The sequence below is a fragment of the Arvicanthis niloticus genome, chromosome 9 (assembly GCF_011762505.2).
Source record: "Arvicanthis niloticus isolate mArvNil1 chromosome 9, mArvNil1.pat.X, whole genome shotgun sequence".
In the NCBI taxonomy this organism is placed as follows: Eukaryota; Metazoa; Chordata; class Mammalia; order Rodentia; family Muridae; genus Arvicanthis; species Arvicanthis niloticus.
The window spans coordinates 40,878,098-41,022,276 of NC_047666.1; positions in this window are offsets into that span (position 1 = coordinate 40,878,098).

The following is a 144,179-nucleotide window of genomic DNA, read 5'->3' on the forward strand; positions in this document are numbered from 1 at the left end:
CCACTGAGAGACACCTGAGCATGAATAGTGCTGTCACAAATTCTTGAGAGATGTGTGTTCAAAGGAGATCTAGCAGGAATCGCGCACATGAGTTTGAAGTATCCTGAAGATTTTATCCTGCTGATATTCACTTGGATGAATTTTCATGAAGGCAGTGTTGCAGCTTTTATGGTAGGTATCCTTAACAGTGATGAACTGAAGCTGCTTGTCCCTGTGAGTCCATTGTTTTCCTTCTCTCATATAATCTGTGGGGTTTGAACATTACTGGGATTTTTGCTGACCTCATCACCTGGAAGGACTTTTTCAAAGTATAATCGCTGTATTTGTTAGAAAACCCTCATCTGCTTTTTATCCACTAGTCTGTGTCTTTCATAATAGGGATACACTTATGCCAACATTTGAGCATGGCATTCATAATGACCATGGCTATCAATGTTGTGCACACTCCATGGGCAGCCCTTAATCCCCTGGACAATAGTAGGGTTCAAGGGTACAGACAGGTGCAAGGGATCTGGTTACCAGCGACAGGAAGAAGAAAAGTAGTGTGGTGATCTGGTCTTGATGGGGCTCATTGTGGATGGATCTGAACTGTTTCAGAGTCTGCCAAATCCAACAAATAAGATCGCCTCTTATGAAAGATGTACACTCTTGTGCCAACTGCCTGGAACTGCTAAAAAGGACATTGGGGGATGGAGGGGCTAAAATCAGAAATAATGTCAACATCTCAGCTGAAATTATGCACGGGAAAAGCTTGGGACCATGTTGTTTATAAGCCACAAATGTCAGATCAAACTGGTATAAGCAAGAAGGGGCATTTCCTGTTCATCCCCTGGAGCATGAAGTGAAAAGATTCACTTTCTGTGAGGCTGATCCAAGACCTAAACGAGATTGTAGAAATAGTTCCTTAGGTTTTTTTTTTTTTTTTTTTTTTTTTTTAATTATTATTTGTTTGTTTAATTATGTTGTTCTTATTTGAGAATTTCATACATGTATATATTTTGGTCAAGTTCCTCCCCTTTCCCTTCAACCTTGTTCACTTCCAGTGTCATGTATTCTTTTCTTACAAACTCACAGGGTCTTCTTTGGTGTTTTGGGAATAGATTAAATTGCAGTTCAGAGTTATTCCACAAATGTTACCTGTTTGGGGGTACAGAGTGAGGAGGAGGTAGAAGGAATGGATATTTCTCAGAGGAAGACAAAAAGGGAAGGAAAGGGGACCATTTCCACCTCAGTATTTAACACCAAACAACAAGGATTACAACGCCTGGGGACAATGAGGTTTAAGGAAAAAGAGCAAACATAAGTAACGCGTGGATGAGAAAGTTCTACTTCTACTTGTCAAGGAGTGGAAATGTCTGATCAGCAAGTTAACGGCTTGTCCAATCAGGACTCCACAGTTCCTAGTACCACATACACAATGCACCACATACTTGGATTACAGGAGGATTTGGGGACTTGGGGATATACAGATTCATGCTAGGCATCTCACCCTGTCATATTTATAACTGGTATCCACCAGGATTGTGTCTCACAGGCATCCTGATGTGCTTTCTAACACCAGTTCTGTCTCTTGCTAGGGTATGTGATTTCCCTGGATCCTCACACCTTCAGTGCTAGTTTGGATACTTGTTCGTTATTATCTATGAAACTCGAAAAAAGGGCAGAGGGGAGTAAAACCACCACGTCTCTTTCCCCCAGCTTTACATCCACATTTCACACATATGTGTGTATGTATGTATGTATGTATGTATGTATGTGTATGTGTGTGTATGTGTGTGTATGTATGTATGTGTGTATGTATGTATGTGTGTGTGTGTATGTATGTATGTGCGTGTATGTATGTGTGTGTATGTATGTATGTATACACACACATATATGTGGGGGGGTATGCATATATGTAGGCCAGAAGTAAACCCAGGGTAGGGTCCTTTAGGAGTGGCCCACCTTGGTCCATATGTTTTGTTTTGTTTTTTGAGACAGATTCTCTCACTGCTCAGGAACTCACCAAGGAAGCTAGGTTGGTTGCTTAGTGAACCCAGGTCCTATCTCTACTTCCCTGCCAGCCATCAGCCTCTGGCCCCAGGGAGAGAAAGAGTAAAATTGCCAGAAACCATTAGCTTTTGACCCCAGATTAGAAAGAAAAAGATAAATTGCCAAAACCACATCAGTTTTTGGCCCCAATCGCTGATGACATATCCTGTTACTTTCCTCGGGTACCTGGATGCCAGGAAGTACCTCTGAAGCATTGGGAATACAAGTGTGAAAGTACATTCCATCATACCCAGGTTTTGTGTGTGTGTTTGTGTGTGTATGCACACATGTGCACACATGAGTGGGCTCACATGCATGTGTGTATGAGACCCTTTCTGCCTTACTTTTTAAGACATTGTGTGTTGGCATTCTTTCTAGGCTCCACCCAACAGTTACCTGGCAACAGCCAGGTATACCTGACTCACTATAAAAGGGGCTGCTTGCCTTCTCCTCTCTCTCTTGCTTTCTTACCCTCTTCCCTCTCTGTTCCTTCTCTCCCCAGTCTCCTCTCCCCTCTCTCCCCGTGTTCATGGCTGGCCTCTAGTTCGTTCTCTCTCTCTCTCTCTCTCTCTCTCTCTCTCTCTCTCTCTCCCTTGTCTCTACTACCCCCTCAATCTACTCCCCCCTCAACTCCCCTCCCCATGCTCTAAATAAACTATTCTATACTATACCTTTGTGTGACTGGTACCTTAGGGGGGAAGAGATACCTCAGCGTGGGCCTGCAGAGGCACCCCCCTTACCCTGCACCATACTGTGCCTCCTCCCTCCTCCAAACTTATCCCTGGCTTCTTTTTCTTTCTTTCTTTCTTTCTTTTTTTTTTTTTTTTTTTTTTTTTTTTTTATAAAACACAACACTGTGTCTGCTGAGCCTGGACTAGATTGGCTTGTTAATAAGCCCCAAATATCTTCCTGTCTCTGCCCCCTAAACAGTGAAGTTACAGATGGGTGCCTCTATACCCCGACTTCCTTAAGTACTAGGGATCTGAACTCAGGTTCTCACACTTATGCAGCAAGCAACCCACTGGGCTGTCTTCCCAGCCTCTGAAAAACACATCTTAAGGAAAGGACAGAAAAGTAAGTTTGAAAAGAGAGGAAAAGAATCCATATGATATGAAATTGGAAAGAGGATTGCTAGGCAGGAGGGAGGGGACAAAAAGATGAGGGAAGGGGGAAGGGAGGAACAAGGGAGCTGGAGGAATCAACTGAAACAGGCGCTTTATGAAAATATCATAATGCAATATTTTATATGCTAGTTAAAAAATAAATGGCAACAAAACTTAGGGGCTATAGGAGTCTAGCCTGGGCAGCATGATAAAGATCAATCAAAACCCTTCTCATACTGCCTACCCCAGTGCGTGGCACGCAGGATTCACTCAATGTAGCTGGGGGTTCTTCCATCTACTCCTTGTTATGATGTCAGTGGTCTTGCCTTGGCTAACATGAACTTCTAGGGAGTGATAAAATGCACAGAATCTGACCCAAGGTATCTTATCACGTGCTTAGGAGTTACAGGGTCACAACTTGTCTAGGAATAACAGATTGTAGGCTTGGCTTTGGGAGCCGATAGACTTAGCTCTTTTCCTGGCACAGAGGTAATTTCAGGGTTCAACTCCAAGCCTCAGTTTCTTTATTTACCAACACTTACAGGGCTATCAGAGAAGCATGAATAATTGAGGCACTGAGCTTAACATCATGGCCAGGCCTTGTACAATTTCCGTGAGAAATAACGACAGGAGGAACCACACTCGTTTTTGTTAGTGACCTACAAGGCTGCTTCATGTCCCGCACACCGAGATCTCTGATGGAATCTCAGTTATATCTTGGGGGTGATGTATGTTACATGATAAACTTGCTTTACCATATGGGCCTCCTTACTCATCCTTGTTAGCTGGTTGGAATGTGACACAAGGGTCCATTTGCCTTCTGGGTGCCTTTTAAAGAAGGGGGCCTGGACTTCATTCTACTGGTGATTTATTTCAAAATGCCTGCAAGCGAGGAGACGTAAAATGTTCCGCAGAGTCTGTGTGTGTGTCTTGTCCCAGAGTGATGCTGTGGCTGTTCGTGTCCCTGTTTACAGGGCATGGCTGGCTAATTTATAGACTCCGAAGAAACAAGCAGGCTTTTGGATTGCCTAATATAGTTTCTAATGCAGCCATAAATTCAGACCCATTTATAGAACATTATGCCTTGCCAGCCTCTCCCTAGCATTATGACTTAGGAGGAGAAAGTGTGGTTTTTGCTCTATCACTTTAAAAGCCAGAAAAATGTAAAAAGAAAAAAAAATGCTAAATGGAACTGAGGTCATAGAGCTGTACATGAGCTTCCGTCTGGAGCAACACACAGAAAGTCTAATTTGCTCTTAAAATGACAGTTGATTGCCCAGCACAGGAGATGACTTGGAGACTGTTGAGAATATTTTCCCGAAAGAACTTACTTCTACTCTCATGTCCCCAAAATATTCCTCTATTTTTAAAGAATTTTTGCAATCACACGGCTGCTATAAAATAGCAGGTGCCATCTGACCTATGTATATATATATATTTTTTCATACCATCAAAGCCGTTTAATTAGGACAAAACCCTTCTTCTCCGGAGTCTAACTTTCTCAAGTTTTTTTTCTTTCTGTCTTTTTTCTTTCTTTTTGTTTTATCTTAACTTAGAGCTATTCTCTCACAATTAAGTCTGAACTTAGAGATGAAACAGTAACAACCAGGCATCCTCAGGGACCCCACTTTCTTGGGTGTTGCTCTTCTGTTGCTAAGGTGAGTGCTTTTATTGTCTTAGGAATTTTCAGAGAAGGTTCCCTTTCTTCTACCTCTTCCTGTCCTCTCCACTCCACGCCCCCCCCCCCCTGCCTTATTTCTATTTTTCCTTGAACCTGGTGACTAGTTCCAGGCCCCGCTTGTGTCAAGACAAGATACTGTTATTAGAAAAATGAACTGAAGGTCATGCATTTATCTCTGTCTCTTTGCCTCCTCTGCAGAGTCCAGAGCAAGACAAATTATGGATGACCCGCTTTTATCCAAGCAGAGCTGGAATGGAGATAAATGGCTTGGGGGCAGGGCGAAGAGAAACAGAACTGTGTTAGAGAAACATTTTAACAGAGGTAGTGGCAGGGGAGGGGGAGTAAGGGGGAGGGATGGAGTGGGAGAGGGTGTTGCATTGAGTTTTATAATTGGTACCACAGAAGGGGTTCTAGAAGCAGTTTATTGGCACTCCGATAAGGCATGGAAGCAGTGAGGTGGGAGATTCTTAGGAAAGTGTAAATTCTTGTCATTTTCTTGTTACCTTAGGAGGTTTAGGGCCATGGAGCACAGGTGAGGCATGTGGGGTCTGAGGTCAGGCAGTTTGGTTTGGGTCTTGCTTGTGTTGTTTGTTAGTTGGGTATGAGCAAGACATAGAATTTCTCTTAGCCACAGTGGTTCAGTAAAGTGCTTGCTTTGCAAGTGTGGGAAACTAAGTTCAATCCCCCACCCACCAAATAAACAGAACTGAATGTGGTGGCTGCTGTTTGGAAGCCTAAAGCTGGGGAGGTGGAGACAGACTGGTCCCTGGAGCTCACTGGTTAGACAGCTTAGCCTAGTTGTTAAGGCCCAGGTAACTGTGAGAAACTATATCAAACATAATAAAATAAAACAAACCCCAAGGTGTATGGCACCTGAAAAATGATACCTAAGGATGCCTTCTGGCATCTACATACATAGACCTCACCCCCTGACAGTAGTCCATTCATCATGTGTTGGATTATAATATCAAGAATCGTGCAGTGTAGTACCCAGACCAATGACTAAGAAGCACAGAGCACACTGACGGACAGGCTGAAAGCCTTTCTGCCCTCCTTCCATCATTCATCCATCCAATACATAGTTACGAGGATTTAGGAAGCTCTTGGTATTGGGAACACAGAGATACACATAGGGAATTCAAGAGCTCATGAAGTTTACAAAATGTTAACTAGCACTTTTGTAGTGGATAAAGAAAACAGACTTTCAAGAAGTTGAGTTATTATTGATTTTGTGAAAGAGTGCCAAACAGAGCAGGATTGTAGGCTTAGAGTTTTCAAAACTTACTTTAGTAAGGATTCATGAACTCCCACTGTCCAAAGGTAGGGGGAAAGGATGGTAGATAAGTCAAGGGGATGTAGACCTTTTTAAGAAATAGTCCTTTGGGGGCAATTCCAATCTCCTTTTGTCAGGATACCAACAGTCCAGTTTAAAACTGTCACCAAACACAAATCAGCAATGGCACCATGATTTAGCAGAAACCTCCAGGCCTCCTTTGAAGTGGAATGAATCAGCGGGGACCACCAGGATCAGCCAGAGTGCCAGGAGTTCTCCACCGTGCCTTTCTCAACGAAGTAAAGACCTGTGAAGATGTAAGACCAATGAAGCTTTGCACAGCTAACTACGCAAGTGTCTAGTCTCTGTTCATTGAGTCCACTTATACTCTCTCCAAACATCACATCTTGTGGATCTTGCCTCAGGAAGATGTCATTTGAGTCTGCTTCAGCAAAGCATCATCTGAATCTGCATCATATGACAAACAGAAATTTCTACTTCACAGAGTATTGAAAAAAATCTCAAGATACAACTCACAGACCACATGAAGCTCATGAACAAGGAAGAGCAAAAGTGTGGGTGTTTCCATCCTTCTTAGAAGGAGTAACAAAATACTCATGGGGGCAAATATGGAAACAAAATGTGGGACAGAAACTGAAGGAGGGGCCATCCACAGACTGCTCCACCTGAGTATCCATCCCAGGTGTAGTCACCAAAGGCAGATGATGATGTGGATGCCAGAAAGTGCAGGCTGACAGAAGCCTGATACAGCTGTCTCCTTAGAGGTCTGCCAGTGCCTGACATATACAGAGGCAGATGCTCACAGCTAACCATTGAACTGATCATGGGGTTCCCAATGGAGAAGTTAGATAAAAGACTGAAGGAGCTGAAGGGGTTTGCGGCCCCATAGGGAGAGCAACAATACCAACCAGTGCTCCCAGGGTCTAAACCACCAACCTGGGAGCACATAGGGAGGGACCCATGGCTCCAGCTGTATATGTAGGGGAGGATGGCCTTGTTGGGCATTGGTGGGAGAGGAGGTCCTTGGTCCTGTGAAGGCTGGATGCCCCAGTGTGGAGAAATTCTAGGGTGGGAAGATTGGAGTGGGAGGGTGGGTGGATGCACATCCTCATAGAAGCAGGAGGAGAGGTAATGGGATGGGGGGTAGTTGGTGGGGGGGAAATGGGGAAAGGGGATAACGTCTGAAATGTAAATAAAATATCCAATAAAAAAATTTAAAAAGAAAAGAAAAACCTGTGGCTGACCATCTAGGTCAGTGTTTCTCAACATTCCTGAGGATATGACCCTGTAATACAGTTCCTCATGTTATGTTGACCCCCAACCAAAAAATTATTTTTATAGCTACTTCATAAGTGTAATTTTGCTACTGTTATGAATCGTAATGTAAATATCTGTAGTTCCTGATGGTCTTGCGGGGCAGGCCATGACCCACAAGTTGAGAACCACTGATCAAGCTGATTCTATTTTTTTTTTTTGTCATTATGGCTAGAGTAGTACAAAACACCAATGTGCAAACATCTTTGTTGAAGAATATAAAAGACCTTTGGGTATATTTTCAACCATGGAATAACTGAGTCACATGGTAGTACTAGTTTTAGCTTCCTGAGGATCTTCTACATTTACTTCCACTTCTATAAACACTGAATAAAGATTTCTCTTTCCCCTCATCTTAATGAGAGCTGTTTTGACTGAGGTGAGATGGAATCTCAACATTTGTGTCTATCTGATGGCAGAAAGAAAGAAAGACAGAAAGAAAGAAAGAAAGAAAGAAAGAAAGGAAGGAAGAAAGTTGGCCATTTCTGTTCCTTCTAGAACTGTCTGTTTAGTTCATTGACCAATTTATTGGTTGAAAGTTTTATTATTTGCTTTACTTTACTTATTTGCATGCATAGTGTATGTATAGCTAGATGGATTCATGAACACATAACCCATTCTCTTGGGCTATAATATAGTGTTTGTAATTTTATTTTGTGATTCAAGGCTCATGTGGGCCTCTAACATACTTCTATACATTGAAAGGTTCTCTCAGTGTGTCTGTGTGTGTCTGTGTGTGTGTGTGCACATGTGTGTGTGTGCACGTGTGTGTGTGCACATGTGTGTGTGTGCACGTGTGTGTGTGCACATGTGTGTGTGTGCACATGTGTGTGTGTGTGTACATAGTAATACATTTTGAACATGTTCTTGCTTTCTAGCACTACATTTTTCTTTTAGCTCATATTGTCCATTTCTTTGACAGTATTGTGAGTCAGTCACTTCTCCAAGGAATTCTGGGAGCTATTATTAGAGAGACCAGTATTCTGCATGGGGTTGCTCACTGCTTCTGTGGTTTAGCTGTTTCTATGCCCTCCTGCAGGCAGAACTAGGAAATCTATGTATATTCATGACTTCTTGCATGTACAAGTATCTATAAATATTTTTATGTGACATGTTCTGTGTTTCTACCAGGTAACAAGTGCTCTCATTAAGTCTCCAGCTCGAATCCATCATCACAGAGGCCATGTGAGCTTCTTCGTCTTGCTTATTTATAAACTGCTACTTGATTCTGAGAAATCTGGCTCCCTTCATCTGCCATCCCTTACTTAGTTCTAATACACACATATAACCATATCAGAATATTAACCTATAGTCCTGACGGACTGCAACAAGGAAACCACTCATGCCTGTTTGATTTTCCTTTTTGAAAGGTCATTAATTATTAATTAAATTACTGAGATGAACAAAGGCCTACTCAGATGCTATCATACATTATATGAACTTAGAAATTTTATGTCTTGTAAGTAATCAGTACATTCATATCAACCCTCGAATATGTTGGTCATAGATAACAGAAGCAAATACTCCAAGTGGAATTCCCTGCTCACATATTTCTTGTTCCTGAGATCTGTGACAAGGGTTCCTTTTTCATGTCTGTTATTAATCATTTGTATATTTTTGTTTCTCCTGATTAGCCTGTCTACAAAGTTGTCAATTTATCTGTGTATTCATATGTGTGTGGCATGCAGATGTGAGTATGTGATTGTGGAAGTTGACATTGGATTACACAATAGAGACATAATTGCTCTCTACCTGGATATTGAGGCAAACTCCCTTGTTTGAACTCAGACTCAACAATTCCATTATTTTATCTCTTCAGCTTTCCCTATCTCCATTTCTAAGAGCTGTCTGTGATTATGGGTAGGCTATGAAGCCTTCCCAGCAGTTTTAAGGGTGCTGGAGACATGAGTACAGACCCTTACATATCTGTGGTGATTACCTTATTCATCAACCATTCTCCTCAGCCTCAAGTCATTTTGGTGATAATTTGTCTCAAAATATTTTTTAATTTATTATAAAAATTCTTTGACTATATATTATTTAGAAGCATATTGTTTAATTTCCAAATATTTGACTTTTTTTTGTCCAAGATCAGTATAGCTGGATCTTGTTGATTGATTCCCATCTTCCTGAGGAACACCACATTGCTTTCCATAATGGCTGTACAAGTTTGCAGTCCCAATAACAATGGATGAGTGTTTCTCTTACTCCACACCTCACCAATATGAGTTGTCATGTGCTTTCTTTATCTTAGCCATTCTGATGAACGTAAGATGAAATATTGAAGTGGGTTTGATTTGTTTTCCTGATGATTAAAGATGCTGAACCTTTCTTTGTGTTTTCCAGCAAACTGAGTTTCTTCTTTTGAGATGTCTCTGTTTAGATATGTACCCCATTCTTTAATTGGGTTATTTATCTTCTTGATATCCATTTTTGAGTTCTTTATATATTTTGAGTATTATCCCTATATCAAATATTTAGTTGGTAAAAACCTTTTTTCATTCTATAGATTGCTGCTTTGTCCAAATGATGGTGTCCTTTGCTGTGCAGAATATTTTCAGTTTCATGAGGTCCCATTTGTTCATTGTTAATCTTAGTGCCTGTGCTAATGACATTCTATGCAGAAATGAGTTCAAGAGTGTTCTCCACTTTATCTTATGTCAGGTTCACTGTACCTGGTTTTATGTTGAAGTCTTTGATTCTTTTGGAGTTGAGTTTTGTGCAGGATGATAAGTATGGAACATCTATAGTTTTCTACAAGAATTCATTCAGTTTGACTAGCACCATTTGTTGAAGATGCTGTCATTTTTTTTTTCAGGGTATATTCCTGGCTTCATTATCAAAAATCAGGTGCTCATATGTGTAAAAATTTAAGCCTGGGTCTTCAAGTCTATTCCATTGATCAACATATCTGTTTGGGGGCCAATATCATGAGGATTTTATTACTAACGCTTTGGTACTACAGTTTGAGGTCAGGTATGGTGACACCTTCAGAAGTTCTTTTGCTATTCAGAAATTTAAAAAGCTATTCTCAGGTGTGTGTGTGTGTGTGTGTGTGTGTGTGTCCATATGAAGCTGAAAACTGTCCTGTGAAGAATTGCATTGAAATTTTGATGGGAAATGCATTGAATCTGTAGATTGTTTTTGGTAGGATGGCCACTTTTACTATATTAATCCTACTGATCCATTTGCAAGGAAGAGCTTGCCATTGTCTGATACCTTCTTCAATTTCTCTCTTCAAAGGCTTGAAGTTTTTAATCGTACAATTTTTTCACTTGCTTGGTTAGTGTTAACCCACGATGTTGTATATTATTTGATGCTATGGTAAAAGTATTGTCTCTCTGATTTCTTTCTTCACCCATTTGTTGTTGGTATATAGGAGGGTTATTGATTTGTGTGTGTTAATTCTGTATCCAGCTACTCTGCTAAATATGTTTATCAAATGTAGGAGTTTCCCAGTGTAATATTTAAGGTCACTTATGTATACTATTATATCATCTGCAAATAAAAATACTTTGACTTCTTTCATTTCAATTTGTATTCTCTTAATTGCCTCTAATTATCTTATTGATCTAGCTAAGACTTAAAGTATTATATTAAATAAACATGGAAAGGGTAGACAACCTTGTCTTGCTCCTGATTGTAGTTGACTTGCTTTGAGTTTCTCTCTACTAAAGCTGATGTTGGCTATGGGCTTGCTGTAAGTTACCTTTATTATGTTTATGTATGTCCCTTGTATCTCTAATTTCTCCAGAACTTTTATCATAAAGGGGAATTAGATTTTGTCAAAGGCCCATTCTATATCCAATGAGATTGTTATTTGGCTTTTGTCTTTCAGTTTGTTTAAATGGTGGATTACATTTACTGACTTTTACACATTGAACCATTCCTGAATCTCATTCTGAAGCCTACTTGATCATGATAGATGATCTTTTTGATGTGTTCTTGGATTTGGTTTGCAAATATTTTATTTGAAATTTTCTGTATTTATGTTCATAAGAGAAATTGGTCTTTGATTCTTTTTCTTTAAAGGATCTTCATGTGGTTTGGATATTATGGTAATTGTGGCTTTATAAAATGACTTAGGCAATGTTTCTTCTTCTTCTTATTCTCCTCCTCCTCCTCCTCCTCCTCCTCCTCCTCCTCCTCCTCCTCTTCCTCCTCCTCCTCCTCCTCCTTCTTCTTCTCTTCTTCTCTTCTTCTTCTTCTTCTTCTTCTTCTTCTTCTTCTTCTTCTTCTTCTTCTTCTTCTTCTTCTTCTTCTTCTTCTTCTCCTCCTCCTCCTCCTCCTCCTCCTCCTCCTCCTCCTCCTCCTCCTCCTCCTCCTCCTCCTCCTCCTCCTCCTCCTCCTCCTCTTCTTCTTCTTCTTCTTCTTCTTCTTCTTCTTCTTCTTCTTCTTCTTCTTCTTTTTTCTTCTTCTTTTTTTTTTTTTTGGAATGATTTTAACAACATTGGCATTAACTCTTTGACAGTCTGGTAGGGTTCTGTGCTAAAGCCATTCATCCACGGTTTTTTTGGCTGGAGAGCTTTCAATTATTGCCTCTATTTGACTAGGGGTTACAGGTGTGTTTTAATTGCTTATTTGATCTTGATTTAACTTTGGTAAGTGGTATGAACTGAGAAAATTATCTCTCTTTCTCTTGTTGTACTTTAAGTATGCCATTAATGATACTCTGCAGATCCTCAGTGTCTGTTGTTACTTCCTCCTCATTTTCATCTTGTAAAATAATTGATTTTATTTTATGTGCATTTGTGCTTTGCCTGCAGGTGTTTGTGTGAAGGTGTCACATACCATAGAACTAGAGTTACAGATAGTTGTGAGCTGCCATGTGGATACTGGGAATTGAACCTGGGTCCTCTGGAAGAGTGTTTTAAGCCACTGAACCATCTCTCCAGCCCCCTAATTTTATTGCTACTTTTGTTAATTTGAATAATCTTTATTATCTTTTTAAAAATTTGAATAAATATTTGTCAATTTTATTGATTTTTCTCAGATAACAATTACTCTGTTTTATTGATTTGTATTTTTTGTTGTTATTTCTATTTTATTGATCTCAGGCCTGAGTTTGATTATTTCTTGCCATATAATTCTTTTGGGTATAAGTTATTTCTCTTGGTTCTAGAGCTTTCAGGTGTGTTGTTAAATGACTAGTATAAAATCTCGTCTGTTTTTAAGTGGCATTTAGTGCTATAAACTTGCCTCTTAGAACCACTTTCATTGTTCCCACAAGTTTGGGTGTGTTGTGCATTCATTTGCATTCAATTCCAAAAAGTCTTCAATTTCTTTCTTGACCCAGCTTTCATTAGTAGACAGTTTCCAGGAGTTTATAAGCTTTCTGTTGTTGCTAATAGCCAGCATTAATATATGCTAGACTGATCGATGCAGGGGATTATTTCAATTTTCTTGTATCTGTAGGCACTTGTTTTGTGTCTGAGTATGTGGTCAATTTTGGAGAAAGTTTCATGAGGTCCTGAGAAGAATGTATATTCTTTTGTGTTTAAGTAAAATGTTCTCTAAATATTTTTGGTCTATTTGGTTTATAATGTCAGTTGTCTCCAGCATTTCTGCTTAGTTTTTGACTTGATGATCTATCCACTGGCTGGAGTGGAGTATTGAAGCCTCCCACTGTCAGTGTGTGCAGGCCAATATGTGATGTAAGCTATAGAAATGTTTCTTTTGCAAACTTGGGTGCTCTTGTGTTTGAGGCATTGATGTTAAGAATTTAAATGTCCTCTTGGTGAATTTTTCTTTTTGGTGAATATGAGTTATTCTTCACTATCTCTTCTGATTAATTTATGCTTGAAGTATATTTTGTAAGATATTAAAAGGCCACACAAATTTTCTTGTTAGGTCTATTTCATAGATATACATATATTTTCCATCTTTTTACCCTGAGGTAAGATCTTTGATGCTGATGTGTGTTTCTTTCCCTTCTAGTGCTTTTTGTAGTGCTGGGTATATAGATAGACGTTGCTCTAATTTTCTTTTTATCATGAATTTTTTTTGTTTTCTCTGTCTATTGTGATAGAAAGTTTTGTACTCTGGGCTGGCATCTGTATCTCTTAAAGTCTGTAGAACGTCTTCCAGACCCTTCTGGATTTCAAAGTCTCCAGTGAGGAGACACCTATTATTTATTTTAATATGTGTGCCTTTATATGTTACTTGGTTTTATTCTTGAGGTTTTTAATATTCTTTCTTTGTTCTGTAGGTTTAGTGTTTTGATTATTATGCACAAAAGGGAATTTCTTTTCTGGTCTAGTCTATTTGGTATTCTGTATGTTTCTTGTATCTTGACAGGTATCTTCTTCCTTGGGTTAGGAAAGTTTTCTTCTATAATTTTATTGAAAATGTTCCATTTGCCTTTGGCTTAGTTTTATCTCCTTCCTCCTCTCCTAGTATTCTTAAATTTGGTCTTATCATACTGTCCAAGATTTCCCAAATGCTTTATGCAAGGATGTTTTAAAGACTTAGCATAGTCTTTTACTGATATATCCATTCTTTTACCATGTTTTTAATGTCTGAGAGACACTTTTCCATATCTTATATTCTGTTGATAAATCTTGCCTCTGAGGTTCCTGTTCAAGTTGTTTAATTTTTCATTTCTGTATTTCCCTCAGTTTAGTTCTTTATTGATTTTATTTATATCTTTAGATTTTGAACTGTTTTTTTTTCAATTTCCTTCCACTGTTTGTTTCTGTTTTCATAGATTTCTTTAAGGGATTCTTCATTTCCTCTTAAAGGACAGCTATTGTATTCATAGTGTCTACTTTAAGGTCTTTTTCTTGTGCTTCAGCTGTGTTGTAATTCTCAAGGCCTGCTTTGGTAGAGTTGCCTAGAAAAGATCATCCTGATTGAGGTAATCTAGATTCAGAATGACAAGCATGGTATGTACACACTTATAAGTGGATATTGCCCATAAAGTAAAGGATAACTATTGTATAATCCACAGACCCAAAGAAGCTAAGTAACAAGGGCCCAAGGGTCAGGAGTGGGATGCTTGAATCTCACTGAGAAGGTGAAATAGCATAGAAATGAAGGGTGATGGACAGAGGAAGAGGGTTGGCTTGGGGAAAGTTGGGGATGGGAACAGAACAGAGGGATCAGGTGGGGAGAGGAGAGACTGACAGAATACTGGGAGAGACAACTTGAATTGATGGGGAGTGGGCATTTCTGGAACAAGCTAGAAACCTAGGATAATGGAAACTCCCAGGAATCTATGAGGATGGCCCCAGCTAAGACTACTAGCAATAGGGAATATGGAACCTGAGCCAGTCATCAACTGGAACCAGGCAAGACTTCCAATAGAGAGATTGGTAGACCAACCAGCCACAAAACATTCTACCCACAACTTTTCCTACCTACAGGGTATGCTGGGGTAAAGATAAAGCAAAAATTTGGAGAATGGCCAACCAAAAACTGAGACCCATGCCATGAGAGGGTACCCACCCCTGGCCCTGTTAATGATATTCTGCTATAGACAGGAGCATAGCATAACTGTCATTAGATAGGTTTCATCCAGCAACTAATGCAGACACCCACAGCCAAACATTAGGTGGAGCTTGGGGAATCCTGCAGAAAAGAGGGAGGAGAGATTGAGAGAGCTAGAGAGGTCTAGGACATCACAAAAAAACCTACAGAATCAACTAACCTGGGTTCACAGGGGACCACAGAGACTGAACCAACAACCAGGAAGCATGCATGGGACTGTCCTAGACCCTTTGCAAATATGTAACAATTGTGCAGTTTGGTCTTCAAGTGGGATTCCTAACAGAGGGAGCAGGGGCTATCTCTGACTCTGCCTGCCCTTGGATCCATTTTCTCTAACTGGAAGTCCTTGTCTAGCCTCAATAGAAGATGCACCTAGTCTTGCTGCAACTTGATATGCCAAGGCTGGTTGATATGCATGGAAACCCTCCCCACTGCTTATATGAGGAGAAAGGGGCATAGATGGGGGAAGCACAGGGAAGGGGAGGCTGGGAGTAGAGGAGAGAGCATAAGATTTGAGCAGGATGTAAAATAAATAAAACAACTTAATAAGAGAGAAAGAAAGAATGAAAGAAAAAAAGCAGACCAAGCAACTATGATTAGAGAGCTAGTAAGCAGTATCTCTCAGTGACCTCTGCACCAGCTGCTGCCTCCAGGTTTCTGCTCTGAGTTCCTGTCCTGACTTCCTTCAGTGATGTGAAAGTGGAAGCAAATAAACCCTTTCCTCCCTGAGTTGCTCTTGGCCATGGTGTTTTATCACAGCAATAGTAACCCTTACTAAGACATCAGAAAATCTGTAATTTTTATTTTCTGAAGTCTTCTTTGGCTTATTTTGTACCGGCAGTAAGCCCCAAAACTGATGAAGTGAAGAATGTGGAAGTGGAGAGAAACAAACCCAATGTTAATGTTTGAGGCTGTCACTCTGGGAAATGGGGGTTTGATTCCTCCAGGCCATTTGAGACATGTGTGTCGTGCTTCTAAATCGTATATTCCAAAGGTAGGGACTGGATCCAGTTCAGTTTCTTTTTAGGAGTGAGCTGCTCTGGGGATGTTACATCCTTCATACATCTGGGCTTGCTGTGCATTCTGTAGACTACAGAAGTGCCACAGACATGAGTGCAGTGTGGGATACATACATGAGGTCAGTGTCACCCATCTGCATTGGGTAGATAGAGCTGTCCTCTACAGCTGTGCCTAGAATTGGAAACAGATCTGGCAGATGGAACAGTGTACCAAATGTCATTTGTTATGACAGGGATCCTCTTGTAAGCCTCACTGAGGGAAGGTGTTCTGAAACACACCAATCTATTTTCCTGCTAAAAGAGTATGCCTAGATCCTGCTAAGAGATGCTTCACCACACTCAAAGCCTCTCTAAAAAAACATGAAGTAAAACCATTGTGGTTCCTGTGATACGAAGCTTGAAAGCAATTCCTTCTGCTATTCAATTACACTCAGATGGGTGTTTCTAGACAAAATGCTTTGAATCTCACAGGTTGTGTGGCTTATGGTATGAAGCTGGCTCTGTCTCTTAAATTATACCCTTTACTGCAGACTAAGCGAGATGAAATGGTTGTTATTTGACAGGATTTAGGAATATGTGGGTTGCTTGCAACTTTTCATAACAGTGAGCAGAGAAAATGATTACCATAGCAATGCATGCAACTGACAACTCTGTAAGGAACTAAGGGAGCTGCTGTGATGGTGAGAACATTGAGAATGACGTCATCAAGCCAGCATAGTCATTGGCTGCCATTTCCTCCTTCAAGATCTGTCAATAATGGCATTATACAACAATTACAAGGAGACCAAGGGATCAGACACTCTGAGGCTAAGTATTTGTTTGGTTTTTTTTCCAGCCAAGTGAGTATTTCAGCTAATCTATGAGCCAAGGGTCAAGTATATTAGCTGAGGAAAGATAGTAGGTGGGGGAGAGAGAAAGGGGAGTAAATACTGGTCAGTGTGACCAATTCAAGAATCTGTAGAGGCCGAGAAGTTGTGTGATAAGTTGCTCGAAAGCTGAAGAACCTAGGAGGTCAGATGAGTTGAAATCCAAAGGAACCTCTGAAGCAGGAAAACTGATGACATGATCTGTCTGAGGCTAAAGATCTGAGAGCCCGGGATGGGATGATCTGGCACAAAATGCCAGACAACCTGGGTTTTGGTGACAAGAGATGAGAAATGTCCTGCCTCTGGGAGACAGTGAATTACTTTTCACCTGTTTTTATCTTCTGTGCCACCTGCAAGAGTTATTATCACCATCCTGACAGGATCTACAATCATCCAGAGATAAGCCTTGTTTTTGCATGCTTGTGAGGGAGTTCCTGCATTCTAATTGAAGCAGAAAGACTCACCTTGACTGTGAATGGTACCATCCCATGGGCTGGGACCACGGATTGAATATAAAGGAGAAAGTGAGCAGAGCAAGAGCAAAGCATTCATTCATCTCTCTGCTCCCATGCCTTCCCCACCTCAAGACACTGCACCCTAAAACTGCAAGCCAAAACAAACCTTTTTTCTTAAAGATGCATTTCTTAAGTATTGTGTCACAGCAACCAGAAAGGTGTCCCTCCATTGATTGGAATGTCACAGCAACCAGAAAACTGTTCCTCCATTGATTGGAATGTGCTCTCAAACAGAGTGAGAGTGGACCCTCTCAGTATACTGATTTAAGCACTAACCTCTCTTAGAAACACCCTGTGATGGTTTGTATATACTTGGCCCAGGGAGGGGCACTATTTGGAGGTGTGGCCTTGTTGGAATAGGTGTGTCACTGTGGGTGTGGGCTTTAAGACCCTCATCCTAGTTGCTTGGAAGTCAGTCTTCCACTAGCAGCCTTCAGATGAAGGTGTAGAACTCTCAGCGATGCCTGCACCATGCCTGCCTGGATACTGACAGGTTCCTGCCTTGATGATTATGGTCTGAACCTCTGAACCTGTAAGCCAGCCCCAATTAAATATTGTTCTTATTAGAGTTGCCTTGGTCATGGTGTCTGTTCACAGCAGTAAAACCCTAACTAAGACAGTGTCTTAGACATAACCAGAGACAATGCCTTATTAGCTATCTTGGTATCAAAGTGACACCTAAATGCAACTATTAATAGGTATCTGGTTGGCAAAGAGAGAGATGGAGAACATAATGTCTTATGATTTATGGCCACTTCTTGTTTTCTGCTCTAATGTTTTTCACAACGTGCTATGCCATGCTCTTGGAAACATTTGGCTCTCCTGCAGGTAGATGCTACAGGGCAATGACTGACTCAAGAAGAACAGGAGTCCCAGACAAAGGCTTTCTCCTTCCTGGGCTGGATTGGGCTTTTCCAACAGTCCCAATGAGCTCTTCGTGTGCTCACCAACTCAGACACACATCCTTATTCCTGGCCTTCCCCAGTTTCTGTGCTTATCTCACTACACAACTCACCCAAATAAGATAGTTTAAACTAAGTCTTTTTTGTTTCAAAGTTCTACTTCCAGAGAAGTACTACTTTAATTGATAGTAAAGACAATTTAGAAAATCATTTATGTGTTGTTAGGATTTGAATCTGAAATGCCTATCAAGGCACTAACTTCAGAATACTTGTTTCCTGGCTTGTGATATCATTCTGGGAAGCTGAAAGACTTTGGGAGGCAAGGTCTGGGTTGCCAGAAGTAGGTTAAGGTCAGACATTTAAAGGCAGCAGCCTGGGCTATGGGTTTAGCTCTATACTTTGCTTTCTGGTCCAATGCAATGTGAGTAACCCATGTCACATATCCCTTCTGCCATGAACTTCTCTATGTCTTCTCCAAACATAAGGGACTGTCTAAAACCTTCTGAAAGTATGAGCACGAGTCACTTCTTTCTATGTTGAGTTGATTTTGCCAGGCACTGAAGTCACAGTAACGTGATAGAATCTACAGCATACAGGCAATTAACATGTTCTCAGTTTGAAGTAGTACACCCTAAGCACCGTTCTAACCAGATTATAATTTCAGTGGAGAATTGGAGAACTGCTACCCAAAAAAATTCTGATATTTGGTAGGGCAAGAACAAAAAGTTATCTATGTTTTAGTTATTAAGAGTAAGGTTGGGAGAAAGACTCAGAGGGAGACCATGCACAGATGGATACTGAGAAAGTTGCTGATGTAAACATAACGTCATAAAGTTTTTTATAGTTTCTACGTGTGTCATTCTTGAGCCATTGGCAACTCAGTCTGCACTGAGGAGAACTCTACTTCCTTCATCATCTTTTCATCATGGTTTGAGTTTTGTTCAAGACACCTTAAAAATATTTCACTAAAGCCACATAATGAAAAATGTGTCATTTTCAAATGATGTGTTCTACTACTGACTATTTATTGATGCATAATGAGTCTTCTCAAACACAGAGACTTTAGACAACAGGAGCAGCTTCATGGTTCCACAAGGAAGGCAGGATATAGTGGGAACACCCTTGTATCTTCCACTGACCTTCAGCAGGGCAAGTTCAAGGCTGGGATAGAGAAACCATCCCACATGTATAGGTTTCTTTTTTTTTTTCTTTTTTTTTTTTTTTTTTTCTTTTTCCTGCTGACTGTCAGCGGGGCCTTGAGGAAACACTGCTGGAGGAAACACCTGTAAATGGCTTCTTCAAGTGGTTGGAGCTTACTCATGGTAGGTCCACAAAGGTCAAATTATCAGAGAAAGTGGGGAGTGAGAAGAGGGCAGGGGTAGGAGCCAAGCTGAAGTTAACTTGCTTTCTCTAAAACCAGACAAACAAACCTCATAACTTCTGTTTCATTTGGTTTATTAGCCAACAAGACTAGGTTGTATTCAAGAATGGGGAATTAGATTGTCAATTTTCATGGGATATACATTAAGAAATGCATGGCATTTTAATCCTACCACACTATGCTGTGACTATGCTTCTCATCTGGCTATGATAACATTTGCTATGTGACTGATCTGAGATCTGGTCTATTTTCTAGAGCATCTCTGGCCAACGGAATTTGTTGTGATGATGCAAATGTTCTCTATTCTGTCCACTACACAGACACTTACTAAGCACTTGCAGTATGGCTGATGCTAAATGTGAATATAATTTTCAGTCAGTCCAAGTTTAAGTAGGTACATATGCACAGGCGTTACTCTGTTAAGCAATTCAGTCCCCAAACAAGTGCAAGGACAGAGTTTATATTAATCATATTTGCTGCTGTTGCAAGAAACTAAAGCAAGTAGCTTAAGGGAGATGAACCGATCTGGGCCAATGGTTTCTGAGGCTTGAATCAGTAACCTGTTGGTTCCATTGTTATGGACAGAGGTGAGCTTGAAGCATTATGGAAGAATATTGTCAAAGAAAGTTGCTCAACTCATGGCAGCCAGAAAGTAGGGCAGGGGGTCAGGGAAGAGGCCAGAGATGACATATATCTTTCAAAATCATCTTAGTAACTCACTTCCTCCAACCAGGCTTCTCTATCCAAAGTTGCTATTACCACTCAACAACAAATAGTCCATTCAGTTATGAATCCATTATTCAGTCAAACCATTGATTAGGTCAGCATGCTTATTATGATCCAGTCCTTTCACAAAAGCAAGTCTCCCTGTGAACATCCGCTGTGGGGAGCAAGTCTTTAACAGAAGATCTATTCAGGAGGATGCCCTATCACTTTGTATCACAACGGAGCACAAATACCAGCAGTGATGTAAGCAGGTACTAAGCCTTGGGCCACCCTTCTGGCACAGCATTCCAACCACAAACAATATGTTTCCTGTTTGTATGCGACCTGGCTATGTTCAGAGGACTCAAATCGGATGGCTTGGATTAGGATGTCCCATAGAGGAGATGTTTCCTAACATGTGAATGAGAAAAAGCAGGATAATCACCAGGGAGAAGTATCAGGATGGCTCCTCAGGTGGGCAAGATGCTGTAACTGTTTAAACCTGCAGGACCTTGCTCAATACCCTATCTCTTCACACATAGACCCTAGCCAACTTCTTTTGGCCTGAAGCACCAGGCATCTTCAAGGCTGACTCCCAGAAGATGAGAACTCCTGGAATTCCTGTGTGTGCCTGTCTCCATGCCTGCTCTCTCTGGCTTCATCCGTAGTCTGATCCTCTTTCGTTCTAGGAGTGAAAGTTTTGAGATGTAGGGTCACAAGGTTGAAAACTGTTTGGCTATCCCACCAAAATGATGAACAATAACCTTCCAAAAGATTTCTAGATCTTACCTACTATGTATAAGTCTCTTTCCTAGACATGACAGCAGGGATTAATCTCTTTCCTTGGAATGTTATCATGGAGCCAGCCTGATTTAATAGGGCAACTAACAGTTATGGAGCCTTTACTATGTGCCAGATGCCAAGCTATTATTTTGATGAATAGAATCTCATTTGATCCTTTTATAACATTATGATACAGATATTTTAAAGCATATTTTTATAGAGGTGTGAGGGATATTATTTTTATCTTCACCTTGTGAGGAAACTAAGGCTCCGGGTAAACCTGCTTGCTCAAAGTATAGCATGAAATGGCTGACTGGAGTTCTGAAGCTAGTCTGGACGAGCTGCACAGGCCACACTCAGCATGAATTACCATAAGTAAATATTACTTATGTACCATTTAATACTCTAAGTAATTTCCCTCTTTGTGCTAGGTATGTACCCATAGCCTTGTGTACAGGAAGCAAGTGTTTCACTACTGAGCTGTATTGTCAGGTATCATGTGACATCATTCTAAATTATTTGGCACACTTTGTTTCAGGAAACAGACTGGTTCCTTGCTGGCAAGATTTAGCAGAGTTCAAAAGGCATATTAAGAGATCAGTTTTGGGTCACACCAGAGTGATAATGCTTGTCAGATCCACAGATAGGCTAGTACGCCAAGTAACGAGTCACCATGTGGTGCTGGTACAATTAGAACAAGTGCCAGGTAGCTGGGAAAGATTCAGAGGTAAATGAGAGGCTCCTTTGAAAGTAGCAGTGTTGAGCCCTGCCAACAAACACTACCTGGAAAGGAATGTTCCAGGAGGTGTACATGTTTCAACTGTCTGAGCTCATCGGAAAGCCTTGAGGAGTTGCATCCAGATGCCAACACAAGCCTTCCTGGGTGGGTAAGCAAATTCAAGTAATCAAGAAATACAAGAGAATGGCTTTGATTATCTATAAGGAAGGAAGGCATCTCTAGGAGAAAGATAAAGGACTTAATGAGATGTTTGTTTGACTGAAATATAATGTAGGAAGGAGACTGATTGCTTAAACTTTGAGTTCAGAAACTGGATTTGGATTCTAACTCTCTTATTTATGAGTAAGTGCCCTTGGACAGTGAGCTCAATTTCTTTCTGTTCTAATCTTCATTAGAAGAGTAGAAACCATAAACCTGTCTTATAGACTCCTCCTGAGTATTGTGTGAAATTCTTCATACAGAATGCTTACTGCAGTGCTTGGAGCATAGTACATTCAATAAATGGCATCTGCTTTTGTCATTGAAAGAAATCAGTAAGGGGTATAAAAATCTATTGGCAGTTGGTGGCAGTGTGAGCCTAGAGAGCTTATTTTAACTTTCTGTGTCCCAGTTTCTTCATCTACTGAATTGGGTTAAAGTAATTCCTCATTTCTCATACCTATTAGGAAGACTACCACCACCAAACAAACAAGCAAGCAAGCAACAACAACAACAACAACAACAACAACAACAACAACAACAACAACAGACAGTGATCAGTGCCAGCAAGGATGTAGAAAAAACAAACTCCATTGTACTGTTATTTGACAGGTAAAATGGTGCAACCTTTATCAGGAACACTGTGTCGATGTCTCAAAAACTGACCCATAGCTGGGAAGCTGGCTCAGTGGATATGGACATTTATGAAATCATGAAGATGTAAGTTAAAATCTCTTGTATCCACCTGAAAAGTCAGTCATGGCTCTCTCTGTATGTATATGCAACTCCTGCATGGGGGTAGGGGAGGGGTGGGCCAGGGCAGAGACAATTTTGATCATCTGAGCAGCCATCCTAGCCAAAATGATGAGCTTTGGTCAATGAGAGACCCTATCTCAAGGATATAATGTGGAGAGTGAAAGAAGAAGGCCCTGTCCTGGTCTTTGCATGCGGGTCAATGGGAGAGTACATACATGCACTCATCCTGCTCCCATCCACCGCAATTACTCATATGTATAATCCAATAACTCCACCTCTGGCTATACACATGATAAAACTGAAGCTAAGAACTAGAGATATTTTAAGTATGTTCGTTGTAGCATTATTCACAGGAGCCAACAGGTGAAAGCAACCCAAGTGCCCAATGACAGATGGATAGCTAAGCAGCATCTGTAGGCATACGGTGGACTATTACCCAGTTTTTAAATTTAAAAGCAAGGGATTTTGACACATGGCCCAACAAAGGCAAGGAAGGTGAATCTGAGTGCTAATTTTATATTTAACTCTTGATTGGCATGGTGCAAGCGAAGCAAAGCCATCACCAAAGGGCAAATGTTGTCTCCTTACTCTCATATAATGTATCTGGAGAAATTGTATTTTTAAACAAAGAGAGCAGAGTAATGGTTGCCAAGGACCAAGGGAAGGAGGTCCAGAGAGTGGTGCACTTGGTGCATAGCTTTAGTTTTGCAAGACGAAATCTCTTAGAGGTAGAAGGTGGAATTGTGTCATGACAACATGAGTGTACTAAATGCCACTGAAGTGGACAACTGAAATCGGTTAAGAGAGATGCTGAAGAAATGACTCAGTGGTTAAGAGGGTGTACTGCTTTTGCAGAGGATCTGAGTTCCGTTCCTAGCATCCACACCTGGCAGCTTATGGCTCACTGCCACTCCATCTGCAGGGAATCTGACTAGCTCTTTTGGTCTCCAGAGGCACCTGTACTCATGTGGACAGTGCCAGACATATACATGTAGACAATATAAACACAATCAAAACTAAAATAAATCTTGAAAAAAATGGCTAACATGGCAAATCCAATGCCATTTTTTTTTTTGTTTTCTCCTTTTACAGAGTTGATCTGCAGGGAATGTTTAGAGTTCCCAGGCAATTAATAAAGAGGTTTGCTGTGACAGCAATGAGGAGGATGTTGGTTACTTGGTTACCACTGTCATTATTTATTAACACCTTTGCTGATGCACTAGCCCTGTGCACGGTCTTACAAATTCATATTTATTCACAATTTCCTGTGGCAGAATAATAATCAACCAAGTGCTAAATAGAAGATTAGCACCCAGCCTGGACTATTTAGCCATGCTGATTTTCAATGCATGAGATAAATGAATATTTATCACTTTCCGTTTCTTCCTATCTTCATCACCAGCCTTATGGCATTCAAATCAAGAGGCAGAGATAAAGAACAAATTGGGCATTTATTTATCTATTCATTTATTTATAAATAACAAATTAAAATAACAAGTATCTTACTATAGATGGGATTTAGGAAAGACTTAAAAAGGTAAAATATTCTATCCCATCATTGGCAAAAACTTAAGAAGAAATTCTGCAACTACCAGGCTGTAGCAAATTGTTCGCATTAAAAGTAACAATGATGATTTTCAAGAAAGATGTGGAGACATCTGAGACATTGCATATTTCCACTTGATAATAATTACTGTCACTGGACAGAAAGAGGAAACTAACGGACAAGCTAATTCATCTTTGCACGTTTCAAAAACTGAGTCTTTGGGATTCCTAGAGAGTCGATGACACTGTGACCAAAGCTACCTCTTGAAATAAAAGACTTTAGAATTTAAGGTAAGCACTTCTAATTCGTGTTGACTACCAGATAATGGAGCTGAAGAAAAAGGGTATAGAGTCAAAGTCAAGATTTCAGAACACCGGGGGCCTTGTCCTGCTCTGACATTTACTATCCATGTGATCTTGGGGACCTCCTTCTTAGACACCATTTCCTTGCCACAAACTAAATACTAGCACAGAACTTAGCTCCTAGTTTTGCTCTTAGAGAACAGGGAGACTGATAGATGGTAGCTAGATGATAATTGGAACATAACCTAGACCAGTGCTTTCATAATGTTCTTCCTAGTGCTGTGACCTCTTAATATAGTTCCTCTTGTGACCACCCGAACCATAAAACTATTCCATTGTTGCTTCATGACTCTAATTTTGCTGCTTTTTTGAATCATAATGTAAATATCTGATATGTGGGATATCTGACATGCACTCTCCAAAGGGGTTGTGACAGGTTGAGAACTTCTGATCTACATTATTGGATAATATTACACGATGAACTAGGTAATAATCAAGGAACTCAGAGAAGCCCTGATCATGCTTGTCTGTCGTCATAAGGCTCCCAGTCTTCCCTGCCAACCCTGGACATGTCAAGGGGCATTGTATGTGTGATCCTGTCAGTTATAATAGCTCTGCTTGTTTTTTTTTTTTTTTTTTTTTTGTCTGCTCCAGTACACTGGGGGCTACCTGGGGTGGGTTCCTGTTTAACTTATTCACTAATTTGGAGCATGTGGAGCTCAAACAATATTTGCTCAATAAACCAATTGCTGAATTGGAGTCTTCCCACATTAATATTGGAGATGTGTTTTAACATGGCAGTCCTATTCTTTGTAGTCACTGTACTTTGAATTGACTTAACTTCTCATTACCTGCCTGATTCCTTCCCACCCCCCACAATGAGTCAATTGACCTTTATATTGCCTGTGCTTTGTAAATTCATCAGTTTTAATGCACAATTATCACAGGCTATTAGAAATATAACTCAATGACTGACTGAAAAGAATGCATGTAAGTACTAGAGTTGTTTCACTGTGAATTTGGAGACATACAACTCTTTATATTGCATTAGATTCTTTTGTATGAATTCCAGCAATTTAATTCATCAATACGTCCATCATTATGTTCTCTTTGGGCTTATAAAAGTAAGGAACCCAAGATCTACCAGCATAGAAAGCAGAGGAGGCTTCTCACTTAGAATGGTGCATAATCTTGATAGTGAAAAGTAAATGTTCAAGTGACCTGACACACACCAGCCATGGAGTGGCATTTGATGCTGTGTAGTTTGCTTGTATATCTGTTTTGAATAGTACATTGCATAAGGAGGTGGTGTTACTCACAGGAAGCCATCTCTGCACTGAGATGATGATGGAGACAAGAAAGTCTGTTCAAGCCAATTATTATGTTTAAAAAGAGTCAACTATAGCATACACCAGGGTTACTTTAGTTGGCTTTGTTTTTCTTATTCAGATTTCTCCTACAAGCATACTATTTAGAATAATATGTGTTTGGATAGTAGAAGATCAATGAACACCTGTAGTGGTTTGAACAGGTTTGAGTTCCATAAATTCATGTATTTGAATGTTTGGCCATAGGAGTGGCATTATTAGAAAGTGTGGCCTTATTGGAGGAGGTGTGGCCTTGTTGGAGGAAGTGCATCCCTGGGAGGGTGGGCCTTGAGGTCTCCTATGCTCAGACTCCACCCAGTGTGGAATCTAAACTCCTCATGGCTGCCTTTGGATCAAGAAATAGAACTGTTGGCTTCTCTAGCACCATGTCTACCTGTAGGCTGTCTTGCTTCCCAGTATGATGATAATGGACTAAACCCCTGAAACTGCAAGCCAGCTCCAATGAAATGTTTTCCTTTATAAGAGTTGCCTTGGTCATGTTGTCTCTTCACAGCAATGAAACCCTATGACAGAAGCATTCACCTACTCTGTTGATACAAAGCAGAGTGCTACAAAGATGCTTATGACAGATCTCTGTGATAAAGAAACAATGTTTACTCTGGTTTACAGTTCAGGAAGTTTATTTAAGTCCAGAGCGGGTTGGTCCCATTGCTCTCACATTTGTGGTAAAGCATGCTATCATGATAGCAGTATGTGACAGAGGAAGCTACTCACCACATAGTGGCCAGGAAATAAAAAAGAGAGTAGGAAGTGGGACCTTCAAGTCTCCTTCAATTCCACCTCTCCAGTATAATAGGAGAGCTCCAACATGGCCTGTAGGTTCTGTCACCATGAACAGAACCACAGGCTGCAGGCCCAGCTCATGGGACTTTGGGAGACACTTCCCCAAATCACAGCTGTCCTTGTATGCAGCCAATTCAGATATTAGGTTAGAATAACTTCAGATTTACTGAAGACCTCTGATTCAGTTTTTACCAAAGTTAACATCTTGCAGCTACTGTGCCACATTGGTCAAGTCTAAGATAACCAAAAGTTATCATTAAACTTTAGATTCCATTTGGATTTTTCCCACTGGTACTAGAAATGACTCTTTTCACTCGTGAGATAAATTGCATTGAGTGTTATTTATTTTCAAGATGAATACTTATAAACTAGAAATAAATTCTGTAAAGCAAAGAAGATAAGGAAGAGGAAGAGAAGAAGGAAAGAAAGAAAGACAAAAGAAAGAAGAGAATGGAAGGGAAGGGAAGAGAGAAGAGAAAAGATAGCAGCACACAAGATGATTACCTTTTTGGAATGGCTTTGCTCCAGTATGAATACATATTTTTTAAAATCTATTAAAATATAATATCTAAGTTAAAACCAGATGAATGCTCATGACTGTTGATTCATTTCAAAATGGGCCACAACATTTCTCACAGAGTCACAGATGCAGGAGAATTATTTAGAAGTAAAGCGCCAGCTTTTAGATATTAAAGAACATACAAAATACAAACAGAACATCCCAGCATAGAGCATCTAGATTGCTTACTCAAGTACACATTCAAAATACAAGAAATGCCATACTATTTTTCAGTAATAAATATGCAGTTGACAAACAAAGTTCTCCAAACTGCTGAGAGAAACTTTTCTGCTCCACACTTTCAAACATTGGGTAGAGCTAAGGCTGCTTGTAAAAGCATTTCACACCTAGCGGTCCAAGATTTCCTCTGCTAAAATTAGCCAGCCATTTATTTTTACAGGCAAATTATAGCTCTCTAAAAGAGAAATGTTGATTAACCCCAGATTTCTATATCCTGCGTCTCTACTGGACCGTTTTCTTTGTAGGCACATCATATCTCTGTTCCTCAGGTCCATTCTCTCCTTCCCTCTGTCCATTTCTCCCTTCCTTATTTCCCTCTTCCCTTCCTTCCTTCCTTCCTTCCTTCCTTCCTTCCTTCCTTCCTTCCTTCCTTCCTTCCTTCCTTCTTCATTACAACTTTTATTTCCTTCTTCCTTCCCTCATCCCTCCATGCTTCCTATAATGCTGGGGTTCACATCCAGGGTGTCACACAGGCTAGACAAGTTCTCTACCACTGATGTATATCTCCAGCTCACCTCACATACTTTATCTTCATGCTGTAGTCGGATCTTGTATCTTAAAAGTACCCCGAAGGCCAATATAATGGTATACAACCCCTGAAATTAATGGGAGGGGTGCAACAATTAGGAGATGGGGTCTAGTGAAAGGAAGCTAAGTCATAAGGGCATGCTATCAAAATTTTTCCTCTCTCTCTCTCTCTCTCTCTCTCTCTCTCTCTCTCTCTCCCTCTCTCTCTCAACTCTCTCACTCTTTCCTTCTTTCTCTCCCTTCTTTCTTCTCTCCCTTCCTCCCTTCTTCTATTTCTCCCTTTGTTTCCCATGAGGTAAACAGTTGAAATATCATATGTTTCCTGCTGTATTGTACTCTCTTGCCAAAGATCCAATGACAGTGGGACTAAGAGAGTATAGATAGAGACTATGAGTCAAAATAAACCCTTTCTCCCTGTAAGTTAATGTCTTGGGTATTTTTTTTCACCATGAAAAAAGATGACTAACAAGATCCATAAGTTGATCTTGCAGGGAAATGCAGCCTAGTTTCTTAGATGATTGACAGTGGGAACCAGGGTTTTCCTTTTGCATTTGACCTGGTTAGCCTTGGCATTAACTCGGGATGTTTTTAGAGGTGCATCTGTGAAGGTATTGGGTGTGAAGTTTTCACATTGGCTGCAGAGTAACTTGGCTCTACTTTGTTTTTCAATAATCGAAAGTGCCCCTTTGGGAATTTAGAAGGTTTTAAGTATGAGCTTTCTTACATGTTTGTGTGATCATGAAGCAAATAACGTAATGTTTCTGAAGCTCAGCTTACCACTGTAGAAAGTGAATAGAGTAATAACTATCTTTTGAAACAACTGGGGAATTAGTAATATTTAAGCATATAATAGGGTCTGGGGTCCAGTAAGGGCTTTGTGATTTCAATCTTAATTTATTATTAGCCTGTTACCCTAAGGAAAAAATGCTTAGGAGGTAGTAGGTTTCAGGAAGATAGACAAGATCCTGAATGGGGTGTTTGTCATGGCACTTTAAATCTAAAGTCTGTAGAAGGATATTGAACAATGTGAGCATCCAATGCATATTTCATCAAAAGATTGATTTCCTATAATCCACCTGCATTCCTTTATTGTTGTTACCAAAACAAATTATAGTGATCCTTAGTATTCATGGGGTATGCTTTGAGACTCAATGTACACCTAAAACCTTGGAGAGCCCAAGACCCTTCATATTCCATTTCCCTCCTCATACCCAGCACCTACAAGAAGATTTAACTTGTGAATTAAGCTCCATAGTGTTAGTAACAAGAGATAATAATAAAAATTAGAGCAGCATGCTGCAATAAAAATTATCTGCAACTTTAATGATGATTTTTTAAAATTATTATTTTAAGTTACGTTCACATGTATAGGTCTGTGTGTATGCATATATATGTGTATGCTAGTGCCCATAGAGGCCAGAGGCATCAGAAGTTCCAGAACTGGAGTTAAAGGAGGTCATGAGGTGCCTGATGTGGGTGCTGGGAACACAACTTGGGTCCTCTGCAAGAACAGTATCTGCTCTTGTAACTGGTTAGTGCTTTTGTAAATGTGACAGAAGCTATATTTATTTGGAAGAAGGAATCACAATTAAGAAAATGCCTCCACTAAGACTGGGCTGTTGGTAAATCTATGTAGCATTTTCTTGATTAATAATTAATATGTGAGGACTCAGCCCATTGAAGGTAGTGCCAAACCTGGGTAGATGGTTCTGGGTTATACATAAAGCAGGCTGAACAGGCCTGGGGGAGTCCACCAGTAAGCAGCATTCCTTTATGACTTCTGCTTCAGTTCCTATCTCTAGGTTCCAGCCTTGAGTTCCTGCCATGACCTAGTTTGATGATGGACTGTAACATGGAACTGTCAGCTGAAACAAAACCCTTCCCTCCAGAAAAGTCATGGTACTTTGTCACAGCAACAGAAACTCTACAATAACTCACAAAAGAGTGAATGGAAATTCAAAAGACCTTGAACTTTACTTATTTACTAGTTGTGAATTGCCTATTATTAATAATGAAGAAACAGTTGGAGGAGCTCGAGCTAATTAGGGATTTCCTCTGGTGATTGTGGTGCAGGGCTATATGGAGGCTCTGGCTGATCACAGTAGATGAAGCTTCAATACATTATACATTACCACACCCAAAGCAAAACTTCCACCCTTAGGTCTTGAGTGGGATGCTGGTGCTACAGCTCTCACCTTGATGAAGGAGAAGAGTAAGAGAAGGGGTAAGGGCCCTCCCACTAGCCCCTGGCCCCAATTTCTGCATATGTCTCACCACTGGTCCTCCCTGGGAAAGAAGGAAGGAAATGATAGGTTTATCAGCTGAGCACAGAGTTCATGGCTCAGGCACAAAGGAACAAAGGATGTACAAATAGAAACTCTGCCAAACCTATGCCAGGGGAAATAAGAAAAGTAATTATCCTTTACAGACCATTTACAGTGTATTGGTGCTATGCTATAGATGACTTCATTAAGCAACCCCAGGAGCATCTGAAATACGAAGTGGTTACAGATAAAGCAACTGGGGTTCTGAGATCTTCCATAGCATGGTGAGGGTGACGTAATTAGTAGCCAAGTCAGTGTTTCCAGGAGCTGCTGACTTGTCTTGGGACAGGAGACAAGGCTGGCTTTCTTGCAATAACCTCTTTGAGTTTCTATTGTGTTACTATTCTGAGACAGAATTTTTGCAGGCCAACATGGAGTCCTAACATGAACTCCTGTTGTCATTACTAAACCTTAAGAGACACAATAAAACAACACTTCAAAGTGCTGAAGAAGTGGAAGAGGGTGATAATAGCTTTAGTTTTGCTCCATTCTTACATATTTAGCTGGGCATTCATTGAGCACCTATGATGGGTGAGATGTTTGCATCGAAGCTGTGCTTTGAACACCAGTCAAGGTTGCCTCAAGGAATTTCTGTGCTCCTTTCCCGTGGTCACCCATTTCACCATCTCAGAACAAGAAATTATACTTATTCTTTTAAACTTGATGTTTTCTTTCATACAAACTCAATGTTTGTTGATTTCCTACTATCTTCCTAACCCATTTCTTTCTTATCAGTACAATTAAGCTCAGCAATGAATGAATGAGGTGTTCAAACAGAGTATATTACTTGCTGACGGGAAATGTGCAAGTCCAGTCAGACTAAGCATAATGCAATGGACTCTGAAGGATATGGGGGCAAAAAGGGATGTCTCCTTAAACCCATGAATAAAGCAAGGCACACCTCGGAGGCTTAACTCTGCATCAAATACTCAAAGCCTGGATCATACACTGAAAGTCACTGTCATTCTGACCACATCCCCAGTGCTGAGGTAACAAGATGTTTTCCTGCCAACTCATTTAGCTCTTTCTCATTCTTTTCCAGAAAGATCTGAATTTTGTTCTGTTAACATGCCTCTGAGCTTCTAAATGGCAGTGTGCAGAACATCCCAGCCAATGACCATAGCTGTTCAACCCGGTATACAGTAGACACCCAAAGATTTATGCAAGCAAACATATTAGCTGAGCTTTTTGTTGCTGTGAGATGCCTGAATCATGCTACTTAAGAAGAAAAAGAGGTGTATGTGTCTCACTGTTTTGTCAGATCAAGAGGGTGACACCAGTGCCAGCTCAGTTCTAGTGACAGAATTTTGAGCTGAGTCATGTCTAATCTCATGGCCATGGAGGAAGAACAGTAGTATTCTTAAGGAACAAACAATCACGTCTTAATACAGAAAGCTAGAAAGAGCTGGGTGGGACCAGGCTAAGGCTTTAATAGTAATCCTTTGACCCGAACTACCAAATAGTTGTATGAAAACACCTTAACCCTATGGGAGTGGTGACCCGATGAACCTCACCACTTACTCCTAGCTCTTCATTCCCAACACTGCTTGTCACTTCAGAGACAATCTGTAACAGTGATCTGGGTGCAGGTGAACCAGCCAACATTCACACCACAGTAGTGAGTGAAAAGACAGTAGGTTCCCTAGTTATGTCTGAGGTCTGAGGATCTAACGAGGACCATGACTGTGGCTCTCACCTTACTGATGTTCCTAATCTTTCATACCTGCTTTCCATATCTATTGGCTTCACAAAATGATGATCAGTTCTTCTGATCTTCACCGTCCTCTTCTGGCAGGTTTGATAACAGCATTGGTTAAGGATGGCTTGACCTCGTGGCCATTATTTTCTCCTAGTTCTAGCTATGCTAGTGTTTGCTTTTCTCTTCTCTTCTTTGAGTTTACTTCTACTATTCTTCGGCTTTTCTTCCATCTCTGTACAATTTTGTCTATTGAACATGCCCATGTAATTATTTTCCTTTAAGCTTATACTAAGTGCTGGGATTGCACTAAACACCTGAGTGCTCACTGGGTCACTTCATTGCCAAAATAACTGAATTAGGTACACTTATTCCCATTTTACAAATTAGCAAAGAGAGGTAATATATTGTCTATATCTAGTAGAATGCTGACAGAATCTTACCCAAGCATATATCATTCTGAAATCTATGAAATACTGAGTCACACTTTATCAAATACCTATTTTATCTGAAATGCTCCAAGAGAGTTGCTTGCCTGCAGATCTGTTCCTGTACATTCAAGGTCTAACTAGTTCCCTCAAATTCTAAAATTTATAATGCTATTTTCCCCCAAATATTTAGGCAATTCTCCTTAAGGACAGGATGAGGTCTAACACTCTTAACTCTGAAATCATACAACACCTGATCCCAAACTCACATTCAGTCTTGTGCCTTTATCACCCCCTCCCCCCCGCCCGCCATACACACACACCAATCATGTTTTCTCCTTACAATGGCCTGTCTGCTCATTGCTCTTTCTATCTCTGCCTGCCTTTCTGTTTCGTGTAGTTTGGGAATGTTCTTTCTGATCACTTTCTCAAGCTCCTATCCTCTGTGAAGTGGAAATCTCATTAGTTCTATCTTGAGTACACCTTCAGAATCTGGCTCAATCCACACTTCTGTCACTAAACTCCACATCCAAGCTACCACCTTCTTGTTCCTGGATTGCTTCCCGCTGGTTTTTGCACAACCCTACTCTTCCTGCCTACAGCATCCTCTACACAGTGGCCACAGTGCTATTCCTCTGAAGAGATCAACCTTCTGTTGGGTGCTAAAATGGCTCCCTTTTCATCCTAGTCTACACCGAGACACATATAAAGGTCAGAAATGTCTGAATGCATCGTCTCACATCCCACTTCACCATCATCTATGGATGTCTTTCTGATTGCATTCCTTACTCTACTCTAGCTTCACTGACCTAAGTGTTGATGGTAGAATGTTGTAGGCACAGTGTGCTGGCTGGTCTTCCTTTAACAGGCATATAGCCCTTCCCTCTCCTTCTCCTTCAGTGTATACTCTGTAAGCTTCGCAGTGAGCCTCCTTTGAAAATGTTGTAGCTTTTCTAGTCTATGTTGTCTTTCTATATATTATTTTTTTACAGCATCCTCCATCTTTTTTTTTGTTTTTTTTTTTTTTGTTGTTTTTTTGTTTTTCGAGACAGGGTTTCTCTGTATAGCCTTGGCTGTCCTGGAACTCACTCTGTAGACCTGGCGGGCCTTAAACTCAGAAATCCGCCTGCCTCTGCATCCCAAAGTGCTGGGATTAAAGGCATGCACCACCACTGCCTGACTTTCCTTCATCTTTCAATTAACTCTACACATATTTTTTTGTACTAATAGTTTATGGCTTATCAGAAATATCAATGCTTTGAATACAGATTAAATATATATATCCTCAAATATTCAAGTATTGGGGGCTTGGTTCTTTGTTCAAAAGTAGGACCCAATTGGAGGTAAAAAAAAAAAATTGAACCCTGCCTTCTCTGTAACTTCCTAACCTGGTATTTAATGATTCTCCATCTCACACATCCCACTACAGGGCCATCCATCAAGGAACTGTCTCCCAGAGCTGAGCTGATGGGCTATCAGGATCTAGCTTCCAGAACTGAGTTAAATAAAATTTATTAACCAAAATTTCACTTCTCATTTTCTTATCACAATGGAAACTCACAAACACAGCAGGAGAACAGGGGGTCCTGCCTATTTGGGTCACTGATGAATCTGGAGCTTCTAGGGAAGATTCTGGTACATAGAAAGACCTCAGGAAGTTACTGCTAAGTGATTTGAACATCTCATTCAAAATGATCTCTGCTCCCTGTTTCACCCTATGAAATAAACTGTCTTAGGGTTTATTGCTGTGAAGAGACACCATGACAAAGGCAACTCTTACAAAGGCAAACATTTAACTGGGGCTTGCTTGCAGTTTCAGAGGTTTAGTCCATTATCTTCAATGGTGGAAGCATGGCAGCATGCAGGCAGACATGATTCTGGAGAAGGAGCTAAGAGTTCTACATCTTGATCTGTAGGAAGCAGACGGGAACTGGATTCTACACCAGGCAAAGTTTGAGCTTAGGAGACTTCAAAGTCCAACCCCACAGTGACACACTTCCTCCAACAAGGCTACATCTCCTAATAGTTTCACTCCCTATGGGCCAAGCATTCACACATATGAGTCTATGGGGCCATGTCTATTCAAACCACCACATAGACAATGACTGAACCATTCTTTAATCATGTTTATAAGTTTCTTTTGTTATTGTTCTGATCAAGTACCATAAGAAGCAACTTAGGGGAGGATAAGTTTATTTGGGCCACACTATAGATATTGTCAAAGAGCAGAGAACAGATAGAACGTAGATCAGGGTTGTCAAATCTCAAGTACCAGTCCAGGTGACCCACTTCTTCCAATGAGGCTACACCTCTTAAAGGATCAACAGACTTCCAAAACAGCAGCACCTGTTGAGGTCCACATGTTCAAACACATGAGTCAATGGAAAGCTGGCGTGCACACAGTGCTTGCTGAATTCCAGACAGGATCTGGAGTTTTCACAGAAGCAAGCACATTGCAGCCATGGAGAGCAGTGAGTTTGTGGAAACACTACCTAAGCACCAGCACAGCACACCTGGAGTTCAGCGCCAGCTTTTCCAGCTCCTCCAGCCAAAAGGCTGTCATTGCTCATTTCTGTTTTGATTCTTATTAATGCAAGTTTTAAAATGTCAATAGTGTAGTGTCTTATACTAATTATCTCTTCTCAGCCTTCTTCCACATGAGATTAAAGAGGTTCATAACATGGTATACACAACCCCACAACTCTAAGATTCAAATAGTTAAAGGATAGTTGAAGAAAATTACATGAAGGAATAAAAAAAAAAAAAAAAAAAAAGCTAGTCCACATCTGCCAGGAAGTCCTGTTCATCTTTAGTAACAGACCACACACTGAGTGAGCTCTGATCTTCCAGAGCCAAGGTCAAAAGTACATGCAATTGATTGCAGGGGTCGCAATGTGCATAAGATAAAAGACTTGAGATTGGGAAATTCCAGAAGAGATGGACTGTCTTATTGTTCACTCATTTCTGGAACTTTATCTGTTTACAGGAAAGAATAAATGAATTAAACATATGTATTTACATGTATATATTTACACACACACACATATATATGTGTTGATATATATATCAACATATATATAGATATAGATATAGATATAGATATAGATATATAAACATTTACTCCCTTGAGGACACAGAAAGTTGTCTCATTCCTTCCTTCTCTTTCTCTCACTCTTTATTTTAAATATAGATTTTAATGCATTTTATTTTTAATGTGTACTGGTGTGTTACCCTCATATGTGCATGTGTGTGTACCACATGTGTGCCTGGTGCCCTCAGAGGTCAGAAGTGGCTGTAGGATTCCCTGGACTTGGAATTACAGATAGATATGAGCCCCCGTATGAGTGCTGGGAATTGAATCTGGGCTCTCTGGAAGAGCATCAAATGCTGAGTCATCTCTCCAACCTCTAAATTTTCTTTCTAACACTTGGCTTTATAGAATTATTCAGGAAATGACATGAAGAAAACTTCAAATCTACTATCTTACATTGGAAGTATATACATACGTACACCTACACACACAGATACAAATATATGGGTATACCTACACTTATTTATATGTATATATACATAGTTGAATATATATGCACATTTGTATAAACACATTTGCATACATATCTATGTATATGTTCGTATGTTTACAGCAGTAAATATGTATACACACATTTGCATATAGTGTTTCTATGTATATATATGTATACCTACTTATATGTACGGGTATATAGATATCTTACTATGCCCAGCTGACATTATAAATGTACAAATACTTGTAGAAGCTATTTTGACTTTCTATTAAACACACACACACAACATCAAACAGCACTACAATTTTCAATCAGTTTTGTTCTGTGCAAATAAAGTGTTATTTATAAAGCAGTCTTGTGTTTTCTATGATGAACTCTTTTATACATTGGAAGCTTACAAACACTTGGAGGCTTAAAGATCAACTTCATTTGTGTGTCTGTCTTGCGAATAACTTAATTGTGGGTGATGACAGGTTATACCCTGCATGGTAACATTTTACTGCTGTGAGCTTGTATTTCTTTTGTTCTTTAATCTTTAATTCAGCCAGCCTATTGGCCTCTTGGTCACTGACTTCATCATTCTTAGGGAGCTAGTCTTCTCTTCTCTTGTTCATTCCCATCCTAGAGCTCACTGTTAGACTTTGTGGTTATACTACTCTAACCACAATTTGTCCATCAGTCCTATAGCATTCCTTTACTCTTTAGGACTTCTGACCCTTGATTCTGCCACTTTGTTTTCTTCTGAGAAACTTGTCATTTCCTGTTTTCCCTGAACCCCAGGTCTCCAAAGTTGATCATTTACATTCCTCTTTGAACAGACTATAGATTCCTCTCCCCTCACCTGGCATCCTCATCTCTTGTAATATATGCAACCTAACTGTCTTTGTGTTCTATACTTCATTACTAGCATGAATGTGTTCATAGAGCACATTTATGAACATATAAACATGTTTGAATGGTTCCCCCTGATAGTTAAAGCTCCCAAGACCAAGTGACATGCAGTGCTTGTATTTCCTTAGGTTGCTTTCTTAAACGTACAAGTAAATCTCTTGTACTTATCAAAGTTGCTTCTCCCCTCCCCCCACCTTCCATCTTCCCTTTGTGTGCTGAAGATTGAACCTAAGGCTCTGTGCATGTTTAAAAAGCACTAGACAACACACCAACCCTGTTGCAAACTTATGGCTCTTTAATTCATTTTCCATGAGAAAGGAGGTAGATCCCCTCCTTTCTCATCTACTCAAGAAAGTATTTCCCTACCACCATTGACCCTGTTTTCTCCAATAAAAACCATCTATCTTCTCCATCTGTCCATCCTCTCCTTCATCCCCCCATTCTGTCTTTGCAAGCTATCTTTAACAGCTTCCAAACTGGAAATACAATTACTCCTCTTTGAAGACCATCTTGCGGTCTTATTTTTCACAGTCTATCACTATTCCACTTCTCTGTGTTATTTGCACAAAATTGCTCATTGGAATCAACTCACCTCTCCCTTTTCACACACTGTTCTTTCCCAAGTCTTTCCAATCACAACGAAGACTCCCATTCTCTAGACTTCACCTACATAGATTGTGTCAGTCATCAGCAGGTTTCTTTTGTACAAATTTTCTGCTCAGTCCTTGTCTTACTCCATGCCTGAGCAGTATCAGGCAGAATTCACTCTTCAAACATTTGGTATTTGTTCCTTCTTTCCTTAAGAAATCTTGGTTCTTCTGTACTCAGCTCCTGCCGCCTCCTCCTCCTCCTTCTCTCCCTCCCCCTTCCCCTCCCCTCCCCTTCCTCCTCCCTCTTTTCTTCTCCTTCTCCTTCTCCTCCCTCTCCTCCTCCCTCTCCTCCTCCCTCTCCTCCTCCCTCTCCCTCTCCCTCTCCCTCTCCCTCTCCCTCTCCCTCTCCCTCTCCCTCTCCCTCTCCCTCTCCCTCTCCCTCTCCCTCTCCCTCTCCCTCTCCCTCTCCTTCTTCTTCTCTGCATACTTTTTGGGTTGGGGTGGGGGAATCTTACCAATATTGTAACATGAAAATTGGTCTCTTTATTAATGATTTCCAAAGTTATATTCCACCATGGACCTCTGTCCTAAACTTTAGTCTCAAAACCCCAGCCTACCACCCCACTTGAAGAATGTTATTTAATTTTGTCAAATGGCTCATCCTAAACAAAATGACCCAGCTCAGCCTTCCCGCCCCACAGTGAATTTCATACTCATTCAATTAAAATATATATAGCACTGAGATATTCTTGATTTCTTTTCCTCCTTGAAAATACACCAATTCATCAATCTCTCTGCAAGAGCTAACTTGAAAACATAACACAGATCTTGCCACTTAACGTCTTAGTGTGAAATATCACTGTGTGCCTTGACTGTTCAGGCAGTGGCCTTTTCACAATTAATTCTCTAGTGTGGGCTTTAGAATATAATTATCCCATAGTTCTTCATCCTCAGTGAAAGCCCTCCTTTCCTGTCTACCACACTTGGATGCTTTCTCTTCTGTTTGTCTCATCCACTATTTCTCCCTTTACTCAGTTCATTTCACCACCTTGGGTTCACAGGGCATCTTGACAATGATGTGCTCCTTTTGCTCTGGGGCACTTTCTGCTCAATCACCTACAGCCTACTCACTTCGTTCAGTTTTGTAGATTGTTTTTTTTTTTTTTTTTTCCGAGAGAGAAGATCCCTGATACGTTATCTAATGTGTTTTCTGGGCCTTTCCCATCCTTCTGTCTTGCATATGGAGCCTCTTTGCTTCATTCACTGTGGAATGTCTACCATTTAGACCAGTTCACAGCACAAGGGAGCACTAAGCAATATTGAAATATGGATCAGTAGGAGACATTGGGCAGTGTGGTGTGTATCCAGGGATGACTGAGACCATTCCTGCTCTGAAGGAGCCTGTGGTCATGTGTAGTCATGCCTGAAATGTGCTTCTGCTCAGGACCAGCAGGGTTTTTTTGTTTGTTTGGTTGGTTGGTTGGTTTTTTTTTTGTTTTGTTTTGTTTTTTTGTTTTTTTGAGACAGGGTTTCTCTGTGTGTGTCTCTGGCTGTCCTGGAACTCACTCTGTAGACCAGGCTGGCCTCGAACACAGAAATCCTTCTGCCTCTGCCTCCCAAGTGCTGGGATTAAAGGCGTGAGCCACCACTGTCCGGCTAGGACCAGCAGTTTTACATCACATGGGAGCTTAGGAGGATAAAACTCTCAGGCCCCACCTGAGTTAGCTACCATCAGGGTGGGGACAGCAGCCTGTGTTGGAACAAGCCCTACTGGCAGGTCTTATTCATGTGGGAGTCTGAGCTTCACAGTTCTAGTGGGAGAGTCAGTCTTCAGATAAGCAATTTCAGTATCCCGAAACTTCATGTCATCAAATGCAAGAGATTGTTGATAAAGGCAAGCCCTTTGAGCAAGCAAATCTTTCTAACACTTGTGTCCTTTCCCATTTTTTGATACTAATCACTACACTTCTTTTGTTTGCTTTCTTGTTTGGTTTCAGGAGGGGTTTGATATACCCCAGTCTGGCCTGAAATTGCTATGTAGGCTGCATAGGTAAGGTTGGCCTTGAACTCTTGATCCTCCTGTTTTCATGTTTCAAAAACTGGGGTTAAAAACATGCATGCCATCATCCTTGGCTAACACTGTTCTAAAGTGAGTGAAGTTATACTCTGAACAAAAAAAAGAAAATAACTCCTGCCCCCCCCCCCAAAAAAAAAAAAAAAAAGAAGAAGAACAGCAGGTCCAGGGCCAAGGGAGCCATATCCTGGCTTAACCAGTTTTCTAAATCCAGTTGAACAAGGCTGTAACTCTCTGGAGACTGGCCCAAGCTGCCTGCTGTTGAAAGTACTGAGTCTCCAGACAGATGGGAACAACAGGCCCAGTGTTGCCTGCTGAAAGCCTGCAGAGGCCTAGACAATAGAGGCCACTCACACTACAAGGATTTACTACAGAGACCAGATCGAAACCTCAGTGGAAAGTTAAAGTTGATCCAAGAACAGGCCAGGCAGATTTTGGCCCCACTCTGTCTATGCTGACCACGTGTGAGCAGCTTGGCCTGAGGTTTCTGGCTGTTAACAAGAGCGGCTGTCAGGCAGGATTTTAGCCAACACCATGGGGCTGTTTTGCTACTGCCCTGTCAAACACTGGTTGGCTTGCCCAGGACTTTGATTTCAGCTTCAGATAAGAGAAGACCTCCTGGACTGTCCCAACGCATACCCATCGATAGAGCAAAGCTTTGTGAAAGTTTAATTGTCCCGAATTCCATGGGATTGTTATCAGCAAATACATCAAAAGGAAGCACTTAGAAAATTAGGTAGACCTTAATCTTATTTCAGAACTTGGAGTCACTGCAAGAAAAAAAATTTTAAAAGGTGAAAAAATAGAGAGAGGGTGGGAGTGGGGAGAAGAGGTGGGTAGGAAAGAGGAAGAGAAGTAGGGAGTGAGAGGGGAGGAGAGAAAGGGAGAGAAGAGAAGGGAGGAGAGGAGTGAGTTCAACCAGGATTTATTGGCAATTTCAAATCTTCCAGGATAGGCAGAAGCCCATATGAAAACAGTTAAGAGCGATTCAAAGAGAATTCAATATGTTAAGAACATGATAGTGGAGACCGAATGGAAAATTCTGTAATTGCTGTGTTCATATTTCATGGTAAAATATATTCAAGATTAAGTGTATTCTAATAGAATAGTACATTTATCCAAAACAGTTGGGGGCAGCCTGGTTGGGTGGGAAGAAAATAGTGTGTTCACAGAATTCCCTGCTCTACATGGAGTTTTGAATTTCTTTTCTCATAGCGTCCTGAAATCAGCATCTCTAGGAAAGAAAGTTGATCAGCAGCCTTGTCCTTGCTCAGGTGGGGTGTGCTGACCACCCTGGGAGATGGGAGGGTCTGAGCAGTCCCCTAAGGCCCTCTGTGGCTTTCACAGCCATCCACTGAATTTGGAAACTAGTCAGTTTTTCTAGAAATATATACAACATTAAACCACAGGCTGAGTTTTAGGTATGTTGTAAACAGTCTCACAGTGAGAGCGAAAATAGTCCCCTTTGATTCACTGCCTGACAGTTCTTGCTCTTAAGAGTGGCTAAGAGGAGTGAAGAAGCTGGGGATGGAGAGGATGGGGTAGGAGTGTGGAAGAGGAGGAGGAAGAGCAATAGGAATGGGGGAAGAAGAGAGAGGAGGAAGGGGAAGAGGGAAGGAGCAAGAGGAGGTGGGGGAAGAGAAGAAAGCTAGGAGAGAGAAGAGGAGAAAGAGGAAAAGGAAAAAGAGGTAGAGGAAGAGGGAGAGAAGGAAGAGAGGCTAGGAGAAAGAAGAGAAGGGGAAGGGGAGAATGGAAAAGAGGAGGAGCATAGGAAGGAGAAGAAAGAGGAAGAGGAAGAGGAGGAGGAGGAGGAGGGGAGAAGGAGAAGGAGGAGGAGGAGGAGAAGGAGAAGGAGAAGGAGGAGGAGGAGGAGGAGGAGGAGAAGGAGAAGGAGAAGGAGAAGGAGAAGGAGAAGGAGAAGGAGAAGGAGAAGGAGAAGGAGAAGGAGAAGGAGAAGGAGAAGGAGAAGGAGAAGGAGAAGGAGAAGGAGAAGGTAGTCGTTATCAATTGTAGTCCTCTATGTTAGAGGGAAGAAGTTTTATGCTAACAAGGAGCCTAAAATACCTTGGACTGTTTGACCTGCTAAAATGTTCAGATCTTCAGGGAAAAGTTCTAAGCAAGATGCTCTGCAAACAAAGATGCCTGGCTGTCTGAGGATAACCAAAGGTGGCCGAGTCACTGGCTGGCTGCCTGCCTAGTCTTCTGACCTCAGAACTTAACTTGAATTTTGGGTTCATGAAATTATGAGCACAATACAGGAAATAAAGTCTTAGCAGACAACTGGAGTGAATTTCCTAGTAGGGCTATTTAGCCTGGTCTTCCCATGAAGATAAGGGATTTTCCAGGGTTTCCCAATTCTCAGTGAATCTTACATTTGAAGATAAAATGACAACCAGGACCCAGTTATACGTGACAGAGAAGAAAAATCCATAGAAGGAATGTCTATGGTATTTGGGATCTACATATGCAAGGGAAAGATATTTGAAAGAAATACTACTAACTTGGTTAATATTTTAATGTCAAACTTTTTCATCGAGTTAGTTACTGGAATTTGTATTTGACTGCCTTCTACTATATTTTGTTATATATTTATAGTTTAATGGTTATTTTTTTTAAAACAGCACTTGTAACTGAAGTTTGAAAATGTAGTGAAGCATAGCACAGTGGGTAAATTGCCTACTTTGTGAACACAAGGGCCTCAGTTCAATTCCCAAGACCTATCTAAAACTTCCAGGTATGAAGGTGTCCTTTTGTAATCCAGCAGAGTTAGAATCTCGGGGAATGTAGTTCATCAAAATGGCAGGTGAGTCCCAGGCCAATGACCTTGTCTCAAAGAAGGTGGACAGCTTTCATTAGGATAACACCCATGATTATTTCTTGCTCATCTCTGAATGAACACACATGAATTAAAAATATAAGTACCTGAAGTTTTTCTTATATCCCCCTTTTTCTGAGCAATTGATATCTTTTAAAGTGCTTTGATCCTGGGTCTGCAGACTCATAGTTTGAGCCCATCTTCTTTGCTTCACTTAATGATATAGATGCAGGGATTTCATGGATCTTCAAAAAAATTCCGGATTTTCTGCTTCAATTGGCTCTTTGTATCTAAATTCAAGTCTCATACTTTGATAATTGCTCAAATTTGGAAAAATGGTCTATTTCTTGAAAGTTAGTCTTCTTACAGCTGAATATTATGTACACTAAACAGGGTTGCTATTATGATGAAATAAGTTGACTTAAATGAAATTTAAAATTTAAAAAAGTACATTTAAAATAAATGTAAAATGTTTCAAAGATTAAATATTTAGAACAGTCCCCATCATTGTGCCAGGAATATTGTAAGTACCATAGACATGTTATACAGTTGGTTATTCATTCAATAATCCAATTTTTATCCATTAACTATTCAGTATTACAGTCTGTTTGATTTTATAACTATACTCTCTTTTTTTCTGAATGCTACTCACTTCTTTACTTAATTAAACTACATCCTTCAGGTCTGAACTCAAATGCCATTTCCGGTTGAAGTTTCCCTTGTGGCCCCAAAACAGACAAGCTACTCAATGTCCTGAGTCCATTTTTAAATTTTATTTATCAGAGATTATAATTATGCACTTGGATTTTATTATTTGTTGACCCTCTCTTATGGATCATGTACCTCATAAAAACCTAGGGGTAAGGAGAATAAGACTAACTTCTGTCCACTATAATATTATCAGTGACTGGAAGAGATATGCTCATGAAATAGGGGATGCTTGAACCAATAAATAAATGTGCCATCACTGTTCTGAGCATTATGGAGTCAAAGATCAATACTCTCTGTATGTATGGAGCTTAGAGCCAACATTTGGTGTAGAATGAAGTTCTGTGCAAGCCGGAGATGGGTGAAGTCCTGCTTAAATCGATGACAATTCAAACTCATATAGTCAATTGGTCTAATTATTGGATCTGGCAGCTGCCGAGCAGCTTAAGAGCATGGTTCTCAACCCATCTGACTAATATTAAGCAGTGTAACAGGCCTCACTCCCTTCAGTAAATTGTGTATTGTGTTTGGGGACCAGGTCCCTCCCCCATCTCTATTTACCTTAATAATTTACCAGTAGTACTTCTGTAAGACCTTCTCTTCTCCTGCAAAATAATTTTGCATTTACTTATGAACTCAGATACATCTGTGTTTCTGTTTTCTAGGGCTTGGGCGAGTCTCCTGTTTTGGACATAAAACTTCGTTGCATCTTCAAATCTTGGTTGATATTATCACATCCATGCAATCCAAATACATAATGTGTAGGGAGGAACTTGTATCCATTTCTATTTCCTTTGGAACATAGGGACAACTGCTTTTAGTAATAAACACCACGCACGTGCACTTGGTAAGGAGAGTGGTGGCTACAACCAATAGTAACCGGAACATGGTGGATGTGGATCCCATTGTCACTGCATCTGGGCTATGCCCTTTGGCTGTTCCCTTCATTTAGGTTCCAGTCAGCTCATCTCTCAGTTTTCTGCCATAGGCTTAAGTCTTGGTTGAAGTTTTAATTCTTCCAGTTGAGGCTTTTTGTGATTTCCTTTCCCTTCATGGCCACTAAGCCCCCTTCCTGGATTTCCTTGGCAAAGCTGGAAACTTTCCCAGGAATGGACAGATGCTCTGAGACCTGACTTCTTCAAGGGTAGTAGCAAATTTCACTCCCAGTCCTCTGTCCACATTGGTTCCTGATTCACAGAAAACGGGCCTCAGATTTGCTTAAACAATGAGTGGATTTATAATTTCACATATTAAGTGTCCCCAAGCTATGCTGGCATGCAGGGCTACTTAATTGAGAACTACAAATGACAGACCCAGGTCTTTACCATCTGGACATCTATAGCTGCTTCTGTTCATCCTTGCCCAGTGGCTGTCAGGGACATGTGGAAATGTGTACTATCATTTAAGACTAGTCAAAGAAAGAGACTCTCCTCCAAAACACCTGATAAGTTTTGTTTTTTTTTTTTTAACCCTTGTAGTGGGTTGAATAGGTATGGCCACCATAGAATCATTATGTGTGAATGCTTGGACCATGGGGAGTGGCACTATTAGTAGGTGTGGCCTTGTTGGAGTAGGTGTGGCCTTGTTGGAGTAGGTGTGGCCTTGTTGGAGTAGGTGTGGCTTTGTTGGAGTAGGTGTGGCTTTGTTGGAGGAAGTGTGCCATCATAATGGCAGGCTTTGAGGTCTCTTATCTGCTCAGGCTACAACCAGTGTGCGGCAAACAGTTTCTGTCTGCTGCCTGTGGATCAAGATGTAGAATTTTCAGCTACCCCTTTAACACCATGCCTCTTTGTGTGCCACCATGCTTCTTGCCATGATGATAATAGACTAAACTTCTGAACTGTAAGCCAGCTCCAACTGAATGTTTTTCTTTGTAAGAGTTGCTGTGGTGATGATGTCTCTCCACAGCAATAAAAGCCAAACTAAGACAACCCCTAAAAGAAGGTCCAGCAACAGGCCCAATGTGGGATCTAGCTCAAGGGGAGGGAGGGCCCAAGGCCTGACACTATCACCGAGGCTATAGAATGCTCACAAAAAGGGACCTATCATGACTGCCCTCTGGAAGACCCAACAAGCAACTGAAAGAGTCAGATGCAGATATTTGCACCCAACCAATGGACAGAAGCTGCTGACCCCTGTGGTTGAATTGGGGAAAAGCTGGAAGAAGCTGAGGAGGAGGAAGACCCTGTAGGAGGACCAGCAATCTCAATTAATCTGGACCCCAAGATCTCTCAAACACTGGACCACCAACCAGACAGCATATACCAGCTGATATGAGGCACCTAACACATATACAGCAGAAGACTGCCAGGTCTAGGTTCAGTCAGAGAAGATGCATCTAACCCTAGAGGCCCCAGGGAGTTTAGAAGTCAGGTGGGGTGGGGGCTGGAGACATCCTCGTGGAGACATGGGGGTGGGGAGGAGGTATGGGATGTAGAACAGTTGGAGGGTGGATGGGGGTGGGGAATAAAATCTGGAGTGTAAAAAAATAAATTAAAAAAAAAGAGCTAAAGCAAGTCACATGACCACCGTGGTATAAAAGTACTTGCTGATTGGCTTGCAGCTGAATTGCTGAACCAATCACTCTCACGGCAGAATCGATTTATTTAAATAATTTACACCAGTGGTTCCTGCTTCTCTATGACATTCGCACTCAATAAAGTTAAAATTGTTCCAATGATTTGGGAAAAGTAATACCATCTCACACCATTAGGAGCTGTCCTTTGATCTAAAAAACTTCTTTTTTAAAAACAACTTTGCGAAGATATAATTTATAAACGACAGAACATATAAAGGACTCAATCCAATACATCTTCAGTTGTATAATTAGCATTACCACAACTTTAGAACATTTTCACGGACAATTCTTTGATCCCCCGCCTAAAAACCAAATAGTCATGGAATTACTTAACTGTCTACCTCTTAGCCCATGGAATGACCCACCCCTCTGCTTTCTGTTCCTAGATTTTTTTATTCTGGGTATCTGATATAAGTGGAATGGAATATTGTATGATCTTTGGTGACTTGTTTCACTTACTTAACATGATATTTACAAACTTCCTCTTTGTTGTAACATTCAGAAGTACCATTACTTTTCATTGAAGATGATACTTTGTTGTATATATAAACAAAATGTTAAAAACTCGTGTGTGTGTGTGTGTGTGTGTGTGTTATTGCAGATGAATGGTAGATATACATGTTTGTGTGGATGTGTGCAGGGTATACATGCATGAATACATGAATAGAGGCTCAAGGTTGGCATCAATCTCTTCAATAACCATTTACCTTAGAATTTTGAAGTGCTTGTGTGTGTCTATGTGCATGTTTTACGTGCACATATTATTCATGTGTGTGGGTACATGTTCTTGTGGGTGTAACTGCATGTGTGTAAACATGCAGGGTCCAGAGATCTAGATCACATGTTGTTCTCAATACCATTAGTTCTACTTTCTGTGTTTGAAACAGGGTCATTTTGGACTAGAATGACAAGTGAGCAGGCACCTGGCTCCTCTTGGAGCTTTCTGTTCCTACCTCTCTATGCTTTGAGACTATAGGCATATATCACTTTGTTTGGCTTTTCATATGGGAGCAGGGACTCACATCCAGCTCGTCATGCATGTATGACAAGGGTTTTACCTACTGAGACATCTTCTCAGCTCCTATATGGATCATAGTTTAATTCCTTCATCAGTTGAGGAACATCTAGACTGCTTTCACTTTTTAGCTATCTGGATTGCTGTTTTGGGTACTTGGTGTGCACATTTCACACAGACATACAATTAAATCTTTCTCAAACATACATGTCCAGGAGTACAACTGCTGGGTCAGACGGTAACTTTAAACTTTGGAGGGATTTCTGAATTCCAGAGTAGTTGTACAATTGTCAGTTTTCTATGTGTTGCTGATGAAAATATAGCCGTTTATACGCTGTGATCATTATTTTCATAAACACACAAAAAGCATTGTTTGCAGTACTACCACACACTGTTCTTTCCAAGGATGCAGCCAGAAAAGGTAAGACTGTATTTTTGTTTGCAATATTACTAGGAATTGTTTGCCAGTTCAGAAAAAATTAAACTAAACAAACAAAACAAGCATAGCATTGGTTGTATCTGAGTCATGAACAAAACACATATTTCAGACTATCTGTATTCTCATCCAGGGGAGTTTAGTTCCTCACTGATTATTTGAACATCCCCCAAGCCAATGCTTAGCGTCTAGGAAAAGTTATCACTGGTATCTTTAGGTAGAGTCCTGGAAGCTTGATCCACATTTAGTCCCAGTGTGAATAGTGCTTAGGACTGGCACCTACTCATAGTTTTCTCCAGCTCAAAATGTGCATTGGTTTCATAGACAGAAATACATTATGTACTTGAGGGAAGCAGTGCCTAGGCATTTTGTAGCTAAAAATTATGTGATCTTATTAGAAGCAACTGTAAGTTACCTTTGGTATAACTATGGAATTATGGATAATTTTATGCTGCCTTTAGATTATTTTATCTCTGAACTTCATCTCTGCATCATACTGGGAGACGCTATACACTGAAGTCACTAAAATGGCAGCTAACTCGACTCCTTGGGTTTGATGCTTGGTGCTAGAGCAAGCTCAGCTTATTTTAAGATAAATAGGCCATCTGTAATAGACACCCGAATGATCTGGGGTTCTGGAAGGAAAAAGGAAGAGGGGATGCTGTATAGTTATTGGCAATGAACAAAATTTCAAATATTTTCCAAGATTTTGATTTATAAGTCTGTACTTTTCTCTTCTCTTCTATCCTCCTCTCCCCTTCATGCCTCTTCCTTTCTTCTCTCTGATATTTCTGTAGAGTTCATTATTTACAACAAATTACACACATAAATGAAACCAACGAAAGTAATAACTTCTGTGTGGAGCAGCATGTTTACTGGTCTGTGAAGAAGGCCCCATTCTTTGCAGAGTTTCATGCATATATGTATTCTTTGCATACATGGAAACTCCAGCTTGACTATGCACATTGTATATGAAAATCAGAATCCTAGTGAACTAGAAAGATGATTAAGTTGGCAAAGTGCTTATCTTACACGAATATGAACCTCAGTTTGATTCCCAGAACCCATGTTATAAAAGAAAGACATGATGGTGTATGCTTATAATTCCAGAACTGGGCAGGCAGACACAAGTGTATCTCTAGGAATCACTGGTCAGCCAGACTAAACTACATGGCTAGTGAGAGACCTTGTCAAAAAATAACAAGGTGGATAATGCTTGAGGAACATGTCTTTTGCTTCTTGTACACAAATGCACACACACACACACACACACACACACACACACACAGCCCCCACACACACATATAGACATAGACACACAGAGAAACACACACACACACACACACACACACACACACACACACACTTAGGTTCTGCCTTCAGAGATGATACTCTTAGGAATTGGTGAGCACCTTGTAACCAACATTTTAAACAAGAGACTTTCTCTCCTTCTTCTTCACTTTTCACCATTCTCCTTTAGACTGAATGGTTTTGGTATTTTTTTTTTTCCTGACTAAGGCAAGAGCTGGGGAAGTAAATACCACCAGTATATCCTGCTGCAGTGAGCTTGCTGGGATCCATGTGTCGGCTCAGCTTTCTGACTGCTTACAGAGGGCTAGAAAGTTGGCTCTTCTGGGGCTGGCTGACATTCCCCTGCAATGGAATTTCCTTTGCTGCAGAACCTGCGGCCAGCAGCATGCTGTGCACAGATTTTGTTTTTACTCAATAAGTTTTCCTTGAACTGAACTCGATCGAGCCACAGTTAGGAATGGAGCCTGAAGGCTCTGCCAACCCGTCAGCTGCAAAGCAGACATCCTGAAGGCTTTACAGTGTGGAAAACAAAATGCCTACTGTGGCCTGTGAAAGAGCACGGTGCTATTGATCATGCCAGCTACATGGTGAGATATGCTTCTTGTGTCCTGGCAGGAGGAGTTCATCTTGATAAAAACCAGGGTTGGAAGAAGTGATGGATGCACTTAGATATGTGGCTAACCCCCAGTAAGCTGAGGTCTTTGTGTTTCCAATAGACTTTGACATAGGGGAGGAAACACATTAGAAGAAGAAATTGCTGGAGGAGAGACGGTTTGGCTTCCCCACCCCCAACACCAAAGGCATTCTGAACGAGAAACTAAGCAGGTCCCAAGGATATGAAACACTGAAGTGCTATGAAGAACAGCCACTTCAGCTGAGGTTGCTGGTGGGTGGGGAGAGATGACCCAGATTCAAGACAGTGAATCAGAGGAAGGCTGGAAGGAGATACATCTTTGGTGGCAGATGGCTGTTTTGCCTTTTTCTGTCTGAGAATGGGAGTGCTTCCTTCAAAAGGAGTAAGTAACACATAGCAGTGTCATAGAGAGCTCAAGAGAGAGGAGTTCTAATGAAGGCCATAGGTAGCTTCAGAAAGAACTGAAGGCCATCTTAGTGACAGATGGGCACGTACCCATGATTGTGACAGACACTGCCAAGTATACTGTTCTTTTCAACTCTAGGCAGTCATTGGCAATAGATCAGAGTTAACAGTGAAGGTGACATGGAGGCTAGGAGATGCTCAGGTGGTAAAGCACTTGGTGCACCACCATGAGGACCTACAGTTTTGATTCCCAGCACTCTTATAAAAGTAAGATGGGCTGGTAGTGCATGTTTGTGATCTCAGAGCAGGCGGGGGAGGGGGGGGACGCACAGATACAGGACAACCCTGGGAGGTTGTGGGTCAGGAAGTCCAGTCGAGTTGGCTAGCTCTAAGTTCAGGGAGAGAACTTGTTTCAAATATAAAGTGATTAATCAGGACACCTGACATTGATTTTTGGCCTCTGAACATGTTCACGGGCATATGTTCACATATATGAACACAAACATACAGATGTCACACACACACACACACACACACACACACACACACACACTTTCCATCCCTACTTTGCTCTCTTCCCATAGCCTTAGGAATGGGGGGTTGTGTTGTAGTCATATCAGCTGGGGCCAGGTATCTCTTGGTCAGTTGTTCTCTGCATTTAAATGAGATGTTGATCTCAGTTATGGTTTCTGTATCCTGTGTGTAGTCTTCTCAAAGACTCCTTAGCTCTTCTTGATTTCGTATTACCTGCTTCTTTCTTGAGGCTGTAAACTTGTTGTTTTCAGTAGACATCTGTGTAGCACTGTGTATATGCTTACCTGGAGGTAGGCGTTCAGGGCCCACTATTTGGGCTGGTGGTTTTTGCAGCAGTTTGGCAGAAGCTCTACGTCAAATAAAAAAAAGAAAAAAAACCCACAATCCTTTCTTTCCTTAAAGAATACTAAATCCTCTGGGCAAAACTCTGACTTGCCTATGAGTATCTGTGGGGGTATACATTTGAATAATAGCAACAGTTGTCATATTGATATGTTGTTATGCTGTAGGCTCTGTGCTCAGGCCCTCAATAAGATTATGCCATTAAATGTCTTTGAATGTTTTCTGCATAATTTTCTAGAACAGAACATTGAGGTTCACAGGAGTTGAGCAACTTCCCCGAGGTCATATAGCTGGGTACTGGCCAAACTACTATTCCTATTCAAGGAGTCAGACATTCCAGCATTAGTTTGAAGTTTGCACTTATAGTTAAGAGACCAACGAGACATCCCCCCCCCCCTCAGTCTGGTGAATAAGAGAAGACGTGAAAGCTCAGAGTAGACAGACTTCATTCCCTAAATTGCTGGTGTGGAGACTTCTGCCACCCACCACCTCCTCTCCCTCTGTTTGGCAACCGGTGGGCTGTGTGGAGAGGAAGCATGCAGAAATTGTAAGCTGACACCTCACCGCCTCACTGCCATGACTTATGAGCACACATCAGACACACAGTTGCCAAACACCCTCGCATGACACTCATTTTCCTCAGGTCCCAGCTGCCTGAGGGCCCTGAAAGAAAGCTGGGGCCAGCTCTGGGGTCAGCCGAGCAAACAGATGGAGATGAGGGGAGGTGACACTCGATCAGGCCTCCGCATCTGCTGGGCCTGCCATGGCTGCTTGGGCTGCCTGGTGTCTTGACCCAGCTAATCCTGGTGGTCATCCTCATGCCGGCTGTCCTGTGTCATTCATGTCCACCCTGGGGTGACTTCTGCTTACAGATGCTCTTATTCAGAAAGTCAAGCTGACTGGGTTCAAACTAGGTGTTTTTTTGTTTTTTGTTTTTTGTTTTTGATATATATATATATACATATATACATATATACATATATACATATATACATATACATATACATATACATATACATATACATATACATATACATATACATATACATATTATGGCTTTGAGCCTACCTTTGGTAGTTTTTTTATGGCTAGATTTTGTATGGCCAGCTCCTGAGTATTGTACAGATAACATTAATGTATTTGTGTATCTATGTATTATTCATCCTGTGTTTTATCACTTGACACCATCAGTTCACACTAACTTTGTGAGGCTAAGTAAACTTTTAGGAATTTCATGATACCAGCACAAAAGATACAAGTCTGTTTGAGGGAGGTGCTCTGAGTCTATAAGCAGACTTCATCCACTCATCTACCTCTTTAACAGTTACTGGGCACGCATGATTGCCAGTCTTCCTTAGATGGGCCCCTGCCAAGCCAGAAGGAAAACCAAGTTCATTAGTGCCCCAATCACACATGGATGCTACAGGAGGAAAAATGAACTTGGCACAAACTGATTAGTAAGGTTTCAATCGGAACAAAGCCGCATTCAAGAAAAGTGGACTAGGGGTAGTTAAAAGCTTAATTCCACTCAGACCTCTACTGAGACCAGAGGGCGGAGACAGGGAGGTGAGACAGCTTAGAGGCGTGTTGGGAATCATGGGTTCTATCTGAGTTTCACTGGAAGGCATAGAAGGGTCTGAAACAAGGAAGTGACACAACATGAACGATGTTTCAAAACTTTTCTCACAATTTAGAGGCTATTTTAGATAGAACTAGGAATGAAAAAAAATAGAGAACAGGTCATAACTATACTATTGAAAAAAAGGGAAATTGTTGCAACAACAATGGAGAAAAGTCAAGGTAATCCACACATTACTTTTGGTTATGGAGGGTCCAAATGACAACAGGTTAATGCCCTGCATGACTCAAGTTCTCCACCACAAGTTTAAAAATTCTAAATACAACATTTCACTTTTGTAGGCTACAAGAGGTAAAGGAGCCGGATGCGAAGGCCAAAAACCTGTGCTTGATTCCTTAATTGCAGTTGGCAGAAGGAAATAATGAATTCCTTCAAGATGTCCTCTGACCTGCATACAAATGTGTATGCACGCACACATGCACCTGCACACACATTCATGTATTATAGAAAGTAACTGCACAAGTAAATACACACTTTTCTATGAGAATATTCTATGGTATGTTGATCATAACAGAAGAAAATTACACTCTCAATATCTTGACTATTGAATCCAAGAACCCATTTAACATACCGGAATTTGCTTAATAATGTTATTTTTATAAAATAATGATCAAATATATAATAAATATATTTTGATATGGTAAATATTTATAAGTAAAAAGTAGCGCATACAAATCAAAATGGACAACAAGCTGCCCTTTTTACTACATCGTCAAGAAAAAGGTCTGTCAAGTGGCCAACAGCCCTAGCAGAGCACTTCCCCAGGTGCTAGAAATGGTAGGTGATTATCAGCTTCAGAGCTGTCATACAAATGGTTTTAGTTTGTTTCTACTATTTACTAGACTATTAATAAAATAACTATAGTATACAGTGTATAAACTAGCATATTACTATAATTAAAAAAGGTTCTTAAAAATTATTTCTACATGCAGGTAGCCAGTAACAACAGTGAGTATTAAATATAAATTTTAAAATAGAAATTCTACATATATACATATGTGTATATATGTATTATGGTTAAACATAATTATCTCCAACATTGAACTTTGGAATATTATATACATGTATGTGTGTTTTAAATTTAATTTAATGTTTCTATTAATTGTTTGAGAAGTTCATAAAATATGTTTTGATCATATTGACCTCAACTCCTTCCTGATCTACCCTCTCCTCCCTCTCTCTCTTCATTTCTTGATCCTTTTCATTTTTTATGTCTTTGTGCTTTTGTTTGTATTCTTTATTTATTTTCTCCTGGAAGATTTTCCATTTCCCTTTTTTAAACTTAAATTTATTTTTCCATAGTTGGGTTGGCTATATTATTTTTTTTATTAAATTTCATTTATGTTAAAAAAATGATAGGAGACAATACAATTGAGATACATACTGGTGTCTCCTCTGAGTCTGTACATCTGGTCAACCTAGTATTGTCTCTTGCTCTGCATGCATTTCTTTTGGAGTTTTGTCTCCGCCATTTTAAACTCTTATTGTTCTTACCATTTGCCTTAGGCTATAATTACAGGTATCACTTTGTGTTTTGTTCCATTCCAGGTGGTTATTGATATCTTTGACCATATAGACACCACACCTATTGGGAGAAGACGTGTTGTTTCCTGGCTCGCCTCATGTCAATGCCCATGTAATATTTCCTATCTAATAAATGTTCTATAAGTAAAGAGGTATGTAATGTTATTGAGCTAGTTGAAAGCATGCACCCAGGAAGTTTTGGCTCGTGAAAACAGTGCCAGATCCAAATAGATTTCCAGTTTACCAGGAGACAACAAGCTCTACAGATGTACTCAAATTTAGTGGGGAAATTGGGAACAAATGCTTCTGGAGCCTCACTTGAGGGGTCTTTACCTCTTTATAGGCTACATGGCAGTTTCAAGGTCTTTATACACAAGACTTGGAAGTGAAAGTCAGATGTGATTAAAAATACACATCTTACAGATGTCTGGATGCTGTTCAAATCCCCAAAAGTGTGATAGAAAATGCAATTGCTTTCCAGAGTTTTAGGGAAGGGGAAAAAAAAAAACCAAAACAAAAAACTGAGGGGCCACTTGGCCCCTTTGTTGCCTTATTGAAGGAATATGTTCAAGTGACATTTTGAATTTGTTGTGTTGTCTCAGCTGCTTGTTTTTCTTTGGCCTGGTACTGCTCACAGTCGAAGAGCCTGTAATGCAGCAACTGTAGGAACATGTGACTTGTCTCAGGAGATGAAAGTCATTATTATTTTTAGCATATGTTAAGTAAGTCTAGGTGAGTACAACACAAATGTAAGCACAATTTATGGGAATGAGAAAAACATAAAATCCTGAGATTCCCTCCTTAAATCCAAAAATAGGACAAAAGTCTCTTAGCATGTTTTCTACATCATTTTTAAAAAAGGATGTTAATGTTACTTACTTATCTTCCCTGTTCTTTTATAAGTACTCTCTAACTACATCCAGCTGTCTGGCTTTGTTTATAATAACCTGTTTACTTATCATCAATTTAAACACATGATCTGAACATCTGTCTCCTTCTAACCCTTATTTGCTTTTGCTCTTCATGTTAGCTTGAACTTGAAGTCAACATTTTTTTCTCTGCAGCTCTGAGGAATTGCTGAGACCACCCCCCCCAGGGGTGTTTCCTTGTATGGGGCTTGAGAGGTATGTTTGGTTTAAAATTTTATATACTTACCCAATACTAAATTAGTATTTGGAAAAAGAAAGAAGGAAGGAAGGAAGGAAGAAGGAAAGAACAAAAAACAAGAAAAGATTTGTCTGTGTTACACAGGCAGAGAGGGAACTGGGAAGGAAAGTTGCTTTGTTTTGCCAGAAAGAGACAGGCTATCAATTTTCAGAAATGTACATTCCCAAGACAACTGCTCACGTCTGCTAAGATGTCTCCTTCTTTGAACTTACATACCAGAAAGTATTTTCTCCGTTGTCTCAAAAAAGTTGAAGAATAGAGTTAATAATAGCATATATATTATTTAAGTAACAGTAGACTGAAAATGTCATTTATTCCAACAATTCTATTTTATAGAGAGTGGTAAAGAAGGGACACAGAGTTGAATAGAGGCGTCTTAAATGCAACCTACACAAATACATGTTTTGATTGACTACTTCTAAAAATCATCTACTTATGTGCTTGCCTATAAAATGTGTGCGTGTGTTTGTACTTATGTTCATATGCATCAGTTTGCTAGTTATAAGATAGGTTATTTACATATATCCATACACCAACGAAACAATGAGAACCTGGCACATCTCAAATAGGATTGATTATTTGTGACAAAATGTTTGCATTAAACAGATAGATGCTAGAGAATTTCTTCCTATCTTATAAACTGCCTTTTGGTTTTGTTTCTTCTTCCACTCCAGCTTTAGCTACTGACCAACCAAAATTCTTGTGCAAATAAAACTCTGGCCATATAAGCATAAACCACACACCCAGCACACACCCATACATAGTGGACCTTAATCTGTTTCCCAGCAGCATTTAATAGCTGGGTCTTTGAGAAAGGGCTCCTGTTACTAAGACTGCCCAGTGTTACTTATACCTCTCCCATGATCAGCAAGCATAAATCACCATGTGTAGGTTAGCTGAAACAACTGATTGAAAAAGACCACAAGGAATTTTTAGAAGTTGTTAGTTGCTCCTGTATATTTAAAATATGGAGACAGTGTGTGAAGGTTGGGCCCTAGGGTCATCTAGACCAAGGATTATTACCTAGATGATAATCTGAATTATTTCACATGCCTGACAGATATTTAGTTTTCTGACCTCTCCGTTAAATATTTGTGTGAGTGTGTATACATACTTGTACAAGTTTGCAGATGTATGTGTGCATGCTTGTATGTAGGTAGGATTAGAGAATAATCTCCAGGGACATCCTTTTGATGTCTTCCATCCTTTGTTTGAGACAAGGCCTGTCATTTCTAATAGGCCATGTTAGCTCGCCCATAAGCTTACAGGGCTTCTCATGTCTTTACCTCTTACCTTACTGTTGTTGGCATTACAAGTGCGAGTCACAACGACTGCATTTTGAGTATTGATTTCAACTCCTCAATTTAAACTCCAGTTTTTTACTGATGAAGTTATGTTTCCAGCTCCTAGCCTTGTTTTTGTTGAGCTATGCTATGTAACGTAGACTAGTCTCAGATCTTTGATCCTCCAGCCTCTTGAGTGCTGGGAATACATGTTTTGTCATTGTGCCTGGATTTTCTTAGAGATTTTGATTCAGCAGGATAAGGTGGTCCGCGAAGATCATCTTGATTCCTAAATGCCTTGAATGATTCTTATTATGGAACTATGGGAAGCAATAATTAAGACCTGAGTGACATTTATGGTTCATACATCAAGAACCTCACCAATACCTGGAAGCATGTTAGGACAGTGTCTAAGACCTCATCACAGTTGACCAGTTGAATACACATATTAGTGGGATTTGTAGTTGATTCATGTGAATACACATGAGAAAGACTGGTCTAATGGAACAGAACTACTTTGGCTAAAATTTACAAAATTCACTTACATCACCCTGAAATCTATTTTGTTGTATTTTATTAAAACTTGTTCATGATTAATATATAAAATATATATACACAAAATATGCCATGGTATATATTATACATAATATTACATATTTTATCTATAATACAGTATGTATACCTCATGTATACACATAATAAATTATTATATAATTGTATATATGTAACATATGTTTTATATATATATAAATTTCTCTTTATTAAAATATTATATGTGCATGTATAAAGGAGGGCATCATTGGAATCCCTGGAGGTGGAATTGCGAGCAATTGTGAACTGCTGTGAGGGTACTGGGAACCAAACTCAAGTACTCTGCAAGGGCAACCAGTACTTTTAATCAATGTGCAATCTCTCCAGTCAGTTCCTATTCTTTCATATTTTGAATCTTAGTTTAGAGATTGTGATTTCATAAAGTTGAACCTATTGGCTGCAAAACACTATTCAAATAGGTTATTTTATTCATCATGGTGTTGGCCTACCATGTGATTGAAAGCCTTGGGAAGTGATGCTGACTGGTAAAGGAATTAAAGCAAAACATATCTTTCAAGTCATCAGGAAGTCAAACTATGTTGATCAAACCCTGAATTTGGAGACTGAAAAATGTTGGGTTTTTATCCTGAATTCTTTTATGAAATGAATGTTGTTTTCTTTAACTCTTTGAGGATTAATTTTCTTGTGTGTGAAACAGGAAAATTGAGATGCTCTGTCTGACACCACTAAGGCTATTGTTAAATACAGGAATAACCTAGGGACTTGATTGGTTTTCATTTGTATTTGTGTATTGATGGGGAAACCTAGGTCCTCTCAAGTAAATTGCCAACTCTGTGTTTGGATTTTAACTGAGATATAATTTATATATCTTAAGACTCACACTTTCCTAGTATGCCAGGAATACTTTGAGCTTGAGACCAGTTTTGATGGATTTTTTAAAATACATTTTAAGGGCCGAGAGATTCTGTGGATAGGCACAGTTTATGTGAATTCAGAAAGTCTTCGGGGAGACAACATTCAGTCTCACAGGATTCCTGTGTGTGCATGGTTTTCTATACTTGAACTCTGAAGCTATCCATAGACCTGTAATTTCATTCAATATTTATAATTCAATATGTAAGAGCCACAGGACATTTGCATCACATTTGGATCCTTTGAAAATGGGTGTTCAGCAAAGTTAATCAAAGAGGAGTTAAAGTGGGTGGTGTATCACAGCACTCTTAGTTGAGTCTCACACCTAATGTGTAGATTTGTTCAGGCTCAAATAAAGCTTCAGGAAAGAGGGTATAAAAAATTACCAAAGTTAAAATTCTCAGGTTGGAGGTTAGTAGTAGAAAAATGGACCAGGGTACGTCCCATGATGCCTGCTCACCTATGCAAATAAGCATCAGAACCTGTTCTTCATTCTCCCGTCTCCTGAAGCTGGAGTTAAGGTCAGCTGTGCGCCTAGTGACATGGCTGCTGGGAACCAGATTCAGATTCTCTTAAAGAGCAGGAAGAGGTTATAACTGCTTAGCCATAGCTCCAGCCCCTTAGCTTACTGCTTGACTTGACTCTCCTGAGAAGGACAACCTGCCACTAATTCTGCTTAGTACCAAGTAAAACCTTGGAGTATTAAGAAACAAGAGATGTGAATTACAAATAAACAGAATCGCATAAAATACTGGAGTTTCAAAATTATTTTCCCCTTATAACAACCTAGGTTTATGATAAAAGTGATAGACATACTAAATATAAAAAAAGTTTTTTTATTCATACCAGTAATATTGTTTTAAGTGATCATAGTCAATACTGCAATAAGTTCCAATCAAACATTTATTCCTAACCACCACTGATGACAGAGTAAATGGATTCAATGATATATATTGAGAAGTGGCGGAAGTTTGCACTTTTTAAAAAGCTGAATCTGAAGTGTAAACTCATGAAAAATGGCCAACACATGCTTCAGTATAATTAGTTCTCTTTCTCTCAAAGAGTTGCATGTTAGTAACTTTTAAATTATATGCGACTCGGAACTGAGCACCACGTGCATAGGCTGTGGGTAAAAACAACATGTTTTACAGTATCAGGTAGAAGAAGCATAACTCTGGAAGAGACAGAAGTTAGAATACATCCTACGATATTGACCTGAGATTGGTGGTATTCATGGTTTTTAATTTACATAGACAATAATTTATAGTTATGGGTAAAAACAGAACATCATACAAACATATATAAAAACATGAGTATTCTAACATCTATAAATCTCTATTAATCAGGGTCCTCTAAAAGAACAGATGAATGTATAACATAAAAAGGGGGATTTATTAGATTTACTAGAAATCAACCTCGACCAGAGTGTTCTCTCTCTCTCTCTCTCTCTCTCTCTCTCTCTCTCTCTCTCTCTCTCTCTCTCTCTCTCTCTCCCCTGTATAGCTTCTTGGTATAAGAAGGTGCCATGCAGGCTACTCAGAAAGAACCAACATCAATGTTCTTCTCCACCACTGGACCCTGCATACTGACCTGCTTGGCAGGATGTTCCTATAAGCACAATACTACAATACTGGCATGATTTTTATGAAGGTAATCAAATACTTTCTGGTTGTATACAAGGTCTGTTTCCAGAGAATAAATCTTATGTCTGGTTCTGTAAACCTGATAAAAAGCCCGTGGTTGGGGAGATTATAGACTCTATGTGGAACCTAGTGTTACACTAGATGGTCACATTGTTAAACTTACATCTATTAATTTATGTTTGTATCCGTAGGTGGATGTTGCTTTTGACTTTAGTCAGAGAAGCTTCTTTTGCAGTGAGTAGTGGTTACTGTGTATCTGGTCAAAGCGCCACTTATTTCTTCCCTTCCCACATCAAAACTTCAGGGAACATTATGGAAGAATGGGCAGAACAGATGTAAAAGCTGATAGATAGAAAGGAGAAATGTGAAAAACAAGAGTTCTAGGCATGACCCTGCTCTAGGCACGACCCCACTCTTGTACACATCAACTCACAGCATCTGAGGTCACCCGTACAAGATCTTCATGACATCAAGCCAGTTAAAATCTATCATGAATGAGTGAGGCTCCTCCCTTGGCAGTTAATAGCTACTGAGGAAGAGTCACTCTTCTTTGGGGATATGACCAGTGGTATATAGCTCATGTCCCAGCCTCACACCCATATACATATGGAAAGCACTAACTGTACTCAGGAGGTTATTATTAACAACAAAACGGAGAACATGAATTTGAGAGGGAAACAGGGTAGGGCAATTGGGGAAGTTGGAGGGACTAAATGGTGGGTGGATATAATCAAAATAAATTACGTGAATGTGTGAAACTGCTAAAGAGTACATTTAAAAAATATTACTTAAAAAGAAACAAAATAAAAAACAGGTCTAGAATTTCTTGTGAGGCCATCTGGTAGGATGGCTTGCAGAATTATGAACAATATAACATATAAGTTTTCCAGTTGAAGGGGTATGTGCTGTCTAAACCTGGGATAATCTGAACATTAAAATGGAGACAGTATCAGATTGATACATATTGGCCAAAACTAGGAGATATCAATTTACATTTATGTAGATAAGTTATTTATGTAACTGGGGATGAAGGGAAGTTTCTCCCTTTAGGAGAACACTATGCAATAATGGCCAAATGATAATCTGGAAGCTGCCTCTTGGAAACCCTCACCATAACAATTAATTCACTCCTCCAACAGTCATCAGAGACTAAACACGGCCTCTAGTGTGTTGACAGCCCCTTTCTTTAAAAAGAATTCAAGAACGAAAGATGAATTCTGGAAATATGAGAAGCTTTTCAAATTTGTTCATAGTGAAGATGCTTCTAATGACAAAGAAAAGAAATATTTTCTTATTTTTCTGTCTTCTAATTTGAGATCCTACTTAATTTGAGAAACGGCTGAATTTTCAGCAGGGAAATTCATTGGCTGAAAAATAGAACATTATTTCAAGTGCAAAAATCACTTCAAGTGTGGCATACTTTAAAAAGCTTGGTTTATGACCAATTACAATGCTAATTTTAAAGTGCAACTTGTCAACACTATGGGCATTTTTTTATTGCATATATTTGAAATTGATACAATTGTAGCCAAACCTCCTAGAATTCGATATCTCTTCTATTTTAGACTAGACTTTGATAAGCACTGTATGAATTTCCAGGCTGAACCTTTAGGGTGGGAGCTGGCTTGTAGTGAGGTGGCATGTGTTTTTGTAAGGGTTGAATTCACCCAGGATTGGTTATAATGGTTTGTATTTGCTTAACGAGATGTCAGTGGGAGAATTTATTAATCACATGGGACTATATTGAAGAACTATTATTATGGTGTATAAAGGTTATATATCTGGTTCAATCAATCCTTAGTGCTTTTTGCAATTTGAAACCATAGAAAAGTGGTGCTGAGGAGGGGACAGTTCTGATGGCCAAGAGGTTTTGTCTGCAAAAATCAGAGATACCTGTGAACATTTCTTCTCTGGCCATTGTTATAAAGTTTGGTTGTCAAGTGTGATTGTTAAGTTTTGGGGGAAAATGACTTATGCTGAATAAAAGGTCACAGGAAAAGGAATTTAAAAGGAAGTAGTGTCATGAATAAAACAAACAAACAAAACCAAAATATGTAAACAAACCAGATAGATGAGATAGGGCTTCACACAAAGCATGTTGGTAATGAAGTTTTACAGGAACAAGCATTTATTGAGCTTCTACTGCTTGTTGGATACTTTACTAGCCTTGTCCATCAGTAGAATATGTCTTAAAGTAGATTGGTATCACTCAAGTTGCTCGAGGAAGATGAGGAAGACAACCTAGCTGATGTGTTTATGGGAGATAGAAATTGATTTCAAGCACAAAGCCTTAAAGGAGGTCTTCAGGTGAGATGCAGGGCTTGACAAAGGGAAGCATGAGGCAATATTTCCATTAGAGACAAATGGAAAAGAAAGAAGCTAGAATGAAAATATCCATGGGCTGTTGGATTGCCAAGGAGAGCATGACTCACCAAGGAAAGATTTGTTATCTGAGTCTCTAAGTCCCTTCTTGAAAGGAGACATTTTTCCTGTGTGGATCAGACTGGAGAAGAAGAAAATTTGAGGATATGGCTACTCCATTCTGAGAACCTGTGAGAGACTACCTTCTGCTTCCAGGATCTCAGACAAAAGGCACAGGGTTTCTCCACACTGTATTATAGGTGTGCAAACCTAAGTACTTGGATATTCAGGAGAGGGCAGGGGAAAACCACATGTCTCTTCCTCATGTCTTAGTCACTTCTGAGATTTGTCCCTTCCTATTTTCTTCCTCCTACACCTTTTAATCCTAGATGTTGAAATCAAACATTTACTTTGAATGTCAAGCCACGGATACTTCCTGTACTAAGGATCTCTCCTATTTCTCTTAAGATGGATCTAATTGCCCCTCTGTGCTTCCATGAGACTTTTCTTGCTGTTAAACTATGCTTTGCACTGAACAAAGCATGGCTTTTGCTGCAATGATGTAGATGCTGGCCTCTTTGCTATGTGTAAGCTCTTTGCTATGTGCGAGCAGGAACTGGTTCTTGTCTTATGGTCAGATCATGACTTACTCAAATAACAAGTCACTAAATATTTATAGAGTAAAACTGAATAGGTCCATGTGTAGGATACACATGAGTTTATATACAGTGAAGAGTGCATATGACGCAGTGAGACACATGAACATATCTATGATCAATAGAAAGGTAAGTCAGTTACCACATTCCCATTTTTCTAGTGAGACAGATTTACCTGAGCTTAATTAAGTCAAATGGTGATACTGATAGTATTACTGAAAGTTAAAGTGAGGGAACACAGTAATATTGAGAATGTTCGTTCATGATCTTAGTCTATTCGTAAAACAGAAATAAATGCTTGTTCCTCTACTCTTTGGCTCACTGTAGGGATCTACTAGCTCACTAGAAAAATAAGTATGAGTTCTAAGAATCCCATGACCCTTAGACTGACTCCCTAGCACACCGACCATTTCTTAGAAATGCAGAATTCAGTGAGGCAATGGTAGCACATGCCTTTAGTGTTAGCACCTGGGGGGCAAAGACAGGCAGATCTCGGTGCTCAAGGCCAGTCTGGTCTACAAGGTAAGTTCCAAAACAGCCAGGGCTGTCACCAGAGAAACCCTATCTTAAAAAACAAACAAACAAACAAACGAACAAACAGGAAGAAAAAAGGAAAGGAAGGAATGAAGGAAGGTGGGAAGGAAGGGAACTCAAGGGAAGGGAAGAAGAAAAAAGTAATTCAGAATTCCAATTCTCCAGGCCCTACTGACTCAGAAGCCAACATTTTCATTAGGCTCCATTTTTGACATGGATATACAGAAGTGGTTCAGAAGTTTTCCTCTCAGGGGCTATATAATTTTTATGTGGCACTGTCATTACTAAGGTTCATGTGTTTTGAAGAAAACAGATATAAGCCCAGCCTAAGAAATGCAGCTTGGAAGGAAGCAAAGCAGGAAAGTGAGGGATGCTGGCAACTGTAAGGGAGAACGGAAGTTTCTGATTCTGTGACTGGTAAGATGCAGATGCTGGCATAATCGGTAGTTAGTGTAATTGGTGTTATCATTCTTTATATCTCTACCCATATCTTTCCAACGTCTCCCTCTTGGGCTTCCCTTTTGTGGAATCTTTGCCACCCGAGAAGTAGATAGTATTCAGCACTGAGTCAGTTCAATGGGAGCTAAGATAGTATCTCGGGCACTCGTAGTATGCTGTAGGTCTTCCTAACATAGATTTCATTTTGAAGAGTTAAATGGAGAGCAGAAGAAAGTGGAGATGTCAAAGTGTCAAAAGACTCATCATAGAACACTGGGTAGATGATCAGGGTTATTACGGAGTTCCCTTATTGTGAGACTGTAGCTGGATTTTGAACATCATGTTTCTCTTTGGGCATTTCTGGATAAGAGGCTAGAGTGGTGATTCTCAGCCTCTCATCATGACCCCAAAGAACCATCAGAAAGCACAGAGGTTCACATTACAATTCATAACAGTAGCCAAGTTACAGTTATGAAGTATCAACAAAAACAATTTTATGGACTGTATTAAAGAGTTGCATTAGGAAGGTTGAGAGCCACTGGGCAAGAGGAAGGCTGACATCTGCCATGAGATCTATTATAAATTGAATACCTACTGTCTGTTGTGCACAACAAGGGTTTTTTTTACTTTCACAGATTGTTGTCCCATTTAATCCATGTTTACAAAGAGTCCTATTTTATAAGCACAGAAGCTCAAGTTATGAAATATGTCCATGATCACAATGCTAGAGGAAAAAGAGATGCTGAACCTGGTACTGATGTTGGATGAGTAGCAGAGCTTCCTCCTGACAGAATACAAGAAAGTCACACTTGGACATTTGGTTTTGATACCACGAAAGCATGTACCATAGAGTCAGGGGCTAGAATGTAAAAGGGACTTGTTTCTTTATAATTAATTTGTACGTATCTTAGCATTTCACACTTAAAACTCGTAATCTAGGATAGCAAGCAGAAGACTCTTAAAATTTGATCCTTCATGTTTGTATTTGAAAACTAAACCAAAATGCAGGTCAACTTCATTCTACTAACTTTTGGCTTTCTAGATTATAAACAGCTCTAACATGAAGAAGACACGTGAAGGTTACAGGACTCTGATGTAAAGAAAAAATGTCCATATATTTATATGGAGAGATAGGAATTTTTATGTGCATAAAAGTTATCTGTAAGACCAAACCATATAGTCTTCCTTTATGTTTTTAACAGGAGACTTGATAGGATAGATAAAATTGAAGACATCTTGGAGTTTATGTAATAAAAATAGAATAGAATATTAGTGTATTCTTTCTGATAGAATTTTAGAAAAATTGCCATTTTGCCAATTTCTATCAATAAGATGTCTTTAAATTTAGAACATATGGGCTACAGGATGATATAATAATAATATATGTAATATTAATATGCAGCATAATAATAGCCCTTTTATCCTTCTTCTGGTAGTTGCAATGCTAAGGGCTGAAACATATGATGGCATACAGCCCAACCTTTTGGGAGCACAGATGTTTTACTGCTAATAGGAGTGATTTTTAAAAATGTCTGTGCCAAAATAACAAGAGTTTTTTTTTTTTTTTTCAAATATGGAATATTAATGCATCTGTTTTAAGGATGTCATGTAATTCTTTCCAGTTCTATGTTAGCATGAAGGCACAGAAGATTTACATTTATAGGGGGAGCTGGGTTAGTTCCAAGATTTTGGGAGCATGGGTTTGATGTGAGCTATGGTTTAAAGGGAGGCCTTCATAACTGTAGGGGGAATTTGAACAGGTTATTTCAGTAGTTCAGCTTGCTGATGAAGTGGGTACAAAGAAAGGTTGTGTGAGCTGTAGGGAAAATTCATGGGTTTATTGGATACAATAATCCATACTTAGGTTTTAGGACAAGCCTGAGCAGATTTTGGTGAGACAGCGAGAGGTTGTCTTTATAGAGGCTAGCACATGCTAGCTTTCATTAAAAGATGACTAACATAGTCTCAGTTTCACATAGCAGTTATAGATAAAGATTCATGTCAACTGAAGTGTGAACCATTGGGTTTTGCCTCAGAAGCCACTATCTTCCCCCTTGTTTCTGTTTCTGCTTAACTGTTAGGATCCGTGATTTCACAGTAGGCCAGGGGAAGTCCTTTAGGATACCTTTAGAAAATGGAATCTTAGGGCTGGGAACATGGCTCAGTGGGTAGTGTGCTTGCTATGTAAATGTATAGACGGGTGTTTGCATTTTCAGAATCCATGTAAAAGCCAAGTGGGCTTGGCAAACTGCTCATAATCTCTGCATGTAGGAGGCAGAGATAAGAAATCCTGGAGCAAGCTGGCTACCCAATCCAGCAGTGATCTCTGGGTTCAGGAAAAAATCCTACTTCAATAGATAGTATGAAAAATGATGTAGGACCAGCCAAAGCAATGAGCTCTGAGTTCAGGGAGAGATCGTATCTCATGAGGAAGAAAAGTCATCTTGACATCTTGACATTAACCTCAAGCCTCCAAACATGTAGGTATATATGCATATGCACCCATACACATATCTGCACTCATATATACACACAATACAGACATATAAAAAAAACAAGGTCTTGATACTTGTGATAGATCCTTTAAGATGCCCTAAATGCCTGCCAAGAATTGTTTTTTTTTTTTTTTTTTGGTTGTTTGGTTGTTTTTGTTTTTGTCTTTCCTTTTTAGAGTTCTAACAGCTCCAAGAATTTGAAAACCAAGGTCTAGAGCATGACGGGAAATGTGATAACCAGACCAACGTGTAGTGGGTAATGTGCCCTCAAGATCAGTCACATCTCAAGATCAGGCTGTGGTTGGCACTTCTGTTCTTAATCAAAATGTTTCTACTTTAAAGGGCAGCAGTGGTCTTCTCTGGAGTCTGATACAGTATCATGAGGGAAAACGATAAACGGCACATGAACTTTTTCATCTTTAGGTAATTAAGGCTTAAGTTTTATTGTTTATATGCAACAGCATGGGTGAAATCATCGTGTCTTCTCAGCAGCTGGCTTTGGCTTTTTTTTTTTTTTTAAGTAGGGAAAGAAGGCCTTCGTGGAGGAATAATGTGCGCTAGCTGTAGAGTTGGGGAAAGTGTTGGGCTAAGACAATATTTCCTGCAGAGGAAAAAAAGTGAGTCCATGCTTATTTGATTTAGCAGCTGGAGTCCAGACAAGAGGCCCCCAAGGAGGACTGAGTGGTGATGGTGGATAGAGAGATGAGAAAGAGAGAGGGGGACAGGGAGAGAGGAGGTGAAAGAGAAACCTGGTTACTCGCAAGAATTTCATGAAAGAATATATCTTGTGGGAATTTGCAAGATAAAACTACTGTGAGGTCTGAGGTGCCAGCATCCTGTTTCACACAGTAAACTTCCACAGATCTTTCCCTGTTCCCCAACACTCACGATTACTGTTGACTCTTTGGAGAATGCAGACAAGTGAGTGTCTGCCCTGACGGAGTGTCTGGGACAAACAGAACCCCTGTGGGAGGAAGCTGACATATGGTATACACAAGTGGTGCCTGCTAATTATGGAAAAATGAGAGAGCACGAGGGAGTGAAAGGAAGCAAACAGCCTTCCAGATTGCTCCCACCCCAAGATAGCTATTGTTAATGCGTTGATGTCTTCTCCATCTTGTTCCAGATTATTGTGTACATTTGCGTGTCATTCTCTTATATTTTTCTCAAAAGAGAATGGGAATGGGATCCATGCGTTGGACCCCACTCTATAATTGTTTTCATTTGTTAGACAATATGTTTGTGCTACATCTTTTGCTATAAGACAGCATGGGTAGAGGCCAGTAGAATATTCAAATAGGAAACCCTGAGTTCCAATCACTGTTATCATAGTTACTGGTGTGATAAATATCACAAGAGTTAAATATTAAACACTTGTCTTTTGACTTCGTTGAGTAAGTTTTCCTCTCTCCATCCCATCCATTTGTTCATTTATTCCACTAAAAATTGTATCTCTCTTGGGTGACAAATAACATCAACTAGACACATTAATCAGTAAGTATTTGTAACTCTGAATTCTAGGGGTTAGGGAATCTCCAGGTAACAAGAGATTTTTTTTTTCTGTCTTCTGGGGTACTTTTAGTCTTACAAAAGAAAGAAATCATAAATCTTACAATGGACTCTCAATCCTCCTTACTACATCTAAAATTAATCATCTTACCAAAGCCCAACTTCTACATTCTATCACATCTGGCTTAAGAGTTCATAGTTTATACTTTGTCAGGGCACACACACATTTGGTTCCTAGCATGTGCTGTATGTTTCCATGGCATTATACCCTGATGAGAGTTTAAGGGGTGCAGACCTATACCCCTTCATGGATAAGATATAGACATTAAAAGAGAATTTTAAACAAAGACCATCCCAAGTGTATCAGTGCATTTTTGTTACTATAACACAGTATCTGAGGTAGGATAGGTAGCTTTATATTTTAACAGGATTAGCCCATAGGTCTGAAGATTTATAAAGACATCACTTCTGGAAGTAGTACAGGTTCAACTCTGGAGAAGACCCCAGGGTGGGAGGAAAGGTTTCAAGACTGGAAGTCAGAGCACGACTTAACTATCAGCTTTGCTTTTATATCAACTTGCTCTCGTGAAAACTAACTCAGGATGCCACAAGAAGTATGTAAGTTTTGTCTCAAAGTCAATATTCTTTTTTTAAAAATTCACTTTACGGCCCAATTGTTGCCTCCTGCCCCCCCCCCCCACACACACACAATTTCTCCCTTCATCACCCCCTTCTCTTCTGAAAGGGTGAAGGCCCCCCTGGGTAATCCCTCCCCCCTGCACACCCCCACCCCCAATGCCCTGGCACAACAAAGGCAGCCCAGTTAGGGGAATGTATTCCATAGACAGGCAACAGCTTTAGGGGATAGCCTCTACTCCCTTTGTTGGAGAGCCACATGAAAATTGAGTTGAACATCTGCTACACATGTGCAGGGTCCTAGGACCAGCCCATGTATGTTCTTTGGTTTGTGGTCCAGTCTCTGAGAGCCCTCAAGGGTCATGATTAGTTGACTCTATCGGTCTTCTGTGGAGTTTGTATCCCTTTTGGGGTCCTTGATCCTTCCCCCAGCTCTTCTATAAGAGTTCCCGAGCTCTATCCAATGTTTGGCTGTGGGTCTCTGCCGTTTCAGGTTTCAGTCAGCTGCTGGGTGGAGCCTCTCAGAGGACAGTTATGCTAGGCTCCTGTCTGAAGTCAGTATTCTTAACATTCAAATAATCTCATAGAAAGTCTTACCTATTAAATGGTCTGTCAACTTCCACATCACAACTCTAAATAAATAAATAAATAAATAAATAAATCTTCCCACACAGATCCTTAGACAAACTATAATCAAGAAGACACAGTGCCCCTAGAGTAGGAAATTTGGTTAATTTAGAAAACTCTATAAGACTTTACAGAGTTGGTTAGGTTTTTTGGGTTGTTTTGTTTTGTTTTGTTTTGTTTTTGTCAACTTGACCCAAGTTATAGTTATCTTGAAGAGGAAACATCAATTGAAAAAATTGTCTCTATCAGATGGACTTATGGGCAAGTTTGTAGAGCATTTTCTTGATTGCTCACCCATTGATGAGGGAGGGATCAGCCCAGTGTGGGCACCAGTGCCACCTCTGAGCAGGTGGTCCTGGGTTGAATAAGAAATCTAGTTGAGCAAGCCATGAAAAGACTAGGAAGCAGTGTTCTTCTATGATCTCTGCTTTAGGTCCTGCCTCCACGTTCCTGCTTGAATTCCTGCTCTTGCTTCCATCAATGATGGATTGTGACATGGGAATGTAAGCAAATGAACCCTTCCCCCCAGGTCTCTTTTGCCCAATGTTTGCTTGCTTGTTTTGTTTTCCAGCGAAGCAGGAAGCACATTAGGATATTGAGGGATGGCTGTTTGAGCTGGGATGAGAACAACTAGGAAATAACATGGTGAGGCAGGAAGGAAAGAGAAGGAACAGTAGGTATAGAGGCGCTAGGGAAGGAAAAAATAATCAAGAACAGAGGACTCAACAAATCTTAGTGTTATGGGAATATATATAGCCAAGAGGTTGGAAGGAGCTGTCAGTTCAAAGGCTTAACTAAAATTACAATTAAAAAGCATTGTACCACATGAAGTCATATTGTGCTTTCCAAAAATTATATCACTCATATACATTTAAATTGTAGATTATGGCTATCATGTTGAGAAGGTGAAAACGGTCTGTGAAATCATAATGAATATTATTTCAGCTATGTTTGCAACTCCTTTTGACAGTTCATGCCTGAGCTCTCCTCTGGGTTGTGTTTAAGGAGATACCTGCATTACCAGTAGAACACAGCCACTGAGTGCTTTGTTGAGGGGCAGTTTCTTTAGGGATTGAAACATTCCATCCTTCCAGCAAGAAGAAACCAAGCAACTCAAGTCAGTTTCAGGTCTTCAAAACTGATCAGATTCCTAAGGTTCCTTTCTCCCCTAGGGAGTAACTCTGGGATAAGACAGGCTACAAAGCAGACTCAAAGCCTGAAAGAAGCAGAGACCAGCAGAATTGCCTAGAAGAGGCTCAAAAGCCTCTGTCTGTACATGGGATATGTACTTCTAACTGGCCTCTTTGTCTGGCCTCAGTGGTAGAGAATGCACCTAGCCTCACAAAGACTTGATGTGCCAGGATGGGGTGATACCCAGGGGTTGCCTTCATCCTCTCAGAGGAGAAGGAGAGGGGTAATGGGGGAGTTGGTGACCAAGTGGGGGGCAGTGAGCAGGATGTAAAGTGAATAAATAAACCAACTAACCAACCAACCAACAACCAAACAAATAAACAAAGAAACACATAACTCTGTTTGGTCTCTGGCAGGTATGTAGGGTCTGCAGATGTACACTCCAAAGACGTGCATGAAGAAACTATTCGACTTTACTTGCAGGCACTTTCCAAGTGTTTCTTTCTCTTTATTCCTGTTTTAGAAGGACCCAAAATTCACAGCTCTTTATGCTTGCAGAAGGACTAAGCTGGTAACCATCTAAAATGAGCACATTTAGATTTTTAAGTTAGTTTCCTTTTAAAATGTGGTTTTAAATTACTGAAGAACTTAACAGGGGAACAAACACAATGGCTGGGTAGAAAGGGTCTTCTCTTCAAACCACCAGAGTCAGGGAAAAATATCAATAGCAACTGAGCAAAATGTTGGGCTCAAGTGGGTCAATTTGCTTTTGTTCCTCAATTGTTCATAAGCATGCAATCAGTATGAGAAATATTTGTCATATTTTGGCCAGCTGTTAATTAAATAGAGGCTGGCACCATTTTTTTAACAACTGTGCAAGCTAAGTCTTCGAAATTCAACAATGTGGAAATTGTCTAAAAAATACTAGACATTTGGAGTCCCATACCACTTATTCTATCCGTGGGTTTCTTTCATGCTCTTAGGCACAATTTGAGTCATGCTTTAATTCCTTACATTTCCTTTGCTCCCGTCTTTGCAACACTGTCCTTTTCACTTAGAGGGAACGTGATCTTTTCCTTCTAAAAGTTTGTTTTCAAGTCAGCTCAATGAGATTTCCCTGTCAAAAATGCTACAAGCTTCATTGGGAATAAAAACAAACAAAAAATAAAAGAAAAATAACTCTAGCAAGCATTACTCCAAGTAGAGTGAAAGTTCATGGAAGATACACATTGAAAGTGAGGCAAAAGATGGTCAGGGCACACCATGAGAGTGCCAAAATGTCACCATTTCATCCTTCAAAGCTGCCTTTCTTGGGAAACTGATATTATGGTGCAAACACCACCTGAGATTTTAATATCATATGCTGCACATTGGTTTCTTGCTTACCAGAGTGGCTTGGCAGGCTCAGCTTTGTTTCTCGTGGTCAGTCTGGGTGGTCCTGCATCAGGTCCAAAGTCAAGCATGCTCCATGTGTCCTCAGGCTAGGGCCAAGCTCAAGGGGCAGTGGCTACCAGGGGCACATTCTTTCCATAGAGGGGTCAGCAACTCGTGGAGCTCTTACACACAACTGGCTTGTTGCCACTTTCTTTAAGGGCCTTCCTTCCTTAATGGATCATATTGAGCTACTCAGCCAAAGCTGACACCAGAGAATATGAAGGAGAGGTTAATAGGCCTTCCTTGTAGTGAGTTGAGGAAGAAAAAAAATGCATTGAAGACGAGGTGGAGGAGAGATTATAAGAACCGGAATACCTGAATGTCTGCTGTGAAAAAAGTCTTTCATAAACAAACAATGCAATATCAATAAACATGCTACCACAGAAGAGTGAAAAATCTCATGAGGACCAGTCCTAGACAAAGAACTACAGGCAACGAATGACTGCAGAGAGAGGAAGAGTTAACCTCTCTTAAGATAACCCCCCTAGTTGGTTATCAAATAAAGAGAGCTCACCCTGAAACATAAAGAACAACAACTGACACAGAAGGTTGTACTTATACACGTATGCTTGCATATACATATGTACACACACACACACACACACACACACACACAAGTACGTATATGTAACAGTAATCTAAGAAAAGGAGACTCTCAATGTTAGGGTGAGAATAGGGGACACAGAAGGAGTTGGCAGGGGGGATTTAGAAGGGACTAGAGGGAAGAAGAGAAGAACATGATCTAATTATATTTGATTAAAACCATATAAAAACAAATTTCAAAAGAAAAATTATAGAAAGTCCTATCTTGATTTAAAGTTACAGTTATATTTTCAACTTTGAAACTTGTATAAAATGTGGCTTGGATCACATGGGCATGGAGAAATCTATCCTTGCAAACAGTTCATCAGAAGTCCATGACCAGTGACTGCCTAGTGATGTTTATTTATTGTTCAGTTGACAAATGAGAGTTGCATATTCTTGTGGTGGACAGCTTGACATTTTTAGTCTGAATCTGTATTTATGAACATTATACCACCATTACATGAGTTAACACTGGGGGAAGCTGTATGAGGATAAACAGTTACTCTTGTATTTTTTTTTTTCTTTTACATCTCTACGGATCTAACATTATTTTGAAACAGAAAGATAAAGAGAAATCTTGGTGGTCATTTTCCAAACTTGATGTAACATCAGGCCATCTCTAAACTCCTTGAAAATCATCTATGTGTGTGCTTAGAATTTCTGTGAAGCCACTTCCTGTTTGGTGTTAAGTACATGTTATGAAAGATGTAAATAAACTAGTTATATTTTATTTGCATTCTTATCACATTTGAAGGTGAGAACACCCAAGATCTACTCGATGAACAATATTATAAACATTCTTTACAAGGTTGCTGGCAATAGGCTCCATGGTGTACAGTGGAATTCATCTTATGAGTCCCATGTAACTGAATTTTTATTCACTTATTTTTTTCTCCCCTCCACTGCTGGCAACTTCCACTCTGCCCTCTGGCCTTTGGTTAGCAGTATCTCTCTTAGGTCTATTTATATCGTCACCAGTGGGAAGACTTATTTTTAAAGGCTGATTATTGTCCCAGCATGTATTTGTACTGCATTTTCTCTACCTATTACTTTGTTTATAGACACTGAGTTAAATTTGCTATTGTAGATTGCACGGTAAAATACACTGGAGGACAGATGTCTCATTGACTTACTGACCTCATTTTATTCAATAGATGCCCAGAAGTAGGACCACTGGATTATGTGGTCATTCTATTCTATGAACAACCCTGCTAAAAATGAAAATTAATTGGCTAATCTTCATGAAATTGTAATATCATATCAAATAACCTAACTGTGAGCACGGAAATTGCCGTGGCTTTTTAGCCTCTTGAATATTCTTCTCTAGTCTATTTGAGAAGTAGCTCGACTGAAACGAATGAAAGGCACTAAGGGCTTCTTTAATGTGTTTCTCTTTCCATTTGTTTTCTCCCAAGAACATTTCATATGACTACGAGTATATAAGCTATGAATAGATACTGGGCATATACTGCTAATAAGTTATAAATTAATTTATTTTTTAAAGTTGGTATATATGTCATTTTACCATTGATTAAATGTTAAACTATATACTAATGAACTGAATGTTCTTGTTTATTTTTCTATATACAATTAAGTATTGTCTAATTGCTTGACATGGCAAGACATAGCATCTTCAATGTTTTTCAGAGTTGATTGATATTTTGATTTTGTAATTGTCAATGTCAAGCATGGCATTTCATGTTAATATGCAGTACAAAATGGCAGATACACAATTAGGATAACTTCAGCAATTTCTTGGAAGTCTTGCCCTAATCCTAAGCCAATAATTTATTTAACAATTTTTTATGAAAGTTAGCATCTGAAGTAGCAACTTTTAAAAATCAAGCATTCTGGGTATGATTGATAATAACCTTTTTTGCCTGTTTATTTTTGAGGTTGTAATTTAATTACAACATTTCTCCCATCTCTTTCCTACTCCCCAAAGGAAGCCATATACCCTCCCTGCTCCCTTTCAAATTCATAACCTCTTTTTTCATCAACTGTTATTGCATGCATACATATGTATGTATGTATATATATATATATATATATATATATATATATATATATATGTAGATACAAACTATATATGTATATATATTCGTAAATATGGCCTGTTGAGTTCATTTAATGTTATTTGCATATGTGTTTTCAGAACTCACTTTGACACTAAACAACAAATTAGTGTGCTTTTTCCTATAGTGGTGAGTTTTTGCTACACGGCTTTGGCTCCTGGCAGATTGCAGGCACGTACCCACCCAGAAACTGTCTTTGGATCTGAAAATGAAAGACACACACATACACACACACACACACACACACACACACACACACACACACACACACACACTAGCTTATTTTTAAATTCCCTGACTACCTCAAATACCTCAAAAGCTGGGTACTCCTAAACTTTCCCCTGCTACTTCAGGCCCAATCAGGGAAGTGGCCAGTAGCCACTTACCCAAAATCTCACTGCCACTACTGCATCCCATTGTTTTTCCCCAGTCCTGGTAAATCTCTGCTTTCTACCTGCACAATTCTAAGTGTCCTGCCCTGTGCTCAATCATTGGCCACTGGCATCTTTATTGATCAATCTAAAACCAATTGCGGACAAAGACCTTCAGGGTCTGGACATGCAGATTCCTGATTAAAATAAAGAACCAGTCTCCAGCATTCCCTAGGGAAGGCCACCTCGCCTACTCCCAGGTTTATTCAATTGCTGATAGTTCTTTTTTAAACTGTTGTGGCCTCATGGGCTTTTTTCTTGTTGAGTTTGGCATATTCATTGCTCTTCTCCTTGTTCAGCTTGTGTTGGGATTTTATGGCTTCTGATGTTATACAGGAAACTCTAGGATCCTCTGGCTCTTACAATCTCTTCACTCCTTTTTAAAAAATTTCTCTAAACATTAGGTATAGGAAACTTTTATATATATATATATATATATATATATATATATATATATATATATAAATATATAATATAATATATTATAAATTATATATATATATATCCTCAGTGACTCATGAAATTCAAGTTTCAGCACCTTATAAAGTGTTATTGATATTTAGCCCTATTTATCTATCTACTTAACTTTCTATCTGTTGTTGGCCTCAGTTGCAGACTTGAACCACAGAGATTGTGTGATTCATAAAGATGAAAGGTAGTTTCTGTATCGTTATTTTGCCAACTCCTGGACTAAAGAGTTCCAAGATATAAAATGCCATGCTCCTACGAGGTTCAAAGGTTCTAAGCCTTACAGTTCTGCAACATGAGACAGAAAGGTGAACATATAGGGTACGTTCATTTGGTTCCTTGGGTCTAAACCATTCTGGAAACACAGACGAAGTGACCCTTACCATAGACTGTAGCTTGGTTCTGTTACCATTTTCAACAATGGAAATAAAAACAAAACAAAACAAAAACCTGCTTCTAATACAAAGGTAAAGTTCACACCTTGCTCCTAGGTGTATCTTAATACTGGGTGGGATGAAACACCCATCAGTTCCACCATTTATTGAACATATTTCCATATGTATCTTACATCAAATGTTGAGTAGAGCCCCAAATTGCCTCCCAAACCCAGAGTGGATAACAATTCACACTTCATAATGTTTTTTTTTTTTTTTTTTTTTTTTTTTTTTTTTTTTTTTTTTTTTTTTGCCAGATATTTGTTTTGTGCCTATCGTTTTCAACACTTAAATTTTCCTTTGTAAGCTTGGATTTTTTATTTCATTTTGTTTTATAAAAACAAATGTCATCCCACAAGGGAGACAGCTCTTGTTATAAACACATGTATAGAGGACTGTAAAACTTAATGAAATTCACAACCGAACATTATAATAAAATGGCCTCAGGACAGAAACAATCTAATCAGCCTCCAGTGAGTCCCAGATGATCAGCTACAATTGTACACAGGTGGCTGAGGGCACAGGGCTGTTGGCTTCTTGCCTCACAACACACAGGGGACATGAGTTTTATGACCCAATTTTGCATGTTCTGTCCTGCTTTACTGTTGCATATTTTTGTCAAACCTTCTCTGGCAATGTAGCTGCTCAGAAATCATAGTCTGCAAATCCCCCTCATTAGGAGAATTTAGCAAATATTTTACTGCCTCAGTAAGGACATATTTCTTTGCAAAGCCACATCTAGATGAGGCAAGACCCAAGCTTTGGGGTTTTGCAATTTTGAAAAGGAGAACAAAGGACCAGGGTACACCATTGTCTTTATATATCTCTCTGTCCCCTCTCTCTTTCCCCCTCTCTCTCTTTGTATGTGCTTGTGCATGTGTGTGTGTGCATGTGTGTGTGTGCCTGTATGTGTGCATGCATGTGCATGTGTCTGTGCATGTGTGTGGACATGTGTGTATGTATGTATGTATGTATGTATGTATGTATGTATGTATGTACAGATGATTCTGTGGGTCCATGTGTGTGAAACATGTGATTGTGTACATGTATGAGTAGAGACAAGAGGTTAATGTTGTGTGTCCTTGATGTCTTTTCTCAGGCACTATCCACCTGGTTTTCTGTTTGTTTTTGAGAGTCTCTCATTGGCCTAGAGTGAAAGCATTAGGCTAGGCTGGCTAGCCAGTGAGTTCAAGGGAACCCTCCTATTATGCCAGGCCAGTGCTGGGGTTACTAGTACATGTCAGCATGCCCAGAGATTTTATGTGGACTGTGAGGATCAAAATCAGGTCTTCATGCTTACTCAGTAAGCACCTTACTGATCAAACCATCTCCTACAGTCTTAAGGCTGAGCCCCCTCCTCTAGTCTTGAAGTCTTGTCTTGCTAATTCTATAAGAGAACAAAAAGTCTTTTCTACAATTTTTGCTATGTGTTTTATGGAATAGCACAGAATTGAGAGAAAAGTTGCCTTGATGTTTAGTTGATGTAATAAAAATATCTTGACAGATATTTGATGGTACACTGATAGAGAAAAAAATGTTTTCCACGTGTTCACCCGTATTAAATCCTGACTTCTTTCTCAAATGGTTGGCACTAGAACAGCAGTGAATAAAGAGGAGAAAAGTGACTGACCTTATCAGGAAGGCAGGGGAGGAGTAGGTAGAAGAAGCACAACCTTGCCAAGATGCCACAAGAGGGAAAATGTCCAAGATCATTGGTTTCATGAAACAATGGTGGGAACAGAAAAATGTCCAACTTAGAATAAATATTGCTGAACTATTTTCTGAACAAATACAGTACCTGAGGGCATGGGGAGAAAAATCCAACAACCAGAACTCTACCATGGCCAGCATCTGCTTCCAAAGATATCCTTATGTTTCTTTCTCCTTCCACCCCGTCCTTTCCTTCCTCCACTTAATTCCATTCATCTCCCCTTAACCCCTCTTTCCTCTATTTTCTCCTTCCTTTTTCTGATTTTAGATAGCTGTTAGATAACAGAATGGTCAAGAGATAACCCAGGAGCCCAAACTCTAGGGATTGATGATAGTCTAAACACCAACACATAGGGATACTGTGTGGTGCAACATGTTAATTCATGTCAAACTGTTAACACAGAACTTGATATAGTAAGAGCTTAACTGATAGGAGTAATTAATGGTTACTTGGTCTACATGCTCATACACTTACCCAGAACACTATAAGCATAAAGCAAGTCAGGGAGAAGAAATGGCTATGAGAATGAATGCTGATTTATTGCCAGTGATTAAGTCTGGGCGAATTGTTCTTCTCTGTTAGCTTATTTAATTCTTCTTATACTATCTCCACAGAAGACAATACAAATTCTAAACAGACAACAACTCAGAAAGTACCCATGAGCTATCTGCTGATGGAGGTGGTGTCAGTCATTTTTAAATGTGAGTGTGGGATGTGTGTCTAATTTTGATGATGTGTGTCTAATTTTGCCTGCATATCTTACTAAGTCTGTGAATGCAGGTGATTTAAATATATTTATATATTTCTTCTTCCTCTTGCAAAACAAGTGTATAATAACAAAAACAACTGCACAAGGTGATATAAACATTAATTGAAATATTAAGACAAGTGGAAGTTCAGAGAAATGCACAGACAGATATCTGTGACCTTCTTGCTAGGAGGGAGCATCTGTATGGTCCTTCTGTGTCTGTGTCTCATCATAACACTGATGGTGTTGCTCACTAATGGTTACTACTGGAGAGTGAGCCATAGGATAGTGCTTCCCACAACTCTATTGATTGTATGTGTTTTCTGCTCCTGGAACCAAAGCTTAAATCACACCAGACATATAAGAAATACTGTTTTCTTTTCAAAGCCTAGTATGTATGCTTTTGCATAAGATATTAATGTTTATTTAATTGGAGGTATGGTATACTCACTCTGACTTCAAAAAATGCTTGTTATAGCATCTTGATTTTACCATTTGCTATAGAAATATTTACTGAACGCCTCACATTAAGTGAGTCCCTATTTTGTGCAAGGAGGAAACAATGTTAGATAGAGAATAAGATCTCTGTGTGTTTGATATATACATAAATGCATACATTTTTGGCTTCATTGGTATAAATCACTGAACAGCACATAGAGCAGCTCTATTCCTAAAGAATTACACAGAATAGAGGGAGTCAATAAATAATGAAGTTAATAAGGAACAGTGGGGTGTTGCAGAAGGTTATAAGTGTGACAGAACATGGCATAGAGATGGATCAACAATGTCCAAAGGGGCGCCAGGAAGCATAGTCAATATGGTGGTAGGAATAAGATGTAGCCAAAGGGAACATTATAGAAGGATACTGTGGTTGTCTTAGAGTAGAGTGCTCCTGTCAGGGAATCTGCTACAGCAGGGGCACAAGGGAGTTGAGAAAAGTAGCAAGGGGATTGGATCTGGCTGGGGTGAGGTCTCAGGCACAGGAAATGAAGTCAGGAAGATGCTGGAAAAGAGACAGGACATGCAGGGCATTCTGAGTCCTGGATGTTTGGCTTAGATCTCATGGCTTCTACAGTCATGAGACACTATTTGTTCTTCCATTGTGGGTACAGCAGTAGAGTCTCAGTCATCTCTTTACAAAGTTAGACATCCTTGGGGATAGAAGAGTTATGGCACAGTGGCAGTGTCTACTCAACCCCCGAACATTAGACTCTGTCATGGGCAAGGTGATGTGTGTAGCTTCCAAGCCATAATATCTTCCAGTCATATAGGTGCATGAGCCAAAATGAGCTTTAAAACAGAAACAAAAACAAAAACAAAAACAAAAACAAACTGAAAAGTGTTCTTTGGGAAAAAGCTAAAGGCTAAACAAAGCAACCACCAATCTAATTCATATTAAACCATGTATTCAGTTCAATTAAATTTCACTCAGTGTAATAAAATTTGAGTTCAAAAATTACCTGCTATCTTTTAGGCACAGTGGGGAATGTAAAGGAATTGTAGGATGTGGAGCAAAAGCTCAGGTATTGCAAAGCCCTGAGAGAGCAGAGGTAGTCAGATCCAAAGCTGCCAACCATCCTGTGAAAAGCCAGATTCCAATAGTAAGGCCTTTGAATCATATGCTGTTTGACAGGTACCCTACTTTTATCACGGCGTGAGAACAGACACTTTGGAACAAGTGGGCATAGATGTATTTCAATAAAACTTTGTTATAAAAATTGGTAGCAGTCTTGATTTGGTTGGTGGGGAGTGAATGGGTAGCATCTAAACCAGACAATTATATGATCAATGCTACAGCAGCAATTACTATCGACTGAGTGTCTCTACCTCCAGCCAGCTACTCCTCCTATCTCATACTAACAAGATCATTATAGCATAAATAGCATTATGTCTTTTATAGATAGAACCCCAGAAACCCTGTTTAAAAAAGAGGCAACATGTTGCCTAGGTCGTATGGTCATGAAATTACAGAATGAAGAAGCCGATCACAGAGCGGGATTCCACATGTTCCACGGCACACGGAATCTCACAGAAGATTCAACACAGTTCATAAACAGATTTCCAGTTCTCAGCCAAACAGAATGAGGTATTAGTCATTGAGTCATCTTACAAGGACAATGCTCAGGTCTGCCCTGGGTCTGGAAAACAGATGTGTTTTCTCAGCTTGGCCTTGCTTGATAAGTGTAAGAACTTTCCTTCAGAGATGTTCAAGATGCCTGCCTCATAGCTTCTGCATCCTTCCGGGAAAACATCTAAGTCGTTATGAATGACACAAAGAGTATTCAAAAGGTTAAGGAAAATGACATCATCACATCCTGTCTCATGGGAGTCTGGCAAGTTCAAGGACTAGGTGAGAGAAGTGAAATGCAAAAGTGCTCCTCAATCATATGTAGACTTGAAAGTTATGCGGAGAGGACAATGAGACCAGTGTAGTGCCATCCTCTGTCTGTGCTCTGAGCCTCCCCTACAGCTCCCCAATGCTATCATCTCCTGAGTCCATAGATGGAACTGCTAAGCTTAGTTCTGACTCCGAGCCTTCACATTTCCTAGGTCACGTAGCCATGAAACTGCAGAATCAAGAATCACAGAAAAAGAATGTGTGTGTGTGTGTGTGTGTGTGTGTGTGTGTGTGTGAGAGAGAGAGAGAGAGAGAGAGAGAGAGAGAGAGAGAGAGAGAGAGAGAGAGAGAGAGAGAATACACTCACACAGGCACACATGGGCATGCGCATGGAAGCTAATTCTTGGGTGATACTCTTCAGGTGCCATACACCTTGGTTTTTAAGACCATATCTCTCACTTTCACCTATAACTCACCAGTTTGAATAGCTGAGCAGAGAACCCATCCTACCTATCCAGTTTTTGTGGTAATTTTTAACAGTGGTTCTTGGGATTGAACCAAGGTCCTCACTCTTCCATGCCCAATCCTTTATCAACTGAATATCTCCTTGGCCCAGTAGCAACTGAATATCTCCTTGGCGCAGTCTTCATATTCTTAAAGGAGGATCCCAGAACTCCCAAGCTAAATTGTGCAATGCCAGGCCATTCTCTGGAACACTAATCTCTGCTCATTTCATCACTGCAGAAATTGATGTTTGTTGATCTACTAACTTGTTCAGGATCTTATTCCTCTGATAAGGCTGTAAACTCTGGGTAAGCCAAGAACTTTTCTGCCTGTTTCTCACTACCCATGGTACCTATGATAGAAAGGACACTTACAGAATGTTTGCTGAATGAATCTATGACCCACAGCAACAGCAAAAGCTATCTATGGAGTATATACCATTTGCAAGGCACTGTACTGAATATTTCTTGGAATTCTGTCATTTAATCCCTTCAGTGACTCGAAGTCTCCCAGGAATGCTCATTGTCATCAGTGTTGAGGCTTAAGAAGGTTAGAAGCAACACTGGCTGTGTGGCCCCAGAAATAGAAACACTCTCTTCCAACCATGTCTGTCTTATTAGGCAGTCACCCAGGCAGGATGCAAAAGTGGAAGACAGATTGCATTCTTGTTGTCCTGAAAGCTAATGAGAAACATTCTAACTAAGGGGAAGACAGCCAGTGGCCTGAAGGTGACTGAGAGCCAGTGCAATCTCACTACCTGCTGCACAGTCATACAGTTGCCACCTGTGGCCAATTCAAAGCAGTGTTCCAGGATGGGCAGTGAGAAAGACGGTTATATATTTCTACAGAAGCCAGAGAGCGGTCAGAGGCAAGGCCTCTCCTGGCATTACTCCATGGAAAGGCAGCTGGGGTCACCTGTGTGTGCACACCTGCTTGGAGGCTCTTCCGGGGAGAGCTTGAAGGCAAGACTGGAAATCTTAGTGGGAAGCTTTAGCCTATGGTCTCCTGCCTCTATTATGTTCACTTGGGTGGGACCTTTGTCACCTCTGCCTTGTTTTGTGGGTTCTAGGAAAAAGTGACACTCTGTAAAGTCTTCTCTGGTTCAGTTACATCCATTTGTGCTCTTGGACACTTGCTTTGAGCTTCTGGCTTTGATGTCAGGCCTGCTCGGCTGCCTCTGAGAGTGGGTGTGTGACCTGCAGCACGTGGGAGAAAGGCTTTATGTTTGAACTGCCTAGTGATTGATTAACTCTTTCCACAGCTTCTCTGGCGCAAAATAGATGGCTTGGCAAAGCAGTCTCCAGATGGCCCCAGGATGCTGGCGGCTCCCTTCCTGAGGTGCTTGGGTGGGGGTTGCTGTTGCTTCTAGCAAGCCAGATTTGACATGGGGCCATAGTCACATGCTTGCTCTAGAAGGCAGCTGCCTCGAGTGTCAATTGGGAGTTTAGGAGTGGGGAGTTCACTCTCTGAGCAAGTTGTAATCACAGGATGGCCGTGGTCCCCACAGGGTACACAAAGTAATCCAAACAAAAAGATGAAAATAAACGAAGGTAAGAAATGTTTATAACTTATCTTGGTCTTGCTGTTTCATTTATTTTGTGTTTTGTAAATTCCATTGTCAAATTATCAAGCCCTGAATATAAGAGGGCAGGTGGGGGGTGGATTGAGGGAGAAAGGAGCGAGGGAAAAAGAAGGGTAGAAAAGAGGAGGGAGGGGAAGAGAAGGGTAGGGCAGGAAAGGGAAGAGAAGGAATCCTTGGAAGGGGAAGGGAGGTGAAGGAACAGGAAGGAAGGGTAGGATAGAGCAAGGAAGGAAATGGAAGGAACAGAAGGGAGGGAAAGGGAGGGAAAGGAAGAAAAAAGTTGTGTTGTGTTTTTATATAAAAAGCAAGAGCCAAGGATATTTTTTAATACAGCCAGGTATAGTGAGGTGGGAGGGGTGCTTTGGTGGGCCCATGCTGAGGCAGTCCTTCCCCCCTGAGGTACCAGCCATATGACAAAGGGTTTAGAATAGAATAGAATTTTTATTTAGGACATGGGAAGGGGAGTTGGGAAGGGAATAGAGACAGACAGAAAGAGAGAGAGAGAGAGAGAGAGAGAGAGAGAGAGAGAGAGAGAGAGAGAGAGAGAGAGAGAGAAGGAGAGGAGAGGAGAAGAGAGGAGGGCCAGGAACCCAAGGGGAGAGAGAGAGAGAGAGAGAGAGAGAGAGAGAGAGAGAGAGAGAGAGAGGTGTCATGGAGATAAAGAACAGAGAATAAAAAGGAGCTCCTTTTATTACTAAGCCAGACATACCTGGTTGTTGCCAGGTAACAGCAGGGCAGAGCCTAGAAGGAATCCTAACAAGTTGGAATGGTGGAAAGGGTAGGGAAGGGGAAGGAAGAGAAGGAAAAGGAAGGGAGGGAAGGCAATGGAGAGAGGGAAGGGTAGGAATGGTGGAAAGGGGAGAGAAGAGAAGGGAAAGGAAAGATGGGAAGTGAAGGGAAGGAGAGAAGGGGAAAGGGGAAGTGGTAGGGATGGGTAGAGTCACTAGCTGAAAGAACTGAAATCTCAATTCAGGATCAGCTGGGAGTGCAGAATTACTTGAGGATACATCCTAAGAGAAGGAATCAAGTGGTAGGAAGGCGGCACAATGTTAGACACTGATGAATCCTATGGAGACGATCTCTGGGGAATTAACAACTCTTGACACCCACCGCGTGGCTATCTATCTTGAGACAAGAGCTGTAATGTCTGCCAAGGATAATAGATAGGGAGATGGGTAATACAAATCTGCAGAGCCACCACAGGGCCCATGCTGACCACACCCAGTGCCACTCTGAGCCTGATGATCAGTTGGCAGAAGAAACCTGCCATCTGCAAGAGCTGGGTCTGAAGGTGCTCTGACTCAATGGGCAGGCAGGAGATACTGTCAGCCATTAGTGCCTTGGCTTGCTTGTATCCTTAACATAGGCTCAAGCCAAGACGGAACCACTCTGTGCTTCTGCGACTGGCTTCCCATCACAAACATCCCTATGAAACTGAGTGCATGTATTTGTTTTGTTTGGGGGGGTTTAATGTCTGAGGCTGTGTGAAGAGCCATGCCAACTGCTCCCTCAGTTCCAGCATTACACACAGGCTTCCTGATGGTGGTTGACTAAGTCTCTCCATCTCAGCAGCAATCACTAAAAACACGTTGAACCTGACGGAGCTGCAGAACGGACTACAACAGGCTTCAATGTAGAGTTGTCGGCCAGAGTCCTCTCCTCCACTGAACATGGCCGTTTGGGGAGGCAGAATGCGCGCACGGGGAAGTTTGACGGAAGTTTGACGGAAGTTTGACGGAAGTTTGACTGCACTTATCCCATGCTGCCGCTACGGTTGGGTGCTGGGAAGTGCAGAGGCATCACTCTGGGGGTGGGAAAGTGCAGTCTGAGATGTGGGAAGCTGGAGCTGGTTCAGAGGCTGGGGCCATGGGGTTCTCAGGTTCTTGGACATCCAGGTGCTGCTGGGCATCTCAAAAAGCTGAGAACAGAGAGTGTGTGTGTGTGTGGGGGGGGGTGTGCTGGGAACAGTGTCTAGCCTGAGGTGGGGGTTGGGGGTGAGGAGAGGCATTCTGGCTTGTTCCAGCAGAGGTAATGTCCTTAGCTTGGTAGGTGCAGGAGCACAGAGAGGCCTCCTACCAGAGACTAGGCTGCAGCTCTGTAAGTGAAGGCCTTCTTCGTGGCTCCCCAAGGGGCATCTTGATGAAAAGAGACAGTCCATGGTTCTAAAAAGTTTATAGTCCTGGCGGAAAACGGATGTGTAAAATACCCCCCTTCTTATGGTGAGTCTGAGATTAAATATCTTTTGCAGGGAGGAATGTCTGGGAAGGGAAGCTTCCAGGCCTTTAGGTACCTCATTAGTGTGGTGAACTCTGCCTTGAGCATACATGACCACAGACACATTTCTTCTATATGAGAGCATATATACAAGTCAAGAGTCTGGTAGGGAGCTGGGACTCGCCTAAGCCTCAGTTGTGTGCCCACTGAATCTCTGGGTCTCAACTTGCTCTACCTTACCAAACTTCCTGGCATAGTTTTACGTCCCACACTTCAAATCCTCTTGCTTCTTGTCAAAAGAACAAAGAGTGTGTTGGAAAACTTGTCTGATTAAAAATATACTGGTAAATGCACTCCATCTTTCCACTTAAACAAGAATTATCGCTCGGCAGTACTTGGGAGGCAGAGGCAGGCAGATTTCTGAGTTTGAGGCCAGCCTGGTCTCACAGGACAGCCAGGGCTACACAGAGAAACCCTGTCTCGAAAAACCAAAAATAAATAAATAAATAAATAAATAAATGAAAGAAATAATAATAATTATATAACTATATAATAATTATATTATATTTATTATTATATAGTTATTATTATTATATAGTTATTATTATATAGTTATATAATAATAATTATTATTATTGTTATTAGTATTGGGTTATTTTGATTTTCCCTCAGATTGTGTGTTTCAACTAGTACACTAGAAGGAAGAGCAAATTTAAGTTGTCATAGAATATTAAATAATATTTCAGAAATTTTAACATATTTCATTTCTCACAAATATTGGGGTGACAGGATCATACTTTGTGGGTATTGGAACATTAATTATCAGAAACCAGCTTTGGAATTTCCCTTCTTTCTACTTCATTCTGGGCTGTTGTTACTTTTAAAGATGATTCGGATGAAAGTAAGGGTGCTATTTCTGAAATGACTTCTCTGTGAGTCTATGTTTACCTGAGCTCAAGCTAGAAGAATGAGTTAAGATATTAACAATACTACGCCATTCATGTAAATTTATTAAGCATCAACTGAGTCCTGGAACTACGCATGTCTGTAGCTAACTATGTATAATGGAAAGGGTGATGTAAACACTAGTGCCTCATGAGGTCAGTGGTGCTAAGTGCTGTGAGAAATATCAGATATGGGCAGGTAACCTAGAACTATCTAGGAGACAAACTTCTGACTATTCCTGCTTGAGAATGTCTCGACTGAGTTAATATATGAAGACCTGTTGGGCATCACCTTGGGCTGGGTCCCTGACCTGAACAAAAGAGAAAGAGCAAGCTAAGAGAGTTGAACACCAGCATCCATCTGTCTGCTTCCCCGCTACAGATGCAATGTGACCAGCTGTGTCAGCCTCCAGACACCAAGGCTTCCATGCAACGACAGACAGACTGGCCCCACAGACTGTGAGCCAAGATAAGCTCTTCCTTCCTTGCTTAGATTGCCTTTGTCAGGTGTGTTGTCAGAGCTTCAAGGCCCGGTATTTCATTGTAGATCACATGAAAGGTCCCAGTACAATAGATGGACTTACACAGTAGTGTCTGTTCATTGGTAGGAGACTTGGTACAGCAGGCTTCCTCTTGCTTATCTTAGGGCATTTTCTTACATCTTTTCCTTTTGAACAGCTGTAGCTGGTGGTACATGTAAAGGTATGTGAAGACAGAGGAGGAAGAATCCTGATCACTCAGGGTGATATATGAGATTAATGCCTTAACTCTCTAGAGTGCATGAATGGACAGCATTGTGTTTTGACACTATGGTATCTTTGGTGTCTACGGATGCATTGCTGTGCAAACATAGGCTTTGCACCAGCAGATTCTGAAGTTGTGCAAATAGCTTATATTTGATATTTTAGAGCTTCCTCATTTCTTTAGAATGAACAATTGCAAAGCTTGACTTTTGTCATTTGCTTTAAGTAAGAGTTATAGCAATAATGATCAATGTGGTAGAATGCTTTCAACAGGCCATATCAGTGTATGAAGTAGGGACATTGTGGTGGCCATGTTTGATTGCCATCTTTATTCATTAAGAAACACCCAAGGGCTTAAGGAATGGTTCCACTATTAGAGACAAAAGCTCATAAACAGAAAAAGAGAAGAAACACTCAGGCTTTGGCTGTGTCTCTGAGAAGGGTCCAAGAGAGGTTTAACTAGGAGGGAACACCCACCTTTAATGTAGGCAGCACCATCCATGGCTGGGATTCTGGGTTGAATGAAAAAGAGAAAGCCAGCTAAGCACTGGAATTCTTTTTTTCTCTGCTTCCTGGTTGATGCCATAGACCAAGCTGCCCCTGCCACAGTATACTGCATTCCTCAGTACTGTGAGCCCAAATATACCCTTCCCCTGTGTGCTTTCTGTCAGGAATCTGGTAGAAGTGGTGAGAAAAGTGGCTAATATAGTCATTAGAAACGAAATACATGCATTTCACGGGTTGAAAACGGAACTCTCCAGAGTAAAGCAATGAACCTCTGTTCCCACAGTTGCTTAGAAGGGAACTACAGTTCAGATCCTAGTTCCAGAGCCTCAGAAGTGCAGGGGGGAAACGGCTAGAAGCAAGAGAATGGATGGCCAGAAGTTGAAGTGAGCCATGATGGTCCCTGTCAGTGTTGAGTAAAAATATTGACATGAATGATTGGAAACACCATACAAATGGGTATCCCAGAGTAAAGCATCTGCTCAATATCTTAATGAATTAGACAGATTAGGGAGTTTGGTCATCCATGGTACTCTTGTGGAACAGATCCCTCACACTCTAAGGAACCGAGGCATCTCCTCATCCTGATTTTAGTATAGGCTTAGTATCCCTAAGCTGAAAATGCCAGGCTTTTAATGGTCCAAAATCTGAAATGTTCTGTATGTTGACGTGATATCACACATAGAAAACCTTATAACTAGGCTGAATAGGATGGTTCGAACTCTGACCATAAGCATGCTAAAAACACTGCAATAAAACTTATATTCATTCAATGCTATGTGGATTTCACAATCATATTTGTAGCCTGTCTTCAAGAAATCAAGAAATTATTAGATATATGTGCTCCAGTACACACACACACACGCACACACGCACACGCACACAGAGAGAGAGAGAGAGAGAGAGAGAGAGAGAGACAGAGAGAGACAGAGAGAGACAGAGACAGAGAGACAGAGACAGAGACAGAGAGGAAATTCTCTGAAATTCAAAACTCTTTTAATGTCTCACACTTTTAATAAGAAACACTAACATTCAACCTGTACTTTCTTAGAAGAATTTGGACAGGCAGTTTATTCTCTCTACTTCACATGTAAAAGAACTAGACTCAGATGAAGAATTGTTATGCTGAGTTTTAAGTCCCCTGAAGGCTTCTGTGGTTGAGGCTGGGCTTCCATTCAAAGGACATTTGGGGACTGATCAATCCTAAGGGTTCTGGACTAGAATTGGTCTTTGATGAATTCGTGGCTTTATTGGGGAGTGGAAAATAATAGAGTTGGAACCTAGTTGGAGAAAATAGGTCAAGGGGACACGTTCTGGAAAGACTCCCCACCCCCACCCCCTTGTTCTGGGATCATTCCCCCTGCTTCTTTAGGCTTCCTGTTTGTCACATGCTGTACAGCCTCTTCCACCACATGTGCCCTCTGGCATGGTGCTCCAACTTCCTTCAGACTACTTCAAAGCAGTGGAGAGAAATGCTTGTGGATGAAACCTCTGCAGTTCTGAACTCAAGATAAAATGTGCTACCTTGAAACCACTTCTCTCAGGTAGTTTTCACAGTGACACAAATGTGACTGCCATAGCAACCTACACAGGTTTATCCAGCACTGAGAGGGCTCAGGCTAGTTGGCTGTATGCTATGCTTTATTCCAAAGCCCATATTCCTTCTCACACTCCTGAGCTAAGGGCGTTCATCGTTCCTCCTGTCCTCACAGTCAGTGCCTAACTAGATGCATCTTTTCTTGTCAGACATCCTTCATGCTCCCATTTCACCACAGCAGCTCTGGGCACATTTGAGGAGAGGAGGCTAGTGCTGATCCCCGCAAGCCCCCATCCCCCACCCTTAGTCCTCCCACTCCCCCACCCCCTGTCCTCCATTCTTTCTTCCCTTAGCCCCTTCTCATAACCTTCTCCAGTGAAAGTTTCTGTCTTTTTAAGCTTGGAACTGCAGGGATAAATTCCTGGGAAAGTCATGTGCTTTTTATTATGTTGTTGTTTATTCGTGTACTCGAAACACATTTATGTTGTTAGGCTATTCGTGGAATAAAACATTCAAATGAGAAAACAAACCAGTGTGTTTGGTAGCCTTCTTAGGGAAACAAAGGGAAGCCTCCTAGGGAGAAACACATTTAACTCTTCTTGTTTCATTTGCTAATTCTAGATTCCTGTCTGTTGCCCACCGCCCACGCCCACCGCCATGACTTGAAATGGAGCCCAGTTTCTCCATGTGAAAGTCATCAGGGATGAGACTTAGATTTTGTTGTCACCGGCACAAAGTAAACAAGTTGCCCAGCGCTTACTGAAAATGCATGCCAGACAAACAAGGTTAGTGTCTACAGCTTCCCCCCACCAACTTTCCATGTGGCACTTCAAAGGAGGAGGAGGTATGCGCAGATTTGACAGATTTTGAGTACTATGATCAGGCACTGTATAGCCTTGATACCCCAGCCATCGTATATGGAACAGCAGCCTTGGCACACCTGGTGTGGTGGTTTGAATGAAAATAGTCTCCATAGGCTCATAAGGAGTGGTCCTATTAGGAAATGTGGTCTTGTCTTGTTGGAGTAGGTGTGGTGGTGGTGTAGGAAGTGTGTCACTTGGGGTTGGTCTTTGAGGTCTCATATACTCAAGCCAGGCCCAGTGTGGTACTATATCTTCCTGCTACCTGGAGAGCCAGATGTGGAACTCCCAGCTACCTCTCTAGCACCATATCTTCCTGGACACTGCCCTGCTTCCGACCATGATGACAATGGGCTAAACACCTGAACTGTAAGCCAGCCGCCATTAAATTTATAAGAGTTTCTTTGGTCGTAGTGTCTCTTCACATCAAAACCCTAACTAAGACCTCTGGGAACATGTGTGTGAAAGATAAGCTTAGCTTCCAGCCCACTCCACCAAACTGGAAACCACGTGTTCATAAGATTCCCAGGAAAGCCTTCAGACATCTTCCGATGTGAGAAGTACTGCTCTGCTAGACATTTAATTTAGACAAGAAACACTCACTAGGACATAGGTCTTACATCACCAGGGCAGTACGCAACTTGGCCAGTTTCGTCACTACTTGCAGGTGCAAGGTTGACACTTGAACTAGATTGCACCTTCTGAATTGAACTCTTGCCTATACCCCCCCCCCCACTAAACTGTCTTCACTTGTTTCCCAGAAGCTTAGTTTCAATGGATGACTGTGTGTGTGAGGGGTATTTGTGGGGTGCGTGGGTGCACATATTTCTTTGGGTCCATGCATCTGCATGCATGTGTATGCAGAGGCCAACATCTAATGTCTTCTTCCCTTCTTGCTCTCTACATTCTGAGATAGAGTCTCTCACTGAACCTTTTAAGTCCACTTATTCTGCTCATCTAGATGGCAAGTAAACCCATATCTGCTTATCTGTTTGGACCTAGAGCTAAGGTAACAGACACACAATGACACACCCTAGTTTTTACATAGGATTGAATTCAGGTCTTTATCCCTGTCCAGCAAGACCTCTACCAAATCAGCCAATGCCCACACCTGCAGCTTTAAACTCTTTGACAACAAGCATGAACCCTAAATTTTGAAAAGCCACCCACTGCAGTGAGACTTGGGAGTCCCCCGTAATAGAGAAGGTCTCAACACATTGGTGTAGCAGATGTATGAAGTCTAAGGATCTGGGCTGCTCTGTGTGTCCCAGGCCATGGCAGTGTGCCCTGGAGATATATCTGTGCATATTGGAATGTAGGAGCATCAGATTCTACTCTATTTCATCTTTGAAACAATGATGAAAAATCAGGATATTTGTGTCCACGCTAAATTTAAACTGATAAGGAATGACATAGAGGGAGGGCTCAACTTGTCTTACACATGAACATTGCATGATGTTGACCTAGCCCATGTTTCAAAATTCCTTTAAAAGTTGTTTAACTTATCAATATGTTTAAAAAACTTTCATTCAAGTGAAATACATGCATATAAACAGGTATAGCTGGAAATTCTCAAGGAATTTCCACAGAGGATACACCTGAGTATTTTTCATCAAGATCAGCAATCAGAATAGGACCAGCATCCCCAGATTTGACTTATACCTTCTATAGTACGATAGCCGATGTTCTGACATATAATCATAGTAAATGCACTATTTGTCATCTGCTGATAATGAGAAGACCTAATGCAAAAACCTGAGACTTCTGGTTAGGCTTGAAATATTAAGGTATCTAGTAACACTGGGCTCATGTTTCTACAGGACAGTGATTAGGTAGATAAAGAAGTACTTTCCCTGTTTATAAGAAATAAAAAAAATACTAAACAAAAAAACCCCCAAACAAACAAAAAAGAAATATCAATCTTCACCACTTTCTATACTCAAGCTCAAGTGGCTATTGTCTTTAATCAATTAACTTGCATATATATATATGCATATATGTATATATATGCAAGACAAATATATGACTGACATATATATATATATATATATATCTTGCATTTATAATATAATAAGGAGTCGAAATAGAGTTAAGATTAAGTAAAATATTTTATTCTCACTCAGATTCTGGCATTTATATTCATAAGCCTTACCTCTATAAATGTTTAAGTCTGAAATCCCTTCTAAGAGCCTGAGGATTCTCCATAAATGTGTCAGTCTCAGAGAGTACACCAATAAAATGCACTTTTCCCTATACTCTCACATAACACCACAGATGTTTGATGTCACATGTTTGATGTCAACAGGGTGACATATTAATTCATACAATTGTGATACCATATACTTGGGTTAGCACCAGCTCCCAAGGGCGAAGGACTCCCCAAAACAGCTCCCTCAAATATTAATTATTCATTCCACATTGTTACCTTTGCTTCTGATCTACTGACTCTAAACCCAAGGTCTTGATGACATCATACTCGGGTTATGTCACTTGTCTAAAAGGTTACAACATTTAAGAAAACACTGGCTAATGCTTATTCCTTTATAATTGAGGGCACAACCCTAGAACAAGCAAGTTGCAGAGATGCATGAGAGGATAGGGGAAGTCTCACTTTGGGTACACCACCTTCCAGGCACTTGCCTAGGTTCAAGAACCTAGAAACACATCAAACCTCACTGTTCTCAGAGATTAATAGTTTGAGCTGTGGTCTCTCTATTTTTTTTTCATCCAAAAGTGAGTGGGTATAAAAGTCCTAACTGAAGTCCCAAAGGATCACTGTGTCATTCTGGTGACTAGCTCCATCCTGAAGTCACCTAAAGGCCCGTCTTAAGTAACCTTGATAGTATAAATTCAGGTTCTGTGAGTGGTTTATCTGGAATAACAGAAGGTGTACCTACTCTTCAGGTAATTCCAAAGGCTTTAGGGACTCTGTGTCAAGACACAAAAAGGCCAAATACATTTCTTACTGTGTTACAATATCTCTAATATTTTTTAAGAAAGAAGAACACTATGTTAATTCTTTCTCTTTCTGCCAATTCAACTTCTAGGTGCCAAGGAACTGATTGTATATAATTGTCAAAGTTCATGGGAAAGGAAGCAGATCCCACTCCTGGCTAGACTTTTTTTTTCCCCCAGTGTCTTATTACATTTTGTGTTACTACAACAGAATACCAGAGAATGATTGATTTATGAGGAATAGAACTTTCCTTCTCACAGTTCTGACACATGGGCAGTTCAAGATCAAGGGGTTTGTATCTGGAAAACACCTTTTTTTTAATGGCATGACTCCTTGGTGGAAGGCAAAGAGGAGGAAGAAATCATCTTTTATTAGAAACCCACACACAGAATTACTCTCAGATCAAATGACATTATCTCTGTCCTATCCCACACCCTCCACCCTGGGTATCAAAGATTCTTACAATGAGAATTAAGTTTCTTTGGGGGGAGGCACACATTAAAACCATAACACCCAGCTTGACTCAGAGTTGTGGAATGGTGAAAACCAGCACAGGGAGGGAGAAGCACAGAGCCTAGTTGGGTTTGCAGGAATGTTCTAAGGATCACCCCTTGTGGTTCTGTTTTAATTTGCCCTCAACTTATATACCAGGTAGTATGTACTTACATGGGATAGATGCTGGCCTGGGGAACTCTAAGATCAAAGGAAATAAACCAAGAGCAGGATAAAGGAGGGAAGAAAAAAAAACACAGTAGAATAGAAATTGAGTCTTTTTGGAAAAGTGAGTCAGGGAAAGGCTAGGCAGGCCTGGCTTGAACCTCATTGGTCTAGGTTTTACCCTCTTGGTTTAGGGAGCCCCACTGGCCTCAAGGGAAGCCACTTTGATCCCACTGAAGGGAAGTGCTTCATTCCTTGATAAATAACACAAAGCATGGCCTGGAATGATCCCCCGAGGTGATACAGGTTGAGACTTAGTTTGAGGTTGTGATTAATGACTCTAGATTAACAAGAAGCTATAGGCCAGATTTTGTCAGCACTGAAGTTAATATCAATGATAGATTTACTTTCCTTCCAACGTTCCTAGGTAGTTAGAAATTAAATTTAGGGTTGGTTAATGTTAACAAGTGATGTTAGTAAATGTGGATATCCACGTGCAAAAAACCAACACTAGTTGACCCTATTTTATAACACACACACACACACACACACACACACACACACACACCACAACATAAATTAAAACATATAAGTAAGATCTGAAACTATGAAACTACCACAAGAAAAGTGAGCGGACCTTCTCATACAAGCCTTGGCAATAATTTCTTCATATTACTGAAACAGGGCAGGCAATGGAAGCAAAATCAGGTAATTGGGATACATCAAACTAAAAAGCATCTGCATAGCAAAGGATACTATTAAGAGTGAAAAGGAAGCTAACCTATAGAAAGTGTCTCAATCTGTGAGTGAGTCAAGCTAACTAAGAGCATTAATCATTAGTAACTTGACTGGATTTAGAATTATCTAGGAGACACACCTCTAGGTGTGTCTATAGGGATGTTTCCAGAGAGGTTTACCCCAGAAGGAAAGATCCACCCTCAAGGTAGGTGGCACAGTGTCCAGGTGTGAGGGCCCAGACTGAACCCAAGAGGAAGAAAAGGAATGCCAATTGAGCATTATAGTTTCACCTTTCTTGCTGATGTGAGCAAGCAGTTGCCAACACTCCCACTGTTACAAAGCAGTCCACTGCCATGTCTTCACGACCATTATGGTCTGCATCCTTTCAAACATGAGCCAATATAACCACCCTATTCTTAGTTCACTTCTCATCACACACTCAGTCAAAACAACATGAGAAATATGGAATACTATCCAAAACAGCCCAAGAACTTGTTCAATTTAATTGTTTTAAGAAAAAGACAGACCTGGTTGATGGTGACACGCACCTTTAATTCCAGCACTGGTGAGGCAGGGGCAGGAGGATCTCTGAGTTCAAGGCTGGGCTGGTCTACAGAACTAATTCCAAGACAGCCAGGGCTGCACAGGGAAACCCTGTTTCAAAAAGCAAAATAAAAAGCCAAACCAAAACCAGACAACAAAGAGAAACAAAGAACCAGACAGAAACTCAAACTAATTTAAAACGTGGCAAAGGATTTGAGCAGACATTTCTTCCAACAAGAGTACTGAAAGTGCCACCAGTACTGTGAAGAGACACAACCTATGGAAACATAGGTTAAACATTCAATAAGATATTGTTTTAAATCTGTTAGGATGGTTGTTTTTTTTTTTTTTTTAAACAAACAGCAGGCAAAGCAAAAGATAATGAGAATTGGTGAAGATATGGAGAAATGTGTTGGTGGAGTGTAATGTTGACCTTCTACTATGGAAAAGCATAAAGAATAATGTTACGGTTATTTAATCCAACAACACTTCTCCTGGGGATTTTCCCAAAGAATTCAAAACAAGATCTCAAAAATCAAATCAGTATTCATATTGATCATCAATGTATCCTTCACAAAGGCCATGATAATGAAGAAACCAACTGAATGCCCACCCAAAGGAGAATGGATAAATAAGATGTGGAATATGACATAATAGATTATTATTCTGCCCTTAACAAGAAGGAACACTTCCCACATGGACCAATACCAATAAAGCATTGGACACTATGCTACATTCAAACAGTTGGTTAGTACCCATTTGTATAAGACATCTGGAATACTCAAACACTCAGAAACAGAGAGCAGAATTTGTGGTTGTGGGTGCTGAGGGAGAGGAGAAGTTTTCATTCAGTGTGTATAATATTCAGTTACCAATGATGTCTGAGTCCTAGAGACTGAGCCTATTAATAATAGTATATAGTATACTTAAATATTTCCTAAAGAGCTGAGTTCATGTGTCCTCACCAAGTTTGTTTTCTTGATGAAGATGGGATAGACAATAGGAACTTGAAAACGATTTCCTCTGTGAGACTAGTCATTTTTCCCAGATTTGCAATATGTTAGTCAGTTTGTGTTAGACCTGCAACGACAAGACAAACACCACAACCAGCGTTAACCAGACCTTTCCTGTGTATGTCAAGTCTTGTGCTAGGTACACAAGTGTTACAGCTCATGCAATTTCAAATTGATCCTCATAGACACTGGTAAATAATTATGGGATTTCTCAGTTTTATTAATAAGGAAACGGAGCCTAAAATTTGTCAGGCAACATGACCAAGATGCCAAGCTAAGTCACAGCAGCACATGGCAGGATCCCAGCTACAGCCTCTTTTTCTTTCAGTCATTATTAAAGAAAGCATTTGCCCTGGGCCCTGGAGGCCAACTCCCTTCCCCCAAGTTCCTAATCAAGATGACAAAGAAAGATGGAGTCCCAAGCAGGCGAGCATTTGGCCTGGCTGGGCCTCTCTTCTATCAAATGGTATGAGGTGCTGTCACACGAAATTGGCCATCTGGGGGGAAAAGGAGGCTCTGTACCCTGGATTGTTGGAGTCTGATCTCTGCTCCTTTGGTCTCTCCTGGTTTCTCTTTCCCAGGAAGTATCTTGCATCTTTGGTGCATTTTTTATTTCAGAACTATTACTGCTAAAATGATCTGGGTTAGGAATGTGAGAAGATTCTGGCCCCTTGAGCATTTGTATGGAAATAGAAAAGCAAAGCTGATTCTTTCTACCCCAGCTTAAATAAAACCGCATGATGAGCTCAGCCGGCACCCTCCCCCTCTATCCCTACCTCAACTCTTATGAAAGACCAGCAATTCTTGGAACACCGGATTACAACAGAGCTTTTTGCCTGACGTTCCCCTCAAAAAAAAAAAATCTTTATAGTCTTCACTATGTGCTGTGTTCTGCCTCTGTTTTCAAAGGTCTTGAGACCCCAAACATATTTCCACTAAACCTGTTCTGTTGAAAACTTTGAAAGTGTGTACATTCTCAGAAATGCAGTTGGGAGGATTGGGACACTTTGCCCATCAGTGTTCTGTTTTGCAAGAGTCAATTGATGTCATGTAAGTCGTTCACTTTTCTCCCTTTTCTTCCCAAGTCTTTTTATCTTAGAACCAGGAAGTCACATTCTGCCAGCAGACGATGAACTGTAACCACAAAAAGTTGGAGGCGGGTTCAAAGCCCAAGATTCATGGGGCTTGACTCTGCTTTAACTTTGGCAGAAAGCATTTGCTGCTCTCTCATTTTGGAGGAACGCATCAGTAGGGAGTGGGTTAGATAAGAGTGTGACAGGCCCAGCTGTGTTATTGGCGACGAGGCCAGTGGGCTGTCTCGTGAGTCCTGTGAGGTATGTGTCAGGGAAGCCAGTCTTGCTCTGAGAGGTTCTGAGCAGGGCTGGATGAAAACTAGGTTTCATTTTCCACTCAGACACTGTTGTGGAAAGAATGAGTCTCTCTGCTTTTTGTTCCCGTGCCCAGAATAAAGGGGTCACTATTAATTCCTTCATTCTGTTTGAATAAGAAGAGCTAGCACATTCAATGCTCAAAACAGTGACCTAGTGATGTTGTCTCACAGTCCCCTTTTCTTCTCCTGACAAACTCTCTTGCCACTCAGTTTTTATCTTTCCACAATACAGAAAAGTTCACAGGCTCTGAACGTAAAGTAGCCTTTTGTGTTTCTCAATTCATGCCCATGTATCTTTCCATGGACTTTACCTTTCCTCTCAGGATACTTGGGTACTTCAAAACTCCCTGAATGAAGACATCCATTAAATTTATATATATATATATATATATATATATATATATATATATATATATATATACATAATTTTCTTCAACGCTGTTGTAAAGAGTTCATCACTCTTCTTATGTTACTTCTTGATATTTTTGTTTGTTTGTTTGTTTTCATGTGTGTGGGATGTGCCTACAAGGGTATATGTGTTTTGGCATGTGTGTAGGAGCATGTCTGTGTTTAGAGGCAGTTACGGTATGGCTTGCCTTTTACATCTGAACTCAGATCCCCACACTTGTACAAGCAAGCATTTTATCCAAGGAGACATCTCCCTAGCCTGGGTGCTCCCCTCCATATATCTAACAGCACATTCCAAACTAATTACAGACTCTCATGGATTGGATGATCCTTCTGATCAACCTTGTTCAATAGAACTCAACCATTGTAGAAGTTCTTACATCTACGTTGTCTAATGTGGCCATCACTAGACACATTTGGTTGCGATGGAACACTTGAAAATGTGGCCATTGTACCCAAGGAATGGATTTTTTTGTTGTTTTACTTAATGCTAATTGTCAATTCCTGAAGCTTATAAGGCTTGTGACTCCTGTACAAAGGAGCACAGCATGAGACTGTAGCCTCCTTGAGGCATTATCGCCTATGTTTGGCAGTGCCTAGCATGTATAAGAAGACTCAGTTAATATTTGCTTCATTCATCATTGGATTTGTGTTAAATGACAATGGTACCAGAAAAGCAGTAATAACTTCAGCCATCTCATCTTTATATATAAAACAGGTAGAAAGAAAAATGAAGTGACATCATAACATGGTTATGTGATTTTAAGGACCAGGATACAACCTGCTTGGGATAAATCCTCTGTCCTTCTGTTGTTTTTGTATTTTGCTGCAGGACTTCAGTACATGTGAGGGAATTTTTACGTAAGTAGTTGCACATGAGATAGGAACGGGGGGGGGGGAGTGTGTAGCATTTTATAGTCAGCTAATTGTCTCCATACAATTAGACATGCAAAGGCTTGCTCATATAAAAACTAACAGAAAGGAAATGGGAGGGTGTGGGGGAGTTGGCACACCGCTTATAGATCATTAGTATTGTGCACATATTTAAAGGCTATATTGGTTAAATGGACCTCTTTTAAAAGAGAAAGAGTGTATCATAAAAAAGAAAGATTACAATAGCCAACAAATTGGGCAGCTGTTATGCTATGTGAGATTGTTAACTTTCAGATGTTCATGGCCTCAAAGTTCAGAAGCACATGACGGAGGAGATGCTGCCATCTCCTGGTGTTTATCCGCAGTGAACGAGCATTCCTGAAGCTGTGGCCCATCAGTTTGCTCGTTGTTCTAATTCTCATTATTTAAAGTTGCATATTAAAAGTAATTCTAAAACTACTCTACTTTTGGAGATGAGAACATGACCACACTTCAGAATTTCCATTTTTGTACCAATAAATATAGCCATCTGGGTGTTTTCAAATTCTCATTTAGCTAGATTTATTTAGCTGATTCATGACAAGTGTTCCCTAACAAGGGTTGTCATTCTTTGTCAATGATGGATCTGTGCATTATCATGGACCTTGTTCAGGCTTTGTACAGTTGCTGACTTGCTGAATCAAGCCCATTTCTGAATCTTTCTTAATGCTGTACCTGAAGCCACAGGGCTGGGCCAAATTTGAAGCTATTGTAATTTTATAGAGCCTGATAATTTTATTTGAATGAAAAATCTTGGTAGATTAACCAGTGCTGTATATCAGAATCCAGAAGCTTGAGTGATCAGAAATAGTCAAAGAGATGAGAGACTTTGATCTCTAAGTAAGATCTGTAAGTAGAGTTCGATATAGAAGGTTTATCTAGTGCTTTAAGATGAGAATCACATGGGGTATCTGGATATTTCCACATCAAGCTGCTGGATAAAAAGAAAGCAGTATCAATGTGGAGAAGTGAATGAGGAGAAGAATGAAGCATTTGTTTTTGACAGGTATATAAACAACTCTCAATGGATAGTGGTAGGCAACCCATTCCCAAATCATCAACATCCATCACATCTCTGAATGGTCCTTGCATTAGTACCCATTTTCTTTGCTAAAACAAAATAACCGATTAATACAACTAAAGAAAGATTGGGTTGATTTTAGTTCACAATTCGAGGATATTGTGCATCATGACAGGGAGTGCATTTGGGCAGGAGTGCCAGGTAGCTGGGTACAAATTTATGCAGTCACAAACCAGAACGTTGAATGCTTCAGCTTAATTTGTTTCTCCTTTTTATTCAGTTTAGGGCCCCAGCCTATGGGTTGGTGCTGCTCTAGTTTAGAAGGGGGCTTCAAGCATCTAGAAGGCCTTATCTAGAAACTCCTTCACAAACAAACCCAGAGGTTTATCTCCTAGGTGATTCTAGATCCTCTCAAGCTGTCAATCAATATCAACTCTCACACTCCCCTCCCTGCAGGGTTCAGCTACCTCACTGGGTCATCAATTAACCTCCTATCAGCTACTCAGTCATTTTTTAAAAAAGATGTCCCTTGGATGTAATCTCCTAGAATTGCATTATACTGGGCCATGCTCATTCATTCATGGATTCAACTAATCATTCAAACAACACGGCTGAACATATACTAACCACCTGATATATTATTAAGGAGACAAAACAGCATGTGAAATAACCCTTGATATTAAAAAACTCATTTTTTTTCCTCTTGTGTGTTTTGAAACACAGGGGCTATGTCAAACATTTTACTTCTACTTAGTTATTCATTTTGTCAACAATATTTACTAGAGCCTTCTGTGCGTCAGGCATTGTAGTAAGTATAAAGATGAAACAATGTTAAGCGAGAGAGGATTCCTCATCTCATAGATGATGCAGTGCATTGGGAAAGGCAGGTAAATAAGCAACAGATCGAATCATGGCATGCTGTTCTTCTCCAAGAAGAACATTTTGGACAGTCAGGGCTTGATTTTCTATACTGATAAACCAAATGTACCTCACAGAAGTGACTAGGCATGTTGTTTTTCTGATGATGGATGTGTGCGCAACAGTAACAAATTTCTTACCCAAATTTGTCAAAAAATAGTATTTTATGTATTTTTTGTGGTGATTTCTCCAGGCTTCCTTCGTATGTTGGAGCCTTTCATAGTCCTTTAATATTTTTTTCATTCAGTCCACATCACTTCCTGTTATATAACTGGGTCCCAAATGATACCTGGCATGGCATGAAATGGACAGAGATGTGGGATTGCTAACATATGACTGACACTGCAAGTGTTGAGACAGTAGTGTGTGTATCTCAAAGATGAATACGCATTATCTAAGTTAAGAAATCAGAGGCAAGCAGACATGGCAAAGGATTATGGGTAGAAAGAACAACGTTTTGGAAGCCCCAAGGAAAACTCCTTGAATAAGGAGTCTTAGGTCTAATTTTACACATGAGCTAGCTGAGGTTAACCAGTAGTAAATCCAAGACTGAGCTCACCACCCATGAGCTCAATCACTGTGGCTGTCTTCCACATGGGGTTAGAAACACATTTATGTCAATGTTTCAAAATGTAAAAAATGCTGTATATTTCCACACATAAAAGTAAAGCATACTTTCTTTATTTTAAAGAAACTGGCCCTGGGATTAAGAATGCTAACTAACTCTCTGGGTATTCACTGCAGGTCTGCTTCTCTGGAATATCCTGTGTTCTCTGGAGTTGGCCACCAGACTTCTAGAACTATACTTCGGCTGTGCTTGATCTGAACTTGGAACAACAACAACAAAAAAAAATTAGGATGAAGCTCTTGGTTCTGTGCATCTACAAAATGCTAAATTTGTAGGATTGCCACATTTCATGTGTAGCTTCCTCACTTAGGTTTCCGTACAGGATTAGGGACACAGATGCATCCTTTAAAGTTGATGAGCATTTAAAGACTGTTTCCAGTGTCTAGCGGTCTCAAACATCCTCATCTATGTTTCTTATTCTACAAATGAAGAAATTTGTTGGAGGGCTTGGTTTTGCATGATATCAACTTCAAAAGATTTAGAATCACCATGGAAACAAATCTGTTAGTATACCTGTGAGGCATTTCTAGGTACCATCCCACTGACTGAAGTCCTGAACTCAAGAAAAAAAAAAAAAAAAAAAAAAAAAAAAAAAAAAAAGACAGCATTCACATCTCTTTGAGCCCTGGCCTTCAACTCTTTGTTTTCTGAATGTAGATGCCAAGGTGACCAAGACCTCATGTGTGCTCCATCTCTGTCTAATGGACTTTACCCTCAAGCAAAAGTAAACTCTTTAAGTAGCTTTTTCAGGTATTGTGTTATAACAACAACAACAACAACAACAACAACAACAAAAGTAGCTAACATAGGCAGACACTGAGGAGAGGAATTGCCAGGCCACAGAACAACTGTAAAAGACGATGGTAAATACTTTCAAGAGTTAATATTCCCACTTTGGTTTATACCTACAATTTACGAAAGCCCACCCCTCCTGCAACCTTTACAATAAAAATTTAGTACAGTATACCTTTTCAACCTTAGCCAGTCTGATGGGTCGAATGCTATCCTACTGTGCTTTTAATTTGAGGTTCTTTCATGACTAGTGATGTTAAGCAACTTTCTGTATATTTATTGGCTGTTTTCCCAGTACTATTTATCAGATGGCCGCTTCTTGGCATATGGTTTAAGGTTAAGCGCCTTAAGGATGAATGCACCTAGTTTCCAAAGACAGTGCACTGTTTTTACAGTTCTCCAAGTTCATGGTTCTCATTACTTCTTTTTAACATAGACACCTTCTAGATTTGTGGGGCTCTGTTTTTTCTCACTAAGTGGCTCTCTTGGGGCAAACTTTCTATATGTGGATTTGGTTCAATAAATGTACAAAATCAAGGACAGACCAAATAGAAAGCCACTAAAGGCCATTGGCTGGGTCACCAAATAGTCTCTTGGATGGTGGTGGCTGAACACTAGCCTAGGAAAATATGTGCATCTTCCCACCATTTACTAAGTAAAAGTCTCAATGGACATGTGACTGTGAATTTACGATGTTCTTTGAGGAGTTTGGGTTAGTTCTGTAATAAAAATCCTGGCTTATGGAGACTCGTGTCTGGTTCCCACACATTTAAAGCTAAAGAGAACACAACTAAGTTTTCTTAAGGTCAGCTTATTGATGCCTCCAAGGATAAAAGCCACCTTCTGATTAAAGTCTTGCTTTCATCATAGTTTTGGCAAAGGAGTCCCAAGTTCCATTCCCCCCGGGATGATCAACTAGAGTTTTCTTTTGTCTCTTGTTATGAAGAATTCACTTTGGCAGGGATGAAGGGTATTGCAGGCCTTTCTGTTTCAATTTCAAGATTTTACAATCAGACCCAAGAAGACAATTGTAACCAATGAAAACCATCCACTAGGAATAGAGACTAAGATACAAATACATGCCCAATGGCAGCCATGGGCAGAAAATAGAACCCTTGCTTTTAGCTTTTTGCCAAAGACTGTTTAGACTTGAGATTGCAAGCAGGGTTAAATCCACACTCACTACTATTCCTAGCCTTCAGCCAGAATGAGCTAAAAAGAAGCTAGCCTATCAGCATGGTATCTGTAGGACTCCAAAGATAAGCTAGTAAGTTGTCACAATTCTTTGAACAACTCTCTTTATATTACCTACAATTTCAATTATAAGCAACAGCCACTGATTATACTTGTCCTATGGAATGAAAGAATTTTTTGATGGACTGTTCAAGGCTCACAGACTCAGTGGGAATAGGGGCAGGCAGGTTTAGATCATGGGTCAGAATCTGGTGAGGTGCAATAGGTTGGGCCTCAAGGGCACTGGTCACATGGAAGGAAGACAAGACCAGGCTGCTACTGGATTCTCTGGTCTATTATTATTATTATTATTATTATTATTATTATTATTATTATTATTTTGTTTTAGCAGTGTCTCTTGAGCAAAGAACCATGAAGCATGAACATTGGTTTTTGGTGTAGCTTATTTATCTCATTGTAGAACCTTCATTAATGAACTCTTATAGGTAAGTTATAGGTAGTTACAAGCCACCCACCACATGGGTGCTAGGATTCAAAACCCAATAGTCTGAAAGACCATATTTTCTCCAGCCCCAATACTTTCCCTTTTATCATTAGCTATCAGACTTCTTGTGTGTCATTGTACCTTGTTGGCTATAGATTTTATTTTTAATATCCAAATCTGATCCTCATTCCTTTTAATTGGTAAATGTTATTCATGAGTATTTTATGGTTATAAATATATTGTTGGTTTGTTTCTATGATCTTTGAATTTCTCCCAACTATGATTTTTTTTTTAACTTTTAAACTGAATTTTCTTTCCTTGCTTCTTTAGACTTGAGAGTATATAAGTAGGATTCGTGTTCAGTCGTGTATTGGCTAGTAAAGCGTCCCTTAGCTTCAGTATGTACTTGTCCAAATATTAATGGTGGGAGGAATAGCATGTTGTCAGTGGAACCTGCAGTTTCCTGCCAATTCTTTCCGCCTGCTGCAAAGGAGTAATTCCAAGAACTTGTCCATACACTCTTTTCTTTTGGTCACTTGTCTAATATTGACTAAGAGCTTGCTAAGTTCTGGGTACCAGATAATCAATACTGACTATGATGATGTGGCTTCTGCCATCATAGGGCTTATGATCTAAGAAAGGAGATACGGGACTTGCATGTATGTACATAATTACACCTTTTGTTATAAGGAACACAGAGAATTCTTTGTATGGAATGAGAGAATAAACAAAGGAGTGAAGTCGGTGACTATAATCTGGCAGTCAGACTTACTGAGAAAGGTAAATTTCAGTCAAAACATATGTAGAGTAGGCGATGGGAGTAGTTTGATAAGAGTCCCTGATACATAGAACCTCTTTATTCCTTAACAATGTAACCCTGCATGCTAGTTAGATGTAGAGAAATTTTAATCCAGCAACATCACTGCTCTGGCAAGGAATTACATCCAAAGGACTTCTGGTCTAGATGATCTGGCTGGAATACAGACATGCCCTTAGTACACATTCTTAATCCTTAATAATGCAGGTGAGTGTTGAAGAAGGAAGCAGCCATGTTTGAAAGTGATGTATAATTGAGGGGCAAAGTGATGAATCAGAGAAAGATTTGTTAGACTGAGCCAGAAATCGGATAAGCCCCAATTCAGACGAGAACAGCACAGGAAAGAGAGGATACTTAAGAGAAGCATGAGAAAGTTGTATGGCATGTGTTGTATGTATGGCAATTTTACTGGGACAGTTTCACAGAGACAGATTGTGGAAAGAACAAGTTAGACACAGAAGAAGACAAAATGATCCAGAGAATGAGAAGGAGCCAGAAAATTAGAACTTATTGCCAAAGTTAATATGAGTCTAGGTGAAGGAATTCAGTCAGAAGCTGAGAGAAGCTGGATTGAATCACTCAGCTTGGAAGATTAGATTGTAAGGAGGCTAGAAGCTTCCAGGCTTAGGCCTAGAGATAGTTAGAACAGAGACAGAAATGTTCTGGGCTCAGCCCAAGCTGTGTATTCACACAGCTTGGTTACAGCTCTCATTTCATCCCTTCATCTGAGGAAATAAAAGTGACATTTACAGCTGATGTGAAGACCATTCAGAATAAACATTGGTGTCTGTCAACCTTACTTGCAGCTTGGTGATTATATAATTCTTCTTTAGGAGAAGTAAATAGAAGTGGTGTGTATCCCCTGTGAGGCATCTTTAGAGGAAGGCTGCGATGTCATCTTTTTCTCTTTCTATTTTTTTAGAATGAAGTAATGATATTACTATTAGCAACTCTCTTGGGCCATGGACTAAACCTGAGAGTAGCAGCTGTGAATGATAAATAGCATGTGCATATAAACATGTATGCATGTATGTATGTATGTATGTACACATATATACATACATATATATGTGTGTACAAACATACACTATATATCATATAATGCATAATATAATATGCATACATTTAATATACATACATGCATACACAATACATACATATACTACATATATACATATATATATGCATGTATGTATACATGTGTGTGTATGTACATATACCATATGTATGTATATCTATACATATAGGAATATATATACATATAGATATACTTGTATATATTCCTGCATTTTAAATCACTATGACTTAGTTTTCAGTAAAGTTATAGATAGAATCTTAAAACATTTTAGGACTAGAAATAGGACTAGAATTACTTTGGGCAGTGACAAATACATATATAACATATACATGCACACATATAAGTGTGTATGTGTGTGTGCATGTTGTGTGTATACAGCACCTGGAAAGTTTCTTTTATTTATTTATTTATTTATTTTTAATTTTTTATTGGATATTATATTTACATTTCAGATTTTATCCCCTAGCCCCCCTTCCCCCCACCACCCAGGAACCTCCTATCCCATCCCCCCTCCTCATGCTTCTATGAGGATGTGCCCCCACCTACCCCCCTACTCCCAACTCCCCACCCTCGAATTCCCACCCCCACACTTGGTGTTCATCCTTCATGGGACCAAGAATCTCCTCTCCCACCTATGCCAGACAAGGCCATCCTCCCCTTCATGTACAGGTGGAGTTATAGGTCCCTCCCTATGTGCTCCCAGGCTGGTGGTTTAGACCCTGGGGAGCTCTGGTTGGTTGGGGTCACAAACCCTTTCTAATCCTTCAGTCTTCTCTCTAACTTCTCTGTTGGGAAATCCTTGATCAGATCAGTGGTTAGCTGTGAGCATCTGCCTCTGAATGTGTCAGTCTCTGGCAGGCCTCTAAGGAGACAGCTATATCAGGCTTTTGTCATCATGCACTTCCTGACATCCACATCAGTGTCTACCTTTGGTGACTGTACCTGGGATGGAGACCCAGGTGGAATGGGCTCCAGATGGCCCCTCCTTCAGTTTCTGTCCCATGTTTTGTTTCCATATTTGCTCCCTTGAGTATTTTTGTTACTCCTTTTAAGTAGGACTGAGGCATCCACACTTGGTCATTCTTCTTCATGAGCTTCATGTGGTCTGTGTGTTGAGTCTTGGCTATTCCAAGGTTTTGGACTAACATCCACTTATCAGTGAGTAAATACCATGTGTGTTCTTTTGTGATTGGGTTAACTCACTCGGGATGATAATTTTCCATCCATTTACCTAAGAATTTCTCGAATTCATTATTTTTAATAGCTGAGTAATACTCCATTGTGTAAATGTACCACATTTTTTTGTATCCTTTCCTCTGTTGAAGGACATCTGGGTTCTTTATCTGGAAAGTTTCTTAAGACACAGCTTTCTGAGGTCCCAGCCTCAGAAATTCTGATCTCAAACAGCAGGAATAGTGTCTAAGGTCTTGTTTTTCTTTTCCCAGATGATACTGAAGGTTCTTTGTTAGCAATGTGATTCTTCTAGGGAAGTACTTTTTCTGAGGCAGAAAAAAGCTTGGCACATGGAAGAAGCAGGAGGCAGGCTAGATTTGGAGCAAGGAAATAGTCTGAGATAAGGTTAGCAAGGTAGGCAAGGTGTTGATCCTATACCAGGTTATAAGGCAGAAAAAGGAGTGATTCTCTTCTAAGTGGTTTGGGGAGAAGCATTGAGAAACACTGAGCAGGGAAGTGACAAGTTTGTAATGTCATGTTTTACACCATAGAGGACAGACTGTATAGGACCAGGACTCTATTGTTAGTCAGCTTGAGAAAGCCTGGTAGCTTGGTCTGTAGTGGTCACAGAAGAAATGAATTCAAGTTATATTTTAAATACAGTTTTTGAATATATATTTTGAGGTCAGAGTAACAGGGACTTTGGTGATGGATTCAATGGGTGGAATAAAGAACAAGGAGGAATCAGGGATGATTCCCAAGTTCCTGTCTTGAATGAATGGGTGGAATCTTCCCAAGACAGAGTCGACTCTTGAGCACTAGACCACAGCTAGAATTAGGGATGGTAGTCCACCACTCCCATTTATGGCAACTGGTACTTTGTGAAGATGCAACCCCCACCTTAAGCTATTCATTGCAGTTTCCCAACCAACCTCTGAGATAGGCCTGCCTCACCCTCTTTCCTTATACTGGAGCCTCACATGTGGTTTGGAATTGTCTGTTTCTGAGTCATGATCTGTTTTTGTGTGTGTGTGTGTGTGGGGGGGTGATGGGTTTCTCTCTCTCCCTCTTCTTTCTCTCTCTCTTTTTTAAACCAGGTTATGTTGTGACTCTTCAGTCATAGAACACAATGACCTCTCAGATCCTGATCCCTTTGAAGGTATCCAGTTGTCTTGAGTAATATGCACAAATAGCCTGTTTTCTCATGTTTCAGGTGTAATTTGCTTCATTACGGAATGACTTTCACAAGGAGAATAGTTTTTCCATTTTTGGCCCATACTTACGTAATTTTTAAATTGCTCCTAAAATAACATCTTTTATTGATTTATTTTAAAAAAAGAAGAAGAAGAAAAGAGGTCTGTATCATCTGGTCTCTGTATCTTCCAGCCAGTCTCCTCTTTCTTTTCTCTCTGCATTATCTATAAGTGAACTTCTGCTTGTGCCCTCAGCTTACTTTCTCTTTCTTTGGGACCTTTGCATAAGCTAGTTACTACTTGTAGAAAGCTTTTCTGCTGGATAATTTTGCCAAGCCTTACTTACTCATGACTATGGCTAAATGAATGTTAATTCCTCAAGGACACCTTTGTGTATATCCCTAATACTGTTCTAATGCCCCCAGATATGAACATATCTTCTTAACATTAATGTTATAAATGTGGATTTAATGAACATCCTTGATTGATGTTTTTTCCTTATTTAATTATTCATGGCTACTTATTTATCATTTTATCATTTATCATTTTTCTTCTTTAATGGATTGTAAATGCTATTCAGGGAATATGCCTGTACTATTCATGTTGTACACTACTGGTACCTACCCTTCAATCAGGCTTAATATGGCATAACAAATGGTTGACCTTTAGCTAAAAACAGTATGTGTAAAAAGTACTAACCCCAGCTTCCATGTTCTAGATGGGTCAACTTATATTTATTTCTCCCTTCTGAGACTGTCTCCTACAGGGAACCCCTGCTGAGATGAGCGTACCCATGTCCTCTTTTATGCTGTATATACTAAATATGCTGAGAGTCTGAGCTGTTGGAACATCTCTATCCAAGTGCACAGTCCATCTGATCCTAGCTTTACATTACTTATGTCTGTCTCTCTTAATCTCCTTTTATCCCCAGTCAGGTTTATCCCAGAGCTGAGTGGGCTATCACATGAATTCATGGGTTGATTTCAATGGTTGGGGTGCATTTATCTTTTCATTGTAAGAAGAAGCATTATAGGCTTTTAATTGCTTCATAGATTTGCAACGTTTTTCATACTCCAATGTGTTTGGTGTATGATATATGATTTGCATGATATAGCTGCAGGTTCCTTCTCTGTGGAGTTAACCCATTGTGGGTCAATAACAATCGGGATGGGTGTGTTATTTATATGCCAAGTATATTTATATGCGAGTAGTATTTGTATGTCATTATTTTCTACAAAATACAGTATGTCAACCATTTACATAGCATTAACATTTATTAGGTATCACAAGTGATCTAGAGATAATTGAAAGCAGACAAAAATTTTTGCCAACATTCTGTGAAAATGCCATATAATTTTGGGTCAGGGATTTGGACATTCTTAGAGGTTGACACCTAACTCAGACGGAAAGGAATCCTGAAGCCAATGGCCAGATCAAACAGGAGGATGGTTGTTCAGCTTCCCAAATTTCCATAATACTTCAGTTTTTAACATTCAAATATTTCAAACATGGGTTTGATTTTTAAAAATATCTATCTGCAGGCAAATTACATATATTTTGACTTAACCGGTTCGTTCCTGTTGCATGCAGACTTACCTTTTTCTCATTATTATTTTCTTCCTTCTTTAGACCATGAGTACCTCTAGACATCTTTTTTTTTTTTTTAATTTTCCTCTATAATGAAAACATTGCCAATTTCCAAATACTGCTCTGTACTTCAAAAGAACAAGGAGGGGTAGTCTCTAAGATACTCAACCGTTCTGTGGTTATTTTTCAGTTCCCTAAATTAAAGTTAACTGCTTCTATCTTCAGATTGTAAAATTCTCTAGCTGGGAGGTTTTTCTGCTCTGGGTCCTTTTATGACATTTTGTAAGCATTAATGACATGCCACAGCATTTTGAGAGTACTGTAACATAGAATTATATATTAGAGAAAAATTAAGGCCAACAAGCCTGTAATCAGGCCTTAAGAGAACTGCTGGTTATCTCAAAAGCATTTTGAATTTCCATAAAAATTGGCTTGCCATCTTTCTATGGGTTTCCAAATACTTTTTTATCTCTTTCCACTTAAAGAGCTCATCACGCTCTCTTAGTTTCCATTGTTCAGGTCAAACCAGAAAAGGTAAAGCCAAAACCAGTCTTCCTTCCCAAGACTGGCATTCATGATGCGAAGAGATGTCCCTTTTGTCACCGAATCTTCTAAAATTATTGATAGCAATAAAATGTAAAAATAAATGCATTTTTTCCATTGTTAAGAGAGAAAGAGCTTGAAGGCATTTTTCTTGTTAAAATGCTAATGAATTATTTATGTTTTGTTGCTATACCCAGATAGCCAGCAAGAAACAACTTTGGAGAAGTGTGTATTTTGGCCCACAGTGTTAGGCACAGCCCATCACTGTGGGGAAGGCAGGACTGAAGGAAGTGTGAGGTGGCTGGTCACCTTGTATCCACAACCAGAAACCACTCAGACTAGATGTCTGCCTCCTGCAGCTCACATTTCAGTGATGCTGAGTCCATTCTGTACAGTTAAAATTACTTGAGATTACCAACTTACAAATAACAGGGATTGATTGTGCCTCACAGTTTTGGATGTTTCTGCCCATGGTCACTTGACTGTGTTGCTTTTTGACCCCTCCCCCCAAGACAAGAAAGGACATAATAATAAGCACATATTGATGCAATCCAAGTGCCTTATGGCCAGGAACAAAAAGAATACAGGAAATGACCGATTTACACTCTCTTTGGAAGGTGCACCACCTATGACCTTCCATTAGGATCCTTCTCTTAAAGTTTCCACCATCTTCTAGGGTGCCAAGCTGAGCACTTTTGATAACACATGCATCTTTTGGGCACAGTATGGATCTAACCACCATAAGTAGAGAACAGGGATCTAACCATTGACAATATGGCTTGAAAGAGCTGGGTGTCAGAAAAAGTAAAGGAGACTCTGACATAGAGCTGTGGTTCATTGTATTGTTGTTTAAAAGCATATTTGGGGGAGAGGAGGGGCTGGAGTGATAGCTCAGTAGTTAAATAGCACTTGGTACTCTTCCAGAAGACCCAAGTTCAGCTCCCAGTAGCTGCATTGGAGAGTTCACCATCACCTGTAACTCTAGTTTCAGGAATTCCAACACCCTCTTATGGTCTCAACTCATACCCACATGCATGTGGCATACTTATAGAGATACACACATACACATACATGGATACACAGAAATCAAAAGCTGTTCATATTTTTATTGTAGAAAAATTCACATATACACCAAAGTGAGAACAAGAACATTTCACAATTTGTATATTGATAATCACTTAGTAATGTCAAATTGTGGTTAAACACATATCCTCTGGGTCACTCCCAACTGATCAAACCTGACCACTCATTTCTAAACATTTCATTAAGTACTTGCAAAAGATAAACAGACAGGGGTTTTTTGCCAATTATACAAATTCACATCACCAGTATCTCATCTGAAGACAAGGTCTTCAAGATACTATTTCAGAGGATAGATTTGAGAAGAAGCTTATTGTAAGAGATACATTCTGATAAGACTTGACTGAAAAGCAAGGAGCCAAATAAAAAGAAACCAGACACTGGAATAATATACATTGTGTGGGGCTGTGTGGGTGGGAGGGTATTGTACATGTGCACGTATGGGTATGTGTATGTGTGTGTACAAGTGTGAGTGCTTGTGTATATGTGCATACTTGTGCATGTGCGCATTTAATTAAATAAATAAATTAAAACGTTTAGCAAAAGTTAGGTCTTTTTGGTGTATATCTGTGATCTTAGCACACGGAAAGCAGAGGTAAGAAGATCATGAATCCCAGTCCTGCCAAAGCTCCAAAACAAGTCTCTGTCTCAAAACCAACAAATCTTTAATTAGTTGTAGGGAGAAAGAGACTCTTCACAATAAATTCTGGTTGTTTCCTATAAAACAGTAAGCTGGCAGAAGAGATTTCTAAGAAACAGAAAATCCTGTGCTTTGGGCCAAAGAAATGCTGCATCTTTCTTTCTTAGTTGCCAAGATGAATCCAGTAAGGAGTGAACCTGTTCATGTTTTACATTATAAATACAGCAACCAACAAACAGCTTAACCTATACTAGGACTTGGCCAACGTTGGGCTTCCAGGAATTTCTTCCTGCAGTTGCTGGATTCACTCAGTGTTTGTTGAGGCTCACCATGGCTGCCTTATCTTATGGCTTGCCAGGCTCCAGAGTCCATAGCCTAGAAATTCTATTTCTCTTTTGAAAGGGCCTCTCAACTAAAGTGTTTTTGAACCAAGAGACCAAAACACTTTCAAAACTGTCGAATGAGCTCACAGCACTCTGCTGAGTACCTCTGTGCTGGCTCGTTTCTTCCCTGGTCACAGCTCCTGCAGACAGACAGAGGAATAGCATGAATGCCTCTTTGCTTCAGCTTGCAGCCCAACGGCCATCTGCAGGCAGGCCCGCGCCAACCCCTCCCCTGCCCATTTGAAATTCAAATCCTTCAAATAAGTCTCAGTGTCACCTTTGTCCAGACGCCTCAAAAGCCCCAGCTCATGTCTGTCTGCTTGAAATTATAAAGACCCATATGACTGCGTAGGAAGAGAAACTGTGGTGAAATAAAATCCAGGGTGGTAGTTAAATAAATTCAGAGAAACCAAGACATTTGCGACAAAGCTGAGATTTTGTCCTCACCTCACCTCCCAGGAAGGCATGCCGGCTCAGGAAGAGAAGTCACTTGCTAAGAGCCAACACCCTTGAGCTGTCGATTTCTAGGATGCATTTTGCTATTTGTATTAAAACTAATGTAACTTCATTAATTTTCAGGCTTTAATCTACCTAGTTTTCTAGGATTTTGGAAAAGTGCACTGAAAGTGAAAGCTGTTTGGGTAGGTGGGGGTGGGTAGGATGCGCTCAAGCGCTAGAAATGGATGTTGGCTCCTTTCTTTTTTCTGCTTTATTTTTCTTTGTATCTGAGGTAAAGTCTTTCACTGAACCCAGAGCTCATCAATTTGGCCCGACTGACTGGCCAGCAGGCCCCAGAGACTATCTTATCTCTGCCTTCCCTGTGCTGGGAGTACGGACGTGTGCCTCTGTCTGACTTTTTTTTATAGCGTTCTGGGGGATCCCACTCGGGTCTTCACATGCAAGTACTAAGCACTCCGCTGACTGGACCAGCGCTCCTGTTCTAGCTTAGCGTGTTTTAATTAACATGAGAACCATGGGTTCATTTTCTAGTCCAGCAACTTATGTATTATATGGTCTTGGCAAACTACCCAAGCACCCTTGCACTGCCTTTTCCACCTCTGTGAAATGGGAGCGTGTGGCTGTGGACCACAGGGTGGTTATGAGGGGAGGGATGAGTCTTTTAAAGATACTGTGCAATGGAAGTTTTAAAAGGCAGAAATACTCGGCTGAGCAATGTAGCTATACTTGATAGTTGAGGAAGGCCTAAATGGATTTAGGATGATGCTTTCCTTGGTGCCAAAAACACATAGGGGACTAGCTGGGAGACAAGAAATAGAAACAAAGTGAGAAGAAACAAAAACAAAGCAATCAAGCAACATCAGATCAAACCATGTGCCCTCGAGCAAGGTTAAGCTCCATAAGATGATTTCCCCCCCCCCCCTTTATTAATAAAATGGGAGCAGCCATCAGACCTACCACAGAGAAATCTCGTGAAAGTTTGGAGATCTGATGGGTATAGCATTTGGCCCAGTGTCTGGCATACAGGGAGCTCCATAAATTTTATTTCTTTTTCAAAAGACAATTTCAATGTCACTTCCTCAATAAAGATAGTAAAATCTTGATGTGGTTTCCTCTCTATCAGCTTTCAGAAGAGTGGGTTTCCCCCTGTCTGTTGTCGGAAGCAATAATGTTTCTGAATGGGAGTAGCTAAGATTACCCTAATGCTCTTTGGGTAGGCATTAGTGAAGCAGTGGGGCAGTAGTCAGGAAACCTATACAGATATCATCTTACTGAGCATCAAGAGGGAGGCATGGGAGATGTGATTGAGAAACATGCTGTGTGATGTCCTAACAACTCAGAAAAGACAAGGGGGACTAAGACAGAGAACATAGGATGTGCTCGCATGTGTCCATCTGCAACCTGTTCATCTGTGTGCATAGAACTCACCCCTGGCATAACCCATGTGTCCTCTCTAGGGGTGGAAGACTTGGTTTCAGAGAGGAGAGGCATGCAGCTTTTTTAGGAGTGGGGGCTAAGAAAGAGGGAAGCTGAAAACAGTGAGCCATCTAAAGATGGAAACAGCTCATCTCACTGTTCACTTAGTAAAGAGATCTGCATTTAAAGTTTGAGGCTAGAAGGGGACCAGTGGAGGTTAAAGAACAAAGAAAAAACTTAGACTGGTGTAAAAATAGCTCTGTTGAGTTTCCGGTGCAAAGTACTCAAGACGATCAAGTTATGAAGTGTTTTTGCCGGCTCATCATTTTGGAGGTTTCAGTCAAAGGATGGCTAGACTTCCTGCTTAGGCTGAAGCAGGGAGCCATGCATCAGAATAGGAACATGTGGAAGAGCAAGAGGTTTTGTCTTGTGGCAGTGAAATGAAAGAGAAAAGAGACCGGGGCCCCACAGTCCTTTTTCCAAACAGTTTCCGGTGACTGACAACCTCCCTGAGGGTCCCATCACTTCACAGTAGTGCTAGGAGCCGTTAGGAGGGCATTAGGAGGTTCTTTGGACTCAACCTACAGCAATGATAAGTTAATGAAACAACAACTATTATGCATGAGACATTCTCTGAGGTGTGTTGTACACCTTCCTTTCAGTGGTTAGCTATAACCTCATAAAGTTAAGCATAACATTGATTCTATTCTGTAGATGAGAAAACTGAGTTTAAGTGTCCCAAAGTTAGGAGAAAATCTAAAGGCAGGCAGTGTGACTCAGGGGCCCAAGAACTGTTGACTCCGCATTTTGACCATGTTAAAAAAACAAGGCATGAGTGAAACCCGGTCAGTTGTAAAATCGTTTGGATCTTGCATTCAATTCCATGGCATATGCTTATCCACTCACGCTCAAAACTATACTTTCATAGTAATTAAAACTGAGGAAGATCGGAACTACAACTTCCACATGAATTCGGGGCAAATGTTTCAATAATGTACTTGATTATTAAAAAGAAGAAGAATTTTGCTGTGTGTAACAAAGCACTGACTGTAAATGCTACAGTGGGAAGCTGTCTCCAAGTGATAATATTGTTCTCAGGGTGACCTGCTGGCTGCTGAGACATAGGATAGCAGGGGCTATGTGTGTGAGTGTGTGTGTACGTATGTATATGCATGTGTGTGCATGTGTGTGTAGTGTTATATGTGTCCATCTATGCATGTGCGAATCTATGTATGCCCATACGTATGTATGCAGTTGTGTATTTGCATGTGGATGTGTGTGTGTGTGTGTGTGTGTGTGTGTGTAAACATGTTTGCAATGTCCTATTCAGTCTTCACAGTAGGCACAAATAGCAAATCACTCAGGCTGGTTTTGCTATCATAACATATTCTTTTCACTGTGTCTTATTTTCAAGTTCCATTCTAATAAACCAGTTAGTGAAAGCATCATGGTGAAGTTTATTTATTCTTCATTTAAAAAGGGGAATTGTAATCAGGAGTGATTTTTGAATATATAAATGTGTCAGATATCCAGAAGAAAGTCTGTCCCAGGGTAGTTTTGCATCCCAACCATTTCTGTGTTAAATAAGACTATTTCCTGATCCACGAAGTTTTCCAAAAACATTCCCTTTTCCAATTAACAGTGCAGAATGCTGATGAAGTTGAATGTTCATTATGTAATATGTGTCTTTAAGATACATGTTTCATATCAGTGTTGAGTGTAATGACTGACACATAGAAAAAGACAGAAGACCTCATTTATAATATGCTGACACACAGTAGATACAGCCTTTCTGTTTAGAATTGAACATAACTGCTGTATTAGTTTTCTCAGAATGCATGCAAAAGCTCTGGGGACAGCACTTAGCTGAACAAGGCATTTTGTTCCTGAGCTCCCTTTGTAAATACTTTAACTCTTAGAAATAACACTGGCTGGCCAATGAAAACACTTTGATAAAAGCTAAGAATATAAGATAAAAAACAGCTGGGTAGATTTTATATATATATATATGGAAACAACTTTGAACTACATAGACAATGTTGTTTAAATCCAAACAGATGTGGTTTAATCTTGGTTTTGATCCTCTTGTAGACTTTCTCAGAATGCCTGCATATGCAGAGAGATGATGACTTTCAGATGTCTGGACATAATTTGTCTCTGTTAGAATCACCTTGGTGCATAGATCATGTACACCAAACACTATGAGTCTTTGAACATGGACAGCAGGGTACCAGGGAGAATTTATGAGGCTCTTTTGGTTTGGGCCAATAATTCTGAAGGGGGGGGATGGGCAACAGTGTCCACACAATGTCATTTTGGAAACAGGAAAAGTCAAATGTGTTCTCCATGACTTCAGTAAATCATGGAGATAGTTTCAGTTCCTCACACTCATAAGTGCTTTCAAATGATGTGTAGCACATGACTGCTCTAAAAATAACATAGTAAGGGATTTGTGCACCTTCCAAGGTCCCTGCTGTTTATGAGCCACTTTTTATATGATATCCCCTTGCACTGAGATTCCCTCATCCCAGTGTTAGCAGAAGAAACCAGTGGATCGAAACTCCTTTAAAACATGGCTTGTCATCATTCAGACCATGAAAGCCCCTATGAAAGTCTCCTCAAAGCTACTTTCAAGTTCAAAGGGAAGGCAGGCTGTTGCATTTGTCATTAGGGAAAAACTGAAGAGTCACACAGGGAGACATTCTATAACACTTTCTCTTCTTTTGTCCCCACTGCTTGGATGAATAGAGCAGTGAATGGAACGGATTGAGTGCACAAGCTTGTAGCAGACAGTAGAATTGTACATGGGAATGCAAGGGAATGAGACAGAACAGGGGCACTGGGAAATAGCACTCGATCATCAAGTGACCTTGGGAACGTCCGTATTCCAACTTAGCTTTTTCTTCTGAGTTTCCCTAATTTTCTTCATGGTCACATACCTTGACAATATTTAAAAATCTTCAATCTACAGTTGGAGGAAATGAAGTGCCTATACATTTGGACAAATTTTTGAAAACACAAAGTAGGGAAGGCTTGGGAGGAATGGCTAGAAGGGCAAACGAGGTGAGGTGGGCTGAAGGTGGTGACTGTAGATTTGTGAGTCAGTGGGAAATTGGCCCAGTGTCCCCCAGTCATAACAGAAAGGAAGGATCCAATTTCTATGTGGTCAAACGTTTTCTAGAACTGTTGGCTCTCTAGCAACAGACTTTTGTTCCCTGTAATGTCTCACCCCATCAAAACCTTCCTCAGGGCAGAAATGTAATGTGAGGTCATCTCTAGCCACAATCTGATCTACCACAATAATCTGAAATTATATGCATAGGCTTATTACTTAAGAAATGCAGTTCTGGTTATATCAGTGGAGCCTCTAAGTCTTCTTCATCATCCACTTGTACTGTCTGTCTAGATATGGTTCTAGATATGATTCCTTGATCTTTGTGGAAGGAAGTTGTCCCTGCCCAACACCAGTCATGACTCTGTGCCAGGATCCTCATCAGTGATGTTTCCCAATCAGAAGTATTGTGGCTGCCAAATGAGAGAAGATGTAGGAACTGGGGTGCTTGCAGTAGCCAAGTCAGTAACTGAGTCTGCCTAGAACTCCAACCAGTTCCCAGGGAAACAGTGAAGTGACAAGAGATTGAAGTGGAGCAGGGCAGAGAAGCATAGTAAATGCTGTTAGGAGGCAAACTCCTCTTTCCTTTTCCCAAATGGGAGAGGGAGAAGTTAGAATTGGAGGAATGTGAAGCCTTAGAAGGCAACCAATTCACCAAGTTAGGGAACCACAGAATCAGGCTCCACTTGTGAAGCTCCTAGGCTCTGGGCATGAGCACACGATTGGCACTTTCGTTTTATACACTGGGAAAGTGGAAAGGTTGGGTGTCTTCTGAAGATCTTTCCAACTGGAAAATGGTTTGAATATAAAATGTTTTTCTCCTGATTCTATAAATACAGAGGTTTCAACACTATGCTTGACAGAAAAATAAAAAGGATATGAGGAGTGGAAGAGAGAAGACACAGAGGTACAAAGACACAATAAACACATACATTAAGTAATAATGACAATTATGACCAATTATCCAGACTGGAGCATATTGACAGTGATCATACCATGTATCCTTGCCCACATTTGGTCTTAGACACTACAATAAGAGAAGTTCACTGATATGAAAGACAGTTATAAGTATAAACAGGACAAAGGAACATAATATATTAATTTAAGCTATTGTTAATTTTTGGTATCCAGTTTTTCTAATAAAGCTAAATATTACATCTTGGCCAAAGAACTGCTAATTTGTAGTGAGACTGCAAGAAAATGTGTCTGGTTTGAGCTGAGAGAAATGTCCTTATTGTTCTTCAAGGTAATTTATTCTCAAGAATCTTCAAGTGTGTCTTAGTGTTCTCATGTGCTACAGAGTGGGTAATTAGAGAGAAAGGGGTTGTCCATTACATGGTTCTGGGAGTTTGGGGATACTGAGGGTATGGTACCAGCCTCTGGTGAGAGTCATCCTGGTGCTGTATTCCTTGGCAGAAGCCACAGGCAAGAGAGACACATTTACACAGAGATAAAGATGAAGAGAAAAAGAGATAGATCATGCACTGGTAACTCATCTATCCATTGACAACAGATGGCTGACAGTTCTGTCCAAAAACACTTCCAAAAGGCCTCACCACTCAACCAGGCTACACTGGGAATCAAACTTCCATTTCTTGGAATATGGGAGCACCTTCATTCCACAGCTTCTTTTCAAAATATGTGTGATTTCCTACCCCATGTGACTTAAGGAACATTACGTCTCTTACATAGACCTTTTGGTATTTTTGAGGGTCTCTGTTGTAACATGGGGGTACACATGAAGAGCTATGAAGAAATTGGTGAGCTTACCATGTTAAATCAGCTCTGAGACTCTTTGTGTGAAAGGTGCTTACAGTGACACAAATAAACTGTTTTGAACTGGAGGCCTTCTAGGAGTCAGGTACCAAGGGAAACATTTCAGCTGTATTCTTTTCTTTTTCACAGCAACCTCATAACTCCTTCAATGGTTCATTTATTTTACTGCCCACCTTCTACATGCCAGAGAGTCTCCTGGACTCCAGGGAGACACCAGCAAACAAAACAAAAAGGTTCTGCTCTCACACTGTTTGAGTTTTCATGAGGGAGAGAGATGACAGACAGATATACATGATGCCAGCTGTTGATAAGCCCTAGGGATAAAAATAAAGCATGATGGGAGAATAAAGAATGGCAGAGGGAAAGGCGGGGGCTATTTAAACACAGTGGTCAGTAAAGTCTCTCTGGTGAGACTGAAGAAGCCAGGGGCTGAACCTTTTGCCCAGGGGATAGTATGTTCTATGCCAGGGAAACTGAGATTTTTAAAAGTCCCCTGTAAAACAAGAGGGGATGGTTTTACTACAACCCAACACAACAACCATATCAGAGTATAAAAGGATGTAAGCAACTTTGATGCAAACCTACTTCAGGAGTCTCCTAACTTTTCTTGCTTTGTCCATATGGTGCCTCACCTGGCTCAGTTCCTCCGCCTACACTATACCAATGGATTGATGCCCACATTGGAGGTGTTATGTAAAAATCTATAACTCATTTTTTGTTTTAGCTTGTCCTTTATCTTGCTCTTGAGATCCAATCTCTGAGAAAGTGTACAGAGGAACATGGTTTTCACGTGGTATTCCTGAAAAAACTCTTGTGGCTCTAAGAGGCTTGAAGATCTTCAATAATGGGTAGTAAAGATGTCAGTGGTCAGAGCTCTTGAGTGTGACTGTTGGCTTTCTTTAAGGCAGCAGTGATGATATTTGTATGGTAGGGTTTAGAAAGTGTGTTTGTTAATGGATTAAGACTGTAATTTCTTTAGAATAGTAAGTGAAGATATTCTAAGACTGAGGATTTAAGTCAGTAAGAGAGCATTTTATCAGCACATGCTAAGCTCAAGGCTCCAGTCCCTGCACTGAAAAATAAGCCACTCCCTGTAAAAAGAGCAACAAGTCAAAGTGACATATAAGAATATGACTTTGGGGCTAACATGATGGCTTGGCAGTTAAGAGCATTTGCTGCTCTTGTTGGGGACCAGAGCTCAGTTCTAGGCATCCATGTCTGGTTCCTCACAACTGCCTGTAACTCTACTTCTAGATGAATCTGGTGCCTTCTTCTGGCTCATACATGTGGGCGCGTGCGCACACACACACACACACACACACACACACACACACACACACACAAACACACAGACACACCTACTCGTATATGCATAAATAAAAGGAAGATGTATTTTTAAAAAATTATGATGGGAAATTCAAAAAATTAAAAACTCCTTCAAGTTTGGAAAAATAAATGACATGTGGAAATATTCTATTAAACAGGAATACTCGTGGATCCAAGAAGTCTTCAGCAACTCTTATCAAAGATTTGGAGACATTTTCCTTCTGTTGGGACTCACCTGTCATCCTAGGTGGAGACCTAGGGTCTTCCTAGTTCTTCAGTACCCTCCAGCAATTCTTGCTACCCCATCTTAGGCCTTTGAGACCCACTGACTACAGAACCACTTCATACCAGGGATTCTATAGCCACTGAACTTGGCTGAGAGCCAGGTAGCCTGCCTGTGTTCTCTTTCCCCATCCTGGTCTCTCTAGAGTGCTTTTAGACATGCTCGTTTGGGGGATGTCACGTGGGGAGACTGCTAGTTAACTCTGTATCTTTTACTTTTTCTGATATACAAAATATATGTGGAATGTTCTATTCTCACACAAAGCTTAGCTCTTTCTTTTTATTTGGAGACAGGCTACCACTTTAAAATAAAATAAAAATTGGGAGAAGGGAAGTCTCTTTCACTTTAAACATTTCAGAAAATATCTCTTTTCATACTAAGTTGAAAGTCTTATTCATTGAGGGAGTAATTAAAGAAAGAATAAGAAGATGTAAACGCCAGAGGACTAATTCACAGTTCATAAGAAGACCACTTTTTTAAGATTAACTGTTTAATGCTATTTGGCATAAAGAAGGAATATTCAGTTTGTAGATAAATGACTACGGTGGTTGGTGGTAGGTATATACGTGCAGTATGTACATGCACACATCTATGAAGAAGAACCTTTCTTTGTCTAGTCCATTCCAGCAGGCAATAATGACTGCTGTCCTGGGTTCTGGCCTTTCCTTTCAGAGATGGCTCTCACTGCCATCTCTACATGGATAACTATATGTATTTTATGTGGGTAGAAAATCAGAGAAATGAGTTTCTCACCAGGTAAGTTAGGTCATGTGACTAAGCTATCCTCTGTGGAAAGGGAGAAGTAACTGACACCCACTGAGCTAGCTTCTTAAAAGCAAAGTCTTTTCCTCTGGTATGTGGATGTGTCCTTTGAGCTCCTTCTCAATCACAGAAAGGAGCTCGGAATGACACTTTATTTGTTTAAAAGAAAATAAATGTATATGTTTAAAAAACTGTGTCACAAATTTTTATAAAAATACTATTCGGGGTACGGTGGTGACTTTGTTGTAAGTTACCTGTGCCATAGGAGGCCTGACTATCTCCTCAAACACTTTGGGTGCTCATGAGAATATTTTACCTCATGAACCTGGGTAAAGAGCATTACCCTCTCCATGTTGGGGAATATCATCCATCCTCAAACATCTAAATACAAATCTATGTGTGTGGATCTTTTTGAGTCAACATGAAGTCTCATGTCTAAATGCTGGACTTTTAATCTGATAATTTTGTTGAGAACACAAGCCAGTTTTATATCAAATGCATATAGAAAAAAATCTATCTAAGCCCCAACGTGAGACATCCTGTGTTCTTCAATAGACACAGGCCTTTTGGTCAACTTTTTACATTCCCTCAGCTGGTAGTTTTCTGGAGCCTGTTTCTTCTTTCTCCAATGGAAATCTGTTGGATTTTATTTGCTCCAAGCAAAAGAACTCTTATGAACAAGCAAATGTCATAACTTATTGGAATACTGTCAACAACTGCCTATTTGGGAAAAACAGGAACTAAAGAATCTTGAGTTTTATCAGCCAGATAATTCAGCATCAACTATGTCTGTATTCTGTCTGGGGCATCCTAGTTGGAGTTGTATTGCCACAACTGATAGCTGCAGAGTGATGCTAGACAAGACATTGGTTAACCACACTATGGTATACATGGCCAGCAAGTTGAGATGCTGTAATTAGAAAAAAAGGGGTAGCTCTGTTCGCTGCTTGGAAGTGGGCACTATGGCTGAGAGCCACATGGCATGGGGCAGAGACATTCCACAAACAACAGCCATGGCTTCCACTTCAGAAAGAATAGAGAATGATCCTGGATAAACATAGACAATAGATGGTCACTACTACATTGGTTTCCATAGGAGAGACTAAGACAATAAATATTTACCACTACAGTGGTTTCTGCAGTGGAATTTCTACTTGCACTTCTTGGGAAAGTCTATTTTCTGAATCTTAGTCTGAAAATAATGAGCTTTAAAGTTTAGAAGTGTGAAAAAAGAACTTCACTTCCCTAATGAGTGAGTAAGAGATGGGCATTCACTATAGAGATGTGTTCATCAGGGAAAACTAACTGCTTTGAGAAGAGGGTACCAGGAAGATCAGACAGGAAGGATCCAAAGCTAGTCTATCTTTCTAGGTACTAGACAACAGCATGGAAGAGGGGTGTGGGGCTCACAGTCTCATCTGTTTTGATTGCAACAATCACTCTGTCAAAAATATGTGTTCCAGGCTCAGTTCATAAAGTACTTGTTATGCACAAGGACCTATGTTCAGAAACCCAGCTCTCAGGTAAAATAGCTGGCCATATATTTGTAGCAGCAATGCTTGGGAGAGTAGGTGTGCAGACAGGCGAATCTTTGGAGCTCATTGGTCTGCCAGGCTAGCTTAATGGATGAGTTCCAGGTTCAGTGAAATACATGGCTCCAAAAATAAGATGGAGAGTGACTTAGGGATATTTTGGCCTCCACATGCAGGTGTCCATATATGTATTCCCTCCAGATAATCATACCTACAAACACAAACACACATACACACACATGCCCAACATACATGTTCTTGGATCAATGTGCTGCCATCAATGACTTCTTAAAATAAACAAGTGTCAGGGCTTCTCACACAGCATCCCCTTTTCAAGCCTATGAATGGTGTTCTAAGAAGTAAGTTTTCAAAGGCAAAGTATGTTCTTCAATTGGAAACGTCTACACATACTTCTCTGTGGAGCTCCTTAGTCCTTCTGATTTATTGAAAAAAACCTTCTAATAATGTCTTCACATATTTTCCATGATTTATAAATTCAATGCTACCTTATAGATCTTTGTAAATATTACTAGCTTTATATAGTTTATTAATAATTTTATTATTTTCTACAAAGAAATCAAGTGGAAAGGATGTGGGAAATATTTTAGTAACAATTTATGATTTGAGGTTTTACCATGAATTCTGGTCTTTTATTCCAAATCCCCAACATCAATAATTGACTGGAATTTGAAAGCTAGTTTTGCCAGCAACATGTAAGAGTTATTGTTAGAGAGCTAAGGGAAAAAACAGAGGTGAGAGCCAGGCAAATGTTCCAGAAAGAGAGAGAGAGAGAGAGAGAGAGAGAGAGAGAGAGAGAGAGAGAGAGAGAGAGAAATGAATATATGAATCTCCCTGGGGCAGAGGTGAATCTCACCATGGCAAATCCTGGAGAAGAGCTGTCTGAACTATCCTCTAGGTAGGAGTGAGGGAGAGATAGAGTTCAAGTGTTCATAGATGGGAGAGGCAGACAGGACAGAAGGAAGAAGAAATGAACCCTCTCTAGAAGGTTGAGGAAACTGAAATTTTCCTTTTTTTGAGTATTGAAAAGTCAAGATTTGTCCCACCGAGTGCCACTTGAGGAGGTCAGTCTTGGATTTGTGTTCACTAGAGGAGTGATTTCCACAAGGGGCATATATAACTGGTTCATGATGACTCTTGGGGTAGTAGATTCCTCTGTTGAGAAGAAACTCCCTATTTGATTCAAGGTCATTAGAAGCTATGCTACTAATATGTTCTTGGTGGACACTATACAGAGAAAATCCTGTGAAATTAACCCCCAAATTTCTCTAGGAAGTCAAGGGGACCTTCTTAACATGACACGGACCAAGGTGCTAGATAAGGAGATCCATTTGGTCAATAATTTGGAATAACAAATATGTAAGAACAGTGGATCAGTGGATGGCAGGAGTCTGACAGATTCAGAGAGTTAAGAAATTCTGTAGGTACAACCCAGTTGTAATTCAAGATCACTGAAGACTGAATTCAACTTACCCATCCTCTCACAGATGGGTGGAATATTCTGGTGTTAAGTCAAAGCATCAACTGTGCTAGGAGTAAATTAACTTCAGAGAAGAAACTCTGTAGAATCACTTTGGTAGACAGAGCTGTGAACAAATGTAACATGATCTGTGATGGGTTAACAGCTGTAATTCTTGTGATGAATAACATCATGTTTTGATCTGAGAACACAGTATATTAGGGAGATACCAGGGAGTGCTGCCACCATCACCACTGCTGGTAGATTTGAGTATAATTAATTGGGTACATCTATATATGGTGTCCAACGTGTTAGCAAGAACTTACTCTTAAAAATTAATTGGAAATTTCCAAATGGAAGACACGCACCATGCCTTAAGATTAAGAGGTGGGGAGAATTGGTTTCTTAGTGGAGCTGAGCGATTTTTGCTCAAGTCGTTTGAGACTAGGTGAGTTTGTGGGTTTGGGGCTAGGACAACAGACTTGCTAAATTGGCTCATGTAATTCTGGAGTTCATGGTGTAAGTTAGGACAAAGCACAAGGGGACAAGCTGCTCAAAAGGCAGAGAAAGGCAGATTGTGGAGGCTACCTGCATCCTACAATCAAGTGAAGGGACTAGAAATAGTGGAATTTTAGGAAGTCAATGCTTCATAAGCAACTGGGTTCTTTGAATATGGGCTCCACTGGAATTTTGATCTTGCTTAGCCTGACATATGACACATTTATAGCCTGGGAATAGGCTTATACAATAAATAGAAGGAATTTAACTGATTTAATTGAAGTTAAATAGGAAAGGATATTAATTCAACTCATATAAAGAGAAAGGTGTTATAGTATATATACCCACAGAGATATTAATCCACAGAGATATTAATCTCCATAGAAAGGAGGAATGAATAAAAAATGATTTAATCATTTTTAAGGATAGAAAGGAGAAATAATGGTAATTGCTTTAAAGAAAATTTAAGAAGTCGATGTTATCCTAAGCAACTGGGTTTTTTAAATGTGGGCTCCATGGCAATTCTGGGATTGCTTAGCCTGGCATTGATAGCCTAAGCATAGTCATATATATATATATATATATATATATATATATATATCACACATACACACACATACATACATACACATACACACACACACACACACACACACACACACACACACACACACACACACACACATATACTAATCCACAGAAGGAAGAATGTATGATAATTGCTTAATTGTTTTTAAGTATGCATGGATGAATAAATATAGTTTTAGGCCTTTGATTTCACAAACAAAGGCAGGATATGGTGAAGAAGCACTGTCTCAACAGATAATTGTTTAGATTGCTTTAATTGCTTTGAATTGCCTTAATTATCCAAATGCAGATGGTTATGAATTTGGTGGTTATGGTAATACAAATCCTCTATGAGAGAGGTCAAATAGAACTGGCCTAAAGTAAAAGGAGGCTATGAATTTCAATCAATCTATATATACCTCTGATGATTTCAGGTTACTGGACCAAGGACATGCTATTTTGGCAGAGAAGCTCTGTCTTTGTGTTGACAAGAAAGAAGAGAAGGCTTTGGCTCCCTGCCATAGTGATATGGATTAGATATGATAAGAGAAGACCCCCCCCCCCGGAAGATCTTGGCTACAGATAGAAAAGAACATTTCGAGAAGACCAGGCAGGACGTGATTTGCTAATTCCTCCACATAGGAACAGCCCTGAAACTGGCTTAGACATAAAAATGTCTTGAGCAAAACTTCAGCTAAAATTAGATAATAAACCTGGCTGGTTGCGGAATACTTTAGATTCATTGTGTCATCCTTCACATGACATAAACAAAGATTTATTACAACTGATTATTGATCAAATTAACTCATAAAAAATACAGTTGTCTTTTACCTTCTCAAACAAGGAGCAAAAAAAAAAAAAAAATCATCCTTAACTGATCTGTGCATTTTGCACACATACAAATATTTATATAGTATTAAAAGTTTGATTGTAAGATTCATATATTGCAGGATGTGCAGCTCTGACAAGATTCATCTTCAAGATGCTAAAATGACCTGATGTTCCAATTTCTTTCTTTCTGAAGCTGTTTTCCAGAGACTTGCTCAAAGAACAGCTTCAGGATAGCTGGTGATTCCCAATGGATTCAGTTCATCCAGCCTTTTAGACAGACTCAGTCAGAACTAGTCCTGAACCTTCTAAGCATACAGAGACTGATAGCAGATGCTAAAACTAGCTTTCTTAAGTCTAACTAATTTTTCCAATTTTACTACCCCTTTCCACCCCTTAAAAAATATTCATCAACCCTATTCATCAGGAAGAAGCCATGAAGAGTCATCATCCCTATTCCCTGGGTTTGAGTGTCTTGGTATCATTATTTTTAAAATTATAGATAGGTTGTCATTTTAATGGAGAATTTGGAAATGATCATATTTTGATCAGGTAGGAAACTAAGTGGAGAGCTTAGACTTGGGGATTTCTGTCTTTCCTTTCCTCTTCTATAGCCTTTCTTTCTTAGGCAAAGGGAAGGGGGTTAAAAAGAAAAAGAGAGATAGAGTAATATTATAAGAAATTAGATACATGGGATTGATTAGTAAATTTATTCTTAAAGCATTGTATAGTCATAATTTACACTGGTAGAAATCTTTATATTTGATGCAAATTTAAGTTATAATTTTTTACATTGGTACAGAATTTATATATTGATACAAGTTTAAGGTTTTTATTGGTATAAATATTTGTATATTGATGCAAAATTTAAAATTAATTTTGTTACTCTTAGATAGGCATTGTGCCTATGCAACTCATTTAAGAATACAAGGCTGAGACTCCGTTCTTCTAATAGCTGCTATTGCAAACTTTTTAGGATGATTAAGTAATGCAAGTTAAGGGCCAGAAAGTAAACTCATGATTATATTAGATTTGATTCAATTATAATAAAGTGTTTTCAATTTATTCAAATGATATACTTTCTATAGATAGATCATCTTCAAAAGCATCAGAAATCCACAGAATATGGCATTTAAAATAATTTCATTATTAATAGATCTTTTGACTAGGAGATATGCCTACTCCTGACAGTACCTTCTTCACAGTTCAAAGAAGATATTGTGTATTATAACTTCCATATAGAATTGCGCCATTTGTGGCAAGGTAACCACTGGGCAAAAATTACCCTAATTCATTTGCAGACAGAAAATACTGTCCAGGAAAGGAAACACAATGCGGGATAGTAGACAGCTTAACTCTGCCAAGACAGGGTAATTCCTTCATAATTCCTGCTTTATTTAAGATCTGGCAGATGATTCTAGGCCAGAAGGCTGAAGACAGATGCTCCAACATTATGAGGAATATAAAGAACTGTCCAAGCAGTCAGCTGTCTCTACAAATTGTTTTAAGTTTTGTTTTTGTGCTATGTTTTTGTGCTTCCTTTATGTTCAGGTAATATTTAATTCATTATTGGATCTCTGATAGGCTTGAAGACTAGTTATAGTCTCAGAACAAAACTTAAGTTGTGTAGCATTAAGGAAGATGATCTAGATTTAAAAGGATGATTTTCAGATGGTAATGCAAATTAAAATCAAAACATAACTCAGGTATAGAATCATAAACTCTTTAAGTTAGGATAGACGAGAGAGTTATTTATCTAAATTGCCAAATATGATGGACTGGATGTTATAAATACATATCATGCCTTACAATTTTCATAATTGTTATAATTATGTTCAACATATATCTGAGAGAAAAGACCCTTTTTAAATGAACAAAAATGAGGAAATGTTGTGGTTTTGGTATAATGCTGGTTGTATTATATTAATCCAGTTCCCCAAATTACAAGAGAATCTGCAAGTCTGCAGGTAAGAAACTGAAGGAACCCTGACCTCAGTTTTTTTAATTGGCAAATAAAGTTGCCATCAGACAATGGTTGGGCAAGTAAACGGAGGTAGACTTTTAGGATTTATGGGCAAGGAACCAAGGAGAGAGAGAGAGAGACAGCTGCCATACTGGGGAAGAAGAGGAGACATCACACCTGAGAGGTGGTGTGAGCAGAGTGACAGCTGACATGTAAGAGCAGGAGAGCAGCCCCAAAGAGGCCCTTCGACAGGGTGTAGGGCAACAAAGATGGAATATAGAATATAGAATAGCCATGTGGAGGTTTGGAAGTGGCCCAGCCATTGAGCTGTTGAAGGCATATCAAAATATAAAGGTGTGTGTGTGTGTGTGTGTGTGTGTGTGTGTGTGTATCATTAGGAAACCCAGAACATTGTGGTGGTAGTGAGGAGTGCCGCTGCTGCCACTGCCAGGGTTGATTTTAGTAGGATTCATTGGGTACTACTATAATGTTTCACATGGAGTTAGTCAGTAATGTACCAGGTACTAAATAAACACCAGCCACTGCTACTTCTGTGGTTGATATTTTCTGCTGTTACAAGGGTGACAAGGTGGGAGGAGAACATTCTTTTGTCTCATGTTTTTCTGTTACTCAATATTCATGTTGGTAAAACTGGTCAAAATGGAGTAGAGAACTGAGGGCAGATAAGGACTCTGCTCAGCAGTTTCCTACCTACTAAGTTCACATTGGAAATATATGGATGACATAATTGAATCCTTATAGTAATCCAAGGACCTAGAAATTAGTTTCCTTATTTTCCAGACAAGAGTCTGTGCTTTAAAAGTGACTTTGGTAATAGCATAGAGGTAGAAGAGAATAGAATTGGATTTAAAAAATAAAATTATTTGTGTGTGTGTGTTATATTTGAGTATACACACATATGCACACATGCACACGCGCACGCGCACGCGCACGCGCACACGCACACGCACACACACAGGTTACCTTTATACACTAAACCATCTCCTTCGACACCAGAAATGAGGATTAAAGCTGCATCTATGCATTTTTTTTTGATAGAAGTTTCTCCCTGCAGCAAGCACAATTCTTTGTATATGCACCAGGGAAGCTTTAGGATAGAGATGTGGTTGGCTGAGGAGGGGATGGATCAATTCTGGGTGTTCTGGCCTGAGAGTGAAAAGGAACTCACCAGCTATTTAGACGTGCATATAATATTGAATGATTCAAAATGTTTGTGCTCCAAAGTGTGGCCTTCTTCTCAGAGCTGTCGTCTCATAGGGTTTCAGAGACAGAGAATGGGTTTTGGACTTTTCAAGTCACCCAACCTTTGTGAGGTCAAACATAATGCCTCTCATTCTAGGTGGCCTGCAAAGAAAACCAAGATGAGTGATAAGCTGGTAAGTGTCTCTCGCCCCTCCTCTTCAGAGCTATTGTATTTAATTTAGGGGGGAAAAGTTTACAGGAAGAGAAATTGTTCTTGCTTTGGAGATAAAAACAGCATCTGCTGCTGGCTTTTGGAGAGCATGCCGCAGCTGGGAGAAATTATTCCTATCTTATCCCTGACCCTTTTCTGTGAGCTGGTCACCTTTCTATCTAATTACTTACGCTATTTGATTCAAAGTTATCACCATTATACACTCATTATTCCAGTAGCACCTGTGTGTATAGATTTACAATTTTCCTCAGCTTTAAAGTTTAGCCAAGTTCTGCACAGAGCAATGCTCAGCCAGAATCTGCTCTCCCCTCCCTCACCCTCTCACAGCCACAACTTCAGAAGAAAGTGCTCCTACACAGCAGGCAGCTTTGTTTCTATTGCACAAGTTCAATAATGAATGTCTCTTGTTCTGAAGGAAACTACTAGTTCCCCCAAGCCCTTTAGGGAAACAGTCAAATCCCTGGATTCTTCTTTGTTTTCTCTTGAAATATTTCATTTTAACATAAATTATATTTGGAGGATACAGAAGAACATGTATTTAAAATATGACATGTTTTTTTTTTCATTTTCAGAAGAATTTTTCTGGTACCCAGAAGAGTAGGGTAGGCAGAAACCTTATTATTAACTCAGATTTGGGAACACTGTAGTTTGGTGTGTTTTGAGTGGCTTTTTGTTGTGGTTTGAATTCTAGGATGGAAGACAAACCTTGGAGAACTACTCAGCTCCCTGATTTGTTCCCCTTGCACTAAGAAACTGCTTTCTGTAGCACCAGGAGGGATGGAGCTTACTTTTAAATAAATTTAGAGACAGAATTATGCATTTCTTCTTTTTTTTATGTATTTCTTCTTTTGACTCTGTTGTTCTTGGGAAGTGGGAATCACTGGCACACAGAGCCCATTTCCATCACCATGATTGGACAGTTCTGATGCTCTGACACCAGGGGCAGAGATGAAGAGGGATGACAAGAGAGAGTCAGGAGAGACAGGAAGGCTCTATCTCCCATAGCAACATTTTGACTTATTAACTGCAGGGTGAGGGCTCTGTTGTTGATGCTCTCAATCATGACTGGGCTTATAGTCAAAATACATGCTTCTTACACTACAGTAAGATTAGGCTTTAAAAAGAAGCATATCTAAATATTTTTGTCAACATGTTTTTTACTAAGAGTTTGGGGAGAAACAAAGAGCTCTGCCTTCATGCAATGACAGGTCAGTCAGGGAAAAACCAGAGGTGAATCCACACGAGGCAGAACAGGGGCTGGAGCAGGATTCTGAAGCCATAACCTGTTTGATAGCCACAGAATAAGAGCAGACAGCTTCACACATTTCTGGGTTGTTTGATTTCCATGACCATGACAGAATGGAAATCTATTCTCACATCAGAAAGACTGGGACAATTCAGACAGCATATCTCAGGGGCTCAGTTTGGCCTGGGAGTGAGATGTATTTAAAAGACAGGAAAAGATGCTGATCTGTGGTTCATTCCTCCCTCCTGAAAAGGCCATGTCTGAGTGTCATGAGATAATAGTCTAGGGTAGAATCTACATTCAAAACAGCATCTGTAATTTTTTATCTTTTACTATACTGTTTAATTTAGGAGTTAGAATCCAAGAGAAAAGGTCCCCCAAACACTCCATTGATCCAAACTTCTAGTTCACAATATAGAAAAAAAATCAGATTATAAAATTTTGATTTGTATTTCACACTTTTGATTCAGAATTCAATAACGTGGCTCTATATTACATTTTGTTTTCAATTTCATTCCTTTTCCTTTTCAGCTAAATACCTATGAGTCCAAGTCACTTTTCTGGGGTTACCAGGTAGCTACATCTGGCAGGCTTACCAATTGTGGCTTTTTGTTTTAACTTTGTGGCTTTAATTCCTTTTCAAAGTACATTAGAGCCAGTTCTACTGGAATACAACATTTAAGTCTCAGTTCAGTAAAGCTTTTAAAACTATCCCCCATGGTTTACCAAATGGGACAATGGAACTGTTCAACAGGTTAAAAGGTAGGGCTAGGGCTGGAGAGATGGCTCAGTGGTTACGAGCACCAGTTGCTCTTCCAGAGGTCTTGAGTTCAGTTCCCAGCACCAACATGATGACTTATGACCATCTCTGAGTTCCAATGTCCTCTTCTGGCATGCAGGTGTACGTGCAGAAAAGGCACTCATATACAATAAATAAATAAATAAATCTTTAAAGAAAAGGGTAGGCACTTAGAAATGCTCATTTAGTTAACAAGTCAAATGTGTACTTAGTCTTGGAGGAATTAGCTATACAAAGAAAGCCCAGGGATACCTGTGTGCAGTAAAATACTCTACATTCAGACAGCAGTTTCCTTTTAGGGAATTCGTTTAGAAAGACCCCTAGTGAAAGGACTGTATTTCACTAAGAATATACAGAGTAAATAATATCTGTCAAATGGAAAAACAAAGTTAGTGAACTAACTGGCTTTGGTATCTGTGGCATCTGAATTTGTTTAAGAAATGTGTTTTGAAAGCACTGTTGTTGGCTTAACACATGGAACCATGGGACTATTTTCCTAACTTGCAAAGTCTCCCCACCCTTTGGCAAAATTCTATAGTAACATGGAAGAAAACTCTCATTCATAAAAATACATAGAACTTCCAATAGCTCTGAAGCTAGGGATAGGGCCTCAGGAACTCCTCCCTCTAAGCTGGAATTTTGACTAGCTTGATCTTGTGTAGGTTTTGTACAGGCAACTTCAGAGAGGCAGAGTCCCCTTTCTTCAGGGAGGTGGCTTGCAGTAAGCTTCCTATGCTTGCAGTGGATGACCTCACACTCACTTGCATAAGTTCAGCACTAGGTAGACTCAGAAACATGATGATGATGGTGATGGTGGTGGTGATGATGATGATGGATGAGAAGGAGAAGGGGAGGAGAGCAATGAGGACAATGACGACGATGATGATGACGACGACGATGGTGATGTTAAAGAAGACAAGTATTTAAAAGGAAACAGTTTGGTGGGTCTGGGGAGGAGAGCTGGAGGGAACTAGTTGTCAAAAAAATATTTTATACATGTATAAAAAGTTAAAAAATAAACATGAATATTATTAAGAGTACACAGAACATAATTGTTTTTTAAAATTTATACATACCATCAAAACAGGCAAATGTTAAAAAACAAACAAACAAACACAAAAGCATGTGGAGGTGTTCTCCATAGGTGTTGAGGATGAGGGCCTTTGAAGTTAATACCTTGACTCTGATATTTCTCAATGTGAGATTTTGGGCAAGTCACAAGATCTTTTTGCCTCAGACTCATCGCTTAAATTGAGTATCATGGTACTGTCCGAAGCATGCTGAGAGTTAACTAAGATGCTCATGAGTGATTTCAATAAGGTCTGGCTCACTCAGAACACAGGAGAGTGTTTCTCCAATCCACACAACGGAACAGTCCTGAACATGACACAAGCCCTTCAGTACTTCTTCTCTGAGCTGTGACGAGTCACTGTTTCTAGAACTGTGACTAGTTGGGGGTTTAGCATCCAAAATGCAGGTCCCCACCACAGTGTAAAGCACATGAGACTTTTGTGAGAACTGTCTTATGATCTCTTCTCTCCTGCCCTTTTTTTTTGGGGGGGGGGGGCTCTTGAACAGTTATTTTCTTTGGCTACGCAAACAGTAGCTCCTTGGCTCCCCTTATTTCTGAGCATATGAGAATAAGGATAGCAAAAACTATAACCAACCAGACAGTCTTGCATACAATTTTCCTTTCTATCTTACTTGAGTACTGTGTGACTTTGAGTATATCAGCTAGATAACCTTTTTTTCTTTTCTTTTCTTTTCTTTTACAGGGTACATTGACATTTTTCCTATCCATTATCTTCCCAGAGATAGTATCAGGCATATAAGAAAACTGTTCTGAATCTGAAAACACAGATTTTTTTTTTAAACTATCAATATTACTTTGGGGGAGTTGTACTTAAGAACAAAGTCAATGTAAGGGAAAACAGAGTTGACACACAGGACGCTCTGATCCCTACAGTCACTGTTTGAAACCTGGATTCCGCTGTGCCTACAGCTAGTCTCCTCTACTAGACTTTCAAATACTAGAGTCAATGTATTTCCTTTTGGGCTTAAGCTAGCTAAAGTTAGATATCTGTCACTTTGAACAGAGATTCTGGTTCATAGGGGAACTTGATGCATCCTGTTCGCAGTTTTATCCACGGTATTTAAAATAGCGGCCGATGCTGCTGAAGAGACACTGATTTGCTGGTATGAGGTGCGCCTGCCACACAGACATTAAATGACTCCTGTGTCATCTATTTATACATCAGTGTTAGAAAAGTTCTGACTTTAATTTTAAGTTTCTTATCTGGTTATTCCTACAGTTCTCTCTCTCTCTCTCTCTCTCTCTCTCTCTCTCTCTCTCTCTCTCTGTCTCTGTCATAATTTATTTTATTTTATGCATATTCATGTTTTTATTGTATGTTTGTCTGGGTAATGGTGTCAGATTCCTTGTGACTGGAACCAAAGAGAGCTGTAAGTTGCTGGGAATCGAACCCAAGCTCTCTGGAAAAACAGTCAGTATTCTTAACTGCTGAGCCCAATAGAGACCCACTGAGCTCAGTAAATTTGTGAGTGTGTGTGTGTGTGTGTGTGTGTGTGTACGCACACGAATATATGGTGACCATAGGTCAGTGTCAGGGGCATTCTTTAATCATTCTCTTCTTATATGAGACAAGGTCTCTCTAAACCCTGGAGCTCACCAATTGACCAACTCAGCTATGTCCCCTGCCCACTTCTTTCTCAGCCCATGAACCCAAGTGCTGGGAATTCAGGTCTATACTACAGCCATCTTTAATGTTGGTGTTAACAAACTGAATCCAGGTCCTCACGTTTGCCCAGCAAACGCTTCAACAAACAAGTCATCTCCCTGGCCCAGTATTTGTCGTATTGAATACACATCCTAAGAAACCCAGCAGTGAGCCAGGCCAGATACATAATAGTGAATGGGTGATGAAATGAAGTTGGCAGGATGGCTGCGAAGAGTCAGACTGCCTACAGAAACTGGGAGTCTTGGAGCAGTTGCCAGCTTGGAGTTAATTTAGTACAAATTTAAAATGCTGGGTTTCTCTTTCTAGCTTTGAGGGGTTCATTATGGGATTAATTCCCTTTGTGGCCTTGGACCTGTTTGCTGACATGATCAACTCTTGTGTGTGTGTTGTTGTTGTTGTCTTAATTAAAACCTGTTTGCCACATGTACAAATTTCACATGAAGACTGCCCCCTTATTGTGCCTTTCCCTTCAGCTGAATGACTGCCTAGTAGAATCTATAGCTTTAACCACATCAAGAGGACCCCAGAGAACATTTTCTTTTCATACACTTAAATGTTGATAAGTGGGGTGGGGACCCTCTTTTATTAAAAACAGACATAGGCAGGTGCTACAGATGAAAATATTAGCAGCATCCACTATGAAAGCAGGCCAGAATCTAAGCCCACTAGAAAGAGAGGTTTTTAAATGTATCTTATGCTGACTTCCACAGCTTTGAGTTCCTGGACCTGCAAATATCACCCTGGTTCCTTTACACAGGTGTTTGTGAAGGTCCATATGGACAGATGCCTAAGAGTTATAGACTAGAGCCCACAAGAAAATATTTATGCTAAGGATTTTGAATGGGAAGTATCTACACTAGGCACTGAGGGAGAATGGGTTGGATGTGAGAAAGGTTGTTTTAAAGGCCCCATTACATTGATGGTTCAGGTAAGAAAGCTGAAAGATGTCAGAGATAACTCAGAATGACTGGAGTTATATTAGAAATGAGAAACTCACATGTCAGAAGAATGAACGACAAATGCACGCATGTGCTACATCTCTTATTACAAAACTCAGGTGAGAAGCACAATTCCATTTTAGACATCATGGTAAAACATTATCTCCATCATCCCATGCTGTTATAGACTGGTATCAGAGGTAGAGGTTCTCAGAGTGGAATCAGAGGTGATAGAGGTCTACTGCAGAGAGAAAACTGTCATAAAATGGCACGCGCTCAGATACCACAGCACCCAGACTCCTTTACTATGAAATTCCAGATGCACCCTAAGGCTGGAATGAACAAGGCTAAGACTCAACAAATTTCTCTGTGTAGTAATATGACTTAATCCTACTTTATAGATGGCAAAACCGAAGCTCAGAGAAGCAAAGCCCTCCGATGTCACATGGGACATGGGTTAGATTTCAAGTTTAACCTGCAGCTGAATAGTTTTTTCCACTATATGATATAATTTGTTTTGCCATGACAATAAAATTTCCTTCCTTACTATCTATCTATCTATCTATCTATCTATCTATCTATCTATCTATCTAGGAGAAATACCTAAGATTAAGAATTTAAATAATTTCTTCCATAGTCCCATTTTTTTCTCACACAGTCCAGGCTGACTTTGAATTCCCTATGTGGCTGAGGATAACCTTGAACTCCTAATCCTCATGCCTTTATCTCCCAATGCTGAGATTACAGGCAGGCACCACCATGCCTGATTTTATGATGTGCTGGAAATTGAACACATGGCTTCAGGCATGCTGGGGAAGCTGAGCTACATAGGAGTATTAACGTTGAAGTGAGCAGGCTCAGTCTTAAACAGCCACTAACTGGGATACTGGCTCTGACTCTATGGATTATGGATGACAGATTGGGGACCGGGGTGTACACTTGAGGCAGAGGGTTAGTGGTGTAAAATGCAAACACTAGAGTGAGTCTGACTCATAGTTCAGCTCTACTTTGTCCTGTATGGAATTAAACTACAGGAGCATCTAGATTCTTCTGAAATTTGCAGAGATTTGTTCACAGGGAATCTGCCTTTCTTTGGCCAGTGTCACATATCCCACGCAGTCTCTTCTGTTTTTACTGGAATATGCTCGGCTGCTTCTGCTTTACTCTATCTTGCCTTTTCCCTAATAGTCCTTGAGTTTGAGTTTGTGCTCCTGTGTGCAGAGGGGTTTAGCACCTGGTGGCTTTCTTAAGAGGTTTCTTAACGGGGTATTGCTCCAGTGCCGTGTGTGCCGCCATGCTCCCCACCATGATGATAATGAACTAAACCTCGGACACTGTAAGTAAGCCCCCAGTGAAATGCTTTCTTTCATAAGACTTGCCTTGGTCATGGTATCGCGCCACAGCATTAGGACACCAAGACAACAAGACAGATTCAAGACACAAAATGGTTAAATATAGAGAAGAATGCTGGTCTGTAATGATAACTTGAACTCTAATTCCTCAAGGCATACCAAGTTTTGGAACACTACTTCATTCTTTATTCTTTCTTTCTTTACTTACTTTTTAATCTGGTACTACCTTGCGTGGTGACTTGACGTAATTGAAGTTTACAGATGGGTAAGCTGAGGCCCATAGAATGAAAGTCATTATCCAAGGATATATAGAATTATGTAGTGGATCACAAATAAAGCAGCTAATATAGTTCCATTAACAATTTATTTGAGGTTTGGTGATTTGGCTTGGCAGTAAAAGTGCTCACCAGGCAAGCATGAGAACAGGAGTTTGGGTCACCAAAGCCTATATACAGGTGGGTGTGACAGGAACTCTACAGTTCTGTCCTGGGAGTGGGGGAGACAAGAGGTCTCCAGAACACGCTGGCTTCTAAAATTAGTCATATTGGTGAGCTCTGGTTTTGATTGAGCAATCCTGAATCAAAAATAGGTTATCCAAACAGAGCAATTGAGGATGATTCTTGATATCAAGTTCATGCACTTGTACCCAGATATGTGTGTGACCACGAATATGTAAGCACCTCCCATATATCTACACAGAGACTTGCCCACAGTTGTGAGATAGTCGAGATAAATTAGGATGGGATCAGAGACAAACAGACTTCAGTGTGTCCTTTCCAGTTACAAGAAAATGTCACTTTACTCATGTAACAAAAAAAAAAAAAAAAAAAAAAAAAATGAAGCTCCCTAATCACCATGTAATCTTTGCATCTTACGGTTTTTAGTAATTCAAATAAAAATTTTAGTTAGGCTTTAAGACTTAGTATCTTGGTTCAGATCCGAAGTTATGAGGCTTCATATTTTCCCAGATCCCATGCATCTGGCAAGTATACACTTGCTGCTCATAGAGAAACTAGGGATCAATGGTGTGTTCCCCTTAGGAATGTTCTACAAGTGCGGGTGACACATCCAGAATATACTTGCCTTTCATTTTACTATCTTGTCAAAAGCAGAAAGAAGAATGTTATATCTCAATTCACTTAGCTAGAATGTATCTTGATCGGAGACTTGAAGCCATTAGTGTTTACAGTCATTATTGAAGGTCTGTGTTGATTATAGTCTTTTTTTTTTTCCTTCTTTGCTGTTTGTGTTCTTAGTTGTAGATTGTGTCTCAGTGATAATAGTTGCATTTCTTTCTAAAGCCTTTAGCTATGTGCATTCTTCTCTTTAGCAGTGTATTACCTCCAGTGATCTCTAGGCCTGGCTTGGTGGACAATAATTCTTTAGCATGTTTTTGTTTTGTGGATTTTTAAATTTTTTTCTTTCTCCTTCCCCTATGGCAGATAGCTTTTGTGAGGACAGCAGTCTAGGTTGTATATGTCCTGGTTGTTTTTTTTGTTTTTTTTTTTTTTTTACAATTTTATACAAGATAGAGTTGTCTGAGAAGAGAAGCCTCAGTTGAGAAAATATCGCCATCAGATTGTCTGTGCAAGTGTATAGTGCATTTACTTGATTTGTTACTGATGTGGGAGAGTCCAGCTCACTGGAAGGGCAGTATTACCCCTGGGTATGGGTGGTTCTGGGTTGCATGTGATTCTGGATTGCATAAGAATGCAGGTTGATTAAGTCATACAAGCAAGCCAGTGAGAAGAACTCCTCCATGGACTCTGCCTCAGTTCTTTCTTCCACATTCCTGCCTTGAAGCCTTTAGTTTCTGCCCCAGCTCCCCTCAGTGATGGGCTGTTTCCTGGACATGTAAGATGAAATAAACCCTTTCTTCTTCCAAGTGGATTTTGTGGTAGTGCTTATCATAGCATTAGAAAACATAAAGAAGACAGTGTCTTAGTCGATATTTATTGCTGAGAAGAGACAACATGAACATGGCAACCTCTATAAGGGAAAACATTTAATTAGTGGTTTGTTTACAGTTTCAGAGGTTCTTATCATCATGGCAAAGAACATGGTGGCAGGTTTGGCAGACATAGTGCTGGAGAAGTAGCTGAGAGCTACAGTATGCTCTTCAAGCAGAGAGTTGGGGAGAGGGGGGAAAGAGAGCGAGAGGGAGAGAGGGGAGGGAAAAGGGAGAAAGGGGAAGGAGAGAGGGACAGAGAGAGAGAGAGAGAGAGAGAGAGAGAGAGAGAGAGAGAGAGAGGAAGAGAGGAAGAGAGGAAGAGAGAGAGAGAAAGGGAGAGAGTTTGGACCTGACATGGGCTTTTGAAACCCTAAAGTGCAACCCCAGTGACCTACTTTCTCAAATATAACCTCATCTCCCCATCCCAATCCTTTCAAATAGTGCCACTTCCTGGAGACTTCAAATATATGAACCTATGGGGATCATTCTTATTCAAACCACCATATACACCATCCTTTAAAACTTAACGTATGCAGAAACTGAGTCCCTGGCACATATTGACTTCCTGATCCTCATGGATACTTCTGAGTGTAGGTCCCTTCTTGGTCTTCTTTATCGTATCATGGCTTTCTAACTACTATTGAAGAATCCACTGTTCTGGCGACCATTACTTCACTTGTATGTGAACACCACTGCTTTTCTCTTCTTCCAGTTGGCTCCAAGTATGAACAAACTTGTGCCTTGTGTAATTTATTATTATTATTATTATTTTTGCTGAATTTGTCCTGTGTGGATATCTTTATACCTGTAAAACATTTGTTCTTCACATATATCATCCCAAGAAATTGAATAAAATGACATTTTAAAATATTGAGATGCTGGATAGTTTTAAAACTGATCCGTTAAACCAGTTTAGTTGAGCCAGGCCAGGCGAGCCCCAGGAAAGTTATAAAATCTAAATTAAACTGAACACGGAATAAAATCTTCCAGCAGTGAATCTAACCCAGCACTTGCTTCCTCCAGCAATCAGTGTTCTGCTTTGGCCTCTTGCCAACATGAATTTCTTGTGATGATCTTTGGGATTGCACAGTTCCTCTTAGGATGGTCATGCAAAGAATAAAGGACATTTGCTTTGCCAAAGTATGCAGACTTGCTGACATATACTGAAACACACATGGCATCTGAGCGATAGGTAACCAAGATGTGCTCGGAGAGTTAGTTTCGCAGCCTTCCCATCTATATATAATGATAATGTGATCACCTCATAATTGTGAGCACTTCACTCTGGCAACAATGGCCAGCAGACCCCTATTGGCTTTTGTACTTTATGAAGATCATCTTGCAATAATATAGGCAATGGGAAGAGAAACTTGCCTTTGTGATTTTCCCTAATGCTAGCTCATTTCTCCTTATTCCTCATTGAAATGGTGATTTAAGGGCAGGGGAGAATTTGGAACTACCAGTGGGGAGGGGTCAGAACATCTTAAATCGAATGAGTCTGTCATTTGAATTAGCAGATTCTACACTGAGCACAAGAAACACGCTGGGACAGCGTGAGGAACAAGAGGCTATCCATTTATATTTTAGATGGACCAAAGTGGGGTCAGATAGTTATATGCTGGAGAGTCCAGTTCACACTGGCTTCCCTCATTATAGGAGCCACTGGACAAGGATGTGTGGATGATAAAATATAAGATATTTTCCAGCCAGTGCCAATCTGGATAGTTCTGTTCTACCTGCATAGTATGATATATTTTAGTTATTTCTAATTATTTTTATGTTCAAAAAATTTAGGCCACAAGGAGGCTCAGAGTATGAAAAGTAAGGGGAAATATAGTAGAAAGTGGGTACACTCAGTTAAACATAGAAAGATATTAAGCACATGGCAAAGGCATTTTTGGGTAAACTATGGTTAACTCAGACTAGAAAATACAAGATGCTATAGACCAACAGTTCAGTGATGCCCAATGTAGAATTTCTCAGGAGCCTCAAAATATTAAATGATCAGAACTAATAGAAACAAATAAGATGGGTTTTTTTTTTGTAAGATCTGTTTCATATTTTTGGGGATGGATGTATGACATACATGGCATAATGCAAGTATGACTTATATGATGGCAGATTACATATAAAATGATTATATTTGATTGCTTCAAATTCATTGTAAGTCATTTCATTTAGCCTAGGTTAAAGAACTCAATTTAGGGGATGTGGTGATGGTTTGTTGGGTAAAATGTTTAAAATGCAGGTATGAGGACGTGAGATCAAGTCTCCAGGAGGCAGGTAAAATGGGTATTTGTCTATAATCTCAGAACTCATATAGGAACATGGGACTCAGAGACAAGAGAATACCCAGAAGCTCATAGACCAGTTATCTTGGTGGACAAACCAGCAAACAAACAAGAATCTGTTTCAAACCAGGTAGACGCTAGGGCTTGATATGGCAGGTTATTGTCCGATCTCCAAATCCACTATATATTTGCACATACAGCTTAAAATGAAAATAACCCAGCTTAGGTTAAATATTTGAAATATAGCAAAGAACACAGTAACTTGTGTTAGTGTGGCAGTTGAGAGTTGGAAGTTATTTAGTGTCAGGAGTGGGGTGGGAATGGAAGAAATAAAGTATTAATAAGCAAAACTGTTGTTAGAAAGCACCCTTGATAGCACGATGCTGTGACTCACAGTGTTGAACTAGAATGATATGCCACACAGCTCACACTGGATGGGTGCATTCAGTAGAGAAAGATGAGTTGTCAAGAAGTCAAATGCAACTTAATTCAGATCAATGAATGCATGTACAATGCCCTCCAAGTGTCAGGTGCCATGTTAGCTGTTGGGAAGCCAAAGGTGGATAACAGAGCCCCAGGTACAAAAAAACAATGGAACTTAACAATAGTTAAAAAACAAGAAAGTGAGCCAACTGTGGACTGTGAGGTGAATATATATGAGGTGCACACATTTCTAGAAAATGTGCAGGCACAAAAGATATTGTTAGTGTACTTAAGAATCTCTTGCAAATATGACTTTTACTTTGGGTTGAAGGTAGAAGTAGACAGATTTAAGAAGGAACTTATATCTGGACTTTGTGAAGATCAAGGGGAGGCAGTCAGAGGTAGGTGAGGGTAGAGGACAGGAGAATCATTTGGTGGCCCTGATATAGACATTTGCTTCTTTGAAGGAAGATAGAAATGGATTATTCATATTATACCTTCCAGATCCAGTATCACAAATGTAGAATTCAAGATGGAGAGATGTCTCAGTAATAAAGATTTGACATATAAAAACTAAGGCCAAATTTTGGGTCCTCAGAGCTCACATAACAGTTGGGTAGATATGGTAGCTTGCCTGTAATCAAAGCACCGAAGAGGCAGAGACAGGGGACTTCTTGGGGAAGCTGATAACTAGATGAGCAGGAATTGACTAGCTCCAGAATCTAGAGACCGACCCTGCACCATTAAACAAAGTGGAAAGTGAATGAGGGATATCTAATGAAAAACATGGGCCCCCATATTTGTGCTTACACACATACATGCATATGTGTACAAGCATCACACACACATACATACACACATTACACACACACCACATATATAGCCAAACAAGTCTGGAATTTCACATCCGGGCCTTGTGGTACACACATATAAGTCAAGCACTTAAGAGGTTGTGAGGTTGAAGAACTGTGTGCCATACCAGCCTGGGCTACACTGAAAGACCCTGCCATGAAACAACAAACAATTCAGAATCCCATAGCATCAATGCAAATTTTAGCACACTAGCTTTTACCATTGTTTGAAGGAATCAGACATTCTCGTTCTCAAACACCGGAGGAAGTTTTGACATCGTCTTTGATTTCCTCATATTGTTTATTCACTCTATTCAACAAATATTTCTTAAGAGTCTTCAGGAGAGGGAGGAGAGGGAGGAGAGGGAGGATGGGACGAGGGTTGTGGAGGGGTAACTAGGAAGGGGCGTATCATTTGAAATGTAAATGAATAAAATGATTAATGAAGGAAAAGTCTCCTGTAGTGGAAGATAATATTTCAGGCCTTTAGAAACCATGAGCATATAATAGATTTACATCCTTTCCAGTGCTGTGGGAGTTAACAGACAACTCATACACACAAGCAACAGGCAAACGCTACCGATGGCTGACGGTAGTAGGTGCTAAGGAGAAATTGAGAACAGGTTAACTATGGGGATTGTTTGTCCAAGAAAGGCTTATCTATTCTTACTGCCTCACCATAATTAGAATGTCTTTAATTACTTGAAATCCACTTTAATTTTACATCATGCCCTGGTTTGGTTTCAATGCCACCTAGATGCTGACCGCAGTGAAAAGGCCAGGAGTAGTGTGCATGCATGTATGCACATACACGCTCACTCACATGAAGGTCGTATTTAACTCGGTAACCCAGGCAAGTTTCACTGAGAAGGAAGCTTCTTGGGGGCAGATCTGGAAAAGAGAGGGTGTCAGCAAGAGTGAGGCCAATCCTAGTTCTCTAAGGACTTTTCTAAATAAATCACCAGGACAAGGTTTTACGGCAGCGGTTCTCAACCTTCCTAGTGCTTCGGCCCTTTAATACAGTTCCTCATGTTGTGGTGACCCCAGCCATAGAATTATTTTTGTTAATATTTCATAGCTATAGTTTTGCTACTCTTATGAATCACAGTGTGACTGTGTTTTCTGATGGTCTTAGGTAATGCTTAAGAAAAGATCCCTTGACTCACGGGGGGGGGGGGGGGGTCACGACCCACAGGTTGAGAACCATTGTTCTAAGGTTTCTGAGTAGTACAGGTGGCCATGCAGGTGAAGTGGGATGGAAAAGAGCCTAGCAGAGGGAGATTAGGCTGAGGAAGGGAGCTTTCTTTGGAATTGTTCAGGAGCCTGGGCCATTACATAAGAGAGGTAAACTGCTGAGACCAGTTCTTACACTAGAACGACATATTCGACTTCTTTAGAAGAGTCATCTTGACAGTTCTTTGTGAAATCTAGTCTATGGAGCAGAAGTAATGGCAAGTTACTCGGGCACAATAACCTGTGCTGCTGTAGCAGCCTGTGTGAGGGACAGCCCTAGCTTAGGACAGGATGAGAGGCACCATTTCTAGGGATGCTGTCAGACAGCAGCAGCTCCTTAAGGAAGGGTGAAGGCAGGAGGTCCTCAAACCCAACTCTAGTGACTAAAATATTCATCAGGGACTGATCAACAATGCCTGCTGCTTTGTTCTAGCTGAACTAGCAGAGGGCGATTAATTTGCTCACTTTCTTCAAAGTCTTGTCTTTACCCACAATACATTCCCCAAATAGTGACTCCTACCTAAGTTTAGCTCACAAATAGCTGTTTCTGGCAAACAATGAAGATGGCTCCGGTATAGATGTTTCCGATTAATTACAACATGAGAAAGAATTTATCAAGTTTGAGACTTTCAAAGAACTGACCCCCAGATAGCAGCAGATAAGTAACGAAGGAGGTGGTGCCTGTGCCAGAGTCATGTTTGCTTCTTAAAGTCCCTGAGTGGTAAATGTCTTGGGTGATAAATGCTAGTGTTCTTGTGCTCTTGTTTTTACTGTATTTCTAGCTCTAACATATAACCCTGAACAGGAGATAAGGGCAGGGATACAGGTAGGACATCAGAATCTATAACTCCAGCACTTTCTAGTGTTACTATAGTTACCAGTCATCTTAAATGCTTATTCCTGCAGTTTGAGGGCATGATTGGCTATATTTCGTAACAATGCATTGTTTCCTTTAGGCCATAATCCTGAGAGGCCCTCATCATGAGGATTAAGAACATTCTCATGTTTTAAAAATTAGATAAAAATGTACCTACATCCTAAGAATATTGAGGCGTTATATAAAGGAGAAGGGCAATAATTGACAATTATTTAAATCAGCACTATTTATAAGTTTACTAGAAATAAGGTACTAAGATATTTTATGTAAAATCTCTTCATTCATATAATTAATTATAATCAATTTTAATCCATGTAATTAATTTCAAAAACAAAACATCTAAGGCTGACTTTCCATACCCTTTGATGGGAGGCAAATCAGAGGCCCAGAGAACTGCCTAAGTTGTCTTCAGCTGCTTAGCTTGTTAGTAGCAGAGTGAGGATTTGTAAGGCATTGGTATTCAGAGCCCATGGCATCCTCTCCACCATTCCTCATCCTCTCCATGCAGAGGGAGCATTAGCTCAGGGTTTAGGAGAATTGTGGCTTCAACAAATGGAAGCCATCGTGATGATGGTTATTACAGCAGTGGGAATTTAATACGTGGTGGGTAAGTGAATGAATCCATGAGTCATCCACACTGAGGCACTGAGGTGATAATTGAGCTCAGGAAGAAATGAGCTCATGGTTGGGGTTGGGGGAGGGCAAGGAAGGGCTGAGGGCTGGAACCTGGACCATAAGTAACCATATGCCCTCATGCAAGCTTGGATGGCATTCAAGCCTGAAGTGACTGTTCGTACAAACCTGGAGCAGAAACAAATGTTTCCTTCCGGGACCAGTTGAATGACTCTCAGATTTTGGTTCTAACTCTTTAAGCCTGTTTCTTCCACTTTACTTCAAAGCTGTGACTTCCCTTTCAAAACTTTTGCAAAATAGTAAAATCCTACCTCCAAAGAGCACACTGCAGTGGAGTTGCAAACATAATCGCTTCTGTCTGGTAAAGATTAATGACGTTTCCGATATGGATAGTTCTGATTAATTGCCGTCGAAATTCCTGAGCTCAACGGTCAGAGCTGGAAAATGAACTCTTAAGTGAACTCAAAAGGCAAGAGGCCCCTGTATCCCTGAACATAATCCAATCAAAGAGATTGCAAAGGAAAACACAAGAGGCAGTATTAAGTTCATGGTGACATGAAAGGTCCTTGTTGTATTCATAAAAGGACTACTGGGTCATC